The sequence below is a fragment of the Oncorhynchus masou genome, chromosome 14 (genome assembly GCF_036934945.1).
Source record: "Oncorhynchus masou masou isolate Uvic2021 chromosome 14, UVic_Omas_1.1, whole genome shotgun sequence".
NCBI lineage: Eukaryota > Metazoa > Chordata > Actinopteri > Salmoniformes > Salmonidae > Oncorhynchus > Oncorhynchus masou.
Window position 1 is genome coordinate 19,195,328 of NC_088225.1, and position 144,179 is coordinate 19,339,506.

Below are 144,179 nucleotides of genomic sequence, written 5' to 3' on the forward strand. Positions count from 1 at the left end.
GTAGAACAAGTTGATATGGTTGTCATTAAGATGTAGAACAAGTTGATATGGTTGTCATTAGATTAGGATGTAGAACAAGTTGATATGGTTGTCATTAGATTGGGATTAGAACAAGTTGATATGGTTGTCATTGGGATGTAGAACAAGTTGATATGGTTGTCATTAAGATGTAGAACAAGTTGATATGGTTGTCATAGATTAAGGATGTAGAACAAGTTGATATGGTTGTCATTAGATTGGGATTAGAACAAGGATGTAGATTAGGAGAACAAGTTGATATGGTTGTCATTAGATTGGGATGTAGAACAAGTTGATATGGTTGTCATTAGATTGGGATGTAGAACAAGTTGATATGGTTGTCATTAGGATGTAGAACAAGTTGATATGGTTGTCATTAGGATGTAGAACAAGTTGATATGGTTGTCATTAGGATGTAGAACAAGTTGATATGGTTGTCATTAGGATGTAGAACAAGTTGATATGGTTGTCATTAGATTAGGATGTAGAACAAGTTGATATGGTTGTCTTTAAGATGTAGAACAAGTTGATATGGTTGTCATCAGATGTAGAACAAGTTGATATGGTTGTCATTAGATTAGGATGTAGAACAAGTTGATATGGTTGTCATTAGATTGGGATGTAGAACAAGTTGATATGGTTGTCATTAGGATGTAGAACAAGTTGATATGGTTGTCATTCAGAACAATTATGGTTGGATGATTAGAACAAGTTGATATGGTTGTCATTAGAACAAGTTGATATGGTTGATTAGAACAAGTTGATGTAGAACAAGTTGATATGGTTGTCATTAGGATGTAGAACAAGTTGATATGGTTGTCATTAGATTAGGATGTAGAACAAGTTGATATGGTTGTCATTAGATTAGGATGTAGAACAAGTTGATATGGTTGTCATTAGATTAGGATGTAGAACAAGTTGATATGGTTGTCATTAAGATGTAGAACAAGTTGATATGGTTGTCATTAGATTAGGATGTAGAACAAGTTGATATGGTTGTCATTGGGATGTAGAACAAGTTGATATGGTTGTCATTAGATTGGGATGTAGAACAAGTTGATATGGTTGTCATTAGAACAAGTTTATATGGGTCATCAGATTGTTGAACAAGTTGATATGGTTGTCATTAGGATGTAGAACAAGTTGATATGGTTGTCATTAGATGTAGAACAAGTTGATATGGTTGTCATTAGATTAGGATGTAGAACAAGTTGATATGGTTGTAAGATGTCATGATATGGTTGTCATTAGATTAGGATGTAGAACAAGTTGATATGGTTGTCATTAGATTGGGATGTAGAACAAGTTGATATGGTTGTCATTAGATTAGGATAGAACAAGTTGGGATTAGAACAAGTTGATGGTTGTCTTTAAGATGTAGAACAAGTTGATATGGTTGTCATTAGATTAGGATGTAGAACAAGTTGATATGGTTGTCATTAGATTAGGATGTAGAACAAGTTGATATATAGAACAAGTTGATATGGTTGTCATTAGATTGGGATGTAGAACAAGTTGATATGGTTGTCATTGGGATGTAGAACAAGTTGATATGGTTGTGAACAAGTTGATATGGTTGTCATTAGGATGTTGAACAAGTTGATATGGTTGTCATTAGATTGATGTAGAACAAGTTGATATGGTTGTCATTAGATTGGGATGTAGAACAAGTTGATATGGTTGTCATTAGGATGTAGAACAAGTTGATATGGTTGTCATTGGGATGTAGAACAAGTTGATATGGTTGTCATTAGGATGTAGAACAAGTTGATATGGTTGTCATGTAGAACAAGTTGATATTAGGATGTAGAACAAGTTGATATGGTTGTCATTAAGATGTAGAACAAGTTTATATGGTTGTCATCAGATTAGGATGTTGAACAAGTTGATATGGTTGGTTGATATTGATTAGGATGTAGAACAAGTTGATATGGTTGTCATTAGATTAGGATGAAGAACATAGTTGATATGGTTGTTGATATGGTTGTCTTTAAGATGTAGAACAAGTTGATATGGTTGTCTTTAAGATTAGAACAAGTTGATATGGTTGTCATTAAGATGTAGAACAAGTTGATATGGTTGTCATTAGATTAGGATGTAGAACAAGTTGATATGGTTGTCATTAGATTAGGATGTAGAACAAGTTGATATGGTTGTCATTAGGATGTAGAACAAGTTGATATGGTTGTCATTAGATTAGGATGTAGAACAAGTTGTTGATATGAACAAGTTGATATGGTTGTCATTAGGATGTAGAACAAGTTGATATATGGGTTGTAGAACAAGTTGATATGGTTGTCATTAGGATGTAGAACAAGTTGATATGGTTGTCATTAGATGTAGAACAAGTTGATATGGTTGTCATTAGATTGGGATGTAGAACAAGTTGATATGGTTGTCATGGTTGAAGATGTGAACAAGTTGATATTGTTGTCATTAGATTAGGATGTAGAAGAAGTTGATATGGTTGTCATTAGGATGTAGAACAAGTTGATATGGTTGTCATTGGGATGTAGAACAAGTTGATATGGTTGTCATTAGGATGTAGAACAAGTTGATATGGTTGTCATTAGGATGTAGAACAAGTTGATATGGTTGTCATTAGATTAGGATGTAGAACAAGTTGATATGGTTGTCTTTAAGATGTAGAACAAGTTGATATGGTTGTCATCAGATTAGGATGTTGAACAAATTGATATGGTTGTCATTAGATTAGAACAAGGATTGTAGAACAAGTTGATATGGTTGTCATTAAGATGTAGAACAAGTTGATATGGTTGTCATTAGATTAGGATGTAGAACAAGTTGATATGGTTGTCATTAGATTAGGATGTAGAACAAGTTGATATGGTTGTCATTATGGGATGTAGAACAAGTTGATATGGTTGTCATTAGGAGATTAGGATAGAACAAGTTGATATGGTTGTATGGTTGTCATTAGATTAGGATGTAGAACAAGTTGATATGGTTGTCATTAAGATGTAGAACAAGTTGATATGGTTGTCATTAGGATGTTGAACAAGTTGATATGGTTGTCATTAGAATGTAGAACAAGTTGATATGGTTGTCATTAGATTGGGATGTAGAACAAGTTGATATGGTTGTCATTGGGTTGTTGAACAAGTTGATATGGTTGTCATTAGGATGTTGAACAAGTTGATATGGTTGTCATTAGAATGTAGAACAAGTTGATATGGTTGTCATTAGATTGGGATGTAGCACAAGTTGATATGGTTGTCATTAAGATGTAGAACAGGTTGATATGGTTGTCATTAGATTAGGCTGTAGAACAAGTTGATATCGTTGTCATTAGATTGGGATTAGATTCAGGATGTAGAACAAGTTGATATGGTTGTCTTTAAGATGTAGAACAAGTTGATATGGTTGTCATTAGATTAGGATGTAGAACAAGTTGATATGGTTGTCATTAGATAGAACAAGTTGATATGGGATGTAGAACAAGTTGATATGGTTGTCATTGGGTTGTAGAACAAGTTGATATGGTTGTCATTAGATTGGGATGTAGAACAAGTTGATATGGTTGTCATTGGGTTGTTGAACAAGTTGATATGGTTGTCATTAGGATGTAGAACAAGTTGATATGGTTGTCATTAGATATGGTTGTCATTGTAGAACAAGTTGATATGGTTGTCATTAGATTGGGATGTAGAACAAGTTGATATGGTTGTCATTAGGATGTAGAACAAGTTGAAATGGTTGTCATTGGGATGTAGAACAAGTTGATATGGTTGTCATTAGGATGTAGAACAAGTTGATATGGTTGTCATTGGGATGTAGAACAAGTTGATATGGTTGTCATTAGATTAGGATGTAGAACAAGTTGATATGGTTGTCTTTAAGATGTAGAACAAGTTGATATGTTTGTCATCAGATTAGGTTGTTGAACAAGTTGATATGGTTGTCATTAGATTAGGATTTAGAACAAGTTGATATGGTTGTCATTAGATTGGGATGTAGAACAAGTTGATATGGTTGTCATTAGGATGTAGAACAAGTTGATATGGTTGTCATTGGGATGTAGAACAAGTTGATATGGTTGTCATTAGGATGTAGAACAAGTTGATATGGTTGTCATTAGATTAGGATGTAGAACAAGTTGATATGGTTGTCTTTAAGATGTAGAACAAGTTGATATGGTTGTCATCAGATTAGGATGTTGAACAAGTTGATATTGTTGTCATTAGATTAGGATTTAGAACAAGTTGATATGGTTGTCATTAGGATGTAGAACAAGTTGATATGGTTGTCATTGGGATGTAGAATAAGTTGATATGGTTGTCATTAGGATGTAGAACAAGTTGATATGGTTGTCTTTAGGATGTAGAACAAGTTGATATGGTTGTCATTAGGATGTAGAACAAGTTCATATGTTTGTCATTGGGATGTAGAACAAGTTGATATGGTTGTCATTAGGATGTAGAACAAGTTGATATGGTTGTCATTAGGATGTAGAACAAGTTCATATGGTTGTCATTAGGATGTAGTACAAGTTGATATGGTTTTCATAAAGGTTCAGTACCAAGTCAGAAACACAGGTTTGTATATTTTCCACTAGAGTTTGGTGATGAGGACACCAATGGCTGTCAGCTGCATTACACTTTAAGGTCATGTAAACTATATTGAACAAAATAATGGACACAACATACAACAATCTCAAGATTTCACTGAGTTCCAGTTACAGCCAATCAGAATTAGTTTTTCGACACAAAGTTCTTTATTACAGACAGACACTCCTCAGTTTTATCAGCTGGTCTGCTGTTTTTAGTCCGGTTGTACGTCCTGCCAAATTCTCTAAAACGACCGAGGCAGCTTCTCTGGCAACAGCTCAGCTGGCCATTCCTTTCGTCAGCATGCCAATTGCACTCTCCCTTAAAACTTGAGACATCTTTGGTATTGTGTTGTGTGACAAAACTGCACATTTTAGAGTGGCCTTTTAAGGTCCCCACTTCAAGGCGCACCTGTGTAATGGTCATGCTGCTTCTTCATATGTCACACCTGTCAGGGGGATGGATTATCTTGGCCAAGTAGAAAAGCTCACTAACAGGGATGTTAACAAATTTGCACACAATATTTGAGAGAAATAAGCTTTTTGTGCATATGGAACATTTCTGGGATGTTTTATTTCAGCTCATGAAACATGGGACTAGCACTTTATATGTTGCAATTCTACTTTTGCTCAGTGTAAATTACTAGACCAGAGGCAGGTTCAATTCCAAAACTCAAATTCTGATTTTTGTGACAGATTCCCTCCTTCAGATAAGATCTTGTCTTATCATCTCTGGGTTTCTCTTATTTGTCATGGCAGTAGAGTAAAATATTGCTTTATTTGGTGTTTGTATTGCAGTCTAGGCCATGTCATGATCAAGACACTCAAGGCCACTGACACATGGGAAGCATCTACTCTCTCAGATTTGCTACTTCCTTCCTTCCTTCCTTCCTCTCAGTTCTCCATCCACCCTGCCATTTAGCTGACCTGACGGCTGGGCCCTTTCTACACAGCCCCCACGGCCCTGCCCATTACAGAGGTCACCAGAGGTCGTTCTGAAGGTCGTTATGAACCAAAGACAGACCGACGACCAGGGGCAACCCAACACACGTACCTACTGGATAGTGGCAGGAAGACCAACAGGATATGGGTCTGCGGTGAGGGGAGGGGAGAACACTAACTACACCTATATTTGTTTTGGATCGTTCAAAGGAAGGAAAGGCTCAGATGTAATGGCTTGTTTACGTGGTTCTGAAATGTCCCTCCGCTGGAATCACATAATTGCCCCATGACTCGATCAATCAAGGTATGAAACAAGGGTCTGCAGGTTAAGTAAACATATTAATAGTTTTAGATTTCTGCTCTCTTTCCTCTGCCATGGGAACATCAACAGTTTAGAGAGACTGAGCTATGGAGGACCCAGTGAAGAACGTTGTTTGTTTATTGAATAAATGAAAGTGATTGCATTGAAGAGCAACTACCAGACACTGTTAAGATTCATGGCACAGAGAGGCTTTTAGATTCCTCTCCAATTAAGGATATGGAAAGCTACAGTGCAGTATATGGCGATAAGGGTGCAATTAGGTAAAACATCACTGTTAGACTTTCAGATCTAATTGTTGTGATCGGTATTGTTCAGTCCGGTGACATTATGGACTTTTATAAATTGACATTAATGCTCACTTGGACAAGACAATGTTGATCATTTCAGACCTTTTGATGCTGGGGTTTTGTGTTGTGGACCTCAGGAACCTTTCAATCTATTCTAGACCAGAAATGTTGATGCAGGGGTCAGATAATAGACAGGGTTCAGAGGGGTGAGAAGTTCTACTGGGGTTAAACCTCGCCATTATGGGTCACGTCCTCTCGAGCAGCGTCTCCTGTCTCTCTCTGTCTTTTACCACCTCACCATGTCTGTCAACACAGATATAACACGCATAGCTGCCAAGCTGGGGAATGTGACTGGTGTGTGGCATGTACCCAATGAACTCTGAATCACTCTGCCCCACTCTTCCACTGACTGCCTTGTTTATACCTCACTCTCTCCACAAACCTTTCTTTCCCTCTATTCTCTCGCTCTCTCTCTCTCCCTCACTCTCTCTCTCCATTTCTTCTCCCTTTCCCTCTCTCTCACTTTCAGTGTTTTTGAATCCCTCCTTTTACAGCTGAGGTTTGGGAAGTCGTCCTGGTGGTCCCCTCTCAAAAAAAAACACACAAAAAATGCTATATGTCACATGCTTCATAAACAACAGGTGTAGACAGACAGTGAAATTGTTACTTCCAGGCCGTTCTCAACAATGCAGAGAGAGAACAAAAAAAGAGAATAGAAAAAATAGAAAAATAATAATAGAATAGAATGGAATAGAAAATAGAATAGAATAACACAAGGAATAAATACACAATAAGTAACGATAACTTCAGAATCACCTTTATTCACCAAGTACATTTAAACGTTCTCAGAATTGTACTTGGTGAATTGGGGCTGCTATTGATAAAATACAGACAACGGCATTTAAACAAAGCTTACATACATTATATACAACTAGTAGTGAGCATAGAGCTATAAGAGAATGGGAAGATATGCAAATGTTCAGTGGATATACGGTGGATGTACACATTTACAGTATTAGTATGAATATATCTAAATGCAAAGAGATGGACAGAGTATGATGCAGTATAGTGCAGTTAATTTGTGCACAGTTCAGAGATGTGTTGATGCTGTGTACAGCATAGAGTGCATAGTCTCTGTGGGCCAGGTGGCCTTTTGGTAAGGGTCACAGCAAGGGGGAAAAAACTGTTCAGATGGCAGGAGGTTTTGGTCATGACCCCCTCCACCCTCCACTCCCTCTTCCCTCCACTCCCTCCACCCTCCACTCCCTCCACCCTCCACTCCCTCTTCCCTCCACCCCCTCCACCCTCCACTCCCTCCACTCCCTCTTCCCTCCACTCCCTCCACCCTCCACTCCCTCCACCCTCCACTCCGTCTTCCCTCCACTCCCTCCACCCTCCACTCCCTCCACTCCCTCTTCCCTCCACTCCCTCCACTCCCTCCACCCTCCACTCCCTCCACTCCCTCTTCCCTCCACTCCCTCCACCCTCCACTCCCTCCACCCTCCACTCCGTCTTCCCTCCACTCCCTCCACCCTCCACTCCCTCCACTCCCTCCACTCCCTCTTCCCTCCACTCCCTCCACTCCCTCCACCCCCCACTCCCTCCGCTCTTCCCTCTTCCCTCCACTCCCTCACCCTCCACTCCATCCACTCCCTCTTCCCTCCACTCCCTCCACCCTCCACTCCCTCCACTCCCTCTTCCCTCCACTCCCTCCTCCCTCCACTCCCTCTTCCCTCCACTCCCTCCACCCTCCACTTCCCCCACCCTCCACTCCCTCTTCCCTCTTCCCTCCACTCCCTCCACCCTCCACTCCCTCTTCCCTCCACTCCCTATTTCCTCCACTCCCTCCACCCTCCACTCCCTCCACTCCCTCTTCCCTCCACTCCCTCTTTCCTCCACTCCCTCTTCCCTCCACCCTCCACTCCCTCCACCCTCCACTCCACTCCCTCCACCCTCCACTCCCTCCACCCTTCACTCCCTCTACTCCCTCCACTCTCCACTCCCTCCAATCTCCACTCAGTCCACCCTCCACTCCTTCCACCCTCCACTCCGTCCACACTCCACTCCTTCCACCCACTACTTTGTCCACTCTCCGCTCCCTCCACCCTCCGCCCCCTCCACTCCGTCCACCCTCCACTCCTTCCACCCTCCACTTTGTCCACTCTCCGCTCCCTCCATCCTCCGCTCCCTCCACCATTCCCCCAGTCATCACTAGATTTACAGCGACATCATTACAGTGTTGCATTTTTCCAATAAAGCATTTTCTGAAACTGTAAAACAAGAAAAGGAGCAGCTACAATCTAGCCTTACAAGCCAAACAGGGTGTTACATGTCAGCTGCTGTCAGCCATACATCCTGCTGCATGGTCTTTATAAGGATTTGCCTCAGTGCTGTTCCATGTGAACCTGATAGGACACCTTATAAATTCAGCCTGAAGATTAAGCTCCACAATAAACTACACATTACCATAGTACAGACCAGTCATTAGGCATCCTGCTCCCTCTCCCTGTATACTGTAACCACAGGGCTGGCATGGCTCTCACACACCTCCTTCCTAATGGCTTTCCCAGAGAGAAGAGCAGCCCTACCTAGTGTCTAATTGGAGTCTTTGCTATTTTTAAACTAAACAGACTGGAGATCCAGCTGAGCATGATATGGAACGTTATGTTATATGATGTACTGTTTTATATTTTGTTTTATATGTAACGTAGGTACTATAATGTGTTTGGACCCCAGGAAGAGAAGCTGCAGCTAATGGGGATCCCTAATAAATACATATACAAAATGGTACAGTACTGTACACACAGAGGGGTGACTGATGCTGGTGGCTTCAGTCTGGCCCAGTACACAGTCTGGCCCAGTACACAGTCTGGTATAGTACACAGTCTGGTATAGTACACAGTCTGGCCCAGTACACAGTCTGGTATAGTACACAGTCTGGTATAGTACACAGTCTGGTAAAGTACACAGTCTGGCCCAGTACACAGTCTGGCCCAGTACACAGTATGGTATAGTACACAGTCTGGTATAGTACACAGTCTGGTATAGTACACAGTCTGGTAAAGTACACAGTCTTGTATAGTACACAGTCTGGTATAGTACACAGTCTGGTATAGTATACAGTCTGGTATAGTACACAGTCTGGTATAGTACACAGTCTGGTATAGTACACAGTCTGGTATAGTACACAGTCTGGTATACTACACAGTCTGGTATAGTACACAGTCTGGTAAAGTACACAGTCTGGCCCAGTACACAGTCTGGTATAGTACACAGTCTGGTATAGTACACAGTCTGGTAAAGTACACAGTCTGGCCCAGTACACAGTCTGGCCCAGTACACAGTCTGGTATAGTACACAGTCTGGTATAGTACACAGTCTGGTATAGTACACAGTCTGGTCTAGTACACAGTCCGTTCTAGTACACAGTCTGGTATAGTACACAGTCTGGTATAGTACACAGTCTGGTATTATATACAGACTGGTATAGTATACAGTCCGGTATAGTACACAGTCTGGCCCAGTACACAGTCTGGTATAGTACACAGTCTGGTATAGTACACAGTCTGGTATAGTACACAGTCCGGTCTAGTACACAGTCCGTTCTAGTACACAGTCTGGTATAGTACACAGTCTGGTATTATATACAGTCTGGTATAGTATACAGTCCGGTATAGTACACAGTCTGGCCCAGTACACAGTCTGGTATAGTACACAGTCTGGTACAATATACAGTCCGGTATAGTACACAGTCTGGTACAATATACAGTCTGGTATAGTACACAGTCTGGTATAGTACACAGTTTGGTATATTACACAGTCTGGTATAGTACACAGTCTGGTATAGTACACAGTCTGATATAGTACACAGTCTGGTCTAGTACACAGTCTGGTGTAGTATACAGTCTGGTCTAGTATACAGTCTGGTCTAGTATACAGTCTGGTCTAGCATACAGTCTGGTCTAGTATAGAGTCTGGTCTAGTATACAGTCTGGTCTAGCATACAGTCTGGTCTAGTATACAGTCTGGTAGAGCATACAGTCTGGTCTAGTATACAGTCTGGTCTAGTATAAAGTCTGGTCTAGTATAAAGTCTGGCCTAGTATACAGTCTGGTCTAGTACACAGTATGTTATTGTACACAGTCTGGTCTAGTACACAGGCTTTTCATTATTTTATGGTAGCCCTGAAGTAGTGTAACCGGTGTGAAATGGCTAGCTAATTAGCTGTGCGCGCTTGTAGCATTTCAATCGCTGACGTCACTCGTTCTAAGACCTTGAAGTAGTTTCCCTTGCTCTGGCTTTTGTGGAGTGAATGATATAGTGGATCTGAGGAGAGGTCTGAGAACCACTGATATAGTGGATCTGTGGAGAGGTCTGAGAACCACTGATATAGTGGATCTGAGGAGAGGTCTGAGAACCACTGATATAGTGGATCTGAGGAGAGGTCTGAGAACCACTGATATAGTGGATCTGAGGAGAGGTCTGAGAACCACTGATATAGTGGATCTGTGGAGAGTTCTGAGCACCACTGCTATAGTGGATCTGATGAGAGGTCTGAGAACCACTGATATAGTGGATCTGTGGAGAGGTCATGAAATCTATCTCTCCCATAGTAGACCTCCTTAACGTTCATATAGGAGTACCTTTCTTATGTAATTGATTCAAACCATTTCAGTATGCAATGTAATCGTATAGGAGCTGCGCTCTGTAAGTGGTTGGGCAGAGTGACATATTCAAAGAGGACTGAAGGAATTAAAGATAAATTAAATTCTTTATGTTGCCATTTTTCCATAGGAAATGAAAAATGACCTTTGATTCAAACGCTCTAACTCTTTGTAGTGTTACAGCTGGGATTTCTCTTTCAAGGCACTCTCTTCCAGGTGTCAGAATATGAACTATTAATTAACGTTTTTTAGTGTTCCCCACTTGCATCCAGGGCTCTGATTCAAGTCAGACATGAATTCAAAACATGTGACAAACAACCACCCACACACACACAGCCCCCAACGCCATAAAAATACTTTTAGTATTTCCACCTCATTGTTTGGAAGCTTTCCCAGGCTGTTATTCTTCTCACTGTAAACTAATGTAGACCTATACAGTGGGGCAAAAAGTATTTAGTCAGCCACCAATTGTGCAAGTTCTCCCACTTAAAAAGATGAGAGAGGCCTGTAATTTTCATCATAGGTACACTTCAACTATGACAGACAAAATGAGGGAAAAAAATCCAGAAAATCACATTGAGGATTTTTAATGAATTTATTTGCAAATGATGGTGGAAAATAAGTATTTGGTCACCTACAAACAAGCAAGATTTCTGGCTCTTACAGACCAGTAACTTCTTCTTTAAGAGGCTCCTCTGTCCTCCACTCGTTACCTGTATTAATGGCACCTGTTTGAACTTGTTATCAGTATAAAAGACACCTGTCCACAACCTCAAACAGTCACACTCCAAACTCCACCCGAGTGACGGAGGGGCCAGGTAACACATGTGCATATGGTATGTGTGGATGCTGGGTGTGTCTCAGGCTGGCTCTAGATGTTACGTAGGTCTCAGGGCTGTGAGTAAGTACAAAAGTGATGTGATTATGGCTAGGACTGGAGCTGGAGGGAGGGAGGCTTTTCAAGGATTGTACTCTCTTGTTTAAATGTCACACGGTGAGATGTTGATAATGTGTCCACCGTTCTCTTTCAGAAAGGCATCTGGGAGCATGTGAAAGGATAGACATTTTACTTTAACTATAAAAAACTGGAGCTTCATCTAATTACTATCGTGACCATGGGCACAATGCTGTTTTAAAGACCAGATTGGATTCTGTCTGTTTTGTGCACTTCATTTCTCTCTGGTACAACACATCTCCAGTCCAGAACTTCCAGATGAAGGCCATGAACAAAGTGAGGGCCAAAGTATTTAATAAGAGTTTTTGTCATGAGCAACATTTAGCCTTTTAGAAGGGGCTAAACACACAATTTTATAGGCAAGTCAATTATATCAACTCAGTTTTAAAGACACAACATATAGTATCTGGATGACCTTTTCCTCCGCTCTGTTTTACATCTGTCTCTCCTCCGCTCTGTTTTACATCTGTCTCTCCTCCGCTCTGTTTTACATCGGTCTCTCCTCCGCTCTGTTTTACATCTCTCTCCTCCGCTCTGTTTTACATCTGTCTCTCCTCCGCTCTGTTTTACATCTGTCTCTCCTCCACTCTGTTTTACATCTGTCTCTCCTCCGCTCTGTTTTACATCTGTCTCTCCTCCCCTCTGTTTTACATCGGTCTCTCCTCCGCTCTGTTTTACATCTCTCTCCTCCACTCTGTTTTACATCGGTCTCTCCTCCCCTCTGTTTTACATCTGTCTCTCCTTCCCTCTGTTTTACATCTGTCTCTCCTCCCCTCTGTTTTACATCTGTCTCTCCTCCGCTCTGTTTTACATCGGTCTCTCCTCCGCTCTGTTTTACATCTGTCTCTCCTCCCCTCTGTTTTACATCGGTCTCTCCTCCGCTCTGTTTTACATCTCTCTCCTCCACTCTGTTTTACATCGGTCTCTCCTCCCCTCTGTTTTACATCTGTCTCTCCTTCCCTCTGTTTTACATCTGTCTCTCCTCCCCTCTGTTTTACATCTGTCTCTCCTCCGCTCTGTTTTACATCGGTTTTACATCGGTTTTACATCTGTCTCTCCTCCCCTCTGTTTTACATCTGTCTCTCCTCCCCTCTGTTTTACATCTGTCTCTCCTCCCCTCTGTTTTACATCTGTCTCTCCTCCCCTCTGTTTTACATCTGTCACTCCTCCCCTCTGTTTTACATCTGTCTCTCCTCCCCTCTGTTTTACATCGGTCTCTCCTCCTGTCTGTTTTACATCTGTCTCTCCTCCCCTCTGTTTTACATCGGTCTCTCCTCCCCTCTGTTTTACATCGGTCTCTCCTCCTGTCTGTTTTACATCTGTCTCTCCTCCCCTCTGTTTTACATCTGTCTCTCCTCCCCTCTGTTTTACATCTGTCTCTCCTCCCCTCTGTTTTACATCTGTCTCTCCTCCCCTCTGTTTTACATCTGTCACTCCTCCCCTCTGTTTTACATCGGTCTCTCCTCCTGTCTGTTTTACATCTCTCTCCTCCCCTCTGTTTTACATCTGTCTCTCCTCCCCTCTGTTTTACATCGGTCTCTCCTCTCCTCTGTTTTACATCTCTCTCCTCCCCTCTGTTTTACATCTGTCTCTCCTCCCCTCTGTTTTACATGTCTCTCCTCCCCTCTGTTTTACATCGGTCTCTCCTCTCCTCTGTTTTACATCTCTCTCCTCCCCTCTGTTTTACATCGGTCTCTCCTCTCCTCTGTTTTACATCTGTCTCTCCTCCCCTCTGTTTTACATCTGTCTCTCCTCCGCTCTGTTTTACATCTGTCTCTCCTCCTGTCTGTTTTACATCTCTCTCCTCCCCTCTGTTTTACATCTGTCACTCCTCCCCTCTGTTTTACATCGGTCTCTCCTCCCCTCTGTTTTACATCTGTCTCTCCTCCCCTCTGTTTTACATCTGTCACTCCTCCCCTCTGTTTTACATCGGTCTCTCCTCCCCTCTGTTTTACATCTGTCTCTCCTCCGCTCTGTTTTACATCGGTCTCTCCTCCGCTCTGTTTTACATCTCTCTCCTCCGCTCTGTTTTACATCTGTCTCTCCTCCGCTCTGTTTTACATCTGTCTCTCCTCCACTCTGTTTTACATCTGTCTCTCCTCCGCTCTGTTTTACATCTGTCTCTCCTCCCCTCTGTTTTACATCGGTCTCTCCTCCGCTCTGTTTTACATCTCTCTCCTCCACTCTGTTTTACATCGGTCTCTCCTCCCCTCTGTTTTACATCTGTCTCTCCTTCCCTCTGTTTTACATCTGTCTCTCCTCCCCTCTGTTTTACATCTGTCTCTCCTCCGCTCTGTTTTACATCGGTCTCTCCTCCGCTCTGTTTTACATCTGTCTCTCCTCCCCTCTGTTTTACATCGGTCTCTCCTCCGCTCTGTTTTACATCTCTCTCCTCCACTCTGTTTTACATCGGTCTCTCCTCCCCTCTGTTTTACATCTGTCTCTCCTTCCCTCTGTTTTACATCTGTCTCTCCTCCCCTCTGTTTTACATCTGTCTCTCCTCCGCTCTGTTTTACATCGGTTTTACATCGGTTTTACATCTGTCTCTCCTCCCCTCTGTTTTACATCTGTCTCTCCTCCCCTCTGTTTTACATCTGTCTCTCCTCCCCTCTGTTTTACATCTGTCTCTCCTCCCCTCTGTTTTACATCTGTCACTCCTCCCCTCTGTTTTACATCTGTCTCTCCTCCCCTCTGTTTTACATCGGTCTCTCCTCCTGTCTGTTTTACATCTGTCTCTCCTCCCCTCTGTTTTACATCGGTCTCTCCTCCCCTCTGTTTTACATCGGTCTCTCCTCCTGTCTGTTTTACATCTGTCTCTCCTCCCCTCTGTTTTACATCTGTCTGTCCTCCCCTCTGTTTTACATCTGTCTCTCCTCCCCTCTGTTTTACATCTGTCTCTCCTCCCCTCTGTTTTACATCGGTCTCTCCTCCCCTCTGTTTTACATCTGTCTCTCCTCCCCTCTGTTTTACATCTGTCACTCCTCCCCTCTGTTTTACATCGGTCTCTCCTCCTGTCTGTTTTACATCTCTCTCCTCCCCTCTGTTTTACATCTGTCTCTCCTCCCCTCTGTTTTACATCGGTCTCTCCTCTCCTCTGTTTTACATCTCTCTCCTCCCCTCTGTTTTACATCTGTCTCTCCTCCCCTCTGTTTTACATGTCTCTCCTCCCCTCTGTTTTACATCGGTCTCTCCTCTCCTCTGTTTTACATCTCTCTCCTCCCCTCTGTTTTACATCGGTCTCTCCTCTCCTCTGTTTTACATCTGTCTCTCCTCCCCTCTGTTTTACATCTGTCTCTCCTCCGCTCTGTTTTACATCTGTCTCTCCTCCTGTCTGTTTTACATCTCTCTCCTCCCCTCTGTTTTACATCTGTCACTCCTCCCCTCTGTTTTACATCGGTCTCTCCTCCCCTCTGTTTTACATCTGTCTCTCCTCCCCTCTGTTTTACATCTGTCACTCCTCCCCTCTGTTTTACATCGGTCTCTCCTCCTGTCTGTTTTACATCTCTCTCCTCCCCTCTGTTTTACATCTGTCTCTCCTCCCCTCTGTTTTACATCGGTCTCTCCTCTCCTCTGTTTTACATCTCTCTCCTCTCCTCTGTTTTACATCTGTCTCTCCTCCCCTCTGTTTTACATGTCTCTCCTCCCCTCTGTTTTACATCGGTCTCTCCTCTCCTCTGTTTTACATCTCTCTCCTCCCCTCTGTTTTACATCGGTCTCTCCTCTCCTCTGTTTTACATCTGTCTCTCCTCCCCTCTGTTTTACATCTGTCTCTCCTCCCCTCTGTTTTACATCTGTCTCTCCTCCTGTCTGTTTTACATCTCTCTCCTCCCCTCTGTTTTACATCTGTCACTCCTCCCCTCTGTTTTACATCTGTCTCTCCTCCCCTCTGTTTTATGGAATCTCTGTGACTCCTATAAATGGTCCGATTGTAAAGATTCCTCCCACAACTACTACTGTTTACAGTAGCTCTAGCCATGAACTATCCAGACCATTTCATAACAATATCACAACACCGTATGCAGTATCTTTTCACACAACATTCAAGACATGTGATTTTGAATATACTGCTTGTTGTGGTGAATAGTTTATGTTTAGTGTATGAAATGGGCCTTCACAGGTCGACAGGTAGCTTGTGTTGACTGTTCTCTCCATTGTTTTCCTCCCCAGGAGCTCTTCAGACAGAGCTGTAAGCAGATCCTTCCAGGCCGATATTGACCCAGAGCCTCAGAAATTCTCTCTCTTCCTCTCTGTTCTCCTCCTCTCTCTCTCCCCCTCTCTCTTCCGCTCTGTTCTCTCTCTTCCTCCTTGTCTCCCTCTCTCTCTTGCTCTCTCTCCCCCTCTGTCTCGCTCTCTCTCTCTCTCTCTCTCTTTTGATCTCTCTCTCCTTCCTTTCTTCCTTCCTTCCTTTCTTCCTTCCTTCCTTCTCTCTCTCTCTTTCCCTTGCTCCCTCTTACCCTCTCTTGCGCTCTCTCTTCCTTCCTTCCTTCCTTCCTTCCTTCCTTCCTTCCTTCTCTCTCTCTCTCCCTTCTTCCCTCTCTTCTCCGCTGCTATAGAAGCATAGCCCCTATTGATCCCATTCTCTAAGTGTTACCATAAATTCCCTCTTCATTAGTTTAAACAGCACGGCGCTACATCCATCCCATGATTCATCTGGACAGTTCTCCTAAGAGCCACGCAGTGTGTACCGTATCTCTTCCTCTCCTCCAGACGCCCCCCTCTACTCCCTTCATCCCTCCACCCCATGTCCTCCCTCCATTATTACCTCTCCATCTGCGCAACTCTTTTCCCACTCTTTCATTCACTCTCTCCCTTGATAATAATGCCAGGATCCCAGTGCTGTGGTACAAAGTGCTTCTGATAGAGAGATTGAATCTAACCCTTATTTGGTTATGTGTATTTTTGTCAGTGTTATTTCTTTGTTTTAAGAGGAGACACTTTACCCACTTTCTGTCCTTGAGAATGAAGATTGGCTCAATGTTCTGTAACAGTGAAATATGGAGCGTTTTCTGGTGGTGCTATTAAGTATTACTTTCCTTTCGGTCATATGTTCACCATACTTTCAACCAAAATCAGTACACAAGACCTGTCTGTACTATCTGTGGAAGACATTTGACAGCACGGCATACTAAGGAGGGGTCAGGAGAGGTAAAGATTGACACCAGTCCAGAGTCAGCAGCAGCCCATCACCACAGCAGTGGCAACTTAGAGAGATAGGCTTTCATACTCATATCACATATCACATGATTGCTCTCTCCTGCACAGTCTTTTAGCCTCCACGGTCTCAAGTGACCAGGGTTCTCGGCTCAACTCCTAGGTGAGAGCATGGAAATCCACTTGAATCACTTTGCTAAAGCATCCAACACTCTGAAGTGTGAAATGTAAGACACACCAATCATCCTGGATGGATGAACTAGCCCACATGCAAGGCAATACTCATCTTGGTTAGGAGCCAGGAGGTAGAATTATGACTTTGTCAATGCAGTGAAATATATGCCTTTATTCTAAAGTTGATGGAGAATCTAAGTCTCAATGACAGATGGAGCTGTTGTTTCCACAGGAATGGCAGACAGCTATAGTGATTCTCTGGAATAGTGCCTGGGTGGCCCATTGGCGAGATCCAAGCAGGCTGTAAAGCTTCAGTTATACTCCTACACTCTTAGAAAAAAAGGTTCTATCTATAACCTAAAAGTGTTCTTCGGCTGTCCCCATAGTATAACCATTTGAAGAACCTTTCTGGTTCCATGTTGAACCATTTTGGTTCCAAGTAGAACCATTTGGGATCTATGTAGAACCCTTTCCACAGAGGAACTGTCAGGACCCAGTTACAAACCTGGGTCTCCGGAGTGAGAAACAGCCACTTAACCAACTGAGCCACGAATAGTCAGCAGAACCCAGAAGATGAGGCAGACACAGCAGTACTTAAGACGGTGTATTTAATAAAGTAAAAAAAAGGAGAAGTCCTTCAATACAAAATGGCAAATCCAAAAGGTGGTAGGAATAGCACAAAAAAGCCTCAAGAGATACTCAAAAACAAAAACAGAATTCCACAAGAGCATCCACCGGAATCGACAAGAATACACAGAACACTAGGGCTGGGTGCTAACATACAAACACAGAGCACAGAACTGAGGGAAACTAAGGGTTTAAATACAATCAGGGGAAACGAGGCACAGGTGCAAATAATAATGGGGAACAAGGGAAAAAACATAAGGTCAAAAAGCACAATGGGGGCATCTAGTGACCAAAACCCGGAACAACCCTGGCCAAATCCTGACAGGAACCAAAAAGGATTTTCGTATGGGGACAGCCAAAGAACCCTTTAGGAACTCGTTTTTCTTAGAGGTTAGTCCACTAAAGCCTGTATACGTTTTATGCCCCAGAATCTGTGTGAGTCTGTGTGTGTCCTGCCCATCTGTGTCAGTCTGTGTGTGCATGGATATGAGTGTGTGTATATGGAGTGTGTGTGATCTGGAAGGAAGGAGCAGATTGGCTTTGGGAGATCAAAGCTGTAATTTAATCAGACGTTCAAAAATAGACTGAGCTGGAAGTTTGATTAAAAAACTTGTGCATCTGTATAAGTAGGCTGGTTCAGCCTTCTCCATGCCTGGCCCTGTGGATGGACCAGCATCCAGTCAGCTGATTAAACCCCCACAGGACCCCTTCCCTGGATAACGCTCTGAGTGAATAGACTGGGAGTGGTCGACAGGGGAGTGTGTGTGTGTGTGTGAATAGAGTCCCAGCCAGTGCACTAAATCACCGTAGTTCTCCTTTACTATCAGACACTGTGTCTCCCCTCCTCTCCTCTAGCCCCCCTCGATGAGTAGCAACATCATTAAAGACAACAGTCCAATCCAGGGAACAGGGGTTGGTATACATGCCTCTTGTGTTTCCTCAGAGGTCATGGAAGAAGCTGCCCTCTAAACACAGAGTTGTGTCAGGCTTCCACATTGTCTAATCAAATTGTGATAGGACACATGCTTTGTTAATGACCAATCATCAGAGGTTCATTAACCACCTGCTGTGCTGCTCCATTGTATATGTATCACTGAGCAGCCATGTGTTACAATCCATGTGTGTGACAGTGCACAGTACAGTGATGTCCTATGGTATGAACCACGATGCATCATGACGCACCTGTATATTGTGAAGCCGTGACAAACGGTCAAAGGATAACCTGTAATTGAACCTGCCAGGTTTAGATCAGCTGTGTGCAAGGCTGTTACAGTAAATAAGCATGATCAAGGTCAACTCATTTTTGGAAAAGACCAAACACTTACTCTAGCCACATGCTCTCTTCAATGTGTTGCCTCTGATTGATACAGCCAGTGCCATTAGTTGAAGGGCTTGTTAAGTATTAAAAGCCAGGAGGCTCTATTAACCACTGATATCCTGAAGGCCTGTAGACTAAACACTCCTGTAGTTACACTGTTATCTTCATGACCTGTAGACTAAACACTCCTGTAGTTACACTGATATCCTCATGGCCTGTAGACTAAACACTCCTGTAGTTACACTGTTATCTTCATGACCTGTAGACTAAACACTCCTGGAGTTACACTGATATCCTCATGACCTGTAGACTAAACACTCCTGTAGTTACACTGTTATCTTCATGACCTGTAGACTAAACACTCCTGTAGTTACACTGTTATCTTCATGACCTGTAGACTAAACACTCCTGTAGTTACACTGTTATCCTCATGGCCTGTAGACTAAACACTCCTGTAGTTACACTGTTATCTTCATGACCTGTAGACTAAACACTCCTGTAGTTACACTGTTATCCTCATGGCCTGTAGACTAAACACTCCTGGAGTTACACTGTTATCTTCATGACCTGTAGACTAAACACTCCTGGAGTTACACTGATATCCTCATGACCTGTAGACTAAACACTCCTGTAGTTACACTGTTAACAACACAACACCATTTATAGGGCACTCCAATCGCACATAATTTTTCAGTTGAAAACACATATTTAAAGATCTATAAACAAGGAGACTATCTGTTTGATGAGTTTATCATCGTTATTACAACTCAGGTTTTTGATGGAGAGTTTAGTCTTCACATCACCTCCAGTCCTTCACATCACCTCCAGTCCTTCACATCACCTCCAGTCCTTCACATCACCTCCAGTCCTTCACATCACCTCCAGTCCTTCACATCACCTCCAGTCCTTCACATCACCTCCAGTCCTTCACATCACCTCCAGTCCTGTGTTGATGCACCTTCCTTCACTTCCATTTGGGATGTTCATTTACAATGAGATGACTGTGAGTGTACCAATGAAGGGTGAATTACAACATTTTAGCGGTTTAAGTCTGGAATTCAATCCAAGGTGCAATGTAAATAAGCATGCTACACTGACTAATGACTAATAATGAGGATAATGTGCCTTTTAAATGCAATATTCCCAACGTCGGCGGAGATTCACGGTAAATTCTACAGATGTTGGCTCAACCATAAATGACCTTAAAAGGTTAAATGTGTGCCTTTACAATGATCCGTGGATTGAGTCCTGGTCTATGTATTTGATGTTCTATGTACGTCTGCTTATAGGACATACAGCATGCATGACCTTTCACCATTCATTGCTGGTAATGTTCTGTATGTAAGAGAATTTCAGTAGAGCCTCTGAAGGAATGAACTACCCCCCTCTTCCTCCCCCTCCATCCCTCCATCTCCCCCGCGCCCACTCCATCCCTGACCCTTTCCACTCAGTTCCATTTACCAGTGCACAGAGTATGATTTCATTACACCATCCTTAATAGTGTCTGCAGCATCCTAATATGCCCTGGCAAAACAATAGGGTGGGGGAGGAGGGATGTAGACGGGGAGGGCGGGCAGAGGGGATGTCAAAGCTTTTATTCACTGGCTTTTAAGAAGCTCTCTCTTCCACGCTGATGCACTTCCTCTCCGCAGGCCTGGGCTGAGTGTGCCTCCTCGGCTGTGTCTGTACACACTCAGTAAGCCTCCTCGGCTGTGTCTGTACACTGAGAGAATAGGCCTTCAGTAAGCCTCCTCGGCTGTGTCTGTACACTGAGAGAATAGGCCTTCAGTAAGCCTCCTCGGCTGTGTCTGTACACTGAGAGAATAGGCCTTCAGCAAGCCTCCTCGGCTGTGTCTGTACACTGAGAGAATAGGCCTTCAGTAAGCCTCCTCGGCTGTGTCTGTACACTGAGAGAATAGGCCTTCAGTAAGCCTAACTGCCTGCCTCAATGAGTTATATCGCCCAGTTTATGGTGCAGAGGGAGGAGAAGGATGGAGGGAGAGAAAGGAGGCGAGGGTGAGATGTTGTAGATTCAAAATCTTAACAGGCTGCATCACCTCCTGGTATGGCAACTGCACCATCCTTGACCGCTAGGCTCTACAGAGGGTGGGGCGGACGGTCCAGTACATCACTGGGGCCAAGCTCCCTGCCATCCAGGAACTTTATACCAGGCCCAGGAAGGCCCAGAAAATTGCCAAAGACTACAGTCACCCAAACCATGGACTGTTCTGTGTTCCTGTCAGACAATCGGTACCGAAGCATCAGGTCTTGAACCAACAGGCTCCAACATATACGCTGCTGCTACTTTTGACTTTACCCTGATTATCTCTCCTGATGCCTGGTCACGTTACCCCTGACTACATGTACATTTATTTTATTTATTTATTTTACCTTTATTTTACTAGGCAAGTCAGTTAAGAACAAATTCTTATTTTCAATGACGGCCTAGGAACATTGGGTTAACTGCCTGTTCAGGGGCAGAACGACAGATTTGTACCTTGTCAGCTCGGGGATTCGAACTTGCAACCTTTCGGTTACTAGTCCAACGCTCTAACCACTAGGCTACCCTGCCGCCCATGCCCAGCAAGCACATCACTTTCTGAGAACCCTAAGTTTCTTAGAGCTTGGTGAGAGCATGGTTGTTCTACAACCTTCCCCGCCCAAGGGCAGGTCGACAGATCTTCCACCAAGCGACGTATCGACCACCAAACCAGTGACCTATCGGCCACCGGACCTCCCAACTGCCAGGCTACCAACTATCCAAGATCCCCCCCACAGTTCCCCGAGAGCTGCCCCTCAACCAACCGAGACCCCCTCGAACCTCTCCACTCCTCATCTGCCAAATCTCCCCCACAGCCACCGTCCCCCAACGCGCCAACAACCAACAAAATGAACAAAAGAGAAATAGAGGAAAACAACAATGCAAAAACAAAAGACATCAAGGACAACAATAATCAAAACAGCAAGGCCGAACATATGCATTTGAGTGCATATGTTGCACTATTTACATATGTGTGTCTGTGTGTGCAGTCTTTGACCGTCATTCTAACCCCCGCCCAGCAACTCCACTCCCACGTGTCTCCAGTTCCACATCCCAACCCTCAGTTTCCCCCAGCCCATCCCTCCTATCTCTGCTGGCCGCTCTACGGATTTCTACGCAACATATATCGTTCAACTATGCTGTGATGTTTAACATACAATTTGAATCTATCTAATCGAATCCACAGATTATTTAAGATAAATACTTTTACTTAGAGTATTAGTATATTAGTAATTGATTGACAAGGTCTCTCCAGATCTCCCAACAGTACTATTTCAAGGGTCATTTTTTTATTAGTGTTATGCTTTTTCAGTCATTCCTGAACCTGAGACCAGAAACAGGCTACATGAGGGCAACACCTGAACACATTTCAGCATTATGTCAAGAAGCAGTGTGGCTTGGCGGGGTTTGTTTTGGCGGACACATGGCCTGTCCCGAGTCAAGACTGTAACTACCAATAGGATACCATGAGAAAGGGGGAAAAATAGTCTTCTTGAACCATTCAGTGAAATAACCAAATAAATCATTTCTGTTCTGAGCGTTAATAAAACCTCCAGGAGAACTTTCAAGGAAACAGAGTAAAATGTTCTCAGAACCTCCCTGCATCCTAAAAATAAACAGTCCAAGAACAGGCGAAATTTTCACTTCTGTTCTCAGAACAAAACAACCCCTCCATTTTACCAATCAGGAAACGTATGGTTTGGTTCCCAGAGTCAATGGGAAACCAAAAACGGACGTTCCAAGAAGCCTTCCAAGACTTCCAAGAAACCAAATGTCATGTCTTGTTATGTCTGTTCCTGTCCTTTCTCTTCATTCTCTCTCTCTGCTGGTCTTTTTAGGTTACCTTCTCTGTCTCTCATCCCTCAGCTGTTCTACATTTCCCCTAACTAGCTCATTCTCTCTTTCCCCACCTGTTCTCTCTTCCCCCTCTGATTAGGTCTCTATTTCTTTCTCTGTTCCTGCTACTTTCAGTGTCTGATTCTTGTTTGTGTTTTTTGATGCCAGAAGCAAGCTGTCGTCTCGTTTGCTTCCACCTTGTCCTGTCCTGTCGGAGTCTGCATGGCAAGTGCATCCTGCATTATACTACGTTCTTTTGTTCCATTGACTACGTTGGAAGAGGATTTATGCCATTCCTGTTTTTTATTAAAGAACTCTGTTTTCTGTTAAAACCGCGTTTGGGTCTTCACTCAAGTTCATTACAGAAGAATCAGACCAAGAATGGACCCAGCGGCTCCTGACCCTTTTCACTCCGCCGTCGAGATCCAGGGAGCGATGCTAGGCAGACACGAGGAGGAATTGTCTGCTGCTCAACATGCCGTTGAGACCCTGGCCGTCCAAGTCTCCGACCTCACAAGACGGGTTCACCAACTCCACCTCGATCCACCGCCCACTTCCAGGGTTTCCGAGTCTCCGGAGCCCAGGATCAACAACCCGCCGTGTTACTCAGGGGAGCCCACTGAGTGCCGCTCATTCCTCACTCAGTGTGATGTGGTGTTCTCTCTCCAGCCCAACACTTACTCCAGGAGCGCAGCCCGCATCGCCTACGTCATTTCTCTCCTTACCGGACGGGCGCGTGAGTGGGGCACGGCAGTCTGGGAGGCGGGCTGAGTGTATTAACCAGTATCAGGACTTTAAGGAGGAGATGATACGGGTTTTTGACCGTTCTGTTTTTGGCGAGGAGGCTTCCAGGGCCCTGTCTTCCCTATGTCAGGGGAATAGATCCATAACGGATTATTCTATTGAGTTTCGCACTCTCGCTGCCTCTAGTGACTGGAACGAGCCGGCTTTGCTCGCTCGTTTTCTGGAGGGTCTCCACGTCGAGGTTAAGGATGAGATCCTCTCCCGGGAGGTTCCTTCCAGTCTGGACTCCTTAATAGCTCTCGCTATTCGCATAGAGCGACGGTTTGATCTTCGTCGCCGAGCTCGTGGAAAGGAGCTCACGTTCTCCGTTGCTCCCCTCTCCACATCACTGCCACCTGCCGCATCACTGCCACCCTCCCCCGCCGGCTCGGATGCTGAGCCTATGCAGCTGGGGGTATTCGCATCTCGGCCAAGGAGAGGGAACGGAGAATCACCAATCGCCTCTGTCTCTACTGCGGCTCCGCTGGTCATTTTGTCACCTCATGTCCAGTAAAAGCCAGAGCTCATCAGTAAGAGGAGGGCTACTGGTGAGCGCAACTACTCAGGCCTCTCCTTCTGGATCACGCACTACCTTTCCGGTCCATCTCCGCTGGCCCGGTTCATCTGCTTCCTGCAGTGCCTTGATAGACTCTGGGGCGGAGGGCTGTTTTATGGACGAGACCTGGGCTCGGGAACATGACATTCCTCTCAGACAGTTAGGGGAGCCCAGGGCCTTGTTCGCTTTAGATGGTAGTTCTCTCCCCAAGATTCAGCGTGAGACGCTGCCTTTAACCCTCACTGTCTCTGGTAATCATAGCGAAACCATTTCTTTTTTAATTTTTCGTTCACCTTTTACACCTGTTGTTTTGGGTCATCCCTGGCTAGTGCGCCATAACCCTTCTATTAATTGGTCTAGTAATACTATCCTATCCTGGAATGTTTCTTGTCATGTAACCTGTTTAATGTCTGCTATCCCTCCTGTTTCCTCTGTCTCTTCTTCACAGGAGGAGCCTGGCGATTTGACAGGGGTGCCGGAGGAGTATCACGATCTGCGCACGGTGTTCAGTCGTTCCAAGGCCACTTCTCTCCCTCCACACCGGTCGTATGACTGTAGTATTGATCTCCTTCCGGGAACTACTCCCCCGGGGTAGATTATACTCTCTGTCGGCTCCCGAACGTAAGGCTCTCGAGGATTATTTGTCGGTTTCGCTCGACGCCGGTACCATAGTCTCCTCCTCCTCCCCCGCCGGCGCGGGGTTCTTTTTGTTCAGAAGAAGGGACGGGTCCCTGCGCCCATGCGTGGATTATCGAGGGCTGAATGACATAACAGTTAAGAATCGTTATCCGCTTCCTCTTATGTCTTCAGCCTTCGAGATCCTGCAGGAGCCAGGTTTTTCACCAAATTGGACCTTCGTAACGCCTACCATCTCGTGCGCATCAGGGAGGGGGACGAGTGGAAGACGGCGTTTAACACTCCGTTAGGGCACTTTGAATACCGGGTTCTTCCTTTCGGCCTCGTTAACGCTCCAGCTGTCTTTCAGGCACTAGTTAACGACGTCCTGAGAGACATGCTGAACATTTTTGTTTTCGTTTACATGGATGATATCCTGATTTTTTCACCGTCTCTCTCGATTCATGTTCAGCACGTGCGACGCGTCCTCCAGCGCCTTTTGGAGAACTGTCTTTATGTGAAGGCTGAGAAGTGCACTTTTCATGCCGCCTCTGTCCCTTTTCTCGTTTCCGTTATTTCCGCTGAGGGCATTAAGATGGATCCCGCTAAGGTCCAGGCTGTCATTGATTGGCCCGTTCCTAAGTCACGCGTCGAGCTGCAGCGCTTTCTGGGCTTCGCTAATTTCTACCGTCGTTTCATCCGTAATTTCGGTCAGGTGGCTGCTCCTCTCACAGCCCTTACTTCTGTTAAGACGTGCTTTAAGTGGTCCGTTTCCGCCCAGGGAGCTTTTGATCTTCTTAAGAATCGTTTTACATCCGCACCTATTCTTGTTACACCTGACATCTCTAGACAGTTTGTTGTTGAGGTTGACGCGTCAGAGGTGGGCGTGGGAGCCATTCTTTCTCAGCGCTCTCTCTCTGACGGCAAGGTCCATCCTTGCGCGTTTTTCTCTCATCGCTTATCGCCGTCAGAACGTAACTATGATGTTGGTAATCGCGAACTGCTCGCCATCCGCTTAGCCCTAGGCGAATGGCGACAGTGGTTGGAGGGGGCGACCGTTCCTTTTGTCGTTTGGACTGACCATAGGAACCTTGAGTACATCCGTTCAGCCAAACGACTTAATGCGCGTCAGGCTCGTTGGGCTCTGTTTTTCGCTCGTTTCGAGTTTGTTATTTCTTATCGTCCGGGCTCAAAAACACCAAACCTGATGCTTTATCTCGTCTCTTCAGTTCTTCTGAGGTCTCCACCGACCCCGATGGGATTCTCCCTGAGGGGCGTGTTGTCGGGTTGACTGTCTGGGGAATTGAGAGGCAGGTAAAGCAAGCACTCGCTCACACTCCGTCGCCGCGAGCTTGCCCTAGGAACCTTCTGTTCGTTCCCGTTCCTACTCGTCCGGCCGTTCTTCAGTGGGCCCACTCTGCCAAGTTAGCCGGCCACCCCGGCGTTCGGGTACGCTCGCTTCCATTCGCCAGCGTTTCTGGTGGCCCACTCGGGAACGTGACGCGCGTCGATTTGTCGCCGCTTGTTCGGTCTGCGCGCAGACTAAATCTGGGAACTCTCCTCCTGCCGGCCGTCTCAGACCGCTTCCCATTCCCTCTCGACCGTGGTCTCACATCGCTTTAGATTTTATCACCGGACTGCCTTCATCAGCGGGGAAGACAGTTATTCTTACGGTTGTCGATAGATTCTCTAAGGCGGCTCATTTCATTCCTCTCGATAAGCTCCCTTCTGCTAAGGAGACGGCTCAGATCATTATCGAGAATGTTTTCCCGAATTCATGGCCTTCCGTCTGACGTCGTTTCCGACAGAGGCCCGCAGTTCACGTCTCAATTTTGGAGGGAGTTTTGCCGTTTGATTGGGGCTTCCGTCAGTCTCTCGTCCGGCTTTCATCCCCAGTCTAACGGTCAAGCCGAACGGGCCAATCAGACTGTTGGTCGCATTTTACGCAGTCTTTCTTTTCGTAACCCTGTGTCTTGGTCAGAACAGCTCCCCTGGGCAGAGTACGCCCACAACTCGCTTCCCTCGTCTGCTACCGGTCTATCCCCTTTTCAGTGTAGCCTCGGGTACCAGCCTCCGCTGTTCTCATCTCAGCTCGCCGAGTCCTGCGTCCCCTCCGCTCAGGCTTTTGTCCAGCGTTGCGAGCGCACCTGGAAGGGGGTCAGGTCGGCACTTTGCCGTAATAGGGCGCAGACTGTGAGGGCCGCTAATAAGCGTAGGACCAAGAGTCCTAGATATTGTTGCGGTCAGAGAGTATGGCTCTCCACTCAGAACCTTCCCCTTAAGACAGCTTCTCGCAAGTTGGCCCCGCGGTTCATTGGTCCGTTCCGTATTTCCCAGGTCATTAATCCTGTCGCAGTGCGACTTCTTCTCCGCGCTATCTTCGTCGCGTTCACCCGGTCTTCCATGTCTCCTGTGTTAAGCCCGTTCTTCGCGCCCCGCTCGTCCCTCCCCCCATCCTTGTCGAGGGCGCACCCATCTACAGGGTTCGTAAGATTTTGGACATGCGCCCTCGGGGCCGTGGTCATCAGTACCTAGTGGATTGGGAGGGGTACGGTCCTGAGGAGAGGAGTTGGGTTCCCTCTCGGGACGTGCTGGACCGTTCGCTGATCGATGATTTCCTCCGTTGCCGCCAGGTTTCCTCCTCGAGTGCGCCAGGAGGCGCTCGGTGAGTGGGGGGGGGTACTGTCATGTCTTGTTATGTCTGTTCCTGTCCTTTCTCTTCATTCTCTCTCTCTGCTGGTCTTTTTAGGTTACCTTCTCTGTCTCTCATCCCTCAGCTGTTCTACATTTCCCTAACTAGCTCATTCTCTCTTTCCCCACCTGTTCTCTCTTCCCCCTCTGATTAGGTCTCTATTTCTTTCTCTGTTCCTGCTACTTTCAGTGTCTGATTCTTGTTTGTGTTTTTTGATGCCAGAAGCAAGCTGTCGTCTCGTTTGCTTCCACCTTGTCCTGTCCTGTCGGAGTCTGCATGGCAAGTGCATCCTGCATTATACTACGTTCTTTTGTTCCATTGACTACGTTGGAAGAGGATTTATGCCATTCCTGTTTTTTATTAAAGAACTCTGTTTTCTGTTAAAACCGCGTTTGGGTCTTCACTCAAGTTCATAACACCAAATGTGCTAGCTGGGTATCTGCCTCAATTACCACTTATCCCTGCATTTTTCTTATCTGACTTTGCATCATTGGGGAAGAAGAGCTTGTAAGTAAGCATTTCACTGTATTCGGCCCATTTGATAAATGCAATTTGATTTGATTTTGATACAGAGAAGGGCAAGACACAGAAAGGGAAAAAGGAAGGTGGTGTAGGTTATTAGAGGAAAGGTAATGAAGGGGAAACGGAGAGAGAGATGAGGAGAGAGAGAGAGAAAATCAAAGGACCTTTACGGCTATGCCTTAGCCTCTATAAATCTGACAGAAGTATATCATTTCTTGATAGAGTTTGACTTAAATAGACTGATTATGTTCTCACTTTTCTTGGCAGTCGCTGCCTATTTACAGCTATTACAAGAGCTTACATTTCATGTCTAATCAGTCTGGACAGCTGGAAATATACCACAGAGAGATGCCTGGCAAACCTCACATGGGGGTCGGAGTAGCGACGATCCCATCAGGGACTTGAACCTCCACCCCTCTGCTGTTCCCCGGCCTGGCTGTTGGTGACACCTGACACGGCCTGGCTTACAGCCTGGGTTGTGGAGCTGAAACACCTGCTGGGTCTATTATTATATGTGGAGATCTGTTCACATGGGTTCAGAGGTCAGCCATCCACCCACAGCACACCACCCCACTGCTGGTTAAGCTGTCAGACTGCAGCTGAGAACGATGCCCTGTCAGCAAATTTGAGATGGAGTAATTTGTGTGTGTGTGCATGTGTGTGCATGTGTGTGCATGTGTGTGCATGTGTGTGAGTGCTTCCATGAGCGTATGTGTGTTTGTTGATGTTGGAGGTAAAAGAGTTAACACACATTCCATGTCTGCAGAACGTATCATGTTGATTTCAGTGAATGTTCTCAGATATTGACAACAACAACAGCAGCCACGGAAAGTACCATGTTGATGTCAGTGAATGTTCTCAGATATTGACAACAACAACAACAGCCACGGAAAGTATCATGTTGATTTCAGTGAATGTTCTCAGATATTGACAACAACAACAACAGCTACGGAAAGTATCATGTTGATTTCAGTGAATGTTCTCAGATATTGACAACAACAACAACAGCTACGGAAAGTATCATGTTGATTTCAGTGAATGTTCTCAGATATTGACAACAACAACAATAGTTACGGAAAGTATCATGTTGATTTCAGTGAATGTTCTCAGATATTGACAACAACAACAATAGCTACGGAAAGTATCATGTTGATTTCAGTGAATGTTCTCAGATATTGACAACAACAACAACAGCTACGGAAAGTATCATGTTGATTTCAGTGAATGTTCTCAGATATTGACAACAACAACAACAGCTACGGAAAGTATCATGTTGATTTCAGTGAATGTTCTCAGATATTGACAACAACAGCTACGGAAAGTATCATGTTGATTTCAGTAAATGTTCTCAGATATTGCCAACAACAACAACAGCTACGGAAAGTATCATGTTGATTTCAGTGAATGTTCTCAGATATTGACAACAACAACAACAGCTACAGAAAGTATCATGTTGATTTCAGTGAATGTTCTCAGATATTGACAACAACAGCTACGGAAAGTATCATGTTGATTTCAGTGAATGTTCTCAGATATTGACAACAACAACAACAGCTACGGAAAGTATCATGTTGATTTCAGTGAATGTTCTCAGATATTGACAACAACAGCTACGGAAAGTATCATGTTGATTTCAGTGAATGTTCTCAGATATTGACAACAACAACAGCAGCCACGGAAAGTATCATGTTGATTTCAGTGAATGTTCTCAGATATTGACAACAACAACAACAGCTACGGAAAGTATCATGTTGATTTCAGTGAATGTTCTCAGATATTGACAACAACAGCTACGGAAAGTATCATGTTGATTTCAGTGAATGTTCTCAGATATTGACAACAACAACAGCAGCCACGGAAATTATCATGTTGATTTCAGTGAATGTTCTCAGATATTGACAACAACAACAACAGCCACGGAAAGTATCATGTTGATTTCAGTGAATGTTCTCAGATATTGACAACAACAACAGCAGCCACGGAAATTATCATGTTGATTTCAGTGAATGTTCTCAGATATTGACAACAACAACAACAGCTACGGAAAGTTTCATGTTGATTTCAGTGAATGTTCTAAGATATTGACAACAACAGCCACTGAATTCTGTTCTCATAAAACTAAGCACTTCCATCCTGGTCTCTCTCTTTGAGGTGGCTGGTGCTTTCCGTCATGTGGCGGGTGATACACTGTGTTCTGTATGCTTGAGTGAGAGACACTGCCATTACAGACCAGTTGAATGGTTTGTGGTTAGCCAGCCAAGGTGCCTGGCAGTCAGCTGGAAATGAATGTTTCTCTTCCAGACTGATTCTAGAGACGTCTGATGATGGTGGGTTCAATAGAATCCCTCTACACAGAACAGAACTTCCAGGTGGAGCTTAAGGGACCAATTCCTGGGCAGTTTGTGTGTGATTGTGTTTAAAGTTAGAATTTTCCCTTGATTTAAGGTGTTATGGATTGAGAACTGAATAGGGGTGGCTGTATACCAGAGGAAGCTGGTGGGAGGAGCTATAGGAGGATGGGCTCATTGAAATGGATGGAATGGAATATATGGAACAGTATCAAAGAGTGTGTATGGGCCAGGAGGAGAATGAGTACAGGGACAAACGGGGTTGTCACAGAGATTTGACAGTGGACTGATGCTGCTCAGCTGGCTGTTCTGTCTTAAATCCCTCATCAGTTGACTGTCTTCCTGGATGATAAAGGGGGTGGGGTGGGTGATCGGGAGGCAGCAGAGGCCCTGGTCCAACCCCAAAATATGGCACACACCTGTAATCCTCCAAGCCTCTGGAAGTAGTCTGGGGCTGGACAACATACAGCAGTACATCTCTGTAGATACTCAGTGGAGAAACAAGATCTTTCAGGCTATAGATCTGGTCTTTAAGGCTATAGATCAGGTCTTTAAGGCTATAGATCTGGTCTTTAAGGCTATAGATCAGGTCTTTAAGGTTATAGATCTGGTCTTTAAGGCTATAGATCTGGTCTTTAAGGCTATAGATCTGGTCTTTAAGGCTATAGATCAGGTCTTTAAGGCTATAGATCAGGTCTTTAAGGTTATAGATCTGGTCTTTAAGGCTATAGATCTGGTCTTTAAGGCTATAGATCAGGTCTTTAAGGTTATAGATCTGGTCTTTAAGGCTATAGATCTGGTCTTTAAGGCTATAGATCTGGTCTTTAAGGCTATAGATCAGGTCTTTAAGGCTATAGATCAGGTCTTTAAGGCTATAGATCAGGTCTTTAAGGTTATAGATCTGGTCTTTAAGGCTATAGATCTGGTCTTTAAGGCTATAGATCTGGTCTTTAAGGCTATAGATCAGGTCTTTAAGGTTATAGATCTGGTCTTTAAGGCTATAGATCTGGTCTTTAAGGTTATAGATCTGGTCTTTAAGGCTATAGATCAGGTCTTTAAGGTTATAGATCTGGTCTTTAAGGCTATAGATCTGGTCTTTAAGGTTATAGATCAGGTCTTTAAGGCTATAGATCAGGTCTTGTATAGTAACTTTGACAAGTGGAATTTGTAGTTTGATTTTCTCGGGCACTGGAGCCCTGGTCAGTCCTGCCATTGGCTTGATTGCACTCACTTAGAGCCATTTGGATCTTCATTAGAGGTAGCTTACATGTATTATTCCACATATCACATACAGATGTAGGATCCTAATTTGAGCATTCTTTTTATTGTTGAGAATGCAAACTTGTAGTGTATTCAAAGTTTAAAGGGCTTCTAAAGTTTGTAATTTCCACCTTAAAATGTCAGATTTGATTTGCCCTAATAAAAAAATGTACATTAATTTTAATCCACACAATATTTCACATTTCCTGTTGCTGCAGGATTATTTTCCCGCTGTAGCAAACTGGCTCAAATTAAGATCCTCGATCTGTGTGTACGGTAATACAACTGAGTAGTCTTTTGACCTCAGAAATGGACATGGAGTGCATACAGCAGGTTTTATGCAGAGAGAAGCATATTGAACACCATACCCTCTATTACCAAGCTAGTTCAGTGTTTTAGAAAGCTCTACACAATTCAACTTTGCTTTCATCTGCACCCATCTATGCTAGCTTTACCGCTAATGTACATGCATGCATTTGAATAATTGAGGTGAATTTAAAGACTTGCATCTAGGCTTTTAACCATTATGATAGGTGGAGCACGTCACTGAGAAGCAGGGGCAGAGAGGGTCTTTGTGATTTATAATTGGGTCGGGCACTTTCCTAGACAGGCCTGCAGCGCCAGCGAAGGACCCGTGTATGGTCTTTTGTTTTGATCCTCCTCAGCTTGTCTGATGTATTGAACCACCTCTCTCAGCAGACACACTCACCAATGAGTCACAGTAAAGAGAACCGCAATGAGATGCATTGTAAAACCTGACCCCTTATTCCTTGCTGCACAATGTGATGCTCTCTACTGCATTATAGCATAGGTCATAGGTCACTCCTCAGACATAAACTATCCGTAGTGGACATTATACTGGAGTGTTACGGTACTATAAAGCCCACACAGCACAACATACTAAGAAACCTGAAATGATGCATGATTTGTAAACTGAGGCTTGATTGTCCTCACAGAAGTATGGAGATGAACTAATAAAACCCAATGGGAAATGCATTGGACGTATTCATTGATTCAACTTAAAACAATAGAACAACAGGGTGTGTCTTTGTTAACAGTTTGGCAGCTTCTTACGTTATGAAGTCAACAAGCATTTGACAATGGATGCTGTCTGTGCTCAAGGCTTACAGTTTGACAGAGAGCATCTTTCCTCCTCTCAATAGAAGATTATTCGTCTGCCTCGCCTTGTTATGTTGATGTCAAGTTTTTCGTAGTAGACTAACTTGATTGGCACCTCAAAAATGCATAAAGTTGAAGAATGAAATGATGCAGTTACTCAATGAGAATGTGGTTAATTACAACATGTCTGAGGGGCTCTAACCTACCCACGTCCATCCTGTGTTAAAACTCCATGACCTCTCCTGAACCTGCACCACATGCCTGTACTACACTGTAAGAACAGCCATGCAGGATTCAGACTGTGTACCCATACCAATTACAATAAACAATGCAATAAAGCTAACAAATGCTCATTTAGTTCATCTACACAGCAATCTCATTGCCAAAATGCTATTGTAATGGAACTTATTGCAGTAACTACCTAAACCCTAACTTAATTAGGTGTCTGCAGTGCTGGAAACAGGCTGGCTGGCTCTAGTTCTTGTTAGTGTATTGAAGTGTGTGTGTGTGTGTGTGTGTGTGTGTGTGTGTGTGTGTGTGTGTGTGTGTGTGTGTGTGTGTGTGTGTGTGTGTGTGTGTGTGTGTGTGTGTGTGTGTGTGTGTGTGTGTGTGTGTGTGTGTGTGTGTGTGTGTGTGTGTGTGTGTGTGTGTGTCAGTCCAGGACCTGCTAATGAGATGTGTGTGTGTACCACAGACCCTGTCCCTGTGTGTACAACAACAACACCTCCATTTCTCTATGCTACAGTGTGTGTGTGTGTGTGTGTGTGTGTGACAGTCAGGGAGCAGCAGTCAGCAGAGCTCTGGCCCTCAGCCTCCAGGACCTGCTAATGAGATGGCTAAAGACCCTGCTCCCTGGTACAACAACACCTCCTCCATTCCTCCCTGGTACAACAACACCTCCTCCATTCCTCACAGACCTTGGTCCCTGGTACAACAACACCTCCTCCATTCCTCTATGCTCCCTGGTCCCTGGTACAACAACACCTCCTCCATTCCTCTATACCACAGACCCTGGTCCCTGGGTCTCTCTGCTCCCTGGTACAACAACAACACCTCCATTTCTCTATGCTACAGACCCTGGTCCCTGGGTCTCTCTGCTCCCTGGTACAACAGCACCTCCTCCATTCCTCTATGCTACAGACCCTGGTCCCTGGTACAACAACACCTCCTCCATTCCTCTATGCTCCAGACCCTGGTCCCAGGGTTTCTCTGCTCCCTGGTACAACAACACCTCCTCCATTCCTCTATGCTACAGACCCTGGTCCCTGGTACGACAACACCTCCTCCATTCCTCTATGCTACAGACCCTGGTCCCTTGGTCTCTCTGGTCCCTGGTACAACAACACCTCCTCCATTCCTCTATGCTAAAGACCCTGGTCCCTGGTACAACAACACCTCCTCCATTCCTCTATGCTACAGACCTTGGTCCCTGGTACAACAACACATCCTCCATTCCTCTATGCTCCAGACCCTGGTCCCTGGTACAACAACACCTCCTCCATTCCTCTATGCTCCAGACCCTAGTCCCTGGTACAACAACACCTCCTCCATTCCTCTATGCTACAGACCCTGGTCCCTGAGTCTCTCTGCTCCCTGGTACAACAACACCTCCTCTGTTTCTCTATGCTACAGACCCTGGTTCCTGAGTCTCTCTGCCCCCTAGTACAACAACACCTCCTACATTCCTCTATGCTACAGACCCTGGTACAACAACACCTCCTCCATTCCTCTATGCTCCAGACCCTGATCCCTGGGTCTCTCTGCTCCCTGGTACAACAACACATCCTCCATTCCTCTATGATACAGACCCTGGTCCCTGAGTCTCTCTGCTCCCTGGTACAACAACACCTCCTCTGTTTCTCTATGCTACAGACACTGGTCCCTGAGTCTCTCTGCTCCCTGGTACAACAACACCTCCTACATTCCTCTATGCTACAGACCCTGGTACAACAACACCTCCTCCATTCCTCTATGCTCCAGACCCTGGTCCCTGGGTCTCTCTGCTCCCTGGTATAACAACACCTCCTCCATTCCTCTATGCTACAGACCCTGGTCCCTGGTACAACAACACCTCCTCCATTCCTCTATGCTACAGACCCTGGTCCCTGGTACAACAACACCTCTTCCATTCCTCTATGCTCCAGACCCTGGTCCCTGGTACAACAACACCTCCTCCATTCCTCTATGCTCCAGACCCTGGTCCCTGGGTCTCTCTGCTCCCTGGTACAACAACACCTCCTCCATTCCTCTATGCTACAGACCCTGGTCCCTGAGTCTCTCTGCTTCCTGGTACAACAACACCTCCTACATTCCTCTATGCTACAGACCCTGGTCCCTGGTACAGCAACACCTCCTCCATTCCTCTATGCTACAGACCCTGGTCCCTGGTACAACAACACCTCTTCCATTCCTCTATGCTATAGACACACTGCACCGAATCAGGCACACACCACACTGTCCTTCCTTGCTCATATGGATGCATTGATAGAACAGGGCCTTGAGTAGCTAAACAAGTCCTCTGCAAAGCAAGGCTCGTCTTCAAGCTAATGAACCACAAAGTGATGCCTCTGAAATAGAAAGAGAGGGAGAGCTAATAGAGAGAGAAAGAGACAGAGATATGAGAAAATGGGAAAGGAGGGGGCGGAGTAGGGATGTAATCTAATACACTTTTGTAAGAGCATTTCCATCAGGACGGGGCGAGGGTCCACGTGGGCTGACTAACGACAAGCACAGCTGCATCTGTACAGTTACACACTCCTGTCCTACACAGAGGAATCTGGCTAAAGGAACCCACACTAGAAGGGTTGTTTCAGGGTTAGTTGGAAGCTCATTCTTACAGTTACATAATCCTGTCCAACACAGAGGAATTTGGCTAAAGGAACCAACACTAGAAGGGTTGTTTCAGGGTTGGAAGCTCATTCTTAGCCTGCACTTGTATACTACTGTTTTCATTTAGGAAAAGCCATTCTATTCAGAGATCTTTTCCATTGCTCAGATGACATTAGGCATCTCAGATAACAATGAAGAAAGCATGGAGTCATCAGTGCAAAATCAGAAGTGAAACAAGTGCTTCAAGTGAAATGAAGAGCCAAAATGAAGTAAAACCTTTTTTTAAAGAAAAGCTTTCGGGGGTAGGTCCAATGTTGTCCCTCATCTCCTGTCCTCTCATATCACATTATTGATCACAGGGTTCTTAATATGACCAGACCAGTCTACAACACTTATACAGTGGTCCTGTATGGCTCAGTTGGTTGTGGGTTCAGTTCCCGGGACCACCCAAACGTAAAATGTATGCACGGATGACTGTAGGTCACCTTGGATAAAAGTGTCTAACAACATTGTGAGGTCATACCATTTGGAAGCATTATACTGTACATGTGCAACCATATATCACACTATATTGCAGTCCGTTGATGATCACTGGCACAGTTTACCAGTCCATGTGGTCATTTAACAGAACACGTGTTCATTTACAGTACAGTGTGTAACAGTATACATGGTAATACAGACCCAATGGAACTCTCCCAGCCTGTGCCATCAGGCCATGTCTTTATTAGTTCCCATGCTGTAATGAGATGGAGGGAGGGAGGAGAAGAGGGGGGGATCTGTTAGGTTAGTCTGTCCAGGCTAGGTTTAGGTTCACCCCTACGCAGGGTCTGCTGTTTTCTTTTAGGAAAAACCATTCTATTCAGAGATGTTTTCATTGCTCATGACATTACAATGGAGAAAACATGGCCTAGGCTCTGGTCTTAGTAGTGCACTATTTAGGAAAAAGGGGGCCATTTGGGACATACAGATGTTGTAGACTGGGAAGTGTGGTGGAGAACAGGGAGCTATAGCAGGACTGTTGAGATCTGGTGACACATTGAGAAAACAGGGTGTGAAAATGGATGAGAACAGTAAGTTCTCCTGACAGATGTGTTGACAAGGCTGCAACAGGAAGGGCTCATGGTGAGGGTATAACTGTGAACCGACCAGAAAGGATGGAGGGAGAGAGAAGAGGGAAAGAGAGAAGGGGAAGATTTGAGAAAGGAGGAAATTGGAGTGGACTTTCACTCTCATGTCGTCTTCTTTCTCAGCTGTGATTAGTCATCTTATTTGTCTGACCACCCTTCAGCCCTTCCTCCAAATTAGTAACTGTCAGACCCTGTCCCTCTGTGGCGCTGATTGATGACCTCATCGGGGAGTTAACATGACACTGTGTCAAGTTTGGAGACTACCACTCACCTACTAGTCTTTCCTCCTGCCTCTTCACCAGAGACCAGACATCCCTTTTTCACTTCTTTCCCTATTTCCCATCCCCCTCTCTATTTCTGTTTCTCTCTCTCACCACATGTGGCGAGCAGATTTCTGGCACAGCATTAAAGTGAAAGTAGGGTAGGTTGTTGTATTGAATGCAGGGATCAGTGCTAAGATAGGTGAGGATGTTTGACTAAGGCCCCTGCCAGAGTTCCAGCTTGAAGGGTTTGGTTCACCCTGTCCTGAGACTTCCTGCATTGGGACACTACCCACGCCCATAGGTTGTTGATGCATGGCTGGAAGTCTGATGGATGACTCAGGGTGCTCTGTGTGGTGGGGCCCAGAGGTTGATCTACTTTACTGTTGGTGTGTCCTCAGAGCACTAACTGTAATTGATACGTTTTCTTTCCATGTCTCATTGCATTCTTCCATTTGATCACAGACATAAACATGATCCTACAGATATAGGATCTTAATTTGAGTCAGTTTGCTACGGCAGGAAAATAATCCTGCAGCAACAGGAAATGTGAATTATTACGTGGATTATAATGAATGGGCATTTTTCTAAGCGTTGATACATTTTTCGTTAGGGCAAATCAAGTCAGAATTTACTAACTTTAGAAGCCTTTTAAAAACTTGAATACACTACAAGTTTGCATTTCCTGCTGTGCTGGAAAATTCTCAACAACAAAAGAGTGATTAAATTTAAGATCCTATATCTGTACTTTTATTTTAGTTTGGGAGCTGTCTTCTTCATTACCATGCATTGACAACCGTTTATAAATGTTTAACAGAGGGTCTCATCTGGAAAATACAGCCGTTTTTCAGGGCAACTTGTTACTGCGCCAACATGTTGCGAGATCACTGTTGTTTGTATGGCATTTCCTGAACAATAAAGTCAACTGTGGTTTCAGCATGGCTTTGTACTGGGGGAGTAATGATCTATGTGATGTGAGGGTTCTATTAGCTGTTCTATGATTAAATATATTTGTGCTACTCAGAATGATATGTAATGAGTTTTGACTCTTCATACAAATAAAGCAACAATGGAGAACTCCAACTAACCCTTTAAATAGTTTATGAAAGCCAATGAATTCAAGCCCAGAAAAACACATTTAGCATTTGCTTCACTTCACTTCCTGTCAGACACATCACATTATTATAAAAAATGTATATGCTTTTTTCATTTTCTTTTCTTATCCATTTATGTTTTGGACAGTAGCCCACTTCCCTGGTTGGTTTCTGGCACCACATTTTTAAGTGGGTAAAGCTGCAATTGTTTGTTTGTCTGTTTCTGGTTTAAAAAGTAAAAAAAACAAAACATTTATCAGACAGCTTGACTGGTGAGATGAAGAAAATAAAGTGAGACTTATTCGTTCTTTTCATGTCATCTAAGGATTGTCGGTGGTGTAGATGGGGTGGGGTGGGGGCGTGGTAGCCCCCCTGGGCAGTCTCCCATTCACTACTGTTAAAAGTGATGATTTCCCCTTGATATGGTTTATTCAGAGATGAGCGGAGAGAGAAATACAGAAAAACTACTGCTGCTGAATGACAGGTGTGCTTTATTGTCTCAGTGTAATGGACTTGGCACAAACACATGCAGGCGATTTATCATTAAAGTGACTCCCTAGCTCATTACAGTACTGTACGGGTAGAGCAGCCTACATCCTCTTCCTCACTGTCACAGGGACAGCCATGTTGGCAGCCTGAGTCAGAGTCAGGGAGACGTGGAGACGTGCCCTGGGTACCCAGCAGCCTCAGGCTTTCCCTAGGATCCATAGCAACCCTGCTTTCTTCCGGCTCTCTGTCAGATATCCCCGTCTCACTGACGCAGTGACTCATTCATTCATAAACACAAGAGCACACATATACATGGACACACACACCCTATTATTTACGTATATAGATTGTATTCCAAACATGCAAAAAAACGTGTCCCTTCATAAGCATCTGCATGCAGTCACATGCTATACACACAGGGGCCCACATACCCACCATCTGCATGCAGTCACATGCTAAACACACAGGGGCCCACATACCCACCATCTGCATGCAGTCACATGCCATACACACAGGGGCCCACATACCCACCATCTGCATGCAGTCACATGCCATACACACAGGGGCCCACATACCCACCATCTGCATGCAGTCACATGCTATACACACAGGGGCCCACATACCCACCATCTGCATGCAGTCACATGCCATACACACAGGGGCCCACATACCCACCATCTGCATGCAGTCACATGCTATACACACAGGGGCCCACATACCCACCATCTGCATGCAGTCACATGCTATACACACAGGGGCCCACATACCCACCATCTGCATGCAGTCACATGCTATACACACAGGGGCCCACATACCCACCATCTGCATGCAGTCACATGCCATACACACAGGGGCCCACATACCCACCATCTGCATGCAGTCACATGCTATACACACAGGGGCCCACATACCCACCATCTGCATGCAGTCACATGCCATCCACACAGGGGCCCACATACCCACCATCTGCATGCAGTCACATGCTATACACACAGGGGCCCACATACCCACCATCTGCATGCAGTCACATGCTATACACACAGGGGCCCACATACCCACCATCTGCATGCAGTCACATGCTATACACACAGGGGCCCACATACCCACCATCTGCATGCAGTCACATGCCATACACACAGGGGCCCACATACCCACCATCTGCATGCAGTCACATGCATATACACACAGGGGCCCACATACCCACCATCTGCATGCAGTCACATGCTATACACACAGGGGCCCACATACCCACCATCTGCATGCAGTCACATGCTATACACACAGGGGCCCACATACCCACCATCTGCATGCAGTCACATGCTATACACACAGGGGCCCACATACCCACCATCTGCATGCAGTCACATGCTATACACACAGGGGCCCACATACCCACCATCTGCATGCAGTCACATGCTATACACACAGGGGCCCACATACCCACCATCTGCATGCAGTCACATGCTATACACACAGGGGCCCACATACCCACCATCTGCATGCAGTCACATGCTATACACACAGGGGCCCACATACCCACCATCTGCATGCAGTCACATGCTATACACACAGGGGCCCACATACCCACCATCTGCATGCAGTCACATGCTATACACACAGGGGCCCACATACCCACCATCTGCATGCAGTCACATGCTATACACACAGGGGCCCACATACCCACCATATGCATGTAGGAGATGCTTGGTGTTCAGACGGCATAGAGCCAAATGCATCTGAGCCCTGCAGAGAAAAACAAACTCACAGTACATTGTTGGTGACAGCAATTGGTGGGTTTGAATGAGGGGACAAAGTATGGAGCAAAAGTCAACTGTTACAGTCTTTGAAACCAAGCCTCTCTTGTTTGGCCCACAGCCCTTGTTGCATTAGGAGTTTGGAAGGATAGGTAGGCTGCTTCCTCACTTTCTCACGTTCATGTAACTGATACCAACAATGCTAAGCAGGACTTGGCTTGGTCTAATGGTGGAATATAATTTTACCCCGTTCCGTTCACCTTGGTATTATCTGGAATGTCTGAGTGTTTTTGATCTGTACCGGATCAGACTCCAGTCTATGGCGTTGTATGCCTTCCTGTCTGGAAAATCAGTTTGTGTATGCCAGCATCTGTTTTGTGTGTGTGTGTGTGTGTGTGTGTGTGTGTGTGTGTGTGTGTGTGTGTGTGTGTGTGTGTGTGTGTGTGTGTGTGTGTGTGTGTGTGTGTGTGTGTGTGTGTGTGTGCACGTGCGTGTGTGTGCGCGTGCATATAATAGACGCTTAAATCCACTGGGACAACAGGAAGAGATAATTACAAGGAAATAAATCCTGTCTTGTCTTATCAACAAAGTAGCGATTGAAGAGACCTCTCAGAGACTCAGGTGTGTCAGAGCAGAGATGAATGCAGACAAAGTGTTGTGTCGGATCCTTTCTGCTTGTATCCCATTACTGTAAAAGCTCTGCTGACTATCAACAACCAGGTGTCTGTGTTTAGCAGCCAACCACAATGGTTTGTTAAGGCATGAGACATCAGTCCGATACTGGTATGTAAATTACAGACAAATTATCGTATTGCAGTTAAATCATCCCAATGTCTGCAGACCATGTGAAATTAGCCAGACCTAAACTCAGCCGTTGGGAAATATGATTAGTTGCTTTTCAAGGCAACTGTTACAAATAGACAGGCGGGTGGTGCTGTCATTGTTGTCAATGGTTAACACAATGGGAAAGGAATCATATAATGAAGAAACAGTGACAGGGCAATTGCCTCATTTGTGTGTGTGTGTGTCTGTGCGTGTGTACATATATGGCTGCATGTGTGTGTGTGTGTCTGTGCGTGTGTGCATATATGGCTGCATGTGTGAGTGTGTCTGTGCGTGTGTGCATATATGGCTGCATGTGTGAGTGTGTCTGTGCGTGTGTGCATATATGGCTGCATGTGTGTGTGTGTCTGTGCGTGTGTGCATATATGGCTGCATGTGTGTGTGTGTCTGTGCGTGTGTGCATATATGACTGCATGTGTGAGTGTGTCTGTGCGTGTGTGCATATATGGCTGCATGTGTGTGTGTGTGTGTGTGTGTGGCCTCATTTCCAGACTTTTGTATGAGTGAAAGTTTTGTGGGGTGTGATAGGGTCGGGAGGGAGGGAGGGAGGGAGTACAATTTGTGTTGCAATGCTGTAGGTTGTGAATTACTTTTAAGTGCTCAACAGTATCACTAGTACTGTGGCATTGGAAACAGATAATTGGATATAGATGAGTAAGGGTGTGTGTGAGTGGGTGGGTTGAGAGGGGAGTGGGGCAAGACACTTACAGGGTCGGGTGCTCACAGCTGGTCTCCATCCCAGGGAGGGATATGTCTCTCTTTCCCTATTCTCTCTCTCCCTCTCTCATAAGGCAGAGTGTCAGACAGGGTGGTCCCTCTCCACCTGTGTGGGAGGATGGAGGAATGGAGGATGGGTGGGGCTGTTTGATTTACTCATGTGTTAATTGCTGTGGTGTTCCAGATGGTTTCCTCATGGGCGTTCTAACACCAAGTTCTAACACCAGTTTCTACTAGCCCAGAGAGTAGAGGACAGGAAACCGACATGTTGTATGATGCCCTGTAGCCTGTTCCAGCCATCTCCCCACACAGGCCACTACAGAGACTTGTAAACAAACACCTGTGAAACTCCAGTAAAACCCAGCAGCAGGAACAGAAACAGAGCGACTTGATAATGATCTCAGTGCAGCAGTAGTCCTACCTACCAATCTGTGGTCTATGTTCAGAAAGGGATGAAAGACTATAGGGTGGCTCTGCAGCTGTCTTTGGGTTGACTGCGTGTGCCAACACATTCTGGGAGTGTTTTTCTGTGTATGTGAATCACTTTCTCTCGTGCCTACCTTGTTCTAGGCCTACGCCTGTGTCGTCTTCGATCAGGCAATACGATGCCTTCGTCAATCACCTTGACCTTAATCTGAACTGCTTCCAACAGGCAAAGGCTCTGCTTACCAGAGTCTGTAGAGACAACAATGTGTGGTACGAGTTCTGATGTCTCACAGGCTATTCAACATGGTCAGTGGATGAGATAAAGGAGACAGTACACCAAGTCAGAGTTTCTGCAACATTCAGGTTAGCAGGGGTGTATTTTCTATGGGCCTAATCATAGAATTCCATATAGAACTGCTATTAATTCAATAGGATCTCTGTAGACCTAGTCGTAAAAAATTGTCATTTAACTTTTAAAATGTATTACCTTTCATTGTGGCATACAAACAACCAATCACGATGCCTTCATCTGATTGTCAAGCAATCACTTCAAAGGAATCCTTTACTAGGCTACCCACGCACATTCATCCACTCTCAACATACAGGGCATTCGGAAAGTATTCAGACCCCTTGACTTTTTCCACATTCTGTTATGTTACAGCCTTATTCTGTAACATAAAAAAAAATGTGCCTCATCAATCCACACACAATACCCCATAATATCAAAGCAAAAACATGTTTTTAGAAATGTTTGTACATTTAGAAATAAATAAATAACTGAAATATCAAATTTACATAAGTATTCAAACACTCAGTACTTTGTTGAAGCACCTTTGGCAGCAATTACAGCCTCAAGTCTTCTTGGATATGACACTTCCAGTTTCTTCCATTCTTCTCTGCAGATCCTCTCAAACTCTATCAGGTTGGATGGGGAGGATCGCTGCACAGCTATTTTCAGGTCTCTCCAAAGATGTTCATTCGGGTTCATGTCCGGGCTCTGGTTGGGCCACTCAAGGACATTCAGAGACTTGTCCCAAAGCCACTCCTGCGGTGTCTTGGCTGTGTGCTTAGAGTCGTTGTCCTGTTGGAAGGTGAACCTTCACCCCAGCCTGAGGTCCTGAGTGCTCTGGAGCAGTTTGTTTTCTGTACTTTGCTCCATTCATCTTTCCCTCGATCCTGACTAGTCTCCCAGTCACTGCCGCTGAAAAACATCCCCACAGCATGATGCTGCCACCACCATGCTTCACCGTAGGGATGGTGCCAGGTTTCTTCCAGACGTAATGCTTGGCACTCAGACATTCAGGTTTTATCACACCAGAGAATCTTGTTTCTCATGGTCTGAGAGTCTTTAGGTGTCTTTTGGCAAACTCCAAGCGGGCTGTCATGTACTTTTTACTGAGGAGTGGCTTCCATCTGGTCACTCTACCATAAAGTCCTGATTGGTGGAGTTCTGCAGAGATGGTTGTCCTTCTGGAAGGTTTTCCCATCTCCACAGAGGAACTTTGTAGCCCTGTCAGAGTAGCCATCAGGTTCTTGGTCACCTCCCTGACCAAGGCCCTTTTCCTCCGATTGCTCAGTTTGGCATTTAACCCATTTTAGAATAAGGCTGTAATGTATAAAAACGTGGGAAAGGGGAAGGGGTCTGAAGACCTTTTGAATGCACTGTACATGCATGTCCAGCCTCCAAATAGTGGTGTATGGAAAGAGACTGTAACGAGTGAGTCTTTTAATAAACACATGAAACAATAAACACGTAACACAAATAACTCACTGACATGAAACCAGAGTCAATAACATCTGAGGAAAGAACCAAGAGGAGTGACAGATATAGGGAAGTTAATTAAGGAGGTGATGGAGTCCAGGTGAGTGTCATGAGACGCAGGTGCGCGAGACGATGGTGACAGGTGTGCGGGATAATCACACGTGCATACGTGACAGAGACATCTGTAACAACAAAACACCAAACATTTGAATGAGGTTAGACTTATGAAGGTCAGTGTTTGCATATGCTTTATACAGTAAGTATAATTAATGACATCATCCACATTGAATGTAATCGCCTCAATCCCATTTCTGAACGCTTTACCCCCGATCTCCACATACATACATTTTATTCATGGTTGTTCTTTTTTTCTCTTTAACGATGTTCCTTTCTTTGCAATTTCAGCTGACTCATGCTCTTGATTAATGTTCAGGTAGGAAAAAAATACATTTCAGCATTTGATTAGTGCCTCTTTTTGAACAGTTCTGGCTAATCAAATTAAACTATGTAGTGTGTCTAGCTCCCATCTGGTTTGCTGGTTTGGGATTCAACCACACATTCTGATGATTCAGCAATTCATCACACTATGTCATGTGTGTGTGTGTGTGTGTGTGTGTGTGTGTGTGTGTGTGTGTGTGTGTGTGTGTGTGTGTGTGTGTGTGTGTGTGTGTGTGTGTGTGTGAACCATATCTACCAGACATCTCCATGTTATTGCACGCTTACCTGATGATAATATAATAGAGAACTAGGCTCCAACAGTCCAATGAACCCTCACATATGGTCCTGTTTTTAACTGTGGTTTGGCTAAGGTCACATGCTCCATACTTTGTGGTTTTAACATTTTCATTAGCTTGAGGCCTTTTTCAGAAATACTTTGGGGGTAATTCTAAAGGGGAACCTTTTGGGTATTTTCATACAGAAAGCCAAAACTGTCAATGAGACAAACCCACAGAGATTATTCCTGTAACTGTTGATAAAAGATCAGTTATACATGAGGGTTGGGAGAGTTTGTACTGGGTGCTGTCCAATATTGTTGTAATCAAGGATTTCCCAGGAGAGATAGCCGACTACCCGTGTTAAACATTGGCAATTTGAGATGTTTTAAGCGAAGAAGCATATTTCAGTGTATTGTGTCCACTATATTTCTATCCCAAGCAACAATGAATTCACAGTAGGGAATGAGAATCCATCAGCTGACTTGCTACATTATTAACATTCAGTATTGAGGACAAATGACTTGACAAAGGTGCAATTACATTTGTTTTTATTTTATCAGATAATTCATTTGTTTGCTTTTTCAATTTTATAGTGTATTTATATATTGTAACAACTCTAAGAAATTCACATTTACACAATGCATTTTACACTAGTAGGTAAGTACATGTAACGTTCAGCTTTTGGGGGGGGGGGGGTCTGAAATGTCTGTGTGGATTTATTATATCTTGGATATTACCATAGAGAATCACAGTGAATCCTCCTCATACATGGCATGTCTGTCCACAACCTCTGGACAAACTGAACATGTAAAAACATACTGGTCATGCTCATCACATATTGCCACTTTTGCACTGTAGATAGAGTATATTGTGGTCGGTAAAATAGGACCACAGCAGATGGCATGTACGTAGATGATGCTATATGGATTTCAACAACATTAGTAGTACGTTTTAACCTATGGCCTATACTTCCTGAAACCTTCATTAACACTCAAATGATGAAACAAAACACAGATCATACAACAACATAACTTCTGAACATAACTCAAAGACACCTGACTCTGTACACAGGCACTTGTATAGCACAGTCTTTGAGTGTGCCTATTACATCTAATAAGTGCTAAAACAAGAAACCGTTTACAAAAAATAATGATTTCAAAAAAGAGAATAATATTCATAACAAAAACAATAGAAGAACATTGAATGTTTTGCATATTTATGTCTGTAACGTTATTCAGCTTTACATTCTTATATTATCTTCATCCACTCTACCAGTGTCCCCTGCTGTGGAGGAACAGTACAGATTGAGTCATACTGTAGATTCTATATTGACACCTCTATTCACCTGTGAGACAGCACAGTGTTAGATTGGGCCCGTGGGGCCGCCAGCCACAGTGAAAGGTTCAGTTGTTCACTAGTCGTTGATGACAATCCCTCCTGTCAGTCAGTGGTATTATGCCAATCTGTTGGTCCACTGGGTCCTACTGCACTTCCATGGTGGAGTAATATGAATCACACTGCTGTCAATAATATTGTGTGAAACACTGCGTGTGTAAAGCCACTGGATATGTCACAAGGAGGCCCCCAGGGGGAATATAGTGTGGGTGTGTTGGTCTGTTTTCTATTCAAAAGCCTCAAAACTCACTACTTTGTTACGCCAGATTCTCTCTCTCTCTCTGTCTCTCTCTCTCTCTGTCTCTCTCTCTGTCTCTCTCTCTGTCTCTCTCTCTCTCTCTCCCTCTCTCGCTCTCTCTCTCACAACACACAAAAGTATCTCTGCTAATATCTCTACTTTGCTATCTACCTACATCTAAATTCAAGCACCAAACCACACCAAAGGGACCCTGAGTAATCACATGTCCCTGGGAATCAAACCTGGACTTCAAAGCAGTACAGTTACAGTAAGCGTAGCTACATTGCTAACATCTAATACCTACTGCGTGTTCAGTATGCTGCGTATGCTTCAGATCACTATTGTGATACAGTAAAATGTCACTGCTCTCTCAGACACATGAGAGGTGAGTAATGGTAATGTCACATTGTTGCCACTTTAAAAGCGTTCTGTATGTCTCTGTGCAGTACATAACAGAGGGATTCAGATGAGAGCCAGCTGACTGAGTGAAGCTAAATGAACCTGAAACCCTGAGGTAATTATACCTGCCTGTCAGGAATGTCTCCCTAATGGCCCCTGTGTTTACACCCATACCCCTACCATACCATACCGCAGCAGACACATTAGCGTCACCGCACACTCTTTAGCACACACACATATCTGCACGTGAGTGTGTGTGTGCAAGTGCTTGTGTTTATTTCAGTGAGACAGAAGTCTCTGACGAGTGTCCCATGTCTCCACTCATTAGCAAGTACAATATAATGGATAATTAAGGGGAGTCTTGAGTATAGCCTACTATACAGTATCTGTATATAAACTCTGTATACTATTTCTAGACAACTCTCGTCAGGCTACTATGGAACAGCCTCGAATACTGATACTGCAGAGTCTCTTTCTGATGATGTCACAGTTCCATTTTTGGCAGTTGGACATCACATTACGCGTCAGGTCAATGAGTCAGGAATGTTAAATAGTCCAAAAATGCTCCTCACATTGCATATCACAGCTCCTGGGGTAATGGAGCTGCACTGCTGAGGAGGCCTTGTAACTCAAACCACTAAGAGAGGTGGATGTGGCACAAACAGACATGAAAGAAACATCTAGAATCTGTTACATTCAAAGCATGAATCATTCCAACAGAATCCTGGAGTCCATGTTGGATGGAGGAAAGGAGTCAAGTGTGTCAGAAAACAGAGGAGGGATGGTGTATCATGTTGCGGTGACGGAATGATGGAATGATCCACAGCCAATGAGAAGAGCACAGTAATCAGAGGCAACAGTATAACAACAACACAAATGTGTCAGTCCCTGTACACCTTGTCTGTGTCCGTGGTAAGAAAAAGGATAGGAGATGTTGAAATGGGCGACTAATGCTGCATTTAGACGAGGGACGCAGAAACCATCATACAAGAAGAAAGCAAGCCAGCACGAGTATGGTTGCTGTGGTGATTTTGGTAAACAAACAGTGCAAATCAACATCTGGTAGAAAACAACGCTACGACAGACAACAAAAGTTTAAATATTTTAACTCTGGTGGCATGTCCCGTCTACCGTGACCTCAACAGCATTTACCGTCGTGCTCTCATTGAAAACAATGACACCCGGACGCCGTCTACCACGTACCATCTAAACGCAGCATAACCGTTCCCCCACTGAGTTGTGTGGAATAGATAACAGTGGGATACTATCAGACAGGATCACATGGAGGATTACAACAGGCTGCTGCTGAGGTCTGAGAAGACAGTCTGGAGGTGTGACGGAGTCACTGAGAGACTACTGCAGGACTTGCCCTGAGAACACACTAGGATTGGATAGGTACAGATGGAGGGATAGAAAGAGGGACAGAGAGTTACACGCTGAGAGAGAGTACAGACAAGGGGAGAGAGGGACAGAGAGTTACACGCTGAGAGAGAGAGAGTACAGACAAGGGGAGAGAGGGGACAGAGAGTTACACGCTGAGAGAGAGTACAGACAAGGGGAGAGAGGGGACAGAGAGTTACACGCTGAGAGAGAGAGTACAGACAATGGGAGAGAGGGGACAGAGAGTTACACGCTGAGAGAGAGAGTACAGACAAGGGGAGAGAGGGGACAGAGAGTTACACGCTGAGAGAGAGTACAGACAAGGGGAGAGAGGGGACAGAGAGTTACACGCTGAGAGAGAGAGAGTACAGACAAGGGGAGAGAGGGGACAGAGAGTTACACGCTGAGAGAGAGAGAGAGAGAGTACAGACAAGTGGAGAGAGGGGACAGAGAGTTACACGCTGAGAGAGAGCGAGTACAGAGAGAGAGAGTACAGACAAGGTACAGGAGAGAGGGGACAGAGAGTTACACGCTGAGAGAGAGTACAGACAAGTGGAGAGAGGGGACAGAGAGTTACACGCTGAGAGAGAGTACAGACAAGGGGAGAGAGGGGACAGAGGGACGCAGAGAGTTACACGCTGAGAGAGTACAGACTACAGACAAGGGGTACAGACAAGGGGATAGAGGGGACAGAGAGTTACACGCTGAGAGAGAGAGTACAGACAAGGGGGAGAGGGGACAGAGAGTTACACGCTGAGAGAGAGAGAGTACAGACAAGGGGGAGAGGGGACAGAGAGTTACACGCTGAGAGAGAGTACAGACAAGGGGAGAGAGGGGACAGAGAGTTACACGCTGAGAGAGAGTTCAGACAAGGGGAGAGAGGGGACAGAGAGTTACACGCTGAGAGAGAGAGAGTACAGACAAGGGGAGAGAGGGGACTGAGAGTTACACGCTGAGAGAGAGAGTACAGACAAGGGGAGAGAGGGGACAGAGAGTTACACGCTGAGAGAGAGAGAGTACAGACAAGGGGAGAGAGGGGACAGAGAGTTACACGCTGAGAGAGAGAGAGTACAGACAAGGGGGAGAGGGGACAGAGAGTTACACGCTGAGAGAGAGAGAGTACAGACAAGGGGAGAGAGGGGACAGAGAGTTACACGCTGAGAGAGAGAGAGTACAGACAAGGGGAGAGAGGGACAGAGAGTTACACGCTGAGAGAGAGAGAGTACAGACAAGGGGAGAGAGGGGACAGAGAGTTACACGCTGAGAGAGAGAGAGTACAGACAAGTGGAGAGAGGGGAGAGAGAGTTTATCTACCTCTGAGGCACAAACATTTGATAATGTGATTGAGTAGGGGGGAATCGGGGGTGGATGAATAATAATTTTAGCAAATGGTCAAAGGAAGTTGGCAGTGAACTTATGGGGACACAGGATGAAACTCCTTCATGGGATAACATACTAACACACTTTTCATAATGATTGGTCAACAGCAGCTGACAGAAAAGATGGAGACCAGGATATCTAACACAGTGATGCTTCTTGGATTATGGGTGGTAGTGAAATTGCAACTTTAGTGACTTGAGGCAGACGGTTGGTGTTAGGGTTGCAGTTAGGGTTTGGGTTGGTGTTTGGCGTTGGTGTTAGGGTTGGTGTTAGGGTTGGTACTGGCGGAGAGGTTTAGTGTTCAAAGACACACTGGCAGAGTTGGGTTCTGTGTAGAGATACTGGGTCAGCCTCTGATGCTCCAGTCTGTCCAATAAGGGTCCATACTGGGACAAGAGTCCAGTCAGAAACCAGTGGCCACCCTTGGTGAAAAGGGGCGATAATGTTGTCAACTTCCTTGTTGTATCCAAGAAGCCCACTCAGTCTGTACTCTTATACTGTATGTCCGTTCCCACATCAAGGTTTCCATGGCAACCCCACTTCCCCCTCTCCTCCTTTTCCTCCTTCCTGTCAGCGGCTTCTCCTCTTCCTCAGACCTGGGGGGGAGGTGAGTCAGGTCCCCCATCCACCCTCACCACTGAGAGAGAGAGAGAGAGAGAGAGAGAGAGAGATGTTAAAAACATATATGATCAGTGGTGAAACATGCAGATGTTCTCTGGTCGTATGAAGTAACACAGTATCAGTGGTCAGCGGTCTATGACGCTGTGTCCACTCTGACACACTTTGCCCTGTAGGGGGCCTTGTGAGGTCACAAACTCATCAATCCCTCCAACTGAACTCATTACTACAGGGAGTGAGGAAGAGGGACAAATGTCCCCTTTTCCCATAAGCCCTCAACCTGTAATCAATTGAGGGGTGCCATGGAAACCCTTCCGGAATACGTTTTTTAGAGGTTTATGAGCTCACTGGTTGTTTTCTTGTCTTGATCAATGCACCCCTGTGCCAGCCAGAAGAGAGCTCTAATTCTAAAGGTTCACAAAAAGGTTTTTTTTTGTATCAACCACGCTATGACATCATCAGGCCTGTTTAAGTGTATGTGGTGCACACAGAGGCGGAGCTTCTGCTACAGTCGATCTTCTCTCATTCTACACACATTCCATTTTTTTCTGAAATCCTCCCTTTTTCCTCTGGCTCTCCTTTAGCTCTCATGTTGATTCTCTCCAGAGCACGTCATGCAGTCTGTGACTTGTTCTCCTTCCCTTTTAGACAGCCATCCTGCAGGCATGACAGACACTGCAGACAGACACTGAGCAGTCTTGCTGAATCATTCTGTCTTTTCATGATAGCAGCAAAATATTTGTGTTCCTCTTCAGGAACTCCACTTTGAATGGTTCATGCAGCCCTCCCTAGACTGCAAATGTAAACCTACTGAGTCAGTTGGTGGCTTCCTTGATAAATATTGTTGACACAGAAAATGTAATGGTTGCTTTAAATGGGAACCACTGTTTCACCCATTCCATTTCTAAGCTATTGACCAGTCTTTATCAGATTAAATTCTACTGGGCATGTTCAGAATAGGCGATCTAACAGTCGATCTTCCATTAGCATGTTCAGAATAGTCGATCTAACAGTCGATCTACCATTAGCATGTTCAGAATAGTCGATCTAACAGTCGATCTTCCATTTGCATGTTCAGAATAGGCGATCTAACAGTCGATCTTCCATTAGCATGTTCAGAATAGTCGATCTAACAGTCGATCTACCATTAGCATGTTCAGAATAGTCGATCTTCCATAAGCATGTTCAGAATAGGCGATCTAACACTCAATCTTCCATTAGCATGTTCAGAATAGTCGATCTTCCATAAGCATGTTCAGAATAGGCGATCTAACAGTCGATCTTCCATTAGCATGTTCAGAATAGTCGATCTTCCATTAGCATGTTCAGAATAGTCGATCTTCCATAAGCATGTTCAGAATAGGCGATCTAACAGTCGATCTTCCATTAGCATGTTCAGAATAGGCGATCTAACAGTCGATCTTCCATTAGCATGTTCAGAATAGGCGATCTAACAGTCGATCTTCCATTAGCATGTTCAGAATAGTCGATCTAACAGTCGATCTACCATTAGCATGTTCAGAATAGTCGATCTAACAGTCGATCTTCCATTAGCATGTTCAGAATAGTCGATCTAACAGTCGATCTACCATTAGCATGTTCAGAATAGTCGATCTAACAGTCAATCTTCCATTAGCATGTTCAGCCGATGCTGATTTGATTTCAGGCCTCTCCGAAGCTTTAAAAATAGCTGATGAAGACAGAGATTGAGATCGGTAGTGAATAGGCAATCACCTGCTCTCCTCTTAATGGCAAGAATGGAATACAGGAGACATGCTGATTACTTTCTGTTGCCCCAGGGTCATTTGACCAGCCCTGACCAGCCCTAACCAGACCCCTCATACACCACCTGTCAATCAGCCGGCAGTTACATGTACGTCATTGCCTCTGGCACCTTGAGGCGTCTCACATTCCTCCTCACATTCGATTATCCTCTCTGTGATGGGATTTTGCTTAAACAGGGACTGTGATTTGTGGTTGTCTTACCTACCTTAATTGAATGCACTGACTGTAAGTCTGTCTGGATAAGAGCATCTGCTAAATTACCAAAGTGTACATGCAAAATGTAAATATGACCTAGCCCTAGCTTCTCTGTCTGATTGTCACACTGTACCCCTCCCACCACTGACATCCCTCTTTCTTTTAGAACTGAGTCAATACAGACTCAATCCAGACTCAAGTTATTCTATTTTACTCAATACAGAGGTCCTCACTACAATATGTTACATTTATTCATGATTAATACTAATAATGGATTAGCATTTATATAGCTCTTCATTTAGTCTCAAAGTGCTTTGGACAACGCAATACGTCAGTATTTGTCCTGCTCTAAAGCTCTTGCTGTCTACCTCATCTACATCCCAGGGCTGCCTCCTCAACAGAAAGGGCTTTACTCCCTACTACACCAGCTTTCTACTGCACTAACTACTCTCCTACCCCACTAGCTACTCTCCTGCTCTACTAGCTACTCTTCTACTACACTAGCTACTCTTCTTCCCCACTAGCTACTCTCCTACCCCACCAACTACTATCCTACCCATCTAGCTACTCTTCTATCCTACTAGCTACTCTCCTACCCCTCTAGTTACTCTCCTACTACACTAGCTACTCTCCTACTCTACTAGCTACTCTACCAATGCACTAGCTACTCTCCTAACCATCTAGCTACTCTTATACCCTACTAGCTACTCTCCCACCCCACTAGCTACTCTCCTACTCTACTAGATACTCTCCTACCCCACTAGCTACTCTCCTACCCCACTAGCTACTCTCTTATCCCACTAGCTAGCTACTCTCCTACCCCACTAGCTAGCTACTATCCTACCCCACTAGCTACTCTCCCAATGAACTAGCTACTCTCCTAACCATATAGCTACTCTTCTACCCTACTAGCTACTCTTCTACCCTACTAGCTAATCTCCTACCCCACTAGCTGTTCTCCTACCCTACCAGATACTCCTCTACCCCACTAGCTACTCTCCTACTCCACTAGCTACTCTCCTACCCCTTTAGTTACTCTCCTACTACACTAGCTACTCTCCTACTCTACTAGCTACTCTACCAATGCACTAGCTACTCTCCTAACCATCTAGCTACTCTTATACCCTACTAGCTACTCTCCCACCCCACTAGCTACTCTCCTACATACTCCTACCTAGCTACTCTCCCACTAGCTACTCTCTTATCCCACTAGCTAGCTACTCTCCTACCCCACTAGCTAGCTACTCTCCTACTCCCCTACTACTCTCCTAACCATATAGCTACTCTTCTACCCTACTAGCTACTCTTCTACCCTACTAGCTACTAGCTGTTCTCCTACCCTCTAGCTACTCTCCTACTACCCTACTCTCCTACTACACTAGCTACTCTCCCAATGAACTAGCTACTCTCCTAACCATACTAGCTACTCTTCTACCCTACTAGCTACTCTTCTACCCTACTAGCTAATCTCCTACCCCACTAGCTGTTCTCCTACCCTACCAGATACTCCTCTACCCCACTAGCTACTCTCCTACTCCACTAGCTACTCTCCTACCCCACTAGCTACACTCCTACCCCACTAGCTACTCTCTTATCCCACTAGCTAGCTACTCTCCTACCCCACTAGCTAGCTACTATCCTACCCTACTAGCTACTCTCCCAATGAACTAGCTACTCTCCTAACCATATAGCAACTCTTCTACCCTACTAGCTACACTTCTACCCTACTAGCTACTCCTCTACACCACTAGCTACTCTCCTACCCTACTAGATACTTTCCTACCCCACTAGCTACTCTCCTACCCCACTAGCTACACTCCTACCCCACTAGCTACTCTCTTATCCCACTAGCTAGCTACTCTCCTACCCCACTAGCTAGCTACTATTCTACCCTACTAGCTACTCTCCCAATGAACTTGCTACTCTTCTAACCATATAGCTACTCTTCTACCCTACTAGCTACTATCCTACCCCACTAGCTACTCTCCTACCCTACCAGATACTCCTCTACCCCACTAGCTACTCTCCTACTCCACTAGCTACTCTATAGCTACAATTCTACCTTACTAGCTACTCTCATACTGCACTAGCTACTCTCCTACCCCTAATAGCTACTTTCCTACTACACTTGCTACTCTCCTACTACACTAGCATTGTACTACACTAGCTTTAGCCCACTGCCCCTCTAACCTGGGATGAGCAGACTTTGATTGACAGTTTCCGTGGTAGAGAATGGGATTAGATTAAGGACAGAGGCACGATGATGAGAGAGATGAGTGAGAGGTTTGAGTCCCATTTAAGTTTTAAACATCCCTCTGCCCCTTTAGGAAGGAATACTCCAGCGTAAAGGGGAAGGGGCCTCAGAGGGAAAAGACAGATTGCTATTGAAAAGATCACCAGATTGCACTGGAGAGTAGAGAAGACATGTTATAGATGTCTGTAAGTCTTTTGGGAGTTCTTACCCCAAAGCAGGGATGCGGGGAGTCCTTTTGAGCTTGTCAATCAAAGCACAGGTTATCTTTTATAGATTTTCATGTTTCACTTGAAATCTTAATGGACTTGTTTTGACTGGGTATGACACCGTCTACAAAGACTGCTGTGGGCTTTTCAGTCATACTGTATGTGTAAAATATGGTTCATTTGAAAAGGGAAATCCAAATGATTTTATGGATTTATTATACATATTCTCACCCCCTTGGGTGTTTTATATTTTAACAAATCCCCATTTACTAGTGGAGTAGCCGCCCAGCCCACAGCATGCTGTGTGCAGTACTGTATTTTAATGGCTTCTGCGCCAGAAGACAGAGCTGACGCTAATCAGCAGACATTAAACACTGTTACTGGATCAGATTTAAACAGGCAGGGGGATCGGGCCTGGCCTCCATCACACAACACCTGCTAATGAGCCAATCACACAAAGAGACAAGGGTTAAAGGGGCGGGCATCTACTCAATGACCCAATCACATGCTAATCCCCAGGAAAAGATGCCCCCTTTTCTCCATTATACTGAGGCTTTGCATTTCTGAGTGGGGGGGAAATGAATAGAATTCCCACAACCCAAAATAAAACAATAGCAGCATTTCCCAGGCTTCCCAAACATCACATGGGCATGGGTATGCATTTAGGTTGTGGGTAAGATCCAAAACAGCAGAGGTCCAGGGTCAGATCAGGGAATGGTGCATAAGTTAACTCAAGATTCACGAACATAACTTTATAATTGTCTTCTGAACTACCTCATTACTACTTCATAACTTCCTCAGTTATCATGACTGCATAGAGAGAGATGCTGAGTCACTGGATGTGTGGGGCCCCTTAGGCTCTGGCTCAGCACTTAGGAGGTTGGAAACACAAACTCTTCACTCTGTAGTTGGTCTCCTCTCTTCCTTTTGATGACAAAGCTCTCTCTATCACTCCTCTGAGTGGATAGAAACTGTGCCACACCACTGAGACTCCAGAGAGAGAGAGAGAGAGAGCGAGAGAGAAAGAGATAAAGAAAAGGGGAGATTGAAAGGGAGGGAGAAAGAGTAGATATGTAGAGAGACAGAAAGAGAGAGATAAGTTGAAAGAGCTAAAGAGATGGAGAGAGGAGTAAGTAGAGCATGGTTCTCCTCAGTATAAGAGGACTGACTGTGTCTCTGCCATGGATTTTTAAATGAAAGGAAGGTAGGTTGCTCCAGGCTCTATAGAGAGACCACTTCACATTCCTGAAGCTCTTGCTTTTGTTTTCACTTTCTTGTTCCGTTTAAAAAGTTGCTCTCCTCCTTCATGACCATTCATCATGTATTTCCCACAAGGCAGTGGTGCTGTCTCCCACCGAATACTGGACCACCCTGTCCACTCTTTTCTCTCTCCCTCTCTCTCTCTCTCTCTCTCTCTCTCTCTGTCTTTCTGTCTCTCTCTCTCACCCAAATATCGAATGCTGGGTCACATGTAGCATAGGTAAAGGGGTATACATTGGTATACACAGATATACACAGATATCAGATGTAAATTGTGTAGACCACTCATCCTTCCCACCTTCATAACCTCATGTTAAGACTTATTTGGTGACATTTCCAAAGTCATATCTAAGTATGTACATACAACAGGATAATATCTGAGACTCGCTATGTACAATAATAAAATATGTATCCTAAATTCACTTTGTTACCACTTTCATCTCTCACTTGTATATGCCTAGTCCAGCTAGCATAGAGTCTCCATACAGACCCAACAAGTGAACACACACTCATACAGACTCCCATTACAGCATCTAGCTAAGTGTACAGTGTGTGTTGTAGAGCTCACCTATCTGTTCCTGTCTGTGTGTCTGTGTCTGGACCTGGGCTGCATGCTGCTGCTCCTGCAGACTCTGGCTGTCCACTGAGATGCCGCTGTCGCTGTGCAGCTTCTCCCCCTCCGGCGTCGCCGTTTGATTGGCTGCTGTGGCTTGGTGGTTGTTAGCCGGCTGTTTGTTCTGCTTGCAGCTGTTCCACCTGGGAAGGTGTGAACGGAGAAGAAGTGAGTCAAGCCCACAACACTGTGTTCCCAGAAGTGGTTTGATTGATGTGATGTAAGTAATGGACGTTTTGTGATTGGGATGGTCATCAGGAAACGTGGAAGGGAAGAGGAGTGATCAGTCATCAAACATCTCTGAAAGTCTTCCAGTAAACAGAAAGGACCAGCAGGGAAACAAGCCTTCTGGCTTCATAGTGGTTTTATCCTCAGTCATTTTTACTGTAATGTTGTTTCTGGCTGGAATAGCCTCCTAGTCGTAATGATCCAATCTAATCAATCAGTCAATCAAGGCCTTTTAACAGACCGTGTTGGACCTGTTTATACAGTGGAAGGAGACAGATATTAAAGTAGCCCCGTAACTGTTTGTGTTGACGAAGTAGCCACTCGGATTTCAACTGGACTGCACTTTACAATCCATACTGGATTTGATGATGAGCTTGTTAACTTGGTACATGGTGTGTTTGAATCGGCGTGTGTGTGTATGTGTTGTGTGCAAATGCTTGTGTGTGTATGTGTGACCTTTGTGTGTGTGACCTTTGAAATGCATTATTGTGTGTGTGTGTGTGTGTGTGTGTGTGTGTGTGTGTGTGTGTGTGTGTGTGTGTGTGTGTGTGTGTGTGTGTGTGTGTGTGTGTGTGTGTGTAATCATGTGGTGTAACTGGGTCAATATCTTGCCATTCCACAACAGGCTTGAATATTACACCATACAATCGGGCTCCCTGCCTTTCTTTAGCTATGGGCTACATCACTCAAACACCATCCTGCCTGTCATTCCCCTTCCCTGACAAGTCAACCTCTCTGTCCTAGTTCCCTCTCTCTCCCTCCTCCAGCCTGAGCCCACTGTCTGCATACATGTATCATCCTCCCTGCTTTGTCTCTGGTCCTATCTGTGTGATAGCTGCTTCTATCTGTGTTGCTTATATCTGTGTGATAGCTGCTTCTATCTGTGTGATATATTCTTATATCTGTGTGAAGCTGCTTCTACCTGTGCTCATCTCCCTGCTTTGTCTATGCTCCCACTCCATGGCCCGTCACCTTTTGAAGACGATGTAGGCCACCAGCCCCACCACCACAGCAGCCAGGATGGAGCAGTAGATGGGGATGAGGTTCTCGTTGAAGCCCGGTCTGATGAAGTGAGGGCTGGGCTGGGCCGTGGTGCTCTCTCCCCCCGGGGAGGGGCTGCTGGAGCTGTCTGGTGGGAAGATGTCTGTGAAAGAGGGGGAAGACAGGTCCAGGGGAAAGGTGGGAGAAGTGTAGGACGGGAGGAGAGGATCTAAGGAGAGTGAAGGAAGAGAGGAAAACAGAGAGAATGCTATTATATAAGAGAGGAAGGGGTCATTTTCGTATGAGGTCATTGTTTTATGGTAAGAATGTTTTATTTTAAAAAATCACACACTTAACCAGCAGTAATAATAGCCAGTTTAGGAATACATTATCATTGGCTAAGCAACCTACATCAATTCTCCTTGGAACCAGCACATGGTACTGTAGTCAGCACACCGGTATATCAAAAAGGGAATTTACAATGGGGGCCAGGGAAATAAAACCAAACCAAAAGATACGTTTCCCCATAATGTACAAATAAAATGTCATAAACTATAACTGTATACATCCTTCTTCAAGTAGTTCTGAGCCTGGGTTTAGTCACGACGATGTCCCTAAGCAGATGTTTGAGTGACAGTGCACACATGTGAATGCTTGTTCTTATAGGCAGATGGGCTCTGGCTCAGATGCTATCTGGAGAAAAAGGGGGAATGCTTCTAGAGGAGGAGGAGATGGGAGAAAACTGTCACTCACCCACATAATAATCCAAGCCCAGCAGCACATCATGACTCTCTCACCAGGGTCGCATCCCAAAGGGCACCCTATTTCCTACATAGTGCATTACTTTTGACCAGAACTCATAGGGCTCTGGTCAAAAGTAGTGCACTATTATAGAGGGAATAGGGTGCCATTGGGGATGCACTCCAAGTTATTCTCTATATGGGAGCATGACTGTGATCTCTGTACATAACATGACACACACCATGTGGAGTACCCGCAGTACAAAGTCAGGGGCTTTAGAGGGTCAGTGTGTTCAGCTTAACCTCTGGTGCTGCAGGCCAGGCCTGGGAGGGCAGCAGTAGGAACTCTCTCTCTCTTTCTCTCTCTCTCTCTCTCTCTCTCTCTCTCTGCTACTGGAGGGGTCTGGTTTTCATCAGACTTAACTCACTAAAGAGGAGACATTTTTATAAATTGTCCCATTTCCTCTCTCTTTCTGTTTCTCCGCTAATTGCATTAATGAACAACTGCTATTTTCCAGTGTGCCAGCAGCACCATTCACCATGGCTGCCCAGAGGCCTTCTTGCTTCTGCTTCCCTTGGCAACGTACATACAGCACAGGACAACTCAGTCATGTTCTTTGTAGTGGTTACCCTGTTATCTGCTGTGTCACGCACTCCTACTGTGTGTGTTGTGTAATAAAACTGTTATGCTTCAAGCATTAGATGTAGTTACAGAATGTCTGCCAGTATCCACACCCCGAGGGGAGTGTGGTGGATGGTGGAGATGGGCCTGGTCTCCCTCTGTGGTGGTGTGGATATGAAGGAGTAATCCCCAACAGAACAGAACCCCATGCAGGCTTCGTCAGCCATAAATAATATGATTTATGAACACGGTGTTTTATAAACACCGAGTCAGACCTAAAAGTCGGAAACATTCCACAGGGATGTTGGTCTGTTGACACCAGGCAGGATGGGTCCATGGACTCATGCTGCTTACGTCAAATCCTGACTCTGCCATCAGCATAAAGCAACAAGAACCGGGATTCGCCGGACCAGGGAACATTTTTCTACTCCTCAGTTGTCCAGTGTTGGTGCCCACTGGAGCCACTTCTTCTTGTTTTTAACTGATAGGAACCCAGTTTGGTGGTTTTCTGCAATAGTCCATCCGTGACAAGGACCGGCAAGTTGTGCGTTCCCGAGATGTCGTTCTGCACACCACTGTTGTACTACGCCGTTATTTGTCTGTTTGTGGCCCGCCTGTTAGCTTGCCCAATTCTTGTAATTCTCCTTCGTCGTTGCTTATCCACAAGTCGTTGTCCCCCACAGGATGCCGTTGACTGGATTTTGTGTTTGTTGCACCATTCTCTTCGTAAAAAGCCCAGGAGGCCAGTTGTTTCTGAGATACTGGATCCGGCGCGCCTGGCACCGACGATCAAACCAGACTCAAAGTCACTTAGGTCACTCGTTATGCCCATTCTAACATTCAGTCGAACAGGAACTGAATGCCTCGATGCCTAACCCTAACCCAAGTGACTCACTGTCTGTAGGAGCGATCCATTTTTGTGAAACATGGTGGTGTACTTAATAAACTGGCTGGAGAGTGGATATTTCCACACTATGAGTGAGGTTGGTATAATACTGTGAAAATGATAATGCCATTTTAGTGAAAGAGCTTTGAAAATACGGCCTGAAATTTCTGCCTGTTTTGGTGGGATGGAGTTTTGACATCACCAGGCTGTAAATTAGTTAAAATAAGAAAGAGTTCCAAACCTCTCTGCCAATAACAGCTAGTTTTCAGTTTTCCCCACCCCACTTGAGGAATTGCTCTTTGCTAAGAAGCTATTTTTCTTTCTTTTTGACCATTTTAATTCAAAACAATCACTGTAAAGTACTTAATCGTTACACAGAAATGATTTGATATTGAGATACAAATGGCTGCAATGGAACTTTAAGAACACAGTGAAGTATGAAATGGCAGTCCTGGTCAGTGATGTGGTCTCTTGACATTTTGACACAAAGTTAAGCAGTGGACCATCACAATAATAACGAACTGTCGAAATTCAGCACTACTTTTTATTACTGACAAGGCTATCTTTCATTTTGTTTTCTCCACATTGATTGAATGCATATTTATTTACGCTTCCCATGGACACTGATGGGAATCTTAGGGTACATTTGTTAAATTCTTCAGCTTGTTAAAACTTAGATATCTCCTGGCTGTTTCCTTGGCGATGACAGGACATTCCTTTGTCCGTAGGGAGGGATAGGTTTACTGAAACTGTAGAGAATACCGTTCCACACTGGACACTCCCTGCTCACAGCCACGTCACACCAAGACACAAAAATAAAATTCAACCTTTAAAGGCATGGTATCGATTTCAGGGAATTATTTTAGGCCAAGGTCAGGTCACAAGTGTGTGGCCAGTAGGAATGGTAGTCACGTTTCCAGTCTGTCAGTCCCAGTGCAGGTGTAACAGAACATGCTTGAACTTTCAGGAAGTGCGCTTCTCCTTCCATCTCTATTCACCAATCAGTTACAGTTGGTTTAGCATTATGGTGATAAAACAAGAGGATCCCAAAGATGAGATTTCCACAATCACTTCAAATTCCCCTCTTTCCACTTTTTCCACTGTGTGAGTCATACAGTGTATGCAGCGACTACGTCAGCCACATAATTCTACAATGACCACACACACACACACACCATTTATTCACACCTTTGGAGACGGTGTGTGTGAGTTCTGATAGCCGTGTCCATTTCATCCGGTACCCTACGGATGGCAATCTGGGGTGATCACAGTGAGTCAGAGTGACTCAACACTCACTGTCACCAACACAAACTTTCTCTTTTCCTCCTTCTAGCTGTATCTCCTTTTTCTCTCCTTCTTTCTATATTCCTCTGAACCCCTTGCCATCTTTCTCTCTCTTTCTCCCTATTCTATTTCTCTCTGTTTCTCTCTCATATCTCATGCTTACCTGCATGTATGCATCAGCCCTGTGCTGATCTAGAAAGTAAGGCAGTTAACTGGGAAATAACCCGCGGCTCCAGTGCCTGTCTCGGTCGGCTAAGCGTGTTACCCAAAGGCAGTCGTGGTTTAACTCTTTTATTTCAGCTTCAATGGATTTAAACGTCTCTGAAACAAATAAAACTTCCCTGAGCTTTTATGAGCCCAGGCTGGTGAATAACTGTTTATTAGGGGGAGTGGAGGAGGATAGAGAAATGCTATTCAATTGTATTTTATTTGGCATTTTAGTTTTTTTTTAAATTTTATTGTAAAGTTAACCCTATACAATGCCTTCAGAAAGTGTTCGTACCCCTTGACTTACTCCACATTTTGTTGTCATAGCCTGAATTCAAAATGGATTAAGTAGGTTTTTTCCTCGACACACAATATGACAAAGTGAACATGTTTTCTGAATTTTTTTGCAAATGTATTAGAAGATGAAATACAGAAAATTCTCACTTACATAAGTATTCACACCCCTCAGTCAATACTTTGTAGAAGTACCCTTCGCAGCAATAAGCATTTTCAGGTCTTGCCATAGATCTTCAAGTAGATTTAAGTCAAAACTGTAACTAGGCCACTCAGGAACATTTACTGTCTTCTTGGTAAGCCACTTTAGTGTAAATGTGGCCTTGTGTTTTAGTTTATTGTCCTGCTGAAAGGCAAATTCATCTCCAAATGTCTGGTGGAAAGCAGACTGAAGTTTCCTCTAGGATTTTGCCTGTGCTTAGTCCATTCCATTTATTTTTTATCCTGAATAACTCCCCAGTCCTTATTGATTACAAGAATACCCATAACATGATGCAGCCACCACTATACTTGAAAATATGGAGAGTGTTACAGGTGATGTAATAATTTGCCACAAACATAACACTTTATATTAAGGGAAAAAAGTAAATTTCTTTGCAGTATTACTTTAGTAACTTGTTGCAAACAGGATGCATGTTTTGGAATATTTGCATTATGTACAGGCCTCCTTTTTTTTACCTTTATTTAACCAGGCAAGTCAGTTAAGAACAAATTCTTATTTTCAATGACAGCCTGGGAACAGTGGGTTAACTGCCTGTTCAGGGGCAGAACGACAGATTTGTACCTTGTCAGCTCGGGGGTTTGAACTCGCAACCTTCCGGTTATTAGTCCAACGCTCTAACCACTAGGCTACCCTGCCTCAATTAGGTTAATATTGTGAAGAAACTACAATGTTGTTGATCCATCCTCAGTTTCCTCCTATAACTGCCATTAAACTCTATAACTGTTTTAATGTCACCATTGGCCTCTTGTTGAAATCCCTTGTAACTGAGTTAGTTGTAGTTAATAACTTCCCCATGCTCAAAGGGATATTTAACCCATCTTCCAATAGGTGCCCTTCTTTTTGCGGCATTCGAAAACCTCCCTGGTCTTTGTGGTTGAATCTGTATTTGAAATAGACTGCTCAACTGAGGGACATTACAGATAATTGTATGTGTGGGGTTCAGAGATGAGGTAGTCATTCAAAAATCATGTTAAACCCTAGTATTGCAAACAGAGTGAGTCCATGAAACTTATGTGACTTGTTAAGCATATTTTTAGACCTGAATTTATTTAGGCTTGCCATAACAAAGGGGTTAACTACGTCTACATTTCAGCATTTCATTTTTAATTAATTTGACCAACAACAAAAAAAGTATAGAAACATAATTCCACTTTGACATTATGGGGAATTGTGTGTAGGCCAGTGACAAAACATCTCAATTGAATGCATTTTAAATTCAGGCTGTAACAAAACAAAACATGGAAAAAGTCAAGGCACTGTATTCCCTCCTTGGTTCCTTGCAGTCAAGTTGGGGTGGAGGACAGTTATCAAACACACCACATGCACAATGACCTCTTTATCTATCAGAGAACACTCTCCCACTGTCTCATTACGGCCTATCTCTATCTGCCTAGGCCTCTTGTAAACACACACACACACACACGCACACAGACACACACACACACACTCTCCTCGGATGAAATGATTCAAGTTGGCATTCTGCTTTCCATAGAGAGTGAGAGTTAATAGGGAGAGTGGGGGTAGAGAGAGTCAGAAAGGGACAGTATTAGGAGACTGTATGGGAGCGAGGGGGAGAGTGGGGGAGAGAGGAGGGGAGGGGGAGAGAGGAGGGAGGTGAGAGGATGGAGGAGAAGAGGAACAGAAGCACTGATGTAAAGTGCTCTGATTAGCAGGAGTAATTACACTGCAGCAGTGAAGCACTGAATGACCCACTCCTCCCTTCATCCCTTTTCCCCCTCTATTCCCTCGGCCTAACCACTCAAGGCTGCTCCGTGAGAAAGGGGGGAAGGAGAGAGGGGAGGAGAAGAGAGGCTGAGAAAGAGAGAGTGGGGAAGAGATAAGGAGGGAGAGATAAATAATTTCTTCTAATTTTCTAATTTATCTAAGAAGGGTCTGTAGGTGATAAACTGAGTCATGAAAAGCTAAACTTTAGTGTTTAAGGAATTGTGCAATACAACCTGTCACACACACAGTCTGCACACTCACCGACACACACAACTAACCACATGGTGGAGGAGAGAGACCGCTGAGCTGAGAGATGAAGAGATGAACAGAGAGGGAAGGAGAGAGAGAGATGTGAGCTGAGAGAGGATGAGAGAGAGTTGTGAGCTGAGAGAGAGAGAGAGAAAGATGTGAGCTGAGAGAGAGAGGGAGGTGAGCTGAGAGAGAGAGAAAGAGATGTGATCTGAGAGAGAGAGAGATGTGAGCTGAGAGAGGATGAGAGAGTTGTGAGCTGAGAGAGAGATGTGAGCAGAGAGAGAGAGATGTGAGCTGAGAGAGTGAGAGAGATGTGAGCTGAGCGAGAGAGAGATGTGAGCTAAGAGTATGATGTAAGCTGAGAGAGATGTGAGCTGAGAGAGAGAGATGTTAGCTGAGCGAGAGAGAGATGTGAGCTGAGAGAGAGAGATGTGAGCTGAGAGAGAGAGAGATGTGAACAGAGAGAGAGAGAGATGTAAGCTGAGAGAGATGTGAGCTAAGCGAGAGAGAGAGATGCGAGCTGAGAGAGAGAGAGAGATGTGAGCTGAGAAAGAGAGACTTAAAGCTGAGAGAGAGATGTGAGCTGAGAGAGAGAGATGTGAGCTGAGAGAGTGAGAGAGATGTGAGCTGAGCGAGAGAGAGATGTGAGCTGAGAGAGAGAGAGAGATGTGAGCTGAGAGAGAGAGATGTGAGCTGAGCGAGAGAGAGATGTGAGCTGAGCGAGAGAGAGATGTGAGCTGAGAGAGAGATGTGAGCTGAGAGATAGAGATGTGAGCTGAGCGAGAGAGAGATGTGAGCTGAGAGAGATGTGAGCTGAGAGAGAGATGTGAGCTGAGAGAGAGAGAGAGAGAGAGAGAGAGAGAGAGATGTGAGCTGAGAGAGAGAGATGTGAGCTGAGCGAGAGAGAGATGTGAGCTGAGAGAGAGAGAGATGTGAGCTGAGAGAGAGAGAGAGAGATGTGAGCTGAGAGAGGATGAGAGAGAGAGATGTGAACAGAGAGAGAGAGATTTAAAGCTGAGAGAGAGATGTAAGCTGAGAGAGAGAGATGTGAGCTGAGAGAGAGAGAGATTTAAAGCTGAGAGAGAGATGTAAAGCTGAGAGAGAGATGTGAGCTAAGCGAGAGAGAGATGTGAGCTAAGCGAGAGAGAGATGTGAGCTGAGAGACAGATGTGAGCTGAGCGAGAGAGAGAGATGTAAGCTGAGAGAGTGTCTAAGTCTGTGTGTGTCCTGCTGCAGAGTGTTCGATGCTCATAAAGGTCACTCAGTGAAACCTGAGTGTGAGCAGGAGAAACCCCAGCACTCTTATCGACCCTCCAGTCCACACAGAACAGCACAGCACATCTGATGCACACCACCCTCTCTCTAATCATTCTCGCATTGTGAGTGATTGCCACTTGGAAACAGCTGGATATGAAGGGAGTATGTGAAAATGCCTGCCACACACACACACGCACACACACACACACACACACACGCACACACACACACACACACGCACACGCACACACACACACACACACACACACACACACACACACACACACACACACACACACACACACACACACACACACACACACACACACACTGTGTCAGCAAGATTAGTATCACACACATTGACTGAGTTAGGCCTAGATTCAATCAGATCAAGCGTTAAGCGCCGAAGTCTGGATCATTTTTTATTGCAAAAACGGTTTGAATGGTCCACTGGCTCCCAGAGGCAAGATTTTGATTGGATGTTACATTTCAAGAACCCTCCCCCACACTCCCGTAGAAGGGGTGCTCTGTGTTATGTGCGTCACTGATATCTCTCCAGTAGTTGTGGCCTATGCTTGTTTCAAGTTATGAAAGGTGGCCGACAGTCTGCGATATATATTCATTGAATTTGAAAGTGGATTATACTGGTAAAGTAAAACATCACAACACGTTCTAAACCACTCTGGTGACAGACTTTTTTCCCTGTCTCCATTCATCAACATGGCTGCTTGCTGCACTTTGTTACCACTGCAAATATAGAGAAAATTGCTCATTATATATTTTTTTGTAAGGACCCAAAAACCTGAGGCAGTGGAGAACCTAGAAAGTAAATACAAAAACAATGTATTATTAGCTAGCTAGCTGGCTACCGTAGGCCACTTGTAGGGTAATGCCAGGTGTGCACTATAGGACTTTCAAAATCCTAACATGGCTGAGCCTCTCACTGTCACGTCCTGACCTTAGTTCCTTTTTTATGTCTCTATTTTGGTTTGGTCAGGGCGTGAGTTGGTGTGGGCATTCTATGTTTTTCATTCTATGTTTTGTTCTGTGTGTTGTATTTCTATGTGTTTAGCCTGGTATGGTTCCCAATCAGAGGCAGCTGTCAATCGTTGTCTCTACAGTGGTAGGCCTGATTACCAACAACGACAAGACAGCCTACAGGGAGGAAGTGAGGGCCCTCGGAGTGTGTTGTCAGGAAAATAACCTCTCACTCAACTTCATAAAAGCAAAGGAGATGATCGTGGACTTCAGGAAACTGCAGAGGGAGCAGCCCCCTATCCACATCAACGGGACAGTAGTGGAGAAGATGGAACGTTTTAAGTTCCTTGGCATACACATCACGGACAAACTGAAATGGTCCACCCACACAGACAGTGTGGTGAAGAAGTCGCAACAGTGCCTCATGAGCCACTGCCTGTCCACCATAACACCACTTTAATAATGTTTACATACCCTACATTACTCATCTCATATGTATATATGTTAGATTACTCGTTAGAATTTACTGCATAGTTGGAACTAGAAGCACAAGCGTTTCACTACACTTGCATTAACATCTGCTAACCATGTGTATGTGGCCAATAAAATGTGATTTTACTTGTTTTCTAAATTCTTTTAATCGCCTCCGCATAGGAGATTTGATTGACAGCTCTAACTTTTGCCACCTTCTTCACCTTCACAGGGCACTCCGGGAACTCAGGATCATGATCCCCACCACAATTGCAACACCATCATCTTTCTACACACCATTCTTCAGAATACTCTGTTCGTCTGCACACACTTGAAACGTCTGCACACACTTGAAATGTCTGCACACACTTGAAACGTCTGCACACACTTGAAACGTCTGCACACACTTGAAACATCTGCACACACTTGAAACGTCTGCACACACTTGAAACGTGGCCAAATCCTTTAATATTCTTACACTGCAGTGGTTTGGGATGAAAGCTTCCTACATAACCAAGCTTCACATGTGTAGGTATTTGCTCTTTATCAAAAACCACCAGAATCGACAGACTTTCTTCTATTTCTCCTCCAGCAGTTCAGACACCGGGCACCAACCACACCAGGTGCTCTACTCTGAAGTTCAAAACATAAAACCTCTGTTGTCCGGATTCGTTTGAGTCCCACTGCAATCTTCCTCTGCTCTATAGAAATACAATGAATCAAAATATGCCATTTTAGACCCCTCAAATGGATTTCCCACATATGCATCCTTACTCAACAAACGCATCCCAACAAGAGGCAATTAATTATCATTCACACACGTATCCTCCACTCCATTTTAGACCATTTCAACTACTGTTCTCCATTCAGAACATTCGTCTTCCCAAAATTACCCAACGCGTTGCTTGATTCCAACCCAGCATCCACGTCCGCCGTCTTTCCACACTCTCGTCGACACATTGAAATGAAAGTCAGATGACAGATAAACCAATACATTTATTGACCCATTTTACTCTTTGATATTGGTATGAGTGATGTTTCTGTTGTTTTATAGATCTACACAAGCTGCGGTTTGCTATTTAGAGTTGATGAACTAGACTTTCCATTGCAACAATGATGTAATTTCATTTAACGTAGCTACAACAAGCTTTGGCTCAAAGCAGCCTCATAAATGTTTTCAGTCAGACATTCATGCTTGCCACACAGAGTTGAAATGTCTAGCCAACATGTTGAATTGAATAACATTGCTTGTGCACTTCAGAGCTGTAACGATTTAACGTTTTGGTTAAAGGCAAGTATAAACGCATACTAGTAGTAGTCATCATTCCTGCTGGAGAGTCTACACATTCTGGGTGACGCAAAACAATGTCAACATCTCACTGGCTTCTTCTCTGGCGAGCTCTCATTGGCTATTGCTGATCACAGTTCTAAAAGCTTGTTGTTGCACATTTCACACTACAAGAACATTTCAGATTTTGCTCCAATAAAATCAAATATGTTTGAAAATATCGGGATGTCTGGGACTGCTCGAAGACAAAGACTGCTTGACCCGTTCAAGTTAAATGAGCGTTGGTGACGGCCGCGCACCCTGAGTAGGCAATGACATGGGGATTTTGTCTCAGATTTCAGGGACAGCTAAAATTGTGTAGTGTACACCCTGCATAACTCAATTGAACTGCTAATTAGTTGACTTTACACACTGTTAAGCTAAGTGAATTAAATGTCATCAGCTAGCAAACTTCCTATTAGCTAGCTATCTTGATGACCATAACCATGGAAGAGGGTGAAATTGAATCTCCAGCTGTCAGTAAAGGGAGAGTGTAGGCTACTGGACAGGGCAGGTCATTTTGTGGCAGGACATTATGAAAAGATTGTCCAGTTCCAGTACCTAGAGGGGAAAGGTTTGAGGACAGCGAGATAATTACAACATAATATTCTGTAATTGAAGTATAATGAAGCCTGTTTCTTGTGATGTTTTCTGTATTCAGATATGGAACGCTGTGAAAGCCTGTTTGTGTCACAACCTGATCTGTTTCACCTATCTTTGTGATGGTCTCCACCCCCCTCCAGGTGTCGCCCATCATCCCATTAATCCCCTGTGTATTTATACCTGTGTTCTCTGTTTGTCTGTTGCTAGTTTGTTTTGTTCATAAAACCTACCATCATTTGTTCCCCTGCTCCTGCCTGTTTTCGTGCTCCTGTTTTCTAGTCCTTCCCGATGTTGACCGTTCTGCCTGCCCTGACCCTGAGACTGCCTGCCGTTTTGTACCTTACCCCACCATTCTGGATTATTGACCCCTGCCTTCCCTGACTCTGAGACTGCCTGCCGTTTTGTACCTTACCCCACCGTTCTGGATTATTGACCCCTGCCTTCCCTGACCCTGAGACTGCCTGCCGTTTTGTACCTTACCCCACCGTTCTGGATTATTGACCCCTGCCTTCCCTGACCCTGAGACTGACTGCCGTTCTGGACCCTTTACACACTCTCTGGATTATTTACCACTGCCTGCCCTGACCCTGAGACTGCCTGCCTTGACCCTGAGACTGCCTGCCTTGACCCTGAGACTGCCTGCCCCTGTTGTTGTAATAGACTTTTGTTGCTTCGACACAGTCTGCATCTGCGTCTTACCTAAACGTGATAGTTTGCCGATGAAGAGAGAGGCCCCAATGAATGTTCCAAGAGACTAAGGGTATATCCTATATGCCATGGGTCATTGTGGCTAGCTACTTCTTGTCCCTCATGCTAGCCTTTACAAACAAATATCACTTCAGAAATGTCAACATTTTAAATATTGACATGGCCAGCATTGTAGACCATTTCTCCCCTCTTGCTGCAGATTTAACTGATCTGGAAATAACAGAGACATGCTGTTAAAACCTGCATGCTGTAAATGTTCTCAAATGTTTTGTCACCACTGCTTGTTGTGTAGATGTTTTTGTCCTCATGCACTGTTGCTACTAATCTGGTGAGCACCAAATTTGTCCTCATAGACCACCGGGGTGTGTCTTGGGAACAGAACAGTCATGGCAATGATTGGTGGCATCCACATGTTTCCGTGTGACCTTATGGGTGTATGACTGTGGCTCCTTTCACATGCCAGAGTCCCCCTGACACACCACACAGGGCAAGGTCACCCAGAGCCACCCCATACTGCCACTACTGTCCCTAGCACTGTCCCTAGTCCTGTCCGTGGCCAGCGGAACACAACACAGGGTCACAGAGAAGAAGACAGAGCCCCGAGGTCAGAGGTGAGAGGCGCTCTGGTTGTGTGCTGTCTTTATCTCCACTGCTGGTGGTCCGCTATATGGTACAGCACAAGGCTGCATTGTACCCTACTGTACATCACTCATAATAGAAGGCCTGACATAGATGTTCACTCACTGTATGAGGCACACATGGTGCGGTTTGACTGGATTTCTGCAGTCCATATGACTCTCTGACTCTCACACAACTTATGAGTGATATAAGTGACATTCCCAATTCTCACATTTAGAGAGAGAAAGCGAGAGAACACTGTATATAGAAATAATATGACATTTGAAATGTCTTTATTCTTTTGGAACTTCTGTGAGTGTAATGTTTACTGTACATTTTTATTGTTTATTTCACTTTTGTTTATTATCTACTTCACTTGCTTTAGCAATGTTAACATGTGTTAAAGTCCTTGCCAATAAAGTCCTTGAATTGAATTGAATTGAGAGAGAGAAGAAGGTAGTGAGGAAAACAGAGAAGGGAAGAGAGGACACAATTTCTTACACTTTCATGTCTGGACTAGTACATGTGACTATGAATTGGGAAGGTTCTGGACTGGTCCATGTGATTATGAATTGGGAAGGTTCTGGACTGGTTCATGTGATTATGAATTGGGAAGGTTCTGGACTGGTTCATGTGATTATGAATTGGGAAGGTTCTGGACATGTTCATGTGATTATGAATTGGGAAGGTTCTGGACATGCTCATGTGATTATGAATTGGGAAGGTTCTGAACATGTTCATGTGATTATGAATTGGGAAGGTTCTGGACTGGTTCATGTGATTATGAATTGGGAAGGTTCTGGACATGTTCATGTGATTATGAATTGGGAAGGTTCTGGACATGCTCATGTGATTATGAATTGGGAAGGTTCTGGACATGCTCATGTGATTATGAATTGGGAAGGTTCTGGACTGGTTCATGTGATTATGAATTGGGAAGGTTCTGGACATGCTCATGTGATTGTGAATTGAGAAGGTTCTGGACATGCTCATGTGATTGTGAATTGGGAAGGTTCTGGACATGCTCATGTGATTGTGAATTGAGAAGGTTCTGGACATGCTCATGTGATTGTGAATTGGGAGGGTTCTGGACATGCTCATGTGATTATTAATTGGGAAGGTTCTGGACATGTTCATGTGATTATGGTGCTGGGACATGTGTCCTCTTTTTTTCTCACTACCTTCGACTCTCTCTCTCTCTCTCTCTTTTGATCTCTTTCTGTCTATCTGTCTCTCTAACTCTTTCTCTCTTCTCTCATTTTAATCTCCCTCTCTCTCAACAGAGATGTCCCTGGTTGATCAGAAGCAGGTGTTTCTGCCTTTTTGAGAACCCAGAAACAGCTTGCCTCCTAAATGACACGTTACTCACTGTGTAGTGTACTACTTTTGACCAGGACACGCTACAGGCTCTGGTTAAAAGCAATTCACTATATACAGTGCCTTGCAAAAGTATTCGGCCCCCTTGAACTTTGCGACATTTTGCCACATTTCAGGCTTCAAACATAAAGATATAAAACTGTATTTTTTGTGAAGAATCAACAACAAGTGGGACACAATCATGAAGTGGAATGACATTTATTGGATATTTCAAACTTTTTTAACAAATCAAAAACTGAAAAATTGGGCGTGCAAAATTATTCAGCCCCTTTACTTTCAGTGCAACAAACTCTCTCCAGAAGTTCAGTGAGGAACTCTGAATGATCCAAAGTTGACCTAAATGACTAATGATGATAAATACAATCCACCTGTGTGTAATCAAGTCTCCGTATAAATGCACCTGCACTGTGATAGTCTCAGAGGTCCGTTAAAAGCGCAGAGAGCATCATGAAGAACAAGAAACACACCAGGCAGGTCCGAGATACTGTTGTGAAGAAGTTTAAAGCCGGATTTGGATACAAAAAGATTTCCCAAGCTTTCAACATCCCAAGGGGCACTGTGCAAGCGATAATATTAAAATGGAAGGAGTATCAGACCACTGCAAATCTACCAAGACCTGGCCGTCCCTCTAAACTTTCAGCTCATACAAGGAGAAGACTGATCAGAGATGCAGCCAAGAGGCCCATGATCACTCTGGATGAACTGTAGAGATCTACAGCTGAGGTGGGAGACTCTGTCCATAGGAAAACAATCAGTCGTAATATTGCACAAATCTGGCCTTTATGGAAGAGTGGCAAGAAGAAAGCCATTTCGTAAAGATATCCATAAAAAGTGTTGTTTAAAGTTTGCCACAAGCCACCTGGGAGACACACCAAACATGTGGAAGAAGGTGCTCTGGTCAGATGAAAAAAAGCAACACAGCTCATCACCCTGAACACACCATACCCACTGTCAAACATGGTGGTGGCAGCATCATGGTTTGGGCCTGCCTTTCTTCAGCAGGGACAGGGAAGATGGTTAAAATTGATGGGAAGATGGATGGAGCCAAATACAGGACCATTCTGGAAGAAAACCTGATGGAGTCTGCAAAAGACCTGAGACTGGGACGGAGATTTGTCTTCCAACAAGACAATGATCCAAAACATAAGGCAAAATCTACAATGGAATGGTTCAAAAATAAACATATCCAGGTGTTAGAATGGCCAAGTCAAAGTCCAGACCTGAATCCAATCGAGAATCTGTGGAAAGAACTGAAAACTGCTGTTCACAAATGCTCTCCATCCAACCTCACGGAGCTCGAGCTGTTTTGCAAGGAGGAATGGGAAAAAAATTTGGTCTCTCGATGTGCAAAACTGATAGAGACATACCCCAAGCGACTTACAGCTGTAATCGCAGCAAAAGGTGGCGCTACAAAGTATTAACTTAAGGGGGCTGAATAATTTTGCACGCCCAATTTTTCAGTTTTTGATTTGTTAAAAAAGTTTGAAATATCCAATAAATGTCGTTCCACTTCATGATTGTGTCCCACTTGTTGTTGATTCTTCACAAAAAATACAGTTTTATATCTTTATGTTTGAAGCCTGAAATGTGGCAAAAGGTCGCAAAGTTCAAGGGGGCCGAATACTTTCGCAAGGCACTGTAGGGAATAGAGTGCCATTTTGGACATAGCCTATGTGTGGGTGAGAGAGTGGTTCCTCCTCTCCTGATCTTTCTGGATTCATCTTTTCTCAATCTGTTTCACAACTAACTGAGAACTGCCAGCCGCGGCCAAGAGATGACAGAACATTAAAAGAAGAGTGATATATGGCCCCATCTGCCTGACAAGCATCTCCAGCACAGTGCAGCAGGTGTCCACGGATATCCCACTTGCATTTGCAACGTGGCATTTCTGGCCCAGGCAGCATCCAAGCCCAGCACACAAACCTCACCCAAGTCAGCCATCCAAAAAGTAACTAATCTTAGTAAGTGTCCAACTTCCAACTTCCGAACCGAATATCCAAAACCATTACGGAAATCTTGTTTCCAAAACCCCAAATTAATGTCCATGATCCAAAACCAATATCAAGCCTTGTTTTGATCACCTTTACAAAACCTTGGAACATTCTAGTCCTACTGTACCAAAGGTCATCTGGAGGTGGCGTTAAGGACTTCTGTTATAAATTTGATCATTTCCTTCATACAGAATATTTACTGGAACTCAAACCTGCTGATCCCATAAACCTAACCCAGCCTGTGGAGCCAACCCAGGTCCCATAAACCTAACCCAGCCTGTGGAGCCAACCCAGGTCCCATAGACCTAACCCAGCCTGTGGAGCCAACCCAGGTCCCATAGACCTAACCCAGCCTGTGGAGCCAACCCAGGTCCCATAAACCTAACCCAGCCTGTGGAGCCAACCCAGGTCCCATAGACCTAACCCAGCCTGTGGAGCCAACCCAGGTCCCATAGACCTAACCCAGCCTGTGGAGCCAACCCAGGTCCCATAAACCTAACCCAGCCTGTGGAGCCAACCCAGGTCCCATAAACCTAACCCAGCCTGCGGAGCCAACCCAGGTCCCATAGACCTAACCCAGCCTGTGGAGCCAACCCAGGTCCCATAGACCTAACCCAGCCTGTGGAGCCAACCCAGGTGCCATAAACCTAACCCAGCCTGTGGAGCCAACCCAGGTCCCATAAACCTAAACCAGCCTGTGGAGCCAACCCAGGTCCCATAAACCTAACCCAGCCTGCGGAGCCAACCCAGGTCCCATAGACCTAACCCAGCCTGTGGAGCCAACCCAGGTCCCATAGACCTAACCCATCCTGTGGAGCCAACCCAGGTCCCATAGACCTAACCCAGCCTGTGGAGCCAACCCAGGTCCCATAAACCTAACCCAGCCTGCGGAGCCAACCCAGGTCCCATAGACCTAACCCAGCCTGTGGAGCCAACCCAGGTCCCATAGACCTAACCCATCCTGTGGAGCCAACCCAGGTCCCATAGACCTAACCCAGCCTGTGGAGCCAACCCAGGTCCCATAAACCTAACCCAGCCTGCGGAGCCAACCCAGGTCCCATAGACCTAACCCAGCCTGTGGAGCCAACCCAGGTGCCATAAACCTAACCCAGCCTGTGGAGCCGAACCCAGATCCCACAGACCTAACCCATCCTGTGGAGCCAACCCAGGTCCCATAGACCTAACCCAGCCTGTGGAGCCAACCCAGGTCCCATAAACCTAACCCAGCCTGTGGAGCCAACCTAGGTCCCATAGACCTAACCCAGCCTGTGGAGCCAACGCAGGTCCCATAATTCTAACCCAGCCTGTGGAGCCAACCCAGGTCCCATAGACCTAACCCAGCCTGTGGAGCCAACCCAGGTCCCATAAATCTAACCCAGCCTGTGGAGCCAACACATTACTATAAACCTAACCCAGCCTGTGGAGCCAACCCAGGTCCCATAAATCTAACCCAGCCTGTGGAGCCAACACATTACTATAAACCTAACCCAGCCTGTGGAGCCAACCCAGGTCCCATAAATCTAACCCAGCCTGTGGAGCCAACACATTACTATAAACCTAACCCAGTCTGTTACCAAAGCAGGGAGGTCCATATCTTGCAGCAGCAGTGGACCTCCCAGAGGCTGGGCTTATTATTCACTGACATGGCTGATTTCATGCCACATCCACCCTACTGGATTGACAGCTTCCTGGGTATGTGCTCCAGTGCTGCAGCCTCCCCTGTAGTGCATCTGTGTTCACCGTGCCTGCAGAGGGAATACCTAGCCTCTAGTTAGAGCGTTTGGAGATTATGCACTGTCTCTGTGTTGACACTCCACCACTTCTAGACCTCTGTGACCGCTGTTCTGTTTTTTCTGCCGTCTGACAATTTGGCCTGCATGGCCCTCTGACCCTGACTGTAGAACAGACACATGTGGAAGTCACTCCTGTTGACCTCCTAAATTCACATGAGAAAGAAAACATTGTGATAGAGACATACAGGCCTTTACTATACGACCCTGATAGGACAGGAGGGCAAAGGTTACCATAAGTTCCCAGACGTTACTGCTACTGGCTAGCTTGCAGGTTGTGTGTGTGTATGTTGCTGTGAGTGTGCGTTGGTTCTCTTACTATGGCAGAGGGAGTCGCTGACGGGGGTGCAGGCACTCAGCTCCACCTCGATGCCCTCATCACATATGGTGCAGGGCAGGCAGGGGTCCAGGGAGCTGTCCCGGTCAGAGTAGGTGTCGTCTATACACTCCTCACACACTGTGTCGTGGTTGTGCTCGCAGTGTGCCAACACGCCCTGGCCCGCCGGGCACACCGTGCAGGGCTCACAGCGCCCAGACACCTCATTCAGGTAGTAGTTGTAGTCACACACGCAGATGGCATTGTTGGAGTCGGTGCAGGGCGTTTGCATGCGCATCAGACCTGTACACATGGTGCAGGGGATACAGGTGTCTGTGTGGCTGTAGGTCTCTGAGTAGGTCTCACCTGGAGGAGAAGAAAGAAGAGGGGGATGGAGAACAATGAGGGGAGGATGAGACAGAGGGGAGAGGGGGATGGAGGGAGGAGAGAGACAGTCAATCATGTTTACTGCTGTGTTCATCGAGAGGGGACACACAGTGATCCAGTGGGCTCTGGATGATTAGTGTTCTGAGACATGAAAGGTGCTCTTGTTAAGGAAGGAGTCTGAAGCCCGCCGCGCTCATTACTAGATTGATCTCTGTATGGACTGTACCGACTGTACTGTAATGATATAGCTCTCTACTGCTCTGAACAGACGATGAGATGGCCTGTATTCAAAGTTAATCAAGCTGGGTTTGGCACAAATGATCACTGGCAATTTGATGCTTGGCCACTCTTCATCATTTTAAAGTATGTTTCAAGCTGTTTTGAAAAGAATACATAGGTCTAACCATATGGAGATGTATAAACGTAGCGCACGCCATACGCATGTTTCCCATTGTAAATCAGACTTGTCATGAAACTGTGCGTGTGTGAACAAGCATCATAACTCTGCCAGGAAAACGCCCTCCATTCACCTGACTATAACACCCTTCAACACACTTTATTTGCTGTATGATGTGGAACTATTGGAATTGGGCCAGGGGACAGCAATTTCTAAAAGAAAGAGCAATGGCTAATTTGATCACATTTCTGTAGAGGTGTGGGCAGAATGTTTTAGTCTTTTACAGTGACTTTTTCAAACTAAACATGCATGCTGCCTATACGAGTGCCAAACACTTACCCTATTGATAGTTATTTATTTTTTTTTAATTAAAATGCTACAGCCCACACTTCTTTGCAAAAGACTAATTGTTTTGTTTAGCAATATATTATTGTGTTTCTTCAGTATCTCCTGCCTTGGGTCTCTGAGATGTCGCACTCCTATCGCACAGCAATACTGTAGACTAAACCCATACTGGCAAGTCTTGTACACAAGCTACTGGTATATTTACTGTGTAAGAAGAATGTATTCATCTTTTTCAGTAATTTATTCTGTATCTGGCTGTAAAGGACAGTAATTCATGCTGTTTCTGGCTGTAAAGGACAGTAATTTATGCTGTATCTGGCTGTAAAGGACAGTAATTTATTCTGTATCTGGCTGTAAAGGACAATAATTTATGCTGTATCTGGCTGTAAAGGACAGTAATTTATGCTGTTTCTGGCTGTAAAGGACAGTAATTTATGCTGTATCTGGCTGTAAAGGACAGTAATTTATGCTGTATCTGGCTGTAAAGGACAATAATTTATGCTGTTTCTGGCTGTAAAGGACAGTAATTTATGCTGTATCTGGCTGTAAAGGACAGTAATTTATGCTGTATCTGGCTGTAAAGGACAATAATTTATGCTGTATCTGGCTGTAAAGGACAATAATTTATGCTGTATCTGGCTGTAAAGGACAATAATTTATGCTGTATCTGGCTGTAAAGGACAATAATTTATGCTGTATCTGGCTGTAAAGGACAGTAATTTATGCTGTTTCTGGCTGTAAAGGACAGTAATTTATGCTGTATCTGGCTGTAAAGGACAGTAATTTATGCTGTATCTGGCTGTAAAGGACAATAATTTATGCTGTATCTGGCTGTAAATGACAATAATTTATTCTGTATCTGGCTGTAAAGGACAGTAATTTATGCTGTATCTGGCTGTAAAGGACAGTAATTTATGCTGTATCTGGCTGTAAAGGACAATCATTTATGCTGTATCTGGCTGTAAAGGACAGTAATTTATGCTGTATCTGGCTGTAAAGGACAGTAATTCATGCTGTATCTGGCTGTAAAGGACAGTAATTCATGCTGTATCTGGCTGTAAAGGACAATAATTTATTCTGTATCTGGCTGTAAAGGACAATAATTTATGCTGTATCTGGCTGTAAAGGACAGTAATTCATGCTGTATCTGGCTGTAAAGGACAATAATTTATGCTGTATCTGGCTGTAAAGGACAGTAATTCATGCTGTATCTGGCTGTAAAGGACAGTAATTCATGCTGTATCTGGCTGTAAAGGACAATAATTTATGCTGTATCTGGCTGTAAAGGACAGTAATTCATGCTGTATCTGGCTGTAAAGGACAATAATTTATTCTGTATCTGGCTGTAAAGGACAGTAATTCATGCTGTATCTGGCTGTAAAGGACAATAATTTATGCTGTATCTGGCTGTAAAGGACAATAATTTATGCTGTATCTGGCTGTAAAGGACAATAATTTATGCTGTATCTGGCTGTAAAGGACAATAATTTATGCTGTATCTGGCTGTAAAGGACAATAATTTATGCTGTATCTGGCTGTAAAGGACAGTAATTCATGCTGTATCTGGCTGTAAAGGACAATAATTTATGCTGTATCTGGCTGTAAAGGACAGTAATTCATGCTGTATCTGGCTGTAAAGGACAATAATTTATGCTGTATCTGGCTGTAAAGGACAATAATTTATGCTGTATCTGGCTGTAAAGGACAATAATTTATTCTGTATCTGGCTGTAAAGGACAATAATTCATGACAATAATTTATTCTGTATCTGGCTGTAAAGGACAATAATTTATGCTGTATCTGGCTGTAAAGGACAATAATTTATGCTGTATCTGGCTGTAAATGACAATAATTTATTCTGTATCTGGCTGTAAAGGACAGTAATTTATGCTGTATCTGGCTGTAAAGGACAGTAATTTATGCTGTATCTGGCTGTAAAGGACAATAATTTATGCTGTATCTGGCTGTAAAGGACAGTAATTTATGCTGTATCTGGCTGTAAAGGACAGTAATTCATGCTGTATCTGGCTGTAAAGGACAATAATTTATGCTGTATCTGGCTGTAAAGGACAATAATTCATGCTGTATCTGGCTGTAAAGGACAGTAATTCATGCTGTATCTGGCTGTAAAGGACAGTAATTCATGCTGTATCTGGCTGTAAAGGACAATAATTTATGCTGTATCTGGCTGTAAATGACAATAATTTATTCTGTATCTGGCTGTAAAGGACAGTAATTTATGCTGTATCTGGCTGTAAAGGACAGTAATTTATGCTGTATCTGGCTGTAAAGGACAATCATTTATGCTGTATCTGGCTGTAAAGGACAGTAATTTATGCTGTATCTGGCTGTAAAGGACAGTAATTCATGCTGTATCTGGCTGTAAAGGACAATAATTTATTCTGTATCTGGCTGTAAAGGACAATAATTTATGCTGTATCTGGCTGTAAAGGACAATAATTTATGCTGTATCTGGCTGTAAATGACAATAATTTATTCTGTATCTGGCTGTAAAGGACAGTAATTTATGCTGTATCTGGCTGTAAAGGACAGTAATTTATGCTGTATCTGGCTGTAAAGGACAATAATTTATGCTGTATCTGGCTGTAAAGGACAGTAATTTATGCTGTATCTGGTAAAGGACAGTAATTCATGCTAAAGGACAGTAATTCATGCTGTATCTGGCTGTAAAGGACAATAATTTATGCTGTATCTGGCTGTAAAGGACAATAATTCATGCTGTATCTGGCTGTAAAGGACAGTAATTCATGCTGTATCTGGCTGTAAAGGACAGTAATTCATGCTGTATCTGGCTGTAAAGGACAATAATTTATGCTGTATCTGGCTGTAAATGACAATAATTTATTCTGTATCTGGCTGTAAAGGACAGTAATTTATGCTGTATCTGGCTGTAAAGGACAGTAATTTATGCTGTATCTGGCTGTAAAGGACAATCATTTATGCTGTATCTGGCTGTAAAGGACAGTAATTTATGCTGTATCTGGCTGTAAAGGACAGTAATTCATGCTGTATCTGGCTGTAAAGGACAATAATTTATTCTGTATCTGGCTGTAAAGGACAGTAATTCATGCTGTATCTGGCTGTAAAGGACAATCATTTATTCTGTATCTGGCTGTAAAGGACAGTAATTCATGCTGTATCTGGCTGTAAAGGACAATAATTTATGCTGTATCTGGCTGTAAAGGACAGTAATTTATGCTGTTTCTGGCTGTAAAGGACAGTAATTTATGCTGTACCTGGCTGTAAAGGACAATAATTTAAATGCTGTATCTGGCTGTAAAGGACAATAATTTATGCTGTATCTGGCTGTAAAGGACAATAATTTATGCTGTATCTGGCTGTAAAGGACAATAATTCATGCTGTATCTGGCTGTAAAGGACAATAATTTATGCTGTATCTGGCTGTAAAGGACAGTAATTTATGATGTTTCTGGCTGTAAAGGACAATAATTTATGCTGTATCTGGCTGTAAAGGACAATAATTTATGCTGTATCTGGCTGTAAAGGACAGTAATTTATGCTGTTTCTGGCTGTAAAGGACAGTAATTTATGCTGTATCTGGCTGTAAAGGACAGTAATTTATGCTGTTTCTGGCTGTAAAGGACAGTAATTTATGCTGTACCTGGCTGTACTTCTGTTAAGACGTGCTTTCCGCCATCAGACAATAATTTAAATGCTGTATCTGGCTGTAAAGGACAGTAATTTATGCTGTTTCTGGCTGTAAAGGACAGTAATTTATGCTGTATCTGGCTGTAAAGGACAGTAATTTATGCTGTATCTGGCTGTAAAGGACAATAATTCATGCTGTATCTGGCTGTAAAGGACAATAATTCATGCTGTATCTGGCTGTAAAGGACAGTAATTCATGCTGTATCTGGCTGTAAAGGACAGTAATTCATGCTGTATCTGGCTGTAAAGGACAATAATTTATTCTGTATCTGGCTGTAAAGGACAATAATTTATGCTGTATCTGGCTGTAAAGGACAGTAATTCATGCTGTATCTGGCTGTAAAGGACAATAATTTATGCTGTATCTGGCTGTAAAGGACAGTAATTCATGCTGTATCTGGCTGTAAAGGACAGTAATTCATGCTGTATCTGGCTGTAAAGGACAATAATTCATGCTGTATCTGGCTGTAAAGGACAGTAATTCATGCTGTATCTGGCTGTAAAGGACAGTAATTCATGCTGTATCTGGCTGTAAAGGACAGTAATTTATGCTGTATCTGGCTGTAAAGGACAATAATTCATGCTGTATCTGGCTGTAAAGGACAGTAATTCATGCTGTATCTGGCTGTAAAGGACAGTAATTCATGCTGTATCTGGCTGTAAAGGACAATAATTTATGCTGTATCTGGCTGTAAAGGACAATAATTTATTCTGTATCTGGCTGTAAAGGACAATAATTTATGCTGTATCTGGCTGTAAAGGACAATAATTTATTCTGTATCTGGCTGTAAAGGACAATAATTTATGCTGTATCTGGCTGTAAAGGACAACAATTTATGCTGTATCTGGCTGTAAAGGACAGTAATTTATGCTGTATCTGGCTGTAAAGGACAGTAATTTATGCTGTATCTGGCTGTAAAGGACAATAATTTATTCTGTATCTGGCTGTAAAGGACAGTAATTTATGCTGTTTCTGGCTGTAAAGGACAGTAATTTATGCTGTATCTGGCTGTAAAGGACAGTAATTTATGCTGTATCTGGCTGTAAAGGACAATAATTCATGCTGTATCTGGCTGTAAAGGACAATAATTCATGCTGTATCTGGCTGTAAAGGACAGTAATTCATGCTGTATCTGGCTGTAAAGGACAATAATTTATTCTGTATCTGGCTGTAAAGGACAATAATTTATGCTGTATCTGGCTGTAAAGGACAATAATTTATGCTGTATCTGGCTGTAAAGGACAATAATTCATGCTGTATCTGGCTGTAAAGGACAATAATTCATGCTGTATCTGGCTGTAAAGGACAGTAATTCATGCTGTATCTGGCTGTAAAGGACAATAATTTATTCTGTATCTGGCTGTAAAGGACAATAATTTATGCTGTATCTGGCTGTAAAAGACAGTAATTCATGCTGTATCTGGCTGTAAAGGACAATAATTTATGCTGTATCTGGCTGTAAAGGACAGTAATTCATGCTGTATCTGGCTGTAAAGGACAGTAATTCATGCTGTATCTGGCTGTAAAGGACAATAATTTATGCTGTATCTGGCTGTAAAGGACAGTAATTCATGCTGTATCTGGCTGTAAAGGACAATAATTTATGCTGTATCTGGCTGTAAAGGACAGTAATTTATGATGTTTCTGGCTGTAAAGGACAATAATTTATGCTGTATCTGGCTGTAAAGGACAATAATTTATGCTGTATCTGGCTGTAAAGGACAGTAATTTATGCTGTTTCTGGCTGTAAAGGACAGTAATTTATGCTGTATCTGGCTGTAAAGGACAGTAATTTATGCTGTTTCTGGCTGTAAAGGACAGTAATTTATGCTGTATCTGGCTGTAAAGGACAATAATTTATGCTGTATCTGGCTGTAAAGGACAGTAATTCATGCTGTATCTGGCTGTAAAGGACAGTAATTCATGCTGTATCTGGCTGTAAAGGACAATAATTTATGCTGTATCTGGCTGTAAAGGACAGTAATTCATGCTGTACCTGGCTGTAAAGGACAATCATTTATGCTGTATCTGGCTGTAAAGGACAGTAATTTATGCTGTATCTGGCTGTAAAGGACAGTAATTCATGCTGTATCTGGCTGTAAAGGACAATAATTTATTCTGTATCTGGCTGTAAAGGACAGTAATTCATGCTGTATCTGGCTGTAAAGGACAATAATTTATTCTGTATCTGGCTGTAAAGGACAGTAATTCATGCTGTATCTTGCTGTAAAGGACAATAATTTATGCTGTATCTGGCTGTAAAGGACAGTAATTCATGCTGTATCTGGCTGTAAAGGACAATAATTTATTCTGTATCTGGCTGTAAAGGACAGTAATTCATGCTGTATCTGGCTGTAAAGGACAATAATTTATTCTGTATCTGGCTGTAAAGGACAGTAATTCATGCTGTATCTGGCTGTAAAGGACTGTGACACTTTCAGACAGAGAAAACAGTGGCCAATTGTTGTGGACTTGTCAACAATGTTTTGATTTCAATTCCAAAAATAAAACAAATTGATTTTCGTTCTTCTCACTAACAGCAAATGGTTGCATCTTGTTATTATGTTTTTATGAATAAGCATTTCCTCATATCCCCCATTTACACAACATACTTACTTGCCTGCTTGCAATACAATACTACAACTAATAGAAAATGTGCGTGGAGGAAAGCACATTCTCAAGCCAAGTTCACTTTTTATAAATGACAACTGGCACACACATGTTTTGTGTTATATCTTGTAGCTAAGCAATGTTTATGACTATTTGCTGGGCCAGTTGTAGTTGTCTTTATGAAGTTCCATTAGTAGAATGTGCTCTTCAGGAATGTTGGTGCTGGAAGTTGAGCCATGAAGGTGTTGACCCCAAACTGGGTTATTCTCATGCTGAGAGTTCTTAGCGGTACAAAGTCATTCATTAATATTGCATGTTCTTATAGATTTTTTTTCAGATATAATTGGAACCCTGCTGAATTATTCATATAGTCTGTTATTTTTGTGGCTGTAGGAGATGAGAGTGACGTTTGGCGGGAGAGGAGGGGAGAGGAGGAGAGGGAGGAGAGGGAAAAAAAGGAAAGGAGAGGATAAGAGAGGAGAGGAGGAGAGGGTGGAGAGGAGGAGAGGGAGGAGAGGGAAGAGAAGAGGAGAGGATAAGAGAGGAGAGGATACGAGAGGAGAGGAGGAGACGGTGGAGAGGAGGGGCAGGCTGGTTTGAATAACAGAACAGCGGGATCCCCACCAGGTTTAGGGTTCCCCAAATCCCTCTGTACTCCTGTGTGATGCCCTTCTAAATGGGGAACAGGAGAGAAGAGGCATCTTCTGCAATGTAGAGCTTTAGAGGCTTCCCTTGCTATTAGAAACAACAAGTGATGCATGTTTTTGTGTGTCTACATCTGCGTGAGAGTACCGTGTGTGTGTGTGTGTGTGTGTGTGTGTGTGTGTGTGTGTGTGTGTGTGTGTGTGTGTGTGTGTGTGTGTGTGTGTGTGTGTGTGTGTGTGTGTGTGTGTGTGTGTGTGTGTGTGTGTGTGTGTGTGTGTGTGTGTGTGTGTGTGCACATGTCTGTGTGTGTCTGTGTGCACATGTCTGTGTGTGTCTGTGTGCACATGTCTGTGTGTGTCTGTGTCAGGATGAGCAGTGAGAAGTGTTGGATGGCAGTTGTTGTTGTGTTCAGTAAGAGAGAGAGAGCGTATTGCTGGTGTGAAAAGCCCTGCAGCAATGTCCCAGCACTTGCCTTGCCTTGTAAGCTCCTCCAGCATGTAAACACAAGCACAGGCTGAGCCTAATATCTCTAACAACTTGTAAACAGAAGCACAGCTTACTACCTGACAACACAGGATGTCCTCTCCCTTACTTTAAACACACTGGAAACAGAGAATGTGAGAGGTAACGGCATTGAAACATTAGTGGAGGATAAACAGAACAGGATTGGATAAAACAGGCTCATACTGTGAGAACAGGATTGGATAAAACAGGCTCATACTGTGAGAACAGGATTGGATAAAACAGGCTCATACTGTGACAACAGGATTGGATAAAACAGGCTCATACTGTGATTGGATAAAACAGGATTGGATAAAACAGGCTCATAACAGGATTGTGAGAACAGGATTGATAAAACAGGCTCATATGAGAACAGGATTGTGAAACAGGATTGGATAAAACAGGCTCATACTGTGACAACAGGATTGGATAAAACAGGCTCATACTGTGAGAACAGGATTGGATAAAACAGGCTCATACTGTGACAACAGGATTGGATAAAACAGGCTCATACTGTGAGAACAGGATTGGATAAAACAGGCTCATACTGTGAGAACAGGATTGGATAAAACAGGCTCATTCTGTGAGAACAGGATTGGATAAAAAGGCTCATAGTGACAACAGGATTGGATAAAACAGGCTCATACTGTGAGAACAGGATTGGATAAAACAGGCTCATACTGTGAGAACAGGATTGGATAAAACAGGCTCATTCTGTGAGAACAGGATTGGATTAAACAGGCTCATACTGTGAGAACAGGATTGGATAAAACAGGCTCATACTGTGAGAACAGGATTGGATAAAACAGGCTCATACTGTGACAACAGGATGTTATTTCCTCTGAGTTTCCAACTTCAACCACTTGAGGTAACACAGTGAAAAACATTGACGATGGTCCAAAATTGGATGATCCAAACATGACAACATGTTACAGACCATCAAAAAGACGATCAAATAGTCAATATAAATGAATATGTTTCATAAGAATCAGGGAACATGTGACAGGGCAATGGAGAGACCTGAGGTTGAGCTCCCTCCACTGACAGGTGGTAGCCCAGGTCCAGTGTTATTGTTCTCTTACATTTCTCTCAGCAGGCATTTGGCAGTGAGTGGTTCAGATGGTGGTCTGGTCTATTTATATGGCTCTGGCTAGAGGTAGCAGAGCAACTCTGACATTGACTGAGTGAGTGGGGGCCTTCGATCTGGTGGATAAATAACTGACCTTAGGGTAAATAATGATTTGAAGTAGGACTCAGAGCCTTTGTTTTCTTTTCAGTCAGGCTTGACGGTACAACCTTTCCTCAACCTCCCCAATTATCCCGCAGTGCAACAGGCCTCTACCTAATTTTAGCTCGCATGCATAAACCCCTTTGCGATCTTTGTATATAAACATGTCTAAACGTGACTGAATGCTCCAGAACCACGCACATGTGAGAGAGAGAGAGTGTGTGTGTGTGTGAATGATGATGTTCCGAACCACACTGTCTCTCAGTAAATCAGTTACCATGCCCGTCACTAGATATCTAGCAGTATGATCCTCATGGTTCCTCTCAACCTGACCACCTCCTCTAGATATCTAGCAGTATGATCCTCATGGTTCCTCTCAACCTGACCACCCCCTCTAGATATCTAGCAGTATGATCCTCATGGTTCCTCTCAACCTGACCACCCTCCTCTAGATATCTAGCAGTATGATCCTTGTGGTTCCTCTCAACCTGACCACCTCCTCTAGATATCTAGCAGTATGATCCTCATGGTTCCTCTCAACCTGACCACCCTCCTCTAGATATCTAGCAGTATGATCCTTGTGGTTCCTCTCAACCTGACCACCTCCTCTAGATATCAAGCAGTATGATCCTCGTGGTTCCTCTCAACCTGACCACCTCCTCTAGATATCAAGCAGTATGATCCTCGTGGTTCCTCTCAACCTGACCACCTCCTCTAGATATCTAGCAGTATGATTCTCATGGTTCCTCTCAACCTGACCACCCCCTCTAGATATCTAGCAGTATGATCCTCATGGTTCCTCTCAACCTGACCACCTCCTCTAGATATCTAGCAGTATGATCCTCATGGTTCCTCTCAACCTGACCACCTCCTCTAGATATCTAGCAGTATGATCCTCATGGTTCCTCTCAACCTGATGAGATATCTAGAGGAGGGTGGTCAGGTTGAGAGGAACCACGAGGATCATACTGCTAGATATCTAGAGGAGGTGGTCAGGTTGAGAGGAACCATGGCTATTGTGATTCATATTGTGATTCATATTTTAATGAAACAAGGAAAAACACGAATCAATACGAAAACAACAAAAGTAACACGAAAACCGAAACAGCCTATACTGGTGCAAACTAACACACGACAGAAACAAGGACATAAGGACAATCACCCACGAAACACTCAAAGAATATGGCTGCCTAAATATGGTTCCCAATCAGAGATAACGATAAACACCTGCCTCTGATTGAGAACCACTTCAGACAGCCATAGACTAACCTAGAACACCTCACTAAGCTACAATCCCAATACCTGTGAAAAAAACCAAGACAAAACACACCACATACCTAAACCCATGTCACACTCTGGCCTGACCAAATAGATAAAGAAAACACAAAATACTAAGACCAGGGCGTGACAAGTTATCTAGCAGTATGATCCTCGTGGTTCCTCTCAACCTGACCACCTACTCTAGATATCTAGCAGTATGATCCTCATGGTTCCTCTCAACCTGACCACCTCCTCTAGATATCAAGCAGTATGATCCTCGTGGTTCCTCTCAACCTGACCACCTCCTCTAGATATCTAGCAGTATGATCCTCATGGTTCCTCTCAACCTGACCACCTCATCTAGATATCTAGCAGTATGATCCTCATGGTTCCTCTCAACCTGACCACCTCATCTAGATATCAAGCAGTATGATCCTCGTGGTTCCTCTCAACCTGACCACCTCCTCTAGATATCTAGCAGTATGATCCTCGTGGTTCCTCTCAACCTGACCACCTCCTCTAGATATCTAGCAGTATGATCCTGTCAGCAGTTAGTGATTGAAGGCTGAGGGATGTAGTGTAAATGTGCCAATTCAGCCTGAGAAGGCTCCTCCTCTCACATCATAATGTTTCGACCCCATTAGATTAGCATCATTAATAATGCAGGTCTGGACATCCTTAAGTTTCTCCTGTGTCCATCCTCTTTCATCTTCTCCATTGTCAGCACTATCCTGCTGTGTTCTTCTAGGGGACTGTGGCCAATGGCCATTTCCCCTCTCATGTCAGACAGCTTTCCTTCCTTAACTCTTTTCTCTCTTTGTTCTGTTCTGAAACCTGCATTCCGGTTTCTATTTGTCTTTTAAAACTTGAAACATTTATTTAACAGTGTGTAATTATCGCCACGCTTCAGTGGTCTGCTTGGCTCGACCCCAAGGTTTACAACATCTGTTTAGGGTATTATTAACATGTCTATAATGCTATTATTAGGATGTTTAAAAGAGAAGTCATATCTGGTGACAGTTATGTTATCCCTCATTAGCTCACCTAGTGCTGTTCTGGGGTCAGTGGAGTAATGCAGTAGTTTCCGCTGTAGGAGCCACAGAGGACTCTCAAACTAATTTCTCCTCATTCCCCCCATTACCCACTGATCCACAATCAGTCAGTCCTCTTTTACACACTCCATTGACTAAGATAGCTGTGATTCTCCTCTCTCTCTTTCCCTCTCTCTCTCTAAATCCCCAACTGAACCCCATTCAGTCAGAGGACTTTCTAAATGCTTAATTGACTGGCCTTTTCTCTCTCCATCCCCACTGATCCCCAGTCAGTTGCAGCCCCCTTTGTGATGCTTCACTGAGAAGCAGATCTGAATGTGCTGTGTCCCATGACAGGCAGAGAGAGAGAGAAAGTGGAAAGGACTGATAAATATTTTAGCAGTGCTGACGTTGGCAGGCGTCTAGACCTGAAAGGATAGGGCAATGAGGAGGGGAGGTGTTAGCGGGACAGGAAGTAGAGTATCCAGAGAGGAAGAAGAGGTAAATAAAGATGCACCCATATTTACCATGAAACAGGAAATGGATGCTCTGAATGTTTTTTCACCTTTTAAAATATTAATACCTGCGCTTTATGAAATACTGCTTCTTCCTACGTATATAGCTTTTGTTATTCAGGATTAAGCTCCGTGCTTTCAGCCACTGACATCCATTTATAACACTCTCAGTCCCTATTTTGTTAGTGTTTCAGGGATGCAATGTTTACCACATTATTGATACCATGTCTGTATCGTGGCTCACGATAATTGTTTTCTAGAGCTTCCCGAGTGCAGCGGTCTAAGGCACTGCATAGCAGTACTAGAGGTGTCACTACAGATCCGGATTCGATCCCGGGCTGTGTAGCAGCTGGCTGCGACCGGGAGACCCATGAGGTGCGGCTGACTTCCGGGTTAAGCGAGCAGTGTGTCAAGAAGCAGTGCGGCTTGGTGGCATCGTGTTTCGGAGGACTCGTGGCTCTCGACCTTCACCTCCCCTGAGTCCGTACAGGAGTTGCAGCGATGGGACAACACTGACAACATTGTTTTCTGCATCCCTGTGTAGGATATCAAATGGGCGTGGCGCACTGGTATAATTAGTCTGTTTAAATGTGTAAAGATGCAGTCATATAGCACCATGCAAGATGAATGAGCAGACCTTGTTCTTTGGTGCCTGATGCTCCCTCAGACCAGTCTTTGTCCCCATTACAGCCGATGAGTCACATAAAGACTGGTAGGGGATGAGAGTGGAGCGCTCTGTAGTGGTTTATTATTTCCCATGAAAAAAAGTGACAGCATTTATACATTGTAATTTATAAATTAAGGACTCTGAGGGCAGGGTTCAGTCAAACCTTAGAATACAAGTCCATATTAGGATGTCTCTGCTGCTTTTGCAGAGAAGCCAAGCGGCTCCAGTTTCCTGCTGTAATCCATCACTTTGTGTAATTTGCTAATAACAATGATTAATTAGTCTCCATTCCTCATCCCCTCCTCTTCCATTTCCCCTCCCTGCCAATTGTTCTATTACCTCTCCATGTACACTGTCTGGTTGGCTGTTCCCCAACTGACCAGCTGCTGTGGATGAGACTTTGATCTTAAACTGCCAAGCTCCAGGAATGTTTGGAGGTTACATTAAATAATATGTGCGTATCATGTCTTTACACATTGTTGGGCAGCAGTTCACAGGCATCCCAGGCCAGTGTTGTGTCTGTAGGAGCTTGTTATGGTAATACTATATCAAGCAGCAACACAGGCCATCTTCTGACTAAATTACTTAATTGATCTAATTTTAGACTTCATCTGTTCTGTGTCCTGCTCAAATCGTGTTGGAAGACACTGGCATTCCTGGGATTTGTAAAGGACCTCAACTGAAGAATACTTTGTCTGTGAATTGTCACAGTTGTGAAAGAAGATCCTATTTGTACGACTCAGTCAATAGAGCAGACCTGACACCAGTCATGAGTCACAATGCACTCTGACATTCTGCTCATCCACCACAACCATGCAGTGACCTTGGGAACTACATTTTGACTTCTAGAAGTGCTGTAGAATCCAGCTGACTCTCTCTCTCTCTGGATTCTATTTCTATGCTATGCAGTGACCTGTGAGAACTACACTTTAACATCTACTATGCATCTTAACTACTGTAAAGGACAACAACAGAAAGAGAGTGAAAGAGAAAGAGAGGGAAAATGGTGAAACAAACACTAAGATGAAGTGCATATGTATGTTTGCATAAAGGCTCTTCCTCTCTGTAGGACGTTGTTGCACAACATTGGCACCTCTCCCATCCTGTTTTATCCTCCCTCTGAATCAGTGCTAATGGGTTTCAGCCTGAGTTGTAAGTGAACACATTTGGCCCCACTTACAGCCGTCAAACATAGGAATCCCTGCCTGTTTCTAAAGAACACTTTGTTAGTAAAGCAGGGACAGAAGGCTTTTTTTTACTTATGTGCAAATTGGACAGTAACATTTTTGTTCAGGCTTTTTTCTGTTTTGATTGGATGGTTTTAGACGGTGGGGTATTAATGTGTAAATTGCCGTTGATGGTGTAAATGAGTGCATATAAGGTGAAATGTACAGTTCAGCGATTTTTATGCCATGGAAATCATTGCGGTGGGTAAGTCCAAACTGTGTAAAGAAAAGTTCTAATATAATGTACTTTTTAAATACATTTTCGGCATATAAAAACACTTTCAGTGTGTACTTAAACGACTAAAACCAGACATAAAGTGTGTAAAAAAGATAATGGACCTATATATTTTTGATAACATATTCATTGAGAACTACCAATCCCCAAAATAAAGACTAGACAGACAGGGAGAATTGAAAATTCTAAAAACAATGAATTTACCATTATAGATTTTGTTATTATGCTTGAGCAAAGGAACACAACATTAGCCATTCTTTACCCCGCCAAGATGGGGGCTTCTAAAATGATGACGTGCCGACGGGCCAACCGATAGCTGTGCGTGCGTGCCTGTGTGCATGTGAATAATACAGTATGCCTGTATAGATGTGTACTTGTACATTTGAAGGATGAACTCACTGTCTAGGCACTGGGCGCAGACGGTCTGGTTGGCACCACACCTCCTCACCACCCCCTCTCCAGGTGGGCACATCTCGCAGCACTCTCCACCCTTGGTGTACTGGCCTGAGTCACAGGGCACCTGCACCGCCCGCTCCGTCTTAGAAGCCACCAACACCCCAACCTGGCACAGACAGAGGAACAGACAGAAGGGTGTAAAAGCAGAGGTCACCCATAATACTGGCTCATAGAGGGGTTTTGAAGGCAAAAATGACAGCCAGATGCATATTACAATCATGTTCCTAATCTAACCTCGTATCATGATTCATCTACACTCCTTAGAGTGTCGTGTTATTACCAGGGCAGGCTCCATGGTCTGCTCTCTGGAGAATGGGTAACGCAGGGTGAAAGCATCAGACTCAATAAATCATTTTGTCTACATCTAAATCAGAGACAAATTCTTCTACAGAGCAATACATTGTCCCATCCTCAGAGAGCCTTTAAAGGCACATAAAGGCAAGCCTCAAGGTGCTCACCCATGACTGGTCCAAGTAACACCTATAAACATATGTGCCTAATGCACAACCTCATGTTGCATGTTAGCACTTCAATATATCCTCCCCATACACACACACACCCATGCATGCACACACTCGTGCACACACACACACTTCCCCCAGACTCCTGAACCCATTCATTTATAAGGAGAAGATCTACCTTTGTTTTTCTAATACTTGATTTTTGTTTTCTTCCCCATAGGGGTTACTCTCCTCCTTATTTATTCGCTTGTAGTGCAAATGTTAGTTGAAAACTGCTGGCTGGAGCATACTGCAACGGAGCTGTCTACGGGGCTATTGGTCAGACTCCGTACTGTTGATGGAGGGCCTGGGAGAGTTAACGTCCTTGTTTTTCTCTCGAATTGCTAGGTGTGGTAAAAGACAGATTCCTCGCTGGAATTTGCATAACAAGTCCTCATATTGCGCAACTTAAAACTATAAATTCACACACGCACGCAAAGGCATACACACATGCTGCTTCCTGCTACACACAATCTTCTCTCTGTCTCTTTATTTCCAGTCTTTTTCTCACTGCCTCTCTCCACTCTCCCTTCTCTGTCACTTCCTCTCTCTCACTCTGATATAAATGCCAAACAGCTTCACAGGCACAAGACTAAAGCATGTTTTCATACATACAATACATTTAAATAAGGAAACAATCATGTGAAGCACATTCTGAAGTCATAATCATCAAAACCATTAGACTGAAACACTTTAATGTTTAATGCCTCACATTTTACTAAGAAAAACTGCTGGTCTCTCTCTCACTGAAATGCCTTCTTTCTCTATTTAACTGTCTCTCTCCCCCCCCCCTCAGCCCCTGCTTTCATTCAGAAACAGATGCACTGAGAGCAGCCGCCAGCACAGCTCTCTCTCTCTGTCGATCGACTCTCATCCGTTCTGTACATTTCTCCCTCTCTCTCTTCCCTCTCTCTATCTTCTCTGTGTGTGCGTGCGTGCGTGTCTGTGTGTGTGTGCGTGTGTGCTCCCCCCCCCCCAGTGATATCCCCCACATAATCTCAAACCCTCTTAAGGGCGAAACTTTGGTTTTAGAAGTGGGGGGGACATAACTTTTTTATTTAATTTTTATCCAGTCAGATAAACACTCCAAACAGTCTACCCGACCGCTTGGATCGATCTGCATGGTCCTAAAGCCTCGTTTTGTACCACAATCCAACGATAAAACCGAGGAGGACAAAAATGCAATTTCAGATTGCATTTGTCCGTCCCCCCCACTGTCCCCAGTGAAAGTTGCGCCTGTGACCCCTCTACTCTTGGCATGTCCCCCTCTGTTAGAGAATTGCCCAAAGCATTGTTAAACCACACATAAGAATATTTTCTTATCCTTACTAATTTATGCAAACCTTGGCTCAAAACCTCTGTTTTTATTTGAATATGGTCTTACACTATAATCACCAGGTCGGTGAATGTGAACTTGGAATGCCGCCCAAACCCCCAAGTTTATAAACTGGCAATTTACTAGGTTCACCTCCGATAAGGAGCCTGCTACTCTCAACATGATCTGAGTGACTGAAAGGTGCTGCATGGTCAATCTGACGTCTGCACTGGCCGTGCAGCATTTAGGGTGATATGGCCTCTGCAGAAGTCAGGGTATTCATACTTCTTGAGCTTAGCGGAGCAGCGCAGAACTGTTGTGAAGGAAGTTGTCAAGGAAGTGAGTTTGTGTTTATACAGGACCACCTGACCTACAGATGAAGTCGGAAGTTTACATGCACTCATATTGGAGTCATTAAAACTCGTTTTTAAGCACTCCACAAATGTCTTGTTAACAAACTATAGTTTTGTCAAGTCAGTTAGGACATCTACTTTGTGCATGACACGTAATTTTTCCAACAATTGTTTACAGACAAATGATTTCACTTATAACTTACTGTATCACAATTCCAGTGGGTCAGAAGTTTACATACTGTACACTAAGTTGACTGTGCCTTTAAACAGCTTGGAAAATTCCTAAAATTATGTCATGGCTTTAGAAGCTTCTGATAGGCTTATTTACATCATTTGAGTCAATTGGAGGTGTACCTGTGGATGTATTTCAAGGCTTACCTTGAAACTCAGTGCCTCTTTGCTTGACATCATGGGAAAATCAAAAGAAATCAGACAAGACCTCAGAAAAACTATTGTAGACCTCCACAAGTCTGGTTCATCCTTGGGAGCAATTTCCAAACGCCTGAAGGTACCAAGTTCATCTGTACAAACAATAATAGGCAAGTATAAACACCATGGGACCACGCAGTCATCATACCGCTCAGGAAGGAGATGCGTTCTTTGGTGAGAAAAGTGCAAATCAATTCCAGAACAACAGCAAAGGACCTTGTGAAGATGCTGGAGGAAACAGGTCCAAAATTATCTATATCCACAGTAAAACGAGTCTTATACTGACACAACCTGAAAGGCAGCTCAGCAAGGAAGAAGGCACTGCTCCAAAACCGCCATAAAAAAGCCAGACTACGGTTTGCAACTGCACATGGGGACAAAGATCGTACTTTTTGGAGAAATGTCCTCTGGACTGATGAAACAAAAATATAACTGTTTGGCCATAATAACCATTGTTATGTTTGGAGGAAAAAGGGGATGCTTGCAAGCCGAAGAACACCATCCCAACCATGAAGCACTGGGGTGGCAGCATCATATTGTGGGGTTGCTTTGCTGCAGGAGGGACTGGTGCACTTCACAAAATAGATGGCTTCATGAGGGAGGAAAATTGTGTGGATATATTGAAGCAACATCTCAAGACATCAGTCAGGAAGTTAAAGCTTCCTGCAAATGGGTCTTCCAAATGGACAATGACCCCAAGCATGCTTCCAAAGTTGTGGCAAAATGGCTTAAGGACAACAAAGTCAAGGTATTGGAGTGGCCATCACAAAGCTCTAACCTCAATCCTATAGAACATTTGTGGGCAGAACTGAAAAAGCGTGTGTGAGCAAGGAGGCCGACAAACCTAACTCAGTTAAACCAGCTCTGTCAGGAGGAATGGGCCAAAATTCACCCAACTTATTGTGGGAAGCTTGTGGAAGACTACCCAAAACGTTTGACCCAAGTTCATAAATTTAAAGGCAATGCTACCAAATACTAATTGAGTGTATGTAAACTTCTGACCCACTGGGAATGTCACATGTCACATTCTTAACATAAAGTGTTGATCCCAACTGACCTAAGACAGGGAATTTGTACTAGGATTAAATGTCAGGAATTGTGGCAAACTGAGTTTAAATGTATTGTATGTAAACTTCCAACATCAACTGTACCTATCATCAACCAATCATGTCAATGAGGAGCTATACGGAGCCCTCCGCATTGTCACAAAATTTGAGACGCTCATAGCGACGCGGTACGGAGCTAATTTTTGTCTCTGCGTGCCTCCCCTCCGTAGACTCCACAATTGCATCACACCAACCACACAGAGCCTCCGACCACATTGCTGGATCAAGCATAAATTGGCTTTAAGTCTTTAACTCAAATGTGTAGAATAAGGCAATGCCCTCACACATACACACACACATACATAAACACACACACGCACATGCACACGCACACGCACACACACACACACACACACACACACACACACACACCAGCCTTGAGATGCCTGCTTTGCACTCTCCCTGATTTCATAGTCAATTAGAGACAATTTCTGAATCTAATTCTACAAACATGCTCTATACTACCACAATGTTGTAAAGAAGCTGTGAAAACAGACTGCTCCTGAGTAATGTAGAGGGCCGTTCACATGGTGAGTGAGTGAACAAGCCTTATTGGACCAGCAGGTCTTGAAATATCAGGAGGATTAGCCTATGACACACTCACCAAATAATAGCAAATAGTTTGTAATCATCCCCATCACCATTATCGTCACCCAACTATCGAAAATTCACACTCATGTCATGAATTCCTCCAAACTTTCTGCACTTCAGATAAGTCACTACCTCCACTTCAACAGAAGCCTACTTTCATAAAAAGAGAAAATATGGGTATTTTAGGATTTCATAACAGATTCATGCATAAAAACTGTTATTAGATCACGTACGGACTGAAATGTTAAGGGTTTGTTCAGTCATCTGTAAATGGCACAGATCTGTTTCATGTATGCATACTCAGTGTTGGGGAAACTACTCTGAACATATATTTTACCAAGCTACCAATTACTTCACACTGGAAGAAGTTAAACTGGCAATCATTTTCAATTTTTCAGCATTAGACCTGCCTAATTCTCACTTGAAACATTAGTTTTTTTGTTTCTTATGCTAAATTACACATTCTCTTAATATATGACCTCAATTGCAATGTGTTATCTATGGTATTTCAGGTGCACATATTGACGTTTTTTCAGAACAAGTTTGGATGTCGTGAACTACTTTTTCAAAGTAACTTTAGTTAAGTCAAATATATATTTGTCTTAAGGGGAGCTTTGGTGAGGCTTAACTTCTTCCAGTGTGAAGTAATTGGTAGCTTGGTAAACTATATTTTCTGAGGAGCTTCCCCAACACTGAGATGCATATTTACCGATGTCATTTCAGTCCGTATGTGATCTTATCACAGTTTTGAATGAATGGACCTGCTATGAAATCCTACATTGTAAAATGAACCTTGGGCTATGGCACCTGCCTATAAAAACCTTCCAGGATGGTTGTTCTATAAAGGATTCAGATGGGGAACATGGGGAACTATAACTGTTATTATAAAACACACATTCTGGTATATTATGCTCAGTTCTGAAATGGGGGGGGGGGGGGATAAACACCTTCCCTCCAGCAGCTCTCCTCAGATTAATATCGTGACTAATTTGCCAACATTAGATGGAGAAATACGAGGGACAGTGCAGGGATCCCCAGTCCAATACAACTACAGTGTTATAACGTGTTATAAAGTAATAAAATGCAAACAATGAACACGTTTCTCCCATGCTACCTATTCAATCAAAATTAAATATATCTTTATGAAATCAGAGTTATAAATCATGCCACTACTCACCACTCCAAACAACATCACCAATGATAAGGTACCCGCCATGCTTCGGTTTCCTATAGTGTCATAAACAAATAGACTATACTAGATGGATACTGCAGAGGAACATACAGGACGAATTGTTCATTTTCATTCCAGTGGCAATTCTTTATCAATGAGTCCGTAGTGAATTCCCCATGCTCTTCGCTGCGGGTAGCGTTCGAGACCTTTTGAGAGTGAGATGCGTCGCATTGGCAGGTCACTGGTGCGTGCGTGAAGCGTCCGGGCGCAGACTGACTGTACTGAGCGCTATCCAGCAGTACACTGCGGAGGCAAGAGTCGTGCACGAACTGAAGAGAGGCACGTCCACTCCTTCCCGATTTACCCTGTGACTTCTGCAGTAGTCGACTTGCACGATATACACCTGGGATCATCAACTACATTCAGACGCGCGTCATTCTTTTCTTGAGTAGATGGTTGGGGGGGGGGGGGGCAAGAACATAATGACAAATAATTTGTAGACCGCATTAAGCCCAAACAGATATAATATTTGACTAAAACATAATAATTCCAAACCTTGCTTGCATTTGTATATGGTAATGCGTCTCTATATTATGCATGGACATACTTGGGAACAGATATTACAAATTAAAATAACTTGGAGCTGATTTACATTGTTTTATGTCCAACAATGAAAATGCAACAAAAAAACACACAAAAAACACCTGCGGTACAAATTCGGCACTCGGGCCGCGAGTTGGGGGACCCTGTTCTACATAGACAAGAGACAAGGATCAACTGGACTCACTTTTCTGACACTTCATCTGTATCTCGCTCTCTCTGTCCCTCTCTTTCTCTCTATCGCGCTCTCTCGCTTTCCCTCCAAAGCGTTGCATTGCAGGTTGTTTGCCAAAAAAAGCATACCGGAAATCTACTTGAAATGTACTCGGTAGATGCGTTTTTCACATGCAGTTTTATTGATAATTTCTCATATATGTGGTCTGTATTATTGCGTCAACTGTATATTAATAAATGAATTTCATGAGCTGGTGCACACCCCAAAAGTTGGTAGAGATGCTGACCAATGGCGAGCAAACTATACAACAAAAAAAGAGAGTCGCATACTCCATATACAAGCTCCCAGTAATGTATTGGGTAACCCACCAACGTTTTGGCATCACTGTGCCTTCTTCAGGGTCTGGTGTCAAGCACATCATCATTCCAGACACAGCTTGATTCTTGGGTTTTCTACCTGGTCACGTAGTAAGGTACCTAGGCCTATAGCCTGCAATATTTACCAACCGCACCCCGCAAAAAAATATATATACAGTATATGTAGCGAACAAAAGTGGGAAGCAAATCCAGGCGTGAAAGACAAACACCCTACGCATTGCGCCAATAGGGTTAACCCACTTGGTAGGGATTGTACAGTGGGTCATATAGCGAGGACCGCAATACTGCCCCTTTCAAACCAGTAGGCACGTCGACTTTCTTTCAAACCCCTTCACAAGTATCTCTGTGCCTTTCGATGGCCGAACGGCCGCCATCCGACTTGACACCAACGTAGCGAACAGAGGGAGCGGCAAGCGAATCCTGGTCTCCGGCGTGAAAGGCAAACACCCTGTGCATCGCGATAATAGGGTTAACCCACTTGGTGAGATGTGTAACATGGCTCAAAGAGCTAGGCTTTTTACCAGCCACACCACGGCCTCTTACACAATATAATGATACACCACAGTCTCTTACACAATATAATGATACACCACAGTCTCTTACACAATATAATGATACACCACAGTCTCTTACACAATATAATGATACACCACAGCCTCTTACACAATATAATGATACACCACGGCCTCTTACACAATATAATGCTACACCACGGCCTCTTACAGAATATAATGATACACCACGGCCTCTTACACAATATAATGATACACCACAGTCTCTTACACAATATAATGCTACACCACGGCCTCTTACACAATATAATGCTACACCACGGCCTCTTACAGAATATAATGATACACCACGGCCTCTTACACAATATAATGATACACCACAGTCTCTTACACAATATAATGATACACCACAGCCTCTTACACAATATAATGATACACCACCGTCTCTTACACAATATAATGATACACCACGGCCTCTTACAGAATATAATGATACACCACGGCCTCTTACACAATATAATGATACACCACAGTCTCTTACACAATATAATGATACACCACAGACTCTTACACAATATAATGATACATCACGGCCTCTTACACAATATAATGATACACCACGGCCTCTTACACAATATAATGATATACCACAGTCTCTTACACAATATAATGATCCACCACAGCCTCTTACACAATATAATGATACACCACAGCCTCTTACACAATATAATGATACACCACGGCCTCTTACACAATATAATGATACACCACCGTTTCTTACACAATATAATGATACACCAGGGCCTCTTACACAATATAATGATACACCATGGCCTCTTACACAATATAATGATACACTACAGTCTCTTACACAATATAATGATACACCACAGTCTCTTACACAATATAATGATACACCACGGCCTCTTACACAATATAATGATACACCACGGCCTCTTACACAATATAATGATACATCACGGCCTCTTACACAATATAATGATACACCACGGCCTCTTACACAATATAATGATACACCACGGCCTCTTACACAATATAATGATGCACCACGGCCTCTTACACAATATAATGATACACCACAGCCTCTTACACAATATAATGATACACCACGGCCTCTTACACAATATAATGATACATCACGGCCTCTTACACAATATAATGATACACCACGGCCTCTTACACAATATAATGATATACCACAGTCTCTTACACAATATAATGATCCACCACAGCCTCTTACACAATATAATGATACACCACAGCCTCTTACACAATATAATGATACACCACGGCCTCTTACACAATATAATGATACACCACCGTCTCTTACACAATATAATGATACACCACGGCCTCTTACACAATATAATGATACACCACAGTCTCTTACACAATATAATGATACACCACCGTCTCTTACACCATATAATGATACACCACAGTCTCTTACACAATATAATGATACACCATGGCCTCTTACACAATATAATGATACACCACAGTCTCTTACACAATATAATGATACACCACCGTCTCTTACACAATATAATGATACACCACCGTCTCTTACACCATATAATGATACACCACAGTCTCTTACACAATATAATGATACACCACAGTCTCTTACACAATATAATGATACACCACAGTCTCTTACACAATATAATGATACACCACCGTCTCTTACACCATATAATGATACACCACAGTCTCTTACACAATATAATGATACACCACAGTCTCTTACACCACAAGAGGGAGACTACTTCCCTTGCATAGTTGCTCATCCCTGAAGTAACACTACTGTGAATAATCAGGCTATCAAGGTAAGACAGTTCAATGAGGGATGTGCACTTTCAAGAAAGAAACAACTGAATTAATATTGACTCATGTTTTACAATCCATTTTATAACATAATTTCTTGTCATGTAATTTCATACCAATGCTTATAACTTTTAACCTACCACTTGTACTTATGGTACCATGACACAACACCATATGGTAAGGGAATAGAGTGAGAGAGAGTGTGAATTTACAATTGAGCCATTATGCTCATACACATACCTCTGGGATATGCTCTGTATTGAACCTGTCCATCAAAGCAGATCACATGGTCCATTATGTGGAGTTTTTGGACAGGCTCCACAGTCCTTGATGATACACTAAATTTGGGAAGGCCACTGAAAGACCACTAATGCACGTCTGAGTTCTATAATTGTGTTTACTGCTCATTGAGGTATTTACACTTAAAGGCAAACCAGTATTGATGGCTATTGAGCTCGGACAATTTGGCCAGCAGAAGCCACCAGTCAGGTTGCAGCACACTGAACCTGCTACCGTCACGTCCCACCTCCACTATAACCTTATTGTCCCCCTGACCCTGTCTGGCTCCACCCCTACTGTACCTACAGTGGGGCAAAAAAAGTATTTAGTCAGCCACCAATTGTGCAAGTTCTCCAACTTAAAAAGATGAGAGAGGCCTGTAATTTTCATCATAGGTACACTTCAACTATGAAAGACAAAATGAGGGGAAAAAATCCAGAAAATCACATTGTAGGATTTTTATTTAATTTATTTGCAAATTATGGTGGAAAATAAGTATTTGGTCACCTACAAACAAACAAGATTTCTGGCTCTCACAGATCTGTAACTTCTTCTTTAAGAGGCTCCTCTGTCCTCCACTCGTTACCTGTATTAATGGCACCTGTTTGAACTTGTTATCAGTATAAAAGACACCTGTCCACAACCTCAAACAGTCACACTCCAAACTCCACTATGGCCAAGACCAAAGAGCTGTCAAAGGACACCAGAAACAAAATTGTAGATCTGCACCAGGCTGGGAAGACTGAATCTGCAATAGGTAAGCAGCTTGGTTTGAAGAAAACAACTGTGGGAGCAATTATTAGGAAATGGAAGACATACAAGACCACTGATAATCTCTCTCGATCTAGGGCTCCACGCAAGATCTCACCCCGTGGGGTCAAAATGATCACAAGAACGGTGAGCAAAAATCCCAGAACCACACGGGGGGACCTGGTGAATGACCTGCAGAGAGCTGGGACCAAAGTAACAAAGCCTACCATCAGTAACACACTACGCCGCCAGGGGCTCAAATCCTGCAGTGCCAGACGTGTCCCCCTGCTTAAGCCAGTACATGTCCAGGCCCATCTGAAGTTTGCTAGAAAGCATTTGGATGATCCAGAAGAAGATTGGGAGAATGTCATATGGTCAGATGAAACCAAAATAGAACTTTTTGGTAAAAACTCAACTCGTCGTGTTTGGAGAACAAAGAATGCTGAGTTGCATCCAAAGAACACCATACCTACTGTGAAGCATGGGGGTGGAAACATCATGCATTGGGGCTATTTTTCTGCAAAAGGACCAGGACGACTGATCCATGTAAAGGAAAGAATGAATGGGGCCATGTATCGTGAGATTTTGAGTGAAAACCTCCTTCCATCAGCAAGGGCATTGAAGTTGAAACGTGGCTGGGTCTTTCAGCATGACAATGATCCCAAACACACCACCTGGGCAACGAAGGAGTGGCTTCGTAAGAAGCATTTCAAGGTTGCTGGAGTGGCCTAGCAGTCTCCAGATCTCAACCCCATAGAAAATCTTTGGAGGGAGTTGAAAGTATGTGTTGCCCAGCAACAGCCCCAAAACATCACTGCTCTAGAGGAGATCTGCATGGAGGAATGGGCCAAAATACCAGCAACAGTGTGTGAAAACCTTGTGAAGACTTACAGAAAACGTTTGACCTCTTGTCATTGCCAACAAAGGGTATATAACAAAGTATTGAGATAAACTTTTGTCATTGACCAAATACTTATTTTCCATCATCATTTGCAAATAAATTCATTAAAAATCCTACAATGTGATTTTCTGGATTTTTTTCTTCTCATTTTGTCTGTCACAGTTGAAGTGTACCTATGATGAAAATTACAGGCCTCTCTCATATTTTTAAGTGGGAGAACTTGCACAATTGGTGGCTGACTAAATACTTTTTTTGCCCCACTGTATCAGCTGAGGGGGTCTGCTCTACTCTATGGGCTGAAGCCCCCTTGTATTGGCAGGCTGGTTGGGTTTCACTGTTGAGATCTGAATACTCTCCTTTATTGATCTCTGGACACATCAATGATCCCACATCCTCCATCCTCCCAGAAGACCAGCCCCCACTCCTCCCACCCCCGTGTCCCCCATCCAGAGGACACGGACCAACCAGTCGCTTTAATCTAAAACATTGCATAGGAAATACACAAGTAAGAAAGTCTTCTACTGTGTTACTGACCTTTCCAGATGGTGTCACTCAGGTTGTTTTTTGTTTGTATGCATGTAGCCACAATATGACTCTTCAGACTATATTATTATCCATTATGGTAGGTGGTAGGCCTACAACAGTTTGTTGTCATACACTTGGTTGGTTTGTTAAGATGGTTGTCATGGCAACTTGCTAATGGATAAACAGCCCATTGATAGAGGTGATGATGAATATGATGGTGATTACATGGTTTTGGAGGTGAATAGAACATCTTGCTGAAATGTATCTATCCATAGATAGCAAATAGCCAGTGAATGAGAGCTCTTTAAGTAGTGTTATGTATATGCTGCTGGTGTGCTGACAAGGCCTTCAATGAGTCATACATTATTCTCTCCCCACATATCATGTTCCTGTCCTTGTGATTAGTCAGCATACTGTAAGCCAATGTCATTCCACTCGGCAAGGTCACTCATAAAATATAGTCTTGATAAAGATTTGATGTGGCTGAACGTTTTAAAGTTTTGAATTGGTAAAGTAGCTGAATGTCCTATTCATTAGAATAAGTAATGAAACACGATACGTTTCTTAAAGTACCTTACTCGTGACTTTGCCTCATACAGTCTGTTACAGTTTGGTATGGTAACATGGACAGTCTCACTAAGAAGAGACTAGAGAGGGTTGTGCTGAAAGCCTCAAAGATGACTGGCTGTCCTGGGATCTTCCCTCTGTGAGCTTTCTGTACACCAAGCGCACCTCCAAATGTGCAGAAACAATCATCAGTAACCCCTCCCATCCATCCAACTACTTCTTTCAGTGTTTTTCCCTTTCAGTGTTTTATCCTGCAGCAGTCAGAACATTGAACTCCCTTCAATAATATAGAGCTACACTAGATGGCCAAATGTATGTGGACAACCTTTCAAGTTCGTGGATTCACCTATTTCAGCCACACCCGTTGCTGACAGATGTATAAAATCGAGCACACAGCCATGCAATCTCCATAAAAAGACAGCGGCAGTAGGATGGCCCGGTACTGAAAAGCTCAGTGACTTTCAACGTGGCACCGTCATAGGTTGGGACCTTTCCAACAAGTCAGTTTGTCAAATTTCTGCCCTGCTGGAGCTGCCACAGTCAACTGTAAGTGCTGTTATTGTGAAGTGGAAACATCTAGGAGCAACAATGTCTCAGCCGTGAAGTGGTAGGCCACACAAGCTCACAGAACAGGACCCCCGAATGCTGTAGCGTGTAACTCCTAAAAATCGTCTGTCCTCAGTTGAAACACTCACTACAACATTCCAAACTGCCACTGGCAGCAACATCAGCACAATAATGTCCGTGGTGAGCTTCATGAAGTGGGTTTCCATGTCCAAGCAGCCCCAAACAAGACTAAGATCACCATGCGCTACGCCAAGTGTTGTTGGCTGGAGTGGTGTAAAGCTTGCCGCAATTCGACTCTGGAGTCGTGGAAACGCGCTCTGTGGAGTGATAAATACCGCTTCACATCTGGCAGTCCGACTGATGAATCTGGCATTTGGGGATGCTAGGAGAACGCTACCTGTCCCATTGCGTAGTGCCAACTGTAAAATACGGTGGAGAAGGAATAATGGTCTGGGGCTGTTTAACATGGTTTGGGCTAGGCCCCTTAATGCTACAGAATACAATGGCATTCTGGACAATTCTGTGCTTCCAACTTTGTGGTAACATTTTGGGGAAGGCCCTATCCTGTTTCAGCCTGACAATGCCCCCTTGCAGAAATGGCTTGAAGAGATCAGTGTGGAAGGTCTTGACTGACCTGCGCAGAGCCCTGACCTCAACCCCTTCTAACAACTTTGGGATGAATTGGAACGCCGACTGTGAGCCAGGCCTAATCACCCAACATCAGTGACCGACCACACTAATGGTCTTGTGGCTGAATGGAACCAAGTCCCCGTGGCAAAGTTCCAACATCTAGTGGATTTAGAGCCTATCAGCACAGTGTACTGGAGTTAGAGCCTATCAGCACAGTGTACTGGAGTTAGAGCCTATCAGCACAGTTTACTGGAGTTAGAGCCTATCAGCACAGTGTATTGGAGTTAGAGCCTATCAGCACAGTGTACTGGAGTTAGAGCCTATCAGCACAGTGTACTGGAGTTAGAGCCTATCAGCACAGTGTACTGGAGTTAGAGCCTATCAGCACAGTGTACTGGAGTTAGAGCCTATCAGCACAGTGTACTGGAGTTAGAGCCTATCAGCACAGTGTATTGGAGTTAGAGCCTATCAGCACAGTGTACTGGAGTTAGAGCCTATCAGCACAGTGTATTGGAGTTAGATCCTATCAGCACAGTGTGTACTGGAGTTAGAGCCTATCAGCACAGTGTACTGGAGTTAGAGCCTATCAGCACAGTGTGTACTGGAGTTAGGTCCAATCAGCACAGTGTACTGGTTAGGGCCTATCAGCACCGTGTGTACTGGAGCCTATCAGCACAGTGTACTGGAGTTAGAGCCTATCAGCACAGTGTATTGGAGTTAGCTAAATACCACTCTAAATTCAGCATCCCTCTAACCCTAGGAAGCTCTTTGCCACCTTCTCCTCCTCCATCCTCCTTCCTCCCTCTCTGCAGATCTCGTCAACCATTTTGAAAGAAGGTCGGCGACCTGCTAAGTCAAAGCACCATCACTACCCTGTGCTCTGGCCTCTTTCTCCCTCTCTCTCCCTATCAGCACAGTGTACTGGAGTTAGAGCCTATCAGCACAGTGTACTGGAGTTAGAGCCTATCAGCACAGTGTGTACTGGAGTTAGGTCCAATCAGCACCGTGTGTACTGGAGTTAGGGCCTATCAGCACCGTGTGTACTGGAGTTAGGGCCTATCAGCACAGTGTACTGGAGTTAGAGCCTATCAGCACAGTGTGTACTGGAGTTAGGGCCTATCAGCACCGTGTGTACTGGAGTTAGGGCCTATCAGCACAGTATACTGGAGTTAGAGCCTATCAACACAGTATTTAGAATTGTTAATATTTTATTAAGATCCCCATTAGCTGTTGAGAAAGCAGTAGCTACTCTTCCTGGGGTCCACACAAAACATGAAACATGACATAATACAGAACATTAACAGACAAATGATGAGTTAGGGCCAATCAGCACAGTGTGCACTGAGGCTGGGACCAGGCAGGTAGAGGCTGATCTAAGAGTTGGACTGTTCCTTATGAGGTCACAGCCTGGTGTGCATTTCAGTATGGAGTGGAGAGAGTGGACACCACATGTGTGTATCTATTGCTAAGGGAATAGGCTATCACCTGAGAATGGTTACAGAAAAGACCAACATCTAAAAACAAGAAATATGGTTCCCTGACATAAAAGAGCGGCGGTTCAAATAGTTTGTAAGTATAGATAGGTGGGAGGGGGGATGTGAAAATGTGGACTTTAGCCAAGACGGCAGCAGGGGAGCATTTTTCATTGGCGAGCCATCTTTGTGTTGTCACATTAACTTTGGAATATACGGTAACCCTGACAGATTGATGGAGTTCTGTGTTCAGATTGGATGTCAAGGGTTCAAAGAGGATGATGAAAAAGGATGCACAAAATGATGATCCCATCAGGACCATTATATAAATGTCCCCTCTCCCCCTTAAAGTGTTATTATAGGAACCACATTCAGGTGGAGTTGTTGATTGCTTAGAAACCTGAAGATTCTGCATCGTTCTGAAATCTGTTTTCATTAGAACATCAGGTTAAGGGGGGAACTCCGTGCAAGACTCCATGCTCCCCCCCTCAATCATTATGTGATGCTAAGTGCATTAGTTATGTGTTAATTAGCCCTCTCGTTAATGGACTGACTAATGATATCCATTCTGTTTTGGGGCCTGCGGTGAACAATGCCAAAATCACAGATGACTGTAATCTCTCCCTGTTTCTTTTAGGGAACAATCCTTTGTTCTAGTTATGTGTGTGCATGCATAACTCTCCCCTGTGAGTGTTTTTGCTAGATTGAGTCATGTTTACTATGCTTTGTACTATGCTGAATTCCTCTAACTGACATGGACAGTGATTTCAAATGACAGCTCTGTATAAAATCAAAGGGAAAAAACTAAACGCATACAGCATGTTAAACAGCACCCCTCGTCATGCATTGTGTGGCTATACTGTATCTTCAAAGTGTAAACTCATACCTCATGTCTCGAGTCACAGTCCTCCTCTGACATCTTTGAGGCCAGCGGGAGTTGGGCTGGGGCTGGTAGGAGACACTAACCATGACCAGACATTGACCCAATCTACCCCTTGACTCTGTGGCTCAGAAGGGAAAGCTAGTGCAGTTATGGGTCATATTATAGCTCCCTGAGATGCTCATTCTATCTGGGAAGAGACAAGGGAAATCACGGGCCAACCACTGTCCAAGCCCAACCACTAATGGTCGACTCTCTAGGGCATGCACACAGCCCGTGATGGTGCAATGTGTTTACACTGACTCGACCCACGCACCCACTAACACCACCTTTCTCAGCTCACTAACCCAGCACCCACAATACTAACATAAACAATGGGCAGGTGTTATGTAATGGTCCTGACTGGTTGTAAAGTCCATCGACCCTGTTCCTGGTTACAAAGCTGGCGACAGGCCCGTGTCACCCTTCCGGCTCAGGCCTGCTCCCCTGCGGTCATCTCGTAAGGCAGCAGCACAAAGCCAAACAGAATCAGTGGTCAGGGTTGTGGCAAGGTGCACTGAGGCTGGGGAGACCAGGTTGTAAAGCACCTGACCTGTTACAGGGGATGATCCTGAGGATGTCACAGGGAAGTGGCCATGGCTCCCTGTGTTTGTACAGGTGATAGAGACAGACCTGTCTATTACAGTACGGTCTATCTAGACATGAGAGCATTGAGGAGTGAGAGGGTGTCAGACAAATACAGACATGGTGGTCCTCTGTTGGCCCTGAGGATGTGGTCTGAGAATTCAGCAAACAGGATGGAAGTCCAGTGTGCCCCTGACATCCCCCAAATGTGAGAAGGATGTTGTCTGTAAGCAGGCAGGTCAGCTAATAAACACAGCATCCCGTTTCCACTGGTGGGATAGATGCTAGGTTGTTCATGTTGTGTGTGTAGACTAGAATGGAAAACTCCCCACTGGGAACACGCTGGTTGAATCAACGTCGTTTCCATGTCATTAAAATGGAATTACTTTGAACCAATGTGGAATAAATGTTGATTTGAGGTCTGTGCCCAGTGGGTCCTGCCTCCCTTCTCCTACTGATTGTGCAGAGTGACGTAGAGCACATGGGGGCACATGTAGGAACACAACCTGGTGGATGGATGCATAGCAGTATTTTGCAACTGGAGACTCACCACCACATACTGGCAACAAAAAAGAGAGGAGTGATTCTCTTTAGCCTCCCTCCTGCTCTACCCTCCCATTCTAATCAGTCTGGTTGACCTATTTAACCCTCTGTTTTCCCCATGGTTTTTGTGCGTGTTTGTTTTATGTATTTCGGTCCTATTGTGTGGCTTGGTATTACAATATGTATTTGGTAATTTTGAGTAAAGTTACTTTTATTACTCATCTCTGCTGTCCTGCGCCTGACTCCTCTGCACCAGCTACACCCAGACCTTTTACAGAAACAGGCACCTTAAAATGGAGTCAGCAGGAGCAGACAAAACCCCTTTGGCGGTCGAGGAGTGCGTCTAACAGCATGCGACCATGTTGCAACATTTCGGCACCGCCATGGATCGCGTGCTGCAGATGATGGACCGATGGGAGAGAAGAGGAGTTTTGCCAGCACCTCCAATGGCACCACTACAACAGCCACCACCAATCACCCCACCTTCACCCGGTCCCAGTGGGATTCGGCTCACGCTCCAGAGGGAGTAAGATGGGACAGCTGCCGGATGGCAGGGGTTCCTCCTCCAGCTGGAACTCTACCTGGCGTCCGTCCACCCGGCTCCTTCGGGATGTGAGAGTGTGTCCGCCCTCGTCTCCTGTCTCTCAGGGAAATCCCTGGAGTGGGCCAACACCGTATGGGGGGAAGGAGAAGCGGTGTTGGACCATTACGCGGAGTTCACCCGCCGCTTTCGGGCAGTTTTTGACCACCCGCCTGAGGGTAGAGCGGGGGGGGGTGAACGTCTGTTCCACTTGAGACAGGGGACGAGGAGCGCACAGGAGTTCGCCTTGGACGTCCGGACCCTGGCCCCCAGCACGGGATGGAACGACAGGGCCCTGATTGATCACTACCGGTGCAGTCTGCGCGAGGACGTCCGCCGGAGTTGGCCTGCAGGGATACCACTCTGACGTTTGACCAGCTGGTGGACCTGTCCATCCGGCGGGATAACCTGCTGGCTACCTGCGGACGTCTGGATCGGGGCCTGTCAGTTCCATCCCCCAACACCACCGCTCCGACGCCCATGGAGCTAGGAGGTGCTGCACTTAGGGCGATCGGAGGAGGGGCCGTTCCCTCTACCATCTGTGGCCACAAAGGGCACAATGCTGATCAGTGCTGGGGAGGTTCCTCTGGAAGTTGAGACAGCAGGCAGGGCACTCTCGTGTCACCCCAGGTGAGTCGGCACTAGGCTCGCTCAGAGCCCCCTGTTGCTCACATGTTTTTGTTTATACAATTTCCTGAGTTTTCCCCATATTCCCAGCATAAGGCGCTTGTAGATTCAGGCGCAGCTGGGAATTTTATTGACAGTTCATTTTCCCCTAGTTTAGGGATCCCCATTGTTCTTGAGGATATGCCCTTCCCTGTGCATGCCCTAGAGAGTCGACCAAAGAGAGAGTCGATAAATCTCCTGGTAAACGCTGCACGCTGTGTATCCCCTGTCACAGGAGGAGACGGCGGCTATGGAAACATATGTCTCTGAATCCCTGGGGCAGGGGTACATTCGGCCCTCCACTTCACGCTGCCTCTTCGAGTTTATTTTTTGTGAAGAAGAAGGATGGAGGTCTGCGCCCGTGCATTGGCTATCGAGGTATCAACCAAATCACTGTCAGGTACAGCTACCCGCTGCCTCTCATAGCCAGTGCGATAGAGTCAATGCACGAGGCGCGCTTCTTCACAAAATTGTATCTCAGGAGCGCTTACAACCTGGTGCGTATCCGGGAGGGGAACGAGTGGAAGACGGAATTTAGTACCACCTCAGGGCACTATGAGTACTTTGTCATGCCGTACGGGTTAATGAATGCTCTATCAGTCTTCCAGGTATTTGTAGACAAGATTTTCCGGGACCTGCACGGGCAGGGTGTAGTGGTGTATATCGATGACATTCTGATATACTCCACTACACGCGCCGAGCATGTGTCCCAGGTGCGCAAGGTGCATGGTCGACTGTTGGAGCATGACCTGTACTTCAAGGCTGAGAAATGTCTGTTCTTCCAACAGTCCGTCTATTTCCTAGGCTACAGCATTTCCACTTCAGGGGTGGAGATGGTGAGTGACCGCATTTCAGCCGTGCATAATTGGCGACTCCCACCACGGTAAAGGAAGTGCAGTGGTTTCTAGGGTTTGCCAACTACTACCGGAGGTTTATTCGGGGCTTTGGTCAGGTAGCGGCTCCCATTACCTCACTGCTGAAGGGGGGACCGGTGCGACTGCAGTGGTCGGCTGAGGCGGACAGGGATTTTGGTCGCTACGTACAGAGCCCACATCGAGCGGGCGTTACGTACAGAGCCCACTCCTCCTCAGTGTCCAGCTGGGCGTCTGTATGTTCCGTCTGCTGTCCGTGACCGTTTGATCTATTGGGCCCACAAGTCACCCTCCTCTGGTCATCCTGGCATCGGTGGGACGGTGCGTTGTCTTATTGGGAAGTACTGGTGATCCACCTTGGCCAAGGACGTGAGGGTTTATGTTTCCTCCTGCTCTGTGTGCGCCCAGTGCAAGGCCCCTAGGCACCTGCCCAGAGGGAAGTTACAGCCCTTACCCGTTCCACAACGGCCGTGGTCACACCTATCGGTTGATTTCCTCACGGATATTCCTCCCTCACAGGGTAACACCACGATCCTGGTCGTTGTGGATTGGTTCTCTAAGTCCAGCCGTCTCCTTCGTTTGCCCGGTCTCCCTATGGTCGTACAGACTGTGGAGGCCCTGTTTACACACGTCTTCCAGCACTACGGGGTGCCTGAGGATATATAGTGTCTGATCGAGGTCCCCAGTTCACGTCAAGGGTCTGGAGGGCGTTCATGGAACGCTTTCACCCCGATAGTAACGGGCAGGTGGAGAGAGTAAACCAGGATGTGGGCAGGTTTCTGCGGTCTTATTGCCAGGACCAGCCGGGGGAGTGGGCGGCGTTCATCCCCTGGGCAGAGATGGCCCAAAACTCGCTTCGCCACTCCTCCGCTAACCTCTCTCCCTTCCAGTCCGTACTGGGGTATCAGCCGGTTCTGACACCTTGGCATCAGAGCCAGATCGAGGCTCCTGCAGTAGACAAATGGTTTAAGTGCTCGGAGGAGACCTGGGACGCCGCTCATGTGCACCTGCAATGGGCCGTGAGGCATCAGAAGGCAAGCGCCGATCGCCAGCGCAGTGAGTCTGGCTCTCGACCCGAAACCTGCCCCTCCGCCTGCCCTGCCGGAAGCTGGGCCCGTGGTTTGTGGGGACATTCAAAGTCATGAGGAGACTGAACGAGGTTTGCTACAGGTTACAGCTTCCCCCAGATTACTGTATTAATCCCTTGTTCCATGTGTCTCTCCTCAGGCCAGTGGTGGCTGGTCCACTCCAGGAGTCTGAGGTGCGGGAGGTTCCTCCGCCCCCTCTGGACATCGAGGGGGCCCCAGCGTATGCTGTTCGAGCCATTCTGGACTCGAGGCGTCGGGCGAGGGGCCTTCAGTACCTCGTGGAGTGGGAGAGGTACGGTCTGGAGGAGAGATACTGGGTGCCGGTGGAGGACGTTTTGGACCCTTCGTTGCTGCAGGAGTTCCACTGTCTCCATCCGGAACGCCCTGCGCCTCGTCCCCCGGGTTGTCCCCGAGGTCGGTGTCAACGCGCTGCTGAAGCCAGGGGGGGTACAGTCACGACTTCCGCTGAAGTCGGTCCCTCTCCTTGTTCGGGCGGCGTTCGGCGTCACCGGCCTTCTAGCCATCGCCTATCCACTTTTAAATTTTCCATTGGTTTTGTCTTTGTTTTACACACCTGGTTTCAATTCCCCAATTACATGTTCATTATTTAACCCTGTTTTCCCCATGGTTTTTGTATGTGTTTGTTTTATGTATTTCGGTCCTATTGTGTGGGCTTGGTATTACTACATGTATTTGATACTTTTATTACTCATCTCTGCTGTCCTGCGCCTGACTCCTCTGCACCAGCTACACCCAGACCTTTTACAGGGGGGGTTAAGGCATCGGAGCTATTTTGTTCTGGACACACGCAGCTAGTCATGTTTTCAGCATATCAAACAGTAGAATGATCAAAGTGTCTTAGTGTATGTGAGAGTGCATGGGAACTAAGACAGGAGATCATCGTTTAAACCTCTCATCCTCTGTATGAGTGTCCAGGGATCCTTAACAACCACTGAGACCAAGACCTCCACTGGATGTCTTCTTCTTATCTGTTAAATGGACAGCACCAGGGAGGAGAGGGGAGGGCAGGGGAGGAGAGGAACTGAAAGAAAAAGCAAGCGAGGGAAGGAGGAAAGGAGAAGTGTTAACACAGACGATCTTAGTGATGAGTATTGACAGCCAGGCACAGAGAGGGTCTAATCTGATTGGTTGGTGGCCTGGTATCGAATAGCCATCAGTGATAACCTGATCTCCTCTCTCTTCCTCCCTGCTTCCTTCCCTTCCACAATGTGATCTGAGCTCAGGCTCTCATTGAACTCTGCAGGCACTGGACTTCCTCAGCTCAATTCTATTGAATAATATTTACTAATGAATTATGACATTTAATAGGATAATCAAAGTGTGTGCCTGATCCAATGAAATAAACCATATAAATAAATAATACACCAATTGTGAAATGGCAATCCAAAGAATGCTTACTTATGAAGCCTACATTATGTTGATGTGTGTGCTTCAATATGTATTTAGTTTGTTTGTGTGTAATTTTACTTGCCACCCAGGTCAGATGTGGAAAGATAATGTGTGTGTGTGTCTGTCTGTCTGTGTTGTGCATATGCTTATTTGCACGGGTCAGTCTGACCATATTGTTTGCCTCATTGGCAGTGATCAAAACCTTTAACCTTGTGTGGCTGGGACAGGTTCAGTCAAGCAGCACACATGGCTTCAAGCTAATGTCCTAGAAATCCACAACAAGCAAACAAGGAGAAAATAAATGTTCTGTGTATGTGTGTGTGCGTTTGCATGGGTGTGTGTGTGTTTGAGTGCGTGTGCATGTGTTTGCGTGTGTTTGTACAGTACGTGCCATGCAAGTGTGTATACAGGATGTGTTTATGGCAGTGTGTGGCATGCTTATGTCTCTATGTTTTTGCAAATGGATGCTAGAATTTGCACTTGAACTCTTTCCCCTTTCTCCTCCTCTCTCTAACTTGCTGTATTTTCATCATCTCTCTCTCCAATCAGCAGCCCAATAAACCTCATCATAGACAACCTTACATACTGCATCCCTACAGGCTATATACTGCTCTTTGTGTCCCTTATCATTCCAGCCACAAAGCAATAGCCTTGCTGTTATATCATCACAGTGTCCACTCTATACAAACCCCATCTGTATCAGAATTGTTTACAGGTGAATAAGACCATACAACAACAATCACAGAAATATCCAGACATGCCATTTCATAACAGGAAGGAAAATATATTAAGTTAGGTTATTTGTAAGAGCACTCTATCTGTGGCCACAGCTCTTGAGGCAACAGGGAAAGTTTTTCCATCCCACTGCATCTTCATCCAGCAACACATGATGAGAAGTAGAGTTTATTAAAATGTCTGAAGGTTCAATAGAGCTCAGGGTCAGAAAGAGGTAAACCCAGTCCTCATCGGCTAGGAGAGGGTCTTCTCATAGCCTTCTTCTCAGTGGTTTGTAGCATCAACCCTGTCATAAGTTGTTAATGTACAGTATGTAGCAGAGCAGTGGTTGAGGTTCATGATTTAGCAGGTACCAGTCCCTGAGAAACAGACGCAGATTCAAATGAGCTGGAACTCAGTTTCACTGGAGCCCAATTATTAGCCTTAATTGTTTCCTGCAACTTCGTACTTGAGGTTTCCCTCGACCTGGGATTTGCAGGTGGGGGTAGGGGGGACAGGATGGGCTGGGGAAGGTTCAGTTCTTGAAAAGCTGGATAGTAAATATATATATATATTTTTTATTGGGCACATACACATGGTTAGCAGATGTTATTGCGAGGGTAGCGGAATTCTTGTGCTTCTAGTTCTGACAGTGCAGCAATATCTAACAAGTAATCTAACAATTCCACAACAGCTACTGAAAACACACAAATCTAAGTAAAGGAATGGAATAAGAAAATATAAATATACAGATGAGCAATCACAGAGGGGCATAGAGAAGATGCAATAGATTGTATAAAATGCAATATATACAGTTGAAGTCGGAAGTTTACATACACCTTAGCCAAATACATTTAAACTCAGTTTTTCACAATTCCTGACATTTAATCCTAGTAACATTTCCCTGTTTTAGGTCAGTTAGGATCACCACTTTATTTTAAAAATGTGAAATGTCAGAATAATAGTAGAGAGAATGATTTATTTCAGCTTTTATTTCTTTCATCATATTCCCAGTGGGTCAGCAGTTTACATACACTCAATTAGTATTTGGTAGCATTGCCTTTAAAATATTTAACTTGGGTCAAATGTTTTGGGTAGCCTTCCACAAGGTTCCCACAATAAGTTGGGTGAATCATTTCTCCTGACAGAGCTGGTGTAACTGAGTCAGGTTTGTAGGCCTCCTTGCTCACACATGCTTTTTCAGTTCTGCCCACAGATTTTCTATGGGATTGAGGTCAGGGCTTTGTGATGGCCACTCCAAAAACTTGACTTTGTTGTCCTTGGAAGACCCATTTGCGACCAAGCTTTAACTTCGTGACTGATGTCTTGAGATGTTGCTTCAATATATCCACATAATTTTCCTCCCTCATGAAGCCATCTATTTTGTGAAGTGCACCAGTCCCTCCTGCAGCAAAGCACCCCCTCAACATGATGCTGCCACCCCCGTGCTTCACATTGGGTTGGTGTTCTTCGGCTTGCAAGCCTCCCCCTTTTTCCTCCAAACATAACAATGGTCATTATGGCCAAACAGTTCTATTTTTGTTTCATCAGACCAGAGGACATTTCTCCAAAAAAGTATGATCTTTGTCCCCCATGTGCAGTTGCAAACCGTAGTCTGGCTTTTTTATGGCAGTTTTGGAGCAGTGCCTTCTTCCTTGCTGAGCGTCCTTTGAAGGTTATGTCGATATAGGACTTGTTTAACTGTGGATATAGATACTTTTGGACCTGTTTCCTCCAGAATCTTCACAAGGTCCTTTGCTGTTGTTCTGGGATTGATTTGCACTTTTCTCACCAAAGTACGTTCATCTCTAGGAGACAGAATGCGTCTCCTTCCTGAAAAGTATGACGGCTGTGTGGTCCAATGGTATTTATACTTGCGTACTATTATTTGTACAGATGAACATGGTACCTTCAGGCGTTTGGAAATTGCTCCCAAGGATGAACCAGACGTGTGGAGGTCTAAAATTGTTTTTCTGAGGTCTTGGCTGATTTCTTTTGATTTTCCCATGATGTTGTCACGACTTCCGCCGAAGTCGGCCCCTCTCTTTGTTCGGACAGCGTTCGGCAGTGACCGACTTTCTAGCCATCGCCGCTCCATTTTTCCTTTATCCACTTGTTTTGTCTTGTTCCCTGCACACCTGGTATTCACTCCCCAATCACACTAAATGTATTTATTCCTCTGTTCCCCTCATGTCTTTGTGTGAGATTGTTTTGTGTTACGTGTCTATGTTGACGCGCTTTACTGGTATGCGTTTTATTTCACGGGGTATGTTATTGTGTTTATACAATATTACTGTGACTGTTTGCGCGATTGCACTTTTGCTTTGGCTGGAGGTATCGATGCAGTGGCGTCCGTCTGTTGGTTTCTCCTGCCTAAATAAAGTGTGCGCCTGTTCACAACTCTCTGCTCTCCTGCACCTGACTCCGCTTTTAGCACGCACGCCATTGACAGATGTCAAACAAAGAGGCACTGAGTAAGAAGGTAGGCCTTGAAATACATCCTCACCTCCAATTGACTCAAATGATGTCAATAAGCCTATCAGAAGCTTCTAAAGCCATGACATAATTTTCTGGAATTTTCCAAGCTGTTTAAAGTCAAATTAGTGTATGTAAACGTCTGACCCACTGGGATTGTGATTTAGAGAAATAATCTGTCGGTAAACAATTGTTGGAAAAATAACTTGTGTCGTGCACAAGGTCGATGTCCTAACCGACTTGGCAAAACTATAGTTTGTTAACAAGAAATTTGTGGAGTGGTTGAAAAACGAGTTTTAATGACTCCGACCTAAGTGTAAGGGGTGCAAACTGGCGGCAGAGAAGTCAGACGCAGGAGAGAAATAACTGTGTTTCCAATGGCGCAGTTTATTAACAAAACCCACCGGAAGACATAATAATAAATAAATGGGTACATAACCCAACACACAGCAGGACAGACATTCACAAGCACTACAATAAACAGTCACCCACATATAATTGATGGTATTGGAACCAGGTGTGATACAAGACAAGACAAAACCAAAGGAAAATGAAAAGAGGATCAGCGATGGCTAGAAGGTCGGTGACTTCTACCGCCGAACACCGCCCAAACAAGGAGAGGGACCAACTTCGGTGGAAGTCGTGACACTAAGTATATGTAAACTTCCGACTTCAACTGTACATATGAGATGAGTAATGCAAGATATGTAAACATTATTAACGTGTCATTATTAAAGTGTCTAGTGATCCATTTATTAAAGTGGCCAATGATTTCAAGTATGTATGTAGGCAGCAGCCTCTCTGTGTTAATTATGGCTGTTTAACAGTCTGATGGCCTTGAGATAGAAGCTGTTTTTCAGTCTCTCTGTCTCAGCTTTGATACACCTGTACTGACCTCGCCTTCTGGATGGTAGTGGGGTGAACAGGCAGTGGCTCGAGTGGTTGTTGTCCTTGATGATCTTTTTGGCCTTCCTGTGACATCGGGTGCTGTAGGTGTCCTGGAGGGCAGGAAGTTTGGCTCCGGTGATGTGTTGTACAGACCGCACCATCCTCTGGAGAGCCCTGCTGTTGCGGGCGGTGCAGTTGCCGTACCAGGCGGTGATACAGCGCGACAGGATGCTCTCAATTGTGAAGGTTTTAGGTGACAAGCCAAATTTCTTCAGCCTCCTGAGGTTGAAGAGGTGCTGTCGCGCCCTCTTCACCACACTGTCTGTGTAGGTGGACCACTTCAGTTTGTCCGTGATGTGTATGCCAAGGAACTTAAAACGTTCCATCTTCTCCACTGCTGTCCCGTCGATGTGGATAGGGGGGTGCTCCCTCTGCAGTTTCCTGAAGTCCACGATCATCTCCTTTGTTTTGTTGAAGTTGAGTGTCCTCACTTCCTCCCTGTAGGCTGTCTCGTTGTTGGTAATCAAGCCTACTACTGTTGTGTCGTCTGCAAACTTGATGATTGAGGTGGAGGCGTGCATGGCCACACAGTCATGGGTGAACAGGGAGTACTGGAGGGGGCTGAGAACGCTCAAGCTTAATGATGAGCTTGGAGGGTGTTGAATGCTGAGCTATAGTCAATGAACAGCATTCTTACACAGGTATTCCCCTTGTCCAGATGGGATAGGGCAGTCTGCAGTGTGATGGCGATTGCATCATCTGTGGACCTATTGGGGTGGTAAGCAAATTGCAGTGGGTCATGTGAGACAGGTAAGGTGGAGGTGTTATGATCCTTGACTAGTCTCTCAAAGCACTTCATTATGACAGGAGTGGGTGCTGCTGGGCGATCATTGAGTTCAGTTACCTTTGCATTCTTTGGTAAGCCAAGCAGTCTGTTTCAGGCCAGGTGCCAACTAATGACAGCTGATTCATCGCCAACACACAACCTGATTCATCGCCAACACAAAGTAAATAAACATTATGACAGCTGTGTCCAGCAGCTTTTTTAATAACAGCTTGTTTTTATTCATATGAAATCAGAGAGCATATGGCTCTATGCATAATAAGATACACTCTTTATGGGGTATAGAAGTTTATGCCTCCCCTGATCTACAGTGCACCACCTCATATAAACATCGACCCCTTAGGGGGTCATGACATTGTAGCGTGGAGAGGAGAAGTGAAGGATGGCTGATTATTTTTCACGAAGTCTAAATCATCCCTCTCTCTCCCTCCCTCCATGCCTGCTCCATGCCTGCTTCTCTCCCTACCTCCTTTTCCCATCCTCTCTCTCCACCTGAAAAAATAGCAGGCGGTGAAACGTGATCCCGTATGTGTGTGTGTGTGGGGGGGGGGGGGGCTGGGCTGTCCTACTAATGGAGATGAATGTGGGCTCAGGACTGTCTCCTGGGCCAAACGGCCACTGCACCGCCATCACGCTGAGAGATCCATTTCTCTCCAGCTTCCGTCCAAGCTGCAAATCTATTTTAATGAGTGGGGAGGGCTGAGACTCACAACTGGAGCTGTAAGATTGGGGGGGGGGGGGGTAGAGAGAAGAAGACTAGTGACTGGAGGACTATCCTATGCTGCGTCACCAGAACACACTAACATCTGCTTTACAGGGATGGAGTATTTTCAACCTAACTTCAGTTTCCCCTGAACATCGGAAATGGCAACTTCGCTCAGACGTCTTTCTATGCCTGCTGTGTTAAGCTGTTGGAGGCTAAAGGAGGATGGATGATAAAGCAAGAGAGCGAGAAAGAGAGGGAGGAGTGGATAAAAGGGGGATTGATATTCATGAGGGAATAATGCAGTGAGATGCAGAGAGAGACTGACAGAGATAAAGAGATCATGATTGCAAACAAGTCACCTCTGGCTCACAGTGGGAGGAAGTCTTGCAAACACTAAATCTGCTCATCACCACTTTTTCCCTTCCTCCTCCCTTGTACACTCTTAGAAAAAAAGGTGCTATCTGGAACCTAAAAGGGTTCTCCGGCTGTCCCTATAGGAGAACCTTTCCACAGAGGGTTCTACAGTGCCTTGCGAAAGTATTCGGTCCCCTTGAACTTTGCGACCTTTTGCCACATTTCAGGCTTCAAACATAAAGATATAAAACTGTATTTTTTTGTGAAGAATCAACAACAAGTGGGACACAATCATGAAGTGGAACGACATTTATTGGATATTTCAAACTTTTTTAACAAATCAAAAACTGAAAAATTAGGCGTGCAAAATTATTCAGCCCCCTTAAGTTAATACTTTGTAGCGCCACCTTTTGCTGCGATTACAGCTGTAAGTCGCTTGGGGTATGTCTCTATCAGTTTTGCACATCGAGAGACTGAAATTTTTTCCCATTCCTCCTTGCAAAACAGCTCGAGCTCAGTGAGGTTGGATGGAGAGCATTTGTGAACAGCAGTTTTCAGTTCTTTCCACAGATTCTCGATTGGATTGAGGTCTGTGCCTCGACCTAGGTTGCGCAAAACTAAACATGGCGGTGTTCGCCTTAGCAATCTCACTAGGATAAAGACCACCTCCATTCCTGTCATTATTGAAAGAGATCATGATACCTCACATCTCAAAATAGGGCTACTTAATGTTAGATCCCTTACTTCAAAGGCAATTATAGTCAATGAACTAATCACTGATCATAATCTTGATGTGATTGGCCTGACTGAAACATGGCTTAAGCCTGATGAATTTACTGTGTTAAATGAGGCCTCACCTCCTGGCTACACTAGTGACCATATCCCCGTGCATCCCGCAAAGGCGGAGGTGTTGCTAACATTTACGATAGCAAATTTCAATTTACAAAAAAAAAAATGACGTTTTCGTCTTTTGAGCTTCTAGTCATGAAATCTATGCAGCCTACTCAATCACTTTTTATAGCTACTGTTTACAGGCCTCCTGGGTCATATACAGCGTTCCTCACTGAGTTCCCTGAATTCCTATCGGACCTTGTAGTCATAGCAGATAATATTCTAATCTTTGGTGACTTTAATATTCACATGGAAAAGTCCACAGACCCACTCCAAAAGGCTTTCGGAGCCATCATCGACTCAGTGGGTTTTGTCCAACATGTCTCTGGACCCACTCACTGTCACAGTCATACGCTGGACCTAGTTTTGTCCCATGGAATAAATGTTGTGGATCTTAATGTTTTTCCTCATAATCCAGGACTATCGGACCACCATTTTATTACGTTTGCAATTGCAACAAATAATCTGCTCAGACCCCAACCAAGGAACATCAAAAGTCGTGCTATAAATTCACAGACAACACAAAGATTCCTTGATGTCCTTCCAGATTCCCTCTGTCTACCCAATGACACCAGAGGACAAAAATCAGTTAACCACCTAACTGAGGAACTCAATTTAACCTTGCGCAATACCCTAGATGCAGTTGCACCCCTAAAAACTAAAAACATTTCTCATAAGAAACTAGCTCCCTGGTACACAGAAAATACCCGAGCTCTGAAGCAAGCTTCCAGAAAATTGGAACGGAAATGGCGCCACACCAAACTGGAAGTCTTCCGTCTAGCTTGGAAAGACAGTACCGTGCAGTACCGAAGAGCCCTTACTGCTGCTCGATCATCCTATTTTTCTAACTTAATTGAGGACAATAAGAACAATCCAAAATTCCTTTTTGATACGGTCGCAAAGCTAACTAAAAAGCAGCATTCCCCAAGAGAGGATGACTTTCACTTTAGCAGTGATAAATTCATGAACTTCTTTGAGGAAAAAATTATGATTATTAGAAAGCAAATTACAGACTCCTCTTTAAATCTGCGTATTCCTTCAAAGCTCAGTTGTCCTGAGTCTGCACAACTCTGCGTGGACCTAGGATCAAGAGAGACGCTCAAGTGTTTTAGTACTATATCTCTTGACACAATGATGAAAATAATCATGGCCTCTAAACCTTCAAGCTGCTTACTGGACCCTATTCCAACTAAACTACTGAAAGAGCTGCTTCCTGTGCTTGGCCCTCCTATGTTGAACATAATAAACGGCTCTCTATCCACCGGATGTGTACCAAACTCACTAAAAGTGGCAGTAATAAAGCCTCTCTTGAAAAAGCCAAACCTTGACCCAGAAAATATAAAAAACTATCGGCCTATATCGAATCTTCCATTCCTCTCAAAAATCTTAGAAAAGGCTGTTGCTCAGCAACTCACTGCCTTCCTGAAGACAAACAATGTATATGAAATGCTTCAGTCTGGTTTTAGACCCCATCATAGCACTGAGACGGCACTTGTGAAGGTGGTAAATGACATTTTAATGGCATCGGACCGAGGCTCTGCATCTGTCCTCGTGCTCCTAGACCTTAGTGCTGCTTTTGATACCATCGATCACCACATTCTTTTGGAGAGATTGGAAACCCAAATTGGTCTACACGGACAAGTTCTGGCCTGGTTTAGATCTTATCTGTCGGAAAGATATCAGTTTGTCTCTGTGGATGGTTTGTCCTCTGACAAATCAACTGTAAATTTCGGTGTTCCTCAAGGTTCCGTTTTAGGACCGCTGTTGTTTTCACTATATATTTTACCTCTTGGGGATGTTATTCGAAAACATAATGTTAACTTTCACTGCTATGCGGATGATACACAGCTGTACATTTCAATGAAACATGGTGAAGCCCCAAAATTGCCCTCGCTAGAAGCATGTGTTTCAGACATAAGGAAGTGGATGGCAGCAAACTTTCTACTTTTAAACTCGGATAAAACAGAGATGCTTGTTCTAGGTCCCAAGAAACAAAGAGATCTTCTGTTGAATCTGACAATTAATCTTAATGGTTGTACAGTCATCTCAAATAAAACTGTGAAGGACCTCGGCGTTACTCTGGACCCTGATCTCTCTTTTGAAGAACACATCAAGACCATTTCAAGGACAGCTTTTTTCCATCTACGTAACATTGCAAAAATCAGAAACTTTCTGTCCAAAAATGATGCAGAAAAATTAATCCATGCTTTTGTCACTTCTAGGTTAGACTACTGCAATGCTCTACTTTCCGGCTACCCGGATAAAGCACTAAATAAACTTCAGTTAGTGCTAAATACGGCTGCTAGAATCCTGACTAGAACCAAAAAATTTGATCATATTACTCCAGTGCTAGCCTCCCTACACTGGCTTCCTGTCAAAGCAAGGGCTGATTTCAAGGTTTTACTGCTAACCTACAAAGCATTGCATGGGCTTGCTCCTACCTATCTCTCTGATTTGGTCCTGCCGTACATACCTACACGTACGCTACGGTCACAAGACGCAGGCCTCCTAATTGTCCCTAGAATTTCTAAGCAAACAGCTGGAGGCAGGGCTTTCTCCTATAGAGCTCCATTTTTATGGAACGGTCTGCCTACCCATGTCAGAGACGCAAACTCGGTCTCAACCTTTAAGTCTTTACTGAAGACTCATCTCTTCAGTGGGTCATATGATTGAGTGTAGTCTGGCCCAGGAGTGGGAAGGTGAACGGAAAGGCTCTGGAGCAACGAACCACCCTTGCTGTCTCTGCCTGGCCGGTTCCCCTCTTTCCACTGGGATTCTCTGCCTCTAACCCTATTACAGGGGCTGAGTCACTGGCTTGCTGGGGCTCTCTCATGCCGTCCCTGGAGGGGGTGCGTCACCTGAGTGGGTTGATTCACTGATGTGGTCATCCTGTCTGGGTTGGCGCCCCCCCCCCCTTGGGTTGTGCCATGGCGGAGATCTTTGCGGGCTATACTCAGCTTTGTCTCAGGATGGTAAGTTGGTGGGTGAAGATATCCCTCTAGTGGTGTGGGGGCTGTGCTTTGGCAAAGTGGGTGGGGTTATATCCTTCCTGTTTGACCCTGTCCGGGGGTGTCCTCGGATGGGGCCACAGTGTCTCCTGACCCCTCCTGTCTCAGCCTCCAGTATTTATGCTGCAGTAGTTTATGTGTCGGGGGGCTGGGGTCAGTTTGTTATATCTGGAGTACTTCTCCTGTCCAATTCGGTGTCCTGTGTGAATCTAAGTGTGCGTTCTCTAATTCTCTCCTTCTCTCTCTCGGAGGACCTGAGCCCTAGGACCATGCCCCAGGACTACCTGACATGATGACTCCTTGCTGTCCCCAGTCCACCTGGCCGTGCTGCTGCTCCAGTTTCAACTGACCTGAGCCCTAGGACCATGCCCCAGGACTACTTGACATGATGACTCCTTGCTGTCCCCAGTCCACCTGGCCGTGCTGCTGCTCCAGTTTCAACTGTTCTGCCTTATTATTATTCGACCATGCTGGTCATTTATGAACATTTGAACATCTTGGCCATGTTCTGTTATAATCTCTACCCGGCACAGCCAGAAGAGGACTGGCCACCCCACATAGCCTGGTTCCTCTCTAGGTTTCTTCCTAGGTTTTGGCTTTTCTAGGGAGTTTTTCCTAGCCACCGTGCTTCTACACCTGCATTGCTTGCTGTTTGGGGTTTTAGGCTGGGTTTCTGTACAGCACTTTGAGATATCAGCTGATGTACGAAGGGCTATATAAATAAATTTGATTTGATTTGATTTGGTCTGGACTTTGACTTGGCCATTCTAACACCTGGATATGTTTATTTTTGAACCATTCCATTGTAGATTTTGCCTTATGTTTTGGATCATTGTCTTGTTGGAAGACAAATCTCCGTCCCAGTCTCAGGTCTTTTGCAGACTCCATCAGGTTTTCTTCCAGAATGGTCCTGTATTTGGCTCCATCCATCTTCCCATCAATTTTAACAATCTTCCCTGTCCCTGCTGAAGAAAAGCAGGTCCAAACCATGATGCTGCCACCACCATGTTTGACAGTGGGTATGGTGTGTTCAGGGTGATGAGCTGTGTTGCTTTTACGTCAAACATAACGTTTTGCATTGTTGCCAAAAAGTTCAATTTTGGTTTCATCTGACCAGAGCACCTTCTTCCACATGTTTGGTGTGTCTCCCAGGTGGCTTGTGGCAAACTTTAAACGACACTTTTTATGGATATCTTTAAGAAATGGCTTTCTTCTTGCCACTCTTCCATAAAGGCCAGATTTGTGCAATATACGACTGATTGTTGTCCTATGGACAGAGTCTCCCACCTCAGCTGTAGATCTCTGCAGTTCATCCAGAGTGATCATGGGCCTCTTGGCTGCATCTCTGATCAGTCTTCTCCTTGTATGAGCTGAAAGTTTAGAGGGACGGCCAGGTCTTGGTAGATTTGCAGTGGTCTGATACTCCTTCCATTTCAATATTATCGCTTGCACAGTGCTCCTTGGGATGTTTAAAGCTTGGGAAATCTTTTTGTATCCAGATCCGGCTTTAAACTTCTTCACAACAGTATATCGGACCTGCCTGGTGTGTTCCTTGTTCTTCATGATGCGCTCTGCGCTTTTAACGGACCTCTGAGACTATCACAGTGCAGGTGCATTTATACGGAGACTTGATTACACACAGGTGGATTGTATTTATCATCATTAGTCATTTAGGTCAACATTGGATCATTCAGAGATCCTCACTGAACTTCTGGAGAGAGTTTGCTGCACTGAAAGTAAAGGGGCTGAATAATTTTGCACGCCCAATTTTTCAGTTTTTGATTTGTTAAAAAAGTTTGAAATATCCAATAAATGTCGTTCCACTTCATGATTGTGTCCCACTTGTTGTTGATTCTTCACAAAAAAATACAGTTTTATATCTTTATGTTTGAAGCCTGAAATGTCGCAAAGTTCAAGGGGGCCGAATACTTTCGCAAGGCACTGTATATGGAACCCAAAAGGGTTCTCCTTTGGGGACAGCCAAAGAACCCTTTTGGAACCCTTTTTTCCTAAGAGTGGAGTTTACATCTGTACAACATATTAAAACATCCCATATCCTCTCTGTTTACCATTTTGTACTTACACTCCTTTCTCGCCAGTCCAGGCTATGCTGGGATGGCAGTCACAACCCTCTCTCCCATTGGCCAGTAAGGTGGGCGGTGGGGAGATGCACTCTGAACACACCAGGTGGGACCCTCCTCACTCTCTCCAAGCACTCTGGGGATCGCTGCATAATGGAACTTCTAGTCTGAGTAGGGAAAAATACACCAGGCCAGGGAAGAGACTGGATGCCGAGGCTATGTGTCAAAAATAAAACAAGTGCATTTATGTCCCAAGAGCCTCACTTTGTGGCTGTGGGATTTCTTTACTCTAAAATAGCCCAGTGTTGCTATTAACAAAGGTGAATATTGGATGTAGAGAGTTAAACTAGAGGTTGACAAAAAAACAGTATTGAGAGGAAAGTACAATTGTCTGGCTGGTTTTTAGCCTACGTTTCAGCAATTCTACAATGTCTGAGTATCAATATTTTTTACAGTACTGCCTATCTGGTGTATGTGACAGTAAAACATCTATTTTTTCATCAATCTGTCAACGTTGTAACCTCGTTCAGAGGGTCAACAAAAAATAGAGGGTCAAAAAAATAATAGCTTGGCAACAACATCTTCCCATTTATGGATTTCAATAAAAATTGCCCTATAAAACACTTTACTTTGAGGTTCTTACATGTTGGCTTTAAAAGTAGATAGAGATTGACCTTGACTGCACCAGGCTTTGCAGAGTGTTTACTTACCCAGCCAGAAATCTATTAGCCGCTGTATGTGTCTGTGTGACTCATCTCTCTGGCTCTTGTGCAAATTCTGAAAGGGTTTAGAAATGTAGCCTTTCAGCTTTATGGTATTCTCAGCTAACACAATGTCTGGTCTGCCTGAACCAACTTCCTGTTTTTCATTAACTGGAGATTGAAGGTAATTTAAGACATGCTCTGTTTCTGCATCTCTCTCTCGCTCTCTCTCTCTCTCTCTCTCCCTATTCCTCCCCCTTTCTCTCTCACTCGCTTTCTCTCTCCCTCTCACACACCTCAGCATGTTGCAAGATAGAGAGCAATTATGAATAGCACCTGAAGTGTTTTCTAACCATGTGACCTGAAGAGGAAAAACTCCATGCCCTTATTTATGAACAGTAGCTACCCAATGTGAAGACCTACAGTTTTTCCCTTCCAGTTGTGAATCAGCCCAGTTCTACATGTTCTGCTTCTGCTGTAGAGAGATGAGTCATCAGCCAGTGGGCTGAGGCTGGGGCTGCAGCACCTGCAGACAGTCACCACATCACAGCACAGTTAGACAGTTTTTCATCCTCAGCTTACCCATCACCTCAGAGGGTCACGGCTCTCAGTCTTTGTTGCTGTCAATTCTTTTTACATTGACTCGAACAAGTCTCATGAGCAAACACAAAAAAAGACTCGCCCCTTTGATATGTTTGATGATATATTAATATGTTACTTTTATGGCATGACACATGTGCTGTCATCTGGACCCTGATATGTCTTTATACAAGCCTCATAAGATAAATAAAATAATCATCTAGGAAATGATCAACAATAACTGATTTAAAATGACTGGTATCTTGCATAATAATGGAGTTAAATATTTCATCTAGTGAATAGATACAGTAACCTATGCAGGAGACCAACCCCCCACAATTGCTTATCAGAGGGCTCCCCCTTGTGGAAACACATGACATCATGAAGTTAATATACTGCCTCACCATTAGCATTAACTCTATCAATAAATCAATACTGTTCATTAGTTACCTGAACAATGATGTTAGGGCATATTTAGATAAAACAAACCAAACCAATCTATAACTTATCATTTCTGTTATTGTTGAACATCTCTCCTCGAGCAACTTTCCTCCACTTCTGCCTCCCCTGCATCAGAGGGAACAGCAGGCTTCTGTGTTGCTTTACTATTGTCACTGAGTTCCTGTATGATGTCACAGCTGCGATCCAGACTCTGTCTGAGGTCCAGCAAGTCTCTCTGCATGCCTTCCAGGAGGTCCAGCTTAGACAGCTTCTTGTCAATGCATGACAGCACCTCCAGGTCACCATTATTTACAAGATCCTCCCCAACATCATTCAGCTCTGGGCTGTTGCTGGTGAGACAGTCCTCCTCCTCTACTATGAAAGACACCAAGGTTTTCTTCCACACCATTTCAAAATAGGAGTCAATGAAGGATTCAAGCTCCTCCAAATTACTGTTCCCCCATTGGTCAATCAAGGCCTGCAGGCCTCCTGTTCTGGCAATCTCTTTGAGGGTCCTGTCCCTCAGCCTGGGGTGTCCAAGGGACTGTATATCCACTATGTCTTCCTGGTTCTTCACCAGCATTCTTTCTGGTTCTTTGGGTTGCTGGACCAGGAGGAGAGCTTGGTGTCCTGGAGAGAACAGGGTGACCGGTTTTCTACCATTCTGTCCATTCCATCTCAGATGATGGCTCTGAGTAGGTCCAGCGTGGAGACAGTCTGGGAGAGTCACCACTAGCATCTGTCTGCCCCTCATGTTCCACATCAGCCCCTCCTGATTCCCCTGAAGCACACTGGCCATGCTGGACAGAAACCCCTCCACATCATCGATGGAGTGATTTGCTTCAGTCCACCATCCTCCGCTGGCCTCTGGTAGTGCCAACTCCTGTACACCAAAGTCTGGGGCTCCTAAGTCATCTGGGGTTAGAAGGTCCTCTGAACAAGCCACCTCACACGCTGCAACACAAGAGAGCTCTGTCAGAATAAATAGTAAATATATCATGAAATGATGCACTGTAAGTTCTATCTAATGTGCATCAGTCTTGCTTACCATCATGAAAGGGAGCGTCTGTGTGGTTTGCTACAAGGACCTCTATGCCCTCTCCCATCACTCCATCCATCTCTGGCTCCTGCATCACTGTGAGACTCTTCCCAACCTGTTCTCTTCTCCGTAGGACCTCCAACCTCTCCTCCACCAGCATCTCCTCTATCTTCTGTAGCAGGTCAGTGACCTGTGCACCAGTCCCCTGGTTCTTACTGTCCAACACGTGGTATCTGTTGCCACACTTCTCGACAAGCCTCTGGAGGGGCTCTCCCTCACTCTCAATGCGCTGCTCGATGGTTGTGTCCCCCAGCCAGTCCCCAAAGGTGAATAGGACCATGGTTCTTTTCCATACTTTCTCTCCGAGCGCCTCCAGGTGTTTTTCTGCTGTTCTCCAGACAGTGTGGCTGAAGGAGGAGCTCACATTCACAACCACCAGGACCACAGTTACCCCAGAGGCTGAGGGAGACATCAGGGAGCCAGGACCCACTGACAGCCAACCTGGTGGGTCCAAAACTGTCACAGTTTAACCCCTGACCTTTCCTTGTCCTTCCACACAGTCAGTAGCATGGCACCCTACTTTAAAGTGCTCTCTGCCCAGGATGGTGTTTCCAGCAGAGCTCCTGCCTGTGTTGCGGCCACTCAGCAGCATTATTCTCAGCTCTGAGGGACAGTAGAACTCCCCTGTCACAAACAAATAAGAATACTGTCATGTATAACACGTCTGCTGTGGACATAAAATGTATGAATACAAAGTGTTTCGTTCACATTGTCAGATTTAAAGCTCTATGAACAAATGGAAAATGTTCATCCTTAATATTTCACATCAATATGAATAGAATCAGACACCTAAAGTACATTTTGAGAGAGATTGATTTAACTCACCTAATAGAGATCTGGCAGTCTCTCTTTGTTTCTGCCTCCTCGTCAGTCTCTCCCCTGCTCTTTTCTGTTCTTCCCTCCTCTTCTCCTCCAACTCCTGCAGAATCCCACCCTCAATCTTACAGTAACAACTGCTGTTGCATGATATCAGTTCCTCAATCTTTCTCATCAGTTCCGTAACCTGAAATCCTGAGTTGCTTCTATTGTTGAGGACATGATACCTGTTGCCACACTTCTCCACAAGCCACTGAAGGGCCTCCCCCTCATTCTCAATGTGCTGCTCGATGGTTGTGTCTCCCAGCCAGTCCCCAAAGTTGAACAGGACGATGATGTGAGCCCAGACAGCGTCTGTGATGAGCTCTAGGTGCTCCTGCACAGCTCTCCTGTAGGTCTCTGTGAAGGACCGGTCCACACGCACCATTAGCAGGAGGGCATGTGGGCCAGGGGAGCCAAGAGATACACTACACACTATCTCCTGTCTGTCAAAAACAGGACTATCCTGAGAGAAGTAATTCATCCACCAGCCTGGAATTTCCACCACAGTGACTTGTCTCCAAGCAACATCCCCTGATCCCACCATGCATTGCGCTGTTCTCCTTCTGACCTGAAAGCTTCCTCCTTGACCCAGGATGGTGTTTCCTGCTGAACTCTTCCCTGAGCCCCGAGCTCCAAGCAGCACGACTCTGATATCGGAGATGACATGACTCCCCTGGTAGAAAAGAAGGTAACAATGTAACATCATAATAGATAGTGCTTTACGCTGTCATTTTTTACAAGGAGCACATGGGTGCCTAAATATTTTTTCATTTTTAAATTCACCTTTATTTAACCAGGTAGGCCAGTTGAGAACAAGTTCTCATTTACAACTGCGACCTGGCCAAGTTAAAGCAAAGCAGTGCGACACAAACAACAACACAGAGTTACATATGGAATAAACAAAAGTACAGTCAATAACACAATAGAAAAAGTCTATATACAGTGTGTGCAAATGGCGTAAGGAGGTATGGCAATAAATAGGCCATAGTAGCGAAGTAATTACAATTTAGAAAATGAACAAGGGAGTGATAGATGTGCAGATGATGATGTGCAAGTAGAAATACTGGTGTGCAAAAGGAAAAAAAAGTAAATAAAAACAATATGGGGATGAGGTAGGTAGTTGGATGGGCTATTTACAGATGGACTATGTACAGCTGCAGCGATCGGTAAGCTGCTCAGATAGCTGATGCTTAAAGTTAGTGAGGGAGATATAAGTCTCCAACTTCTGCGATTTTTGCAATTCGTTCCAGTCATTGGCAGCAGAGAACTGGAAGGAAAGGCATCCAAAGGAGGTGTTGGCTTTGGGGGTGACCAGTGAGATATACCTGCTGGAGCGCATGCTACTATTTTGTTATGGTGACCAGTGAGCTGAGATAAGGTGGAGCTTTACCTAGCAAATACTTTTTGATGACCTGGAGCCAGTGGGTCTGGTAAGGAATATGTAGCGAGGGCCAGCCGACGACAGCATACAGGTTGCAGTGGTAGGTGGTATATGGGGCTTTGGTGACAAAACGGATGGCACTGTGATAGACTGCATCAAGATTTGCTGAGTAGAGTGTTGGAGGCTATTTGGTAAATTACATCGCCGAAGTCGAGGATCGGTAGGATAGTCAATTTTACGAGGGTATGTTTGGAAGTATGAGTGAAGGAGGCTTGGTTGCGAAATAGAAAGCCGATTCTAGATCAATTTAGGATTGGAGATGTATAATATGAATCTGGAAGGAGAGTTTACAGTCTTGCCAGACACCTAGGTATTTGTAGTTGTCCACATATTACATAATAATACAGCTAGAATCCTTCATTTCTGAATTCCACAGCAAAATATTTTGGCATATATGTGAGTAAAATGGTCGCACTGTAGAGCCCTGATAGAACAGAAATATTCTAAAATCTACTGTTGGCAATATGGAAAAGCATTGTGTACTAAGAACAATCTCAGTGATAACTCACCATTGAGCAGAGATCTCTGTTTCTGCATATTCATCAATCTCTGCAGAGCCCTTTGCTCCACTATCCTCTTCTTTTCCTCCACCTCTTGTAAAAGCAGTCCCTCCATTTTAAAATAGCAGTCACTATTTTCTGTCACCAGTCTCTGCATCTTCCTGAACAGCTCTGTGACCTGATTTCCACCTGGTCCACCCTTCAAGTTGAGGCAGTGATACCTATGACTGCATTTCTCCACCAGCCACAGGGGGGCCGTGCCTCCTCTTTTGACTTGTTGCTCCATGTGCATGTGTCCAGGCCAGTCCCTGCAGGTGAAGACGACCATACAGTGACTCCACACTCTCTCACCGAGGAGGGCCAGGTGCTCCTCTACAGCCCTGCGACGCTTCTCACAGAACACTGAGTGTGTCTTAATGACCATAAGGAAAATATGGGGTCCTGGGGTGCACAGAGAGACACTGCACACTATCTCCCTTTTCACCAGCTGAGGCGTGTCCTGCACCTTGAAGTCACACCACCAGCCAGGTGTGTCCACCACAGTAACCCACCCACCTGCCACCTCTCCCACCCTCCTAGAGCACGTAGTCCGCTCCTTGATGACAAACTCCTCCCTGTCCAGCAGCACATTTCCCACTTCGCTCTTCCCAGAGTTTCTGCCGCCAAGAAGGATAACTTTCAGGTCTGAGACACACAAACAAGAGACGTGAAAGACAGAGTTGCTGTTCATGCTGGTGCACATTTTGTGTTATACTGCCTGACATTAGGCTTCCATTTTAAAGGGACTGTCATACCCACAATGATTAACAAATAAATTGTAAAAAACACACGCGTACAGTCACAAGTACACACACAAACACACACACGTAGTCACAAGTACACAAAAAACACACACTTATAGTCACAAGTACATACACAAACACACACACGTAGTCAGAAGTACACACACAAACACAAACATGTACATCATCTTAACTTACATTAAACTGGCCATGTAAGGGTTAGAGTAATACTTTTACACTGATTATTAAAAACAACTTCACAAGCCATGTGTAAAATGTCCTTTATATACAGTACAATCTTTTTCTCAAGTTGATATGTAAGACAATTGAGATGAAAAAACTTACCACATGTTGATGAATCTCTGGTTGCCATTTCTCTTGATCTTAAGCTTTATCTGTGCTTAGTTTCTCCCCAAAATTGTTCCAATCCAACTCATTTTAGTCATCATCCCCAATAACAGTCCTTTTACTTCTGGCTTACAACAAGTTCCTGAAAGACTGGGGTGTAGCTTTTACTCTGAAGGGAGTGGACACTTGCCTTGATGACTTGTGATGTCTTTATGAGTCTGAAGGTGGGCAGTAATAAGCAGTAATAACGTTGTGTTTATAACCAAATGGGAAGATGGTAATTACAAGTTGTGAAGTTGTATATATGAATTGAATGCATGAGAATTAACTGAGAATAAAAATGGGTTTAGTAGAAAGCATATTATTCAGTAGACATTCCTATCGGTCCTAGACTATGGCGACATCATCTATATAAATGCAGCTGCCACTTCATTAAAGCTGTTAGTTGCAGCTTATAATAGCGCACTGCAATTTAATACGGGCGACAATTTTAGTACTCATCACTGAATTCTCTACTAGAATGTTGGTTGGCCCTCTTTGATGTCACGTAGGTTGATATATTGTTACGTTTTCATTTATAAAGCTATTTTACAAAAAGACCCACTGTACTTAACATCATTACCAAACTTTAGACATACGAGGTACCACACCCGGTTTCAGGGATGGCTAACTCTGGAAATTCATTTGGTCTCTACTGAGTTTTCTTGCACCTTAATTGTGGAACAATTGGTCTCTAGGCCAATTCAGAAAGCTGATTGAGGACCTTATTATATATATATATATATATATCCCATTTAGCAGATGAATGTATTTGTTTTTTATGACCGTGTTTTTCTTTCTGCTTGCATTTTGTATTTACATTTTGATGTGTGTATTTTCTGTAATTCAAGGCTAATCTGTAAAATAAACTTTGGTCTCAATATGACTCACTGATAAAATAAAGTAAAAAATTTAAAAAATTACTTCCGAAAATGCTGGTATCAAGGTATTTTCCTTAGTAGGTGATGTCAGAGTTCAGCATGTGGGAGAAGTTAGAGCTCAGGGATGACAGATGAGCTTCCCAATAGTAATTACCAGTTGGAGGGCCATTCAACTGGATCTTTGCCAGTTGTATATGTGGTAAATACTACTTTCCCACTTGGTTATAAATGCAACATAAGTAAGGAGCCAGCCATTTATTGCAGTTAAAGAGACACGCCACTCCTCTGAGTCAGCATGCCTTGCAAAAGTAAAAGATAAGGAAGAAAAATACCCAACTTTATGACATGACTCATCCGTCTGAGTTTGTCATCTGCCCAGCCCACCTTTGTCATTGATGCAGTACATCTGTACAGTTATTATCTTATGTTGACTTGCCCGTGACTGAGAGGCAGTATATACATCATGTTGTTAAGCATGTCTTAATTAATTGGTGCAGTCTGATTCCGGTAGGTAAAAACTGCAATCTTGCATACCAAACATTCATTTTGACAGCATTCCTAGAAAAAAAATGGCAAATTTTGCAATGGACAGACAATTGTCCATTGTTTTAAAATACTGCTACTGCAATTGTTATTTTGCTACAAAATTGGATTATTCATTACAGTGTCACCAATAACGACCCAAACCTCACCTATATGTCTATAGTATTTGCCATTCAAACAGATTATCAATAATCTCAAAGAAAGAAAGTAGAAAGGAAGGATGCATTTCAAAAGTATTGGAGCAGGTCCCTGCTAGTATTTTCTTCCTGCTTTTTCTCGCTCCTCCCACCTCTGGTTACACCAACCAAAAGCATTTCTCTGCTCATACGCTTCAGCAAGCTAGTTAGCCTTTTTAGCATCTGTGTTACACAATCGTGTCTGTAGGTCAAACCTGAATCGGCTTATCGAGAAGAAGGAACGAGCAAGCTAGCAAGTTTCTTCAACAGCCATGGGTGTGCAAGTCAAAGTCGAATACTGGTATGTTTATTTTCCATTTATTGGATTATTCGACTTTTTTAAAAGCAGCTCCCATGCGTTTTAGGTAGCTACTGTAGCTACAGAAGCTAACAGCTCGAACCAGCCATCTTCATAGCGCAGAGTAACCACTCTTTTATGAATGTTTTATGCTAGCTAACGTTAGTTGATAAATGTTTACCTTAGACATTGCTTGGCCATTTTCCCCCAACTACTTTAGGGTTAATTATTCATCACTAAGCTATGTTTTTGTTTTGTCGTTGTCCTTAGCGGTGGATGAGGGTACGAGCCCCGCTATCAGGAGCTCGCGCGGGTTGTCACCGCGGAATTCACTGAAGCGGAAGTGTCGGGCTTCGTAGGAAGGCAAGGTAAGTTGGTCCTGTCCACATAGCCTACTACAGACAATACAGGTACGTATAGTGTTGGTAAGTACACTAATAATGTAAAGCATTTTTACATCGTTACATGTTCTTTCTCACTGGACAGTTTATTAGAGAGGTGTGTGTCACCCTCATGCCAGGTTAGTGCAAAGGGTGAGTGAGTAGTGGCAGTGATGGGAGCTCACTGCCACACGGACCCCCCTTTGCCTCCAGAACGTCCTGAATTATTTGGGGCAATGGAGAATAGAGGGAGAGGAGATCTACAGGATGACACAAGGATTCTCAAGTCGGACACATTACAAAAGGGATGTTGGTCTACACTGATGCAATGGCATCATGCAATTGCTGCAGATTGGATCGTGGTACACCACCGCAATCAGCCTGTACCATAGACACCAGGCAGGATGGGTCCATGGACTCATGCTGCTTACGCCAAATCCTGTCTCTGCCATCAGCATAAAGCAACAGGAACCGGGATTCGTTGGACCAGGTGACGTTTTTCCACTTCTCAATTGTCCAGTGTTGGCGATCGCGTGACCACTGGAGATGTTTCTTCTTGTGTTTAGCTGATAGGAGTGGAACCTGGTGTGAATGTCTGCTGCAACAGCCCATCATTGACAGGGATCGGTGCGCTCTAAAATGCCATTCTACACACCACTGTTGTACTGGGCCGTTATTTGTATGTTTGTGGCCCTCCTGTTAGCTTGCACGATTCTTGATATTTTCCTTTGATCTCTGACTGGATTGTTTTGGTTTGTGGCAACATTCTCGGGAAACCCTAGACACTGTTGTCTTGAAAAGCCCAGGAGGACCTTTCTGAGATGCTCGATCCAATGTGTTTGGCACCGACGATCATACCGCACTCAAAGTCACTTAGGTCACTCATTTTGCCCATTCTTCTAACATCCAATCGCACATTAACTGAATGCCTCTGCCGGTCTGCCTGCTTTATATAGCTAGCCACGGCCACATAACTCACTGTCTGTAGGAGTGAACCATTTTCATGAACATGGTGGTGTACATAATAAACTGGCTGGTGAGTGTATGTTTCTACTATATTCTCTGACTACATTGTTTTCCTTGATTTGATGCTTTTGTTTCTGCAGGCAGTTTTGAGATTGAGATCAACGGGCAAGTAGTTTTCTCAAAGCTCGAAACAAGCGGCTTCCCATATGAAGACGACGTAAGTTGTTAACTTCTTACAAGGCTGTAATTTTAATGTCTGACAAACTGTGTGTGTCAACTGCCAATGACTACCCCCAATGACACAAGATGTCTTGTCCCCCCTGCAGATCATGGACGCTATACAGAAAGCCCATGATGGCAAGCCAGTGGAGAAGATCACCAAGAGCCGCCCGCCTTGTGTCATCCTGTAGATCTCCTCTCCCTCTATTCTCCAACCCTGCCCTCTCCTGACAGCAGTATGCTGAAGACCGGACAGTGTGCATCCATCACTGCCACTGTCATTACTCACTCAGCCTTTGCACTAACCGGGCATGAGGGTGACACACAACTCTCTGTTGAAACTACACTAGCAGGGTTGGACTAAGACCACTGTCTTTGATTTTGTGTACAACCTGTCGTAAGGTTTTGTTGTGCCTTCTCTCTCCCCTCATTCTCTGATCACATTGAGGTGTTCCAGAACTTATATGATTACTGTAGCCCAAAGCTGAAGGTTTATAGTATGATGACCCCAGTCCTGGCAGCTCCTATGTTATGGGATCAGAGAAATGGAGGAGACTGTAAGATCGAGGGGCAGACGGGTTGGGGGGGAGCACCCTATTTTTATTCCGAAAGCCTCATTGCCTGGCAGACAGTTACTGCCTGATTGTTCCAATTCCTCTCAAATAATACAGCACCATCATTGGCCAGACATAAACAACGTTTTGAACGTAAAAGATAAATGTTATTGAGTACCAAAAGCAAGAAGGGAAGGAGCTCAATTATTTTCAGCCCTCTGTGAAAATTAAATTTAAAAAAAAAAATAATAATTCTATCACCTAGCTCTAAGCATCGTAAGCCCTGTTTCACAACTTGTATCCTGTACCCTACTATGATGATGAACGTGCTGCTTGAACCTGTCAATGCAATGTTTGTCAATGTATTTAATAAGATGTGTTCTGAAGTGGAGAAACTTTAATCAAGGTTGAAGCTTAGACTTTTAACGTTTTTTTTTGTGTTCAGTTCTGTCACTACAACTTTTATGTATCTTTAAAACTAGTGTATCAATGTCAGAACTGTTTTTTTCTTTAAGTTTTGTCCATCTATAGCTAATCTGCCTGGAGCATTCCAGGCAGTGTCTTTAACAGTGAACTATATCTCTGTTTTGAACTGTTCTCTTTAGCCGAAACATGAGGAACACCGTAGTAGCCAAACCTCTTGTGAATATGCAATTGTATACTGCCACTGAATCATAGATAATGCATTTTCATTGACTCAGTGGCTTTTATATATGATCAGCTGAACTGTTAGTAGAGCTGACCTTGCAGGTGCATAAATCCTAAGTTGTTTTGAAAGCCATCTCTCACTGGTCTGTCTATCACTAACGACACCTCATCAGCCCCTGTTTATGCGCACAGTTTATTGAATATCATCTCTGAATACAATTTTTTTCTGTTGCCCAGGGCTGTCAAGTATGATACCCATTAGGAGAACTTCTATCATAAAATAAAGTTATTGATTATTTAACTCTATAAATATGTTAGTTTTGTTTTAACGTGTCATGCTCAAAACTACTTAGCGTGTTTTTTGTGTTGTTTTTTCACTTCTGTAATAACTACTTAACTTCATTAGAATGGAGAACATGTCAGTTCTAAAGGGCTATGTAACAACATATTACCATATTATTAGAGTATTGGCTCATTCACAGGTCTGAACTCTCCATACAGTACATCCCCATGGCAACATAGCACCTCAGGTGTGTTACTCAAGTCTCAGTAATTACTCTCTTGTTGATGCTCACATTCAGACATCGAATGCCACTGTCATGTGATCATTCTATAGGGGGAACAGCTGTAGGCTACACCGACGCTTTAATGTCAACACAGAGCCAGCCATGACAACTGCAGTAGGAAGAGAAAAGCTTTTGGAGCAAGAAGCATCTTGGTACGTTTCATCATTGCGCCTGCATTGATCAAACCCTGCTGACTGGCTACCGTAATGCTTGAGTTTTTCTTCCTGTATTGAATGTGTTAAGCAGGTTTGCAGTCGATTTGAATTAATTTGATTCAGGAAGTAAACTGAAATTATAATTCCACATTGAATAGATGTTCAGGGCAATTGGAATTTACATTTCAGATTTCTCCCTGAATTAACTGGTGTTCAGCTCAAAATACCAGTGCCATCAAACAAGCTACAGTGCCTTGCGAAAGTATTCGGCCCCCTTGAACTTTGCGACCTTTTGCCACATTTCAGGCTTCAAACATAAAGATATAAAACTGTATTTTTTTGTGAAGAATCAACATGTGGGACACAATCATGAAGTGGAACGACATTGGATATTTCAAACTTTTTTAACAAATCAAAAACTGAAAAATTGGGCGTGCAAAATTATTCAGCCCCCTTAAGTTAATACTTTGTAGCGCCACCTTTTGCTGCGATTACAGCTGTAAGTCGCTTGGGGTATGTCTCTATCAGTTTTGCACATCAAGAGACTGAAATTTATTCCCATTCCTCCTTGCAAAACAGCTCGAGCTCAGTGAGGTTGGATGGAGAACATTTGTGAACAGCAGTTTTCAGTTCTTTCCACAGATTCTCGATTGGATTCAGGTCTGGACTTTGACTTGGCCATTCTAACACCTGGATATGTTTATTTTTGAACCATTCCATTGTAGATTTTGCTTTATGTTTTGGATCATTGTCTTGTTGGAAGACAAATCTCCGTCCCAGTCTCAGGTCTTTTGCAGACTCCATCAGGTTTTCTTCCAGAATGGTCCTGTATTTAGCTCCATCCATCTTCCCATCAATTTTAACCATCTTCCCTGTCCCTGCTGAAGAAAAGCAGGCCCAAACCATGATGCTGCCACCACCATGTTTGACAGTGGGTATGGTGTGTTCAGGGTGATGAGTTGTGTTGCTTTTACGCCAAACATAACGTTTTGCATTGTTGCCAAAAAGTTCAATTTTGGTTTCATCTGACCAGAGCACCTTCTTCCACATGTTTGGTGTGTCTCCCAGGTGGCTTGTGGCAAACTTTAAACAACACTTTTTATGGATATCTTTAAGAAATGGCTTTCTTCTTGCCACTCTTCCATAAAGGCCAGATTTGTGCAATATACGACTGATTGTTGTCCTATGGACAGAGTCTCCCACCTCAGCTGTAGATCTCTGCAGTTCATCCAGAGTGATCATGGGCCTCTTGGCTGCATCTCTGATCAGTCTTCTCCTTGTATGAGCTGAAAGTTTAGAGGGACGGCCAGGTCTTGGTAGATTTGCAGTGGTCTGATACTCCTTCCATTTCAATATTATCGCTTGCACAGTGCTCCTTGGGATGTTTAAAGCTTGGGAAATCTTTTTGTATCCAAATCCGGCTTTAAACTTCTTCACAACAGTATCTCGGACCTGCCTGGTGTGTTCCCTGTTCTTCATGATGCTCTCTGCACTTTTAACGGACATCTGAGACTATCACAGTGCAGGTGTATTTATACGGAGACTTGATTACACACAGGTGGATTGTATTTATCATCATTAGTCATTTAGGTCAACATTGGATCATTCAGAGATCCTCACTGAACTTCTGGAGAGAGTTTGCTGCACTGAAAGTAAAGGGGCTGAATAATTTTACACGCCCAATTTTTCTGTTTTTGATTTGTTAAAAAAGTTTGAAATATCCAATAAATGTCGTTCCACTTCATGATTGTGTCCCACTTGTTGTTGATTCTTCACAAAAAAATACAGTTTTATATCTTTATGTTTGAAGCCTGAAATGTGGCAAAAGGTCGCAAAGTTCAAGGGGGCCGAATACTTTCGCAAGGCACTGTATGTACTTCTGTTAACTGAAATGTTTCCAAGTCACTAGAATAGATCCTCTCAGATATGACATTTTGTGGAGGTGTTGTTCCTGCATGTTATGGTCTTGACACTACACACATGGAATCCAATACCCTGCCCAGCTATATTATTGTCTCAATACACGTTTCAATGTTTTCCTAGAACTTATCCATTACTAAAGAACAGGATAGAAACTTCAAATAACTCAGGATGATGAGCCTTTGGTGTCTCGATTGTCAATGTTTTTTGTTTTCGCAATGTTTTATTATTTTACATGAGAAAACAGTTAACTATCATGTAGTAACTTGCCTGTTTCAGTTGATCACTGGCCCAACCCTACCTGGGACAGGAAAGATCTAATCCAATGTACCCTCTTAGATTTACTCATAACTAAGGAGGCAGGTTAGGATTGCTCCTATTTTCATGTTGAGGTTTCTTACTCCTCCAACCTCCGTCAAAACACCTTTACGTCAGCAAAGCACAAGAAAGGAGTGAGGAGAAGAATCTGGGTCAAAAGCCATGGGTGTGGTGCAGATCAGAGTGGAGTACTGGTAGGTTTATATTCATTTATATTTGGGAGGATGCGTTTGTTTAACAAAGAGGCCGGAAACTGGAAGTCATGGAACATTTCCATTATGCAAACTATGGAAATATTGCAACTGCCATACCTTTTAACACTCAGGTTGAGTCTTTATGTTGTTTGTTTTTATGCCGTTTTAATTATTCATCGCAGTTTTGGTTTTCTATCACTGTTTCAGTGGCCAATGAGGGTACGAGCCCCGCTACAAGAAACTTCAGCAGGCTGTCACTGTGGAGTTTCCTGAGGTGGAGGTGTCAGGCTTTGTAGGACGAAAAGGTCAGCTGGATAACCAATCACATTTATTTTATAAAGCCATTTTTACATCAGCAGTTGTCACAGAGTGCTATACAGAAACCCAGCCTAAAACCCCAAAAAGAAAGCAATGCAGATGCAGAAGCACAGTGGCTACAGTGAAATGTATTGTAATATATGTTGTAATATTTACCTATTCTTTTTGGTAAAATACCAGTTTTCATGCCTGTTTTGTGTATGTGTCCATCAAGGTTAAACCTACATTTGTTTTGAAGAGAAGTGTGATGCTGTTGTTTCTGCAGGCAGTTTTGAGTTGGAGATCAACGGGGAGCTGGTCTTCTCCAAGCTGGAAACAGGTGGCTTCCCCATGGAAAAGGATGTGAGTACTGGAAGCTTTCTCCTCTGAAGTTTCAGAACTGTCAACTTCAGCCAGTTTGTTTGCATCACTGAAATTGACACATGTTTTGAAATTGACACAAATGGTCTCAACAATGTGTATGCCCCTTCAGGTCAGGGACGCTCTCCAGAACACCTATGATGGCAAGCAAGTGGAAAAGTGGACCAGAAATCGCCCACCTTGTGTCATCCTGTAGATCTCAATTCCCTCCATCCGACAACAGTTATCACTCAGATCTATGCTGCTGTCTGTCACCACTCACACAGCAGAGACTCCTTTCTGTTCCTTCTCTCTCTCTGCTCCCATTGCAGTGTTCCAGGACTTTATATGATTACTGTAGACCAAAGCTGAAAGGTTTATAGTATGATGACCCCAGTCCTGGCAGCTCCTATGTTATGGGATCAGAGAGCACATGGGAAGACTGGTTGGGTAGATTAATTGCTAGTTATGGTAATGAAGGCCACCACCCACTGGTCTATCTGCTACACTAAAGAGACATCAGCCCATGATCATCACACGCCATTTGAATTATCATTGCTGAATACTGTTAAGGATTGCTGATGACAATGTTTGATACCCACTGGGAGGACTTCAATCTCAAAATAAAATAAAATGACATTGTTTGTTTTCTTCCTAATTGTTGTCATGTTCAGAACCCAGGCTTTACTGGCAACACAGGATGAAGGAGGAGGCCGCAACCCATACAGACACTTGTTTTCACTGAGACACATTTGTACACTAGAGGGTGACACAGGCAAATCCTTTGCCTACAGTTTTATATTACTTGCCATACTCAACTCAGTGTTAAAAAGTCCTATTCTGTAAAGTGATATTTGTTGAATTAGTTTTCACATTTATCTGACTTCTACAGTATGTTCTGTGTAGTGTACTGTCTGTTGAATTCCTTTTGCTTGGTTGATGGTTTTGCACTTTGGCCCTTCATGAGTTTCTGCTCTTTGGGCGGTAAGTGGCTGACACTGGCTAGGTGGGTCCAGGGTACAGGCCCTGGTAAGGAGTGATAATTCATGCAAGCCTACTTGCTCTATGACTGATAGAGCCTATCGTCTCAGTCTATGAGCTCCATAGTACTGTCACCGTCTGCCGCCCATTTTGTGCCAAACAATTCTCCCATCAGGACTTTATGAATTGAAGCGTTCAACATTAGCATTGTGTAATTCATATATGATTGGGTTGCCATGATAATTTTTGCAAGAGACCCTTCCATACCAGTCAACAGTAATTTCTCAACTCTGTGAAGTATGACTTTTAATGGTGTTATTGGTTTGTCATATGATTTGTTAGAGGAGATTCCCTCCTGCATCGGTTTCGATCAATTATGAAGCTGGTAAGTGACTGTATGTCACAAGAATGTATGTCACAACCAACAGCCTCTTTAGTTTGTCAATATTATATCTAATGCCGGGAATACAGTGTTCCTTGCGGGGATTGAACCGAGAACACCATGACTCCCAAGAGAAACAACCCCAAGAGAATAACGTCCTCATCTATGTTCTGCATATTACGTATGATAATGCTAAAGAGGTACAGTACAGAGGCATATGGACACAGCAGATGGACCTCCACTATTAATGATAACTGTCCTGTGCCACAGCAAAATTCTCTATCCCTGTCCGTCTCTCTCTCTCTCTCTCTCTCTCTCTCTCTCTCTCTCTCTCTCTCTCTCTCTCTCTCTCTCTCTCTCTCTCTCTCTCTCTCTCTCTCTCTCTCTCAGGCTTCTCCTCTTTTTATTTGTCCTATTATTTATTGTTTTCTCAGTAATTCAATACCTTTGATACTCCCTCAACAAGACACACTATTATCATTCCCAGAATGCTTCAGTTCCTGCTTATAACATTTAATTTACATATACATAACATAAAAGGCTGATCAGATCACATGTTCACAATGACTACATTACAATACCATTTAGCCCTGAGACAGGTGCCATAAATTGAATGGGAAATAGCATAGGCGCTATAGTAAATGGGGAAAAATTGTTAATGCAAAAGCCCAAGTGCAGTGAACATCTAGAGCCCTGAAATTCAACTTGAAGCCTTGAAGACAGTTCCACTCCATTTTTTTAATTGTTCCCCTCTAATAAGGGACCGATTAAGACCTGGGACACCAGGTGAGTGCAATTAATGATCAAGTAGAACAGAAAAGCATCAGGCTCCGGACCTCGTAGGGAAAGAGTTGAGTACCCTGCTCTAAAGTCAACACATGGGTGTGGTCCACTGCTTATCTAGTAACCCCTCTGTCATGAGCATGGATGGACACACTGTCATATTTATAATGTCCAATTCATGCTTTTCACAGATTGATTCAGCATTAATTGACTACTGGCAAGAATGGTGGTGGTGCATCAATAACATTTGCGTTTAAAGTAACAACATTTGTTGAGTGGTAACAGGGGATGTTATTGATTTCCTCAAAGTTACCTCGCAAAAAAAAAAAAATATCCAACAAGCATTGAGCCAGTTAATAAAAATATATTTCATACCGGGCTATACTGTTTTTCAATTACAAGGGCCGGCATTTACAGTAGTATAAACATTTTGTTATTTCCCTTACAGGAGGTGCACAAAATAGAGAAAGTTCCTCACGCAAAGCTGGAGAGATCGTTCATACAGGTATTCAGATACAAATACAGATACAGTATGTTGTGTGTTTTGTAGAATCAGAGCAAATGGAAATATAGTTAAATATTTCAATCTCTGTTCATCTCATTAAAAGCCAGGATGGATGTCCCTCTCCTGTCTCATAGAGGTATGGTACAGGTCACCCACAGACCCCCACCATCAGGCACTCTCTATATTTGGATACACAAGATATATTTACTTGTTTCATCGTATGTTGCTCTCATGAGTTTCTTGTGTTTGAGAAACAAGACCCAATCAAGGCCCTAAATGGATCAAGGTCGATCTGATGGTGTGAACGTTAAGCCACGGGGTGATGGGGGAGTTACAGTAGGTCATACAGTATGACATGTGTCAGTGGGAGCCTGGTAACACTTTTGGATAGTCCATTTGTAGATGCTATACGGACTATCTACAGACTATCAGTAACATTTCAACTAACTACCTACTAACCCTAGCTCTAACCCTAACCTTAACCGTTATCCTAACCCTAAACATAACTCTTACCCTAACCTTACTCTGACCCTTATTCTTAACCTAACCCTAACAGATTGTTGATAGTATGACCATATGTAGACCATCTACTGATGGAAAATCCGGACTATCCAAATAAAGTGTGACCGAGGCCTGCTTATAAGTTTGGCAGCTCTTAATGGAAAAATGTAATAATAATTTAATAATAAAACCCACTCAAGGTCATCATGAGGGGGAATCCCTCCCTTCATAGAAGGGAATCCCTAGTATGTTAACAAGATGACGTCAGAAGTCAAGATGCTCACGTACTGATAGAGTGCCCCCCTTCCATACCCCCTTTCCCCTCCATGCAGGGTGAAGCTGGTCCTGTTGGTCCATACAGGTTTGGTCTCTCTGGCACCCTGTGTCCTGACTTGGCAGCATTCCAAACAGAGAGGGCGGAGGGGAGAGAGGAGGGTTGGGATATCCCTGGCCCAAGGTGGGCCACATCGATAGGGCTGTTTGTCTGTCACACAGGCCTTATCTCTCTATCCCCTTTGGTGCTGAACGTAGTACAGCGTTTCTTGCCCCGACGTACTTTCAAATGGGTGTTCCCTCCATTTTCTCTCTTTCTCTCTCTCTGCCTCTCCATCCGCCCCAGATCACTCTATCATTGGGTACGTTTACGTTAGCATCGTGGCGATCAACCTATTTCTACTGCCACAGACTAGGCTGGATCACCTTGGTGCAGGTAAGGGTGTGGCCTCCCAGGCCGGGGGTCCTTTACTGGGGTCTGTCATTGAGGGGGCTTGGGGGTCAATGGTATTGAGTAGAGTACAGGTGAGAAAAGGTGGGAAATTGAATGAAACATGCGACAGACAACTTTATCTAACTTTCCATGTATCTGAGGTTTATACTAAAATTGTATCATATATGCCTATCAGTGAGAATACATTTTTGGAATGACATAGCTGCAAGTTGGAGTTTGTCTTTCTACAACCCAAGTCTCTCGATTAGTCTGTTGCTAACTAACCATACAATGATCCAGGTGCTTTATTTCTTGTTTGAAATTAGTACAAAAATGACTGTGAAATCTAACCAGCATTATGTGGGAGTTGTATAGTACAATTTAAGGTCTGTAGTGTTTGGTTGTGGTCCCGGGATGTTTCAAATAACAGCTAACATCACACATCTCTTCATCAGTTTAATTAGTGATGGTATATGTAAAGAAAGTTGACTTTTTTAAGTTTTCCCGCTCACCTTAATTTAGTGGTCGACGGAGGTTTAAAAAGTCCAGGGTCACAAGGTTTGAGAGACGATGGCGGTAGTGAACAGTGTCTTCTTATCTGTCCATCAGCCTCTGTTGTTTCAATGTTATACACATTTGCATAGTATTTCTAATCAGCATTGTTTTATGTGTATTTGGAGCACTACATATTCATTGTGTAACCAGATAAATGAAGACACAATTTTAAGTTAATACACATTAAAATATTCTACTTCTCACTGTACAATACAATTTGTATTGCCTGTCATTGTACCACGTGTTACCACCAGCTTTTTAAAAATCTTTACTGTTTTTGGAGTAGAGTAGATCTGTTAAATTACAAGTTACTGTACAAAATAGTTGTTACAGATTGAGTTGTAATATTGTAAGTTACTGTAATGGATGACTAGAGCACTAGGGTGTCTGTCTGGCCTGGGGAAGGCGTAACCCAGAGATAAGACTCTGTGAGTCTCCTACTCAAACCACTGCAAGGGCCACACTGTCTCAACGGCTGACTCATGGTTAGGAGCAAGGCTCATAGGGGCTGTGACATGCGCTGGTGGGGCTGTGACAGGGGCTGTGACATGCGCTGGTGGTATCTTGATTAAATGGGCCTCAAAATGTGTCATACGTGTGTT

The 144,179-nt window shown here is 44.2% G+C and overlaps 2 protein-coding genes and 2 pseudogenes across 2 annotated transcripts; 2 read left to right on the top strand and 2 right to left on the bottom strand.

Annotated features, from left to right (window-relative positions):
- Positions 1-48,958: 48,958 nt before the first annotated feature.
- Positions 48,959-96,412, bottom strand: LOC135554468 (tumor necrosis factor receptor superfamily member 16-like). Its single transcript, XM_064986796.1, has 6 exons — positions 96,081-96,412; positions 90,553-90,715; positions 75,419-75,781; positions 57,738-57,975; positions 56,493-56,680; positions 48,959-50,243 (listed from the first exon to the last, which is right to left on the bottom strand). Exons 1-6 carry the CDS (start codon positions 96,117-96,119, stop codon positions 50,197-50,199), a joined length of 1,038 nt encoding a protein of 345 aa, XP_064842868.1. The 5' UTR covers positions 96,120-96,412; the 3' UTR covers positions 48,959-50,196.
- Positions 96,413-115,502: 19,090 nt separating this feature from the next.
- si:ch211-214j24.15 (GTPase IMAP family member 8) lies at positions 115,503-131,242 on the bottom strand. Its single transcript, XM_064986797.1, is given in 7 exon segments — positions 115,503-116,784; positions 116,922-117,003; positions 123,904-126,576; positions 126,671-127,345; positions 127,547-128,247; positions 129,511-130,204; positions 130,648-131,242. Coding segments are annotated over 5 exon segments (2,976 nt in total). The 5' UTR covers positions 130,676-131,242; the 3' UTR covers positions 115,503-116,784; positions 116,922-117,003; positions 123,904-125,698.
- Positions 131,243-132,438: 1,196 nt separating this feature from the next.
- LOC135554470 (migration and invasion enhancer 1-like) lies at positions 132,439-135,655 on the top strand (annotated as a pseudogene).
- Positions 135,656-137,917: 2,262 nt separating this feature from the next.
- On the top strand, positions 137,918-139,811 carry LOC135553752 (migration and invasion enhancer 1-like; annotated as a pseudogene).
- The last annotated feature ends 4,368 nt before the right edge of the window (positions 139,812-144,179 follow it).

Bases quoted from the DNA above. Each gene is read 5' to 3' on its own strand.
- LOC135554468 (XM_064986796.1), bottom strand. From the start codon at position 96,119: ATGGCGGGTACCTTATCATTGGTGATGTTGTTTGGAGTG. The intron at 56,681-57,737 runs GTGACGGGCCAT...ACACCTTCCCAG, and splicing joins GCCTACATCGTCTTCAAAAG to GTGGAACAGCTGCAAGCAGA. The intron at 50,244-56,492 runs GTGAGCTCTACA...TCTCTCTCTCAG, and splicing joins ACACAGACAGGAACAGATAG to TGGTGAGGGTGGATGGGGGA.